General features: G+C 40.6%; 1 protein-coding gene across 1 annotated transcript; it reads left to right on the forward strand.

Moving 5' to 3' along the window:
• Positions 1–44,305: 44,305 nt before the first annotated feature.
• Positions 44,306–114,809, forward strand: pclob (piccolo presynaptic cytomatrix protein b). The gene is made up of 36 exons (XM_088339833.1): positions 44,306–45,229; positions 45,637–46,305; positions 52,624–52,873; positions 53,117–53,637; positions 53,708–54,511; positions 54,954–55,880; positions 55,954–56,721; positions 56,956–57,705; positions 57,827–58,966; positions 59,054–60,100; positions 60,289–61,512; positions 70,088–70,807; positions 70,926–77,274; positions 77,608–79,172; positions 79,258–79,523; positions 79,864–80,695; positions 80,783–81,827; positions 82,533–82,601; positions 84,186–84,274; positions 85,494–85,569; positions 85,632–85,757; positions 91,517–91,625; positions 92,939–93,006; positions 93,078–93,328; positions 98,682–98,729; positions 99,098–99,228; positions 103,528–103,554; positions 103,879–103,972; positions 105,014–105,085; positions 105,166–105,457; positions 106,921–107,115; positions 109,663–109,807; positions 109,887–109,945; positions 112,500–112,637; positions 112,888–113,033; positions 114,184–114,809. The coding sequence occupies exons 1-36, from the start codon at positions 44,306–44,308 to the stop codon at positions 114,325–114,327; spliced, it is 22,080 nt and encodes a 7,359-aa protein (XP_088195959.1). The 3' UTR covers positions 114,328–114,809.
• The last annotated feature ends 952 nt before the right edge of the window (positions 114,810–115,761 follow it).

The raw sequence follows: 115,761 nt of genomic DNA on the forward strand, positions 1-115,761 counted from the left end.
CCCTATAACCCGGTGCGCCCTATAGTGCGGAAAATACGGTATTCATACTGTTGTTATTTATCCATCCATCCATCCATTATCTGCACCGCATACCCTCCGTAGGGTTGCGGGGGTGCTGGAGCCCATCCCAGCAATCATCGGGCAGTGAGCAGGGGACACCCTGAACTGGTTGCCAGCCAATCCCAAGGCACAAAGAGAAAAACAACTCACTCGCTCATTCACACCTTGGGACAATTTGGACCGGCTAATTAACCTGACATGCATATTTTTGGAATGTGAGAGGACACCGGAGTGCCCAGAGGAAACACACGCAAGCACGGGGAGAACATGCAAACTCCACAAAGGAAGATTTGATAGTTATTTATAATTATAATTATAATAATTATTATTTTTTTTACTATACTAACTTTAATTTATACTCAAAGGTATAATAACGAGCAAAGTTCTTAACTGGATCAGATAAGCCTTGGCCTTAACCCCCTTTTTTTTTTACATTTCAAGCAAATAAATACACTTCAAGCCAAATGGCTTCTGATTTATTCAATTTCTTTTCACCCCTGTTTTCACCTTTTTTAAACAGACTCTTTTCTGTGATAACCTATGAATAGATTATTTGGTAAACAAATACATAAATAAATAAACATAAACAGCAACCTGAATACATTATAAAATATATTATCGTTCTTATTTTACTCTTATGACCTTGTTTATTGAGTGTTATAGCATGTGTATTATTTGTTTTTCAGGTAAAATAAAAATAAATACTGAACACAATAACATGAATATTCTTTAATCTGTATAACAAAACGCTGATTTTATTTTAATTCAAATATTTTTACGATTATATTCCTCTTATTCTTAAAAAATAAGAAATTATAATCTCAAAAACCCCCCATTCTCCTATGAAAGAGGACTATTTAACTAAATTTGCGACATTATTCTAACTGGACTTTTTGCAGAGCAATTTTCCATCCCTAGTATGAGTTATCCTAAATTATTTCTTTAAAGATAATTTCATTTAGGAGCAATAAAAAAAGAACGCCGAAAACAATGCCGCACAGTATAATCTATTTAAAATAGCCTAGGGATCCGTTTTACGATGTGACTTTCGGTCAAAACAGTCATCACAGCTCATTTTCCTTTTTTTATTGGTCTGGCGTGATAACTGCGAAAGGACGTGATACGGACTGGCTCTGTTATCGCGCCCTCTAAAAAATACACCCGATGCGGGAGGGCTTTTAACCCTAATTTAAATTCCACCGGAGTCCACCTGATTCAGCGGGGTGCTGAAGGCATCTGAGGATGGAATTCACGCTGCTGATGGATTCCATACGGCTGCCATAGCAACAGGCTCTGAAGCAGAACAACAGGCTTCCTCATCAAAGCTTCTCCTTCTCGGTGTCAAGTCCGGAAGGGTGAGCTTGGGCCCCCCCCACACCAGAACCCCATGCATATGGAAAAAGTCATAATGCATTTGAAATTCCTCAACTTAAATTGAATCAAGACTAAAATTGAGTCAAGTCATGTTTATTTGCAGAGCCCCTTAATAATGTCTCAAAGGACTGCATACACCACCATTACAACATCCCCTGAAACCTACACGAGGGCAGGGAAAAATTCGAACACCTCAGTATGAGGAAAATGAATCAACCTTGAGAAGGGGCCGCACATGAGGTAATCCTCCTCCCAGGCTGCAAAGGATGTTGCGAGGAGATCAACAGGCAATATACAGACATCATTAACTTAAAATATAAATAATTACAAAATGTTGTTTAGGTCCACCGAAAAAATATGACACAGAACGTCCAGTTTGACAGCTTCCTGCCCCAAAATCTCGACCGGGGCAGCAGGTTTTAGATGAAGGTGTATGTCAGGTCCAAGTGCACTGGCTCAAAATTCATGCACCGTGCAACAACCGGGCTCATCTTTCTCCAACAAGCAGAAAAAGACAAAAAGGATGAGGTGAGCATCACTCATAAGCTATAGATTATAAGTGTGCATTAGGCCTTGATTCAAACACTTCCAATGAGATTGCAGATTGTGTCTCAGAGGGCAGAGCATTCCACAGCACCGGGGCCCGAATGGAGAATGCTCTTAAACCTGTGTATTTCTTCTTGGCTCTTGGATTTAGATAAATAGATAGATAACTACTTTATTTATCCCCGTAGGGAAATTCACATTTCCAGCAGTCTCCTTTGTTGTTTGTTAACAGATTAACAGGATGCCCTCGGGGTGCTTTGTTGTAGTTTAGCCACAGCGAGTGGATAACGTTCCACGCTAGTCCAAAAGTTTGACGTCTCTGTAGCAGATGGAAATCTTTGTGCCCAGGGATACACCACCTCGTGTTAGCGAGTCCACCTCCTCTTCGCTTCCAGCAGGCTTTCGTGTGTCTGTCCAACAGCGCTGAAGCCGGATAGCTCCGGCTAGCTCTGGGTAGCGCCACGTTAGCGTCCGGGATGCTAGACGTGAGCCACGTTTCCGTAAAACATAGCAAACTGCACTCCCTGTACGCTTTGATGTTTTTCACCAGCCCTGTCAGTTTGACAGTCTTATTTGGTAGAGAGTTCACATTTACCATGATTACGGATTTATAACGCAGCTAGCCACTTAGCTAGCTCTGGCTCTCCATCCATGATAGGCCCCCTCATCCCACTGGCACGAGAATTCTTCAGGGCAAGGAGTTGATTCCTCGAATAAACGCATTTTTGTGCGTTAAAACCCATAACGATAGGATAGAAAGTAATCCAACGTGTAGTTGTTAAACGGGACAAAGAACATCAAAGATGGAAGCAGAAGTTAAAACAATAAATCACAAAAAAGTGCGAATTAACACAGAGCTGCTGGAAAAGCTGCTGCTCGCTTTGATCTTTAGTAGATTACTGGTAGACCAGCATTTTCTGAGCAAAGGCTCTGAGCAGGAACATCGGGTGAAATTAAATCTAAAAAGTTTTGACCTTCAAACCAATCTGGGCCGCAGGCCCCACGTTGGAGACCCATTTCATCATCATCACTATCAGCCAACCATGTTATCGTTCTTTGATTTCAACCTCCTTTAGAGCGGATCTGGATTTTGTAACTTAGAAGATTTAATAAAAAGAAAGGTGCTAGTTGGGGGCTTTGAGAACAGGTTGAAATTTGGGTCTCTCCCTCTCTCTCCCTTTGTCTTTGGAAGTCCAAAATCTATTGATGTATTCTCTTCCTTTTTTGAGTGTCTACTAAACCATAAACTTTACGGAAATTGAATAATACAATATTACTAGTATAACAATGTCTGAAATCCATGCAGGGCTCTTATGTATTTATTCATAATGTATTTCTAACGATGAAAATATGCAAAAAGAGCAATTCAAAAGTTTGTTCCAAAGGGAAAGTGTGTATTATTTGACCGTTAAATTTTGGTATAGTGTGTACTGCAACCAAAAAGTAGTGAGAAAGAGCACAAAGAAGAATACAAACTATAAATCATTTTTGAGGTATTTGGGTATGCATAACCACAAGATGGCAGACATTCGCGTCAGCTTCACTTTAGTAAGGCTCATGTTATGAAAATAAATGCAAAAGTCTCCACCTATAAATATCAAAAAAATGGATGTTTGTATAATAGTTCATGTATTTTTTCTCACTATTCAAACAAATATTGTTTTTTAATGAACTACGTAGTTTTTTTTTACCACGAGTAGGCGCTCAATTGTAATGATTTGCCCATTGCCCTCACCTGTGCCGGTTAGTTTGGCCCCAGCTGCTGCTCGTTTCCTGATTGCTTCCCCTCCTATTTAAACTCAGCACTCTCATTCACTCCTTGTCAGTCCGTCAGCAAACCTCCACGCAAGGCAAGCACTTTTTGACTCTGGCTCCCGTCTGTCCCGTCCTATACTGCATCCTACTTGTCTGCCCCTGGCTTTCCGATCGTACATCTGATTGGATTCCTTCCTCCGACCACGCTCCGATTTCCCGTCCTGGCTGCCCCACTGGTTTCCATCTTCTGACCACGCTACGATCTCCCGTCCCGGCTGCCACACTTGTTCCGTCCTCCGACCACACTCCTATCTCGTGGGCTTCTGGCTTCTCCTGCCCAGCGAGCACTGGATCACTGGCGTTTGTTTTCACGCACCTGACTTCTCAATAAAGCTTGGTGTGTAACACTACGCGTTTGGTTCTACCGTCTGTTCTGGTTCTGACATGAATAGTAAACACTGTGCCTCTAAATAACAACAAAACCTCCATGATGGATCTCCATGAATATAAAACCCATGCATTTACATTGCTGGTTCCAACTTAGAAATCAGTATGTGTCATTAAACGATGTTATTTATTGATAAAATGTCATTTAGTGTATTGACAGTGACAAAAGAGCTCTATTACAATCAATTTGATGTTTTATTTATCAAAGGTGTTAATCAATTAAGAATTCCATCTACATCCTAATGTATGTGCCGCCAAAAAGCTGACTTTGGAGGATAAAAAAGAAAGGTCAGGGTTTAAACAAATAAAATACAAATCTAAACTCAGTTTCAACTCAGTTCCTTTTCGGATTCAAAATGCTGTAAATTGATTATTAGCTGACCGGTTGGAAAGTCCACCCCACAGTTCAGGGTACCTGGGTTCAATTCCAATTACTGGCCTCCCTGTGAGGAGTTTGCATATTCTCCCCTTGCCTGGGAGTTTTTTTGCCTTCAAGCCCTCTGCTCTTCACTTAAATTCCATAGTCATGCATGCAGTTTTTGGTTGGCTGATAAATGGTATACGGTGTCCCCTGTCCAATGCCTGATTTCAGCTAGGATGGGCTCCACCCCTCAACCCCTGTGACTGCAAGGATAACCGATTCACAAAATGAATGAATGATTGCAGTACATTTGTGAGAAAAAAATCATTTTAAAATGGTACATTTTCTTACATTAAGGACGGCTACAGTACTGTTTTTGGTATAACTAAAAGGAGATTCAAAGCTGTTATTCTTCTGCTCGCCATGTGCGTATCCGGCAGCTTTACTCCTCTTTGAATAAATCACTGAGTTAAGATTAGCATCCAAGCTCCACTTTAATACAAAATATAGTTAAATTGAAACATGCAATGAAAATAAGGTGAGTCTGACACCACACCAAACGATCAGCAAAAATCACAGAGCACTTTGAAATTTCAATGAAATACAGAGACCCCTTGCTACCTTGGGCTTCGGTTATTGGTTCACTGTTTAGCAAATTTTTAAATTAACTGATTTTTTTTCTTCGTTGTCAATGATATCATTGTATCACGCGTTGAAGATAGCGCTTCAAGGGCGCTGTGTCTTGTGTGTGTGTGACTGTATGTGAGCGCGGCTATGATTGGCTGAGGTGAGTGTCTGTGTCCGCGACTCTGATAGGCTCGTGTATCCTGTCAATCCAAAAGGTGAACATGCATAGTCTACGTCAGCTATTTCAAGTCAAACTCTGCGCACGGCTACAACTACAGCCAGCTTTTAGCGGCCTATTACACTGAAGAGAAACTCAGACTCTAAGGAGAGTAAAAGGAACGGAAAGAAATGCTGATTACTAACGGGTGCTTCGTGGGATTATTTTCGGGTTCCAGGAGCGACGCTGGCAGCGTCTGGTAGAAGGCAAGAGCGGTGCTACTGCTAACGGCTAGGCTAGCATCTCTCCAAAGCCACTACTGAACCTGTATCTTGCCAATGCTAGGTCCATTAGCCATGAAATTGATGACTCTTTCCCCATTTGGAGACACCCAATGCTAACCCACAGCTTGCCGGCTGCTCTGTAAATTGCTCTCTTAAACTGAAAGGAGAAGCCATCCAATTTCGATTTACTATTGTGTAATAAAACCAAGGGTCCAAGCGTTCAGATCTCTGCATAGGGGGTCAGGGGGGGGCCATAAACGCGGACCACACAGGGGTGGACGAGCTTGCGTGTTAAGATAAGTGGGGGCTCTTCGCTCATACTTGTAGCTGCGTGTGCTTTTGACGAATGTACCGTAAATTCCGGACTATAAGCTGCTACTTTTTTCCCAAATGTTCAACCCTGCGGCTTATTCAGTGATGCGGCCAATTTATGTAATTTTTCTAACAGCCACCAGCAGCGCTCGAGTTCAAGGCACATGACGCAGCTTTCAAGCTAAACGCAATCAAACAGTCCGATAAAGAAGGAAGCAGAGCTACTGCACTCACTTTACCTTGTGAGCGTGTTGCTAGCGGGTTTTTGTATAAGGGAGCATGGGATGACGTCTACATGACAAAGTCTCTTTCCCATATTAAAGGAGGACAACTTTGATGACGACAGTTATAGGGAGGAAGATGAGAACGGTTTACCGTGATTTCTACATGTAAGGTATGTTTTTTTAAACAGACCCGATAGCTGTATTGCGAGCGTGGTGTTAGTAGCGTTTTGCTACCCTTCACAGGCACGGTTTGGGATGAAAGTTATAATATTATTATTAAAGCTTTGAAAACTCTCTCGGTGTACCGTCTTTCTTTGTAAATATGTGTAACCATGTATAATATGTATTTGCAACTGTATTTTTTTGTAATGTATTTATTTGTATTTATTTTGGACACTTATTCTGATAAGTCTTGCACTGACCAATTAAAAAGAAGGGGCGTAACAGACGCGGGAGATGACGGGAAGCGGGGACCGGTAAAGGTGATTGTTTGTGGACACGGCAGACAAAAGTGGATATATATTTTTCCCACCCTTACCTTTGGAAATATACACTTTTTTTCCTTGGATTACTTTTGACGGGACCTGGACTCTGCAGGTCCTCATCTTATATTAACTACCGGTATAATTTTCCGTTCACTTTGCCGGCTGTGGTTGTTGAACTGAGTACTCTAAGCTCAGTAAAAATCGCGGGACTCAAAATAGGGTTTGAGTTAATTTTGTGATCGTGTTACAAGTTTTACTGTGGGCGCACGCGGCTTATATACAGGTGCGGCTTGTGTAAGTACAAAAGCGGTTATCCTCTAAAAATGTGGTGGGTGCGGCTTATAAACAGGTGCACTCTATAGTCCGAAATTTACGGTAGTCCAATTTTGTTTTAAATTCTATACAATGACAATAAAACTATTAATTCAACTGCTATTACGTGTTGTGTGTTATTTTTTGTAGATCTACGAATGCTTCTGTTACAGTTGTATGAACTCAGTACTGTACTGAAGTCATCTCGAGGTAAGTTTAACACTTTGGGGGCTTTAATGAAGTTCCTGCTTCGTTGATTTTCACTTTTCGCGATGGTTCTGGTCCCCATTAACCGCAAAAAACAAGAGAACTGAGTTCATGAAAAATATCTATTTACAAAACAATATCCTTGGAAGACCTACAGGCGATGTCGTCAACAACTGAAGAGGACGGCTGTTGATGGTTACGATGCCATGCGTCAACGAGAACATTTAAATACTGAACCGATATGGCTCATAATGTGACGTCACTTCCTGTCAGAAAGTCTCCTGCAAAATAAAAAAACTGAGTAAATTTCAAATTAACTTTTGCCGGGGGACAAACTAGTTATCTACTGTCATTTTTTACCAAAGATGGAAAAGTAGTACCAAATCATCCGAATATGTAAAGAGCATTGATGTAAAAACACGTATTTGGTACTGAATGAATCAGACTGAAAGAGTAAAATTGAAATTTAATTGATATCAACATTATTCAGGGCTTTCTGCAGTCATTAAAAGGAGGTCAGGGCTCCTTTTCTTCTCTCCTCCAATTGTATTTCCCTTACCTAATGTGAAGGTTGAACACAGAATCCAGCAACCGATGTTGGCTTTGATTAGCTCAACAAAAACACTATCAGTGCTCTTGCAGCGAGCTTGTCCTTCCGCTTCGGACGCTTGCTTCTCTGGGAAAGAGCATTAATTGCCATCAGTAAACATTGCTGGTGCACAAGCACAAGATAAATGCATAGAGAATGCAAAATGATAATGACACATAACGTTGTGTCAACACATGTTATCTCCACGACACAGCTGCTCACATCTGATGCTGTAAAAGACATTTTGAATACGTCAATTTGTGTCTGTTTGCTGTGTGCTTTCTAAGATGGGGCGCTGGAACTGAAGCCAAAGACAACTTGTCTAAAAAATGCAAATAATATTTCATAAAACATCTTAGCCTGAGGGATGGTGCAGGCTTAAAATGCATAAGATTGTCAGGATACCACTGCAGAGACAACCTGGCAAGGGCTGACGTGAGCAAAGCACTTGAAGAAGCGTGAAATGAGAAAGGAGAGGGATTGCTAACTCGGGAGGATGAGTCACGATTCGTCTCCTCACTTTTTTACTGTTGCATCTGGGCTACTCCATCGGTGACACTTACGAGGTACACAGAGTTTCAGGTAGCATATCCAAGCGCAAAAGACACGCAGATGAAAATTCAACCAATGCCTAAAAGAGACTTGGCACATTACATTGGAATACATAATGGAATTTGTGTGCTTTATAAGAAAGGATAAAAGTGTTGTTAGGAATTTAAATAATTAAATTTACCGTTTACCAAATGGTTCGAATTAGTTATCTGACTCCATTAACCAAACACAACTTTCATTCACCTAACAATGCGTGCTCGTTTCTTGATGTGAAAAGATGGACAAAAGACCGGCATTTCCACACGGGGGGAGATTTAATTTCTGAAATAATTTAGCTAAGTGAACTCCATCGAATTAGCCGAATTAGTGTCGCTCGAGTCTCCTTTAGGCCTCCTCTCTCGATTTTCCCTCTTGATCCTTTGAAGTTCTTTTCTCGACCCACGTCTCTCCGCCAGCTGGTGTGCCGGTTCCTCCCATCGGCATGCCAGGAAAGCCCCCACGCCTCGATGTCTGGACCCCGAGCGTCTCTGCGTCACCAGGGCCCCTCTTGCGTTGGGAAGTGCAGATTATCATATCAGCCCTTGTCCCAGTTCCCGTTGTTTCTGTAAACATCATTCTTCACAAGGTTGCATTGACCTCGCCCCACCCCTCAGCCAGTGAATAGCTTTTGCATTTAAATGTAAATTGTATTTGATCGTACAAAATCCTTTATAGTCAAATGTATAAAATCATTCAGTGTTAACATAACCGTTGGGAATTTGATGCCTGGGTTACAGTTCTTAGCTTACGATATTTTCACATTACAATGTGAAATGCACGTTTTTTTAAGCCATTCATCATTTTCTCCACCACACGTTATCCATCCATCCATCAAATATCTGCACCGCTTACCCTCAGGAGGGTTGCGGGGGTGCTGGAGCCCATCCCAGCTATCTTCGAGCAGTAGGTAGGGGACACCCTGAACTGGTTTCCAGCCAGTTGCAGGGCACACAGAGAGAGACAACTCACTCGCTCAATAACCCCTAGGGACAATTTGGACCACCCAATTAAACTGATATTCATGTTTTTGGAATGTAGGAGGAAACAGGAGTGCCCGGAGGAAACCAACGCGAGCACGGAGAGAACATGTAAACTCCACACCTGAGGTTCGATCTCATGACCTCAGAACTGTGCCGCACACACGCTAACCACTGCGCAGCCGTGCTGCCCACCATAGGTCATCAACAACAATTACTTTTAACTTTTTCTGTCAGAGACTACTGTTTCTTCTGTATATGTCTTGATGGATTTTACCATTCCCACATATTTTTTTGCTCCTTACGCCATCAACTCAGCTGTCTGAAAAAAGCATTAAAAATATATATATCGAGTTTCTACACTCAGGTTCCTGTTTCTCTTTAGGTTCCCTCTCTCTCTACCTCCCTCTCTCTCTGTCTTCCATTCTACCTCTGTCGACCTGACCATATTAGAATAGAATAAAATAGAATAGAATATACCTTTATTGTCATTGTTACAACATGGGATGTATTGTGACAACGAACTTGGACGTGGATCTCCAGTACCACATTTTACAGTGAGGATAAGGAAAACAAAGAGATAAAGGAACAAATAAGATGTTTCTACTGTCCTTGTTGCATAGGCTTTGTTTTCCTCCGGAGGGGGGGTGTATGGGGGGGTGAGGGACAGACAGAGATGGCCGGATCCAACTAGATGTTTGATCTTACTGTACACACGGTCCAGTGGTTTTTTTCCCTAATCGCTCAGTCCACGTATTGAATGAATTTGGGAAGTACAGTCCTTAAGCATGCCTGATTAAAGTCGCCGGCGACGATAAAACCTCAGCTGTTTGTTATTCCAGTGAACCCTTAACCTTTTCGGATCTTGAGTACCACCTGACAAACTCTTGGACTGTTGCCTCCGCAGCTAGGGTTTACCAGAACACCTATCCCTCCCTAACCTCTTGGGTCACAATTGCTGCCTCGCTACTTGACTTTTCGTGTACCGAATCTTGCGGACTAATCTGTAATAATCTGTTTTTCTGCACTTAGCTTCCGCACCATACCAAGTGGGTTTTTGACCGAAGAAGACTCATGGGGACTGTTGTGGTGGGTCCGGTACACATGAGGTCTTCCCCTAGTTTGCATTGTTTATTTTAAAAAATGAATGTGGAGAGAAATGAGAATGAGATTAATAGAAATGCGAATGACATTTACAGAGGAAAAGCGCAAACCATGGACACTAGCATATATCATCCATATAATCGTCTGGGGATTACAATCCCTAATTATGGTAGGTGTGGTTGAAGAGCCTGGAATACAAAAAAACAACAACAATTTCATAAGATTGAAAATATGTTGCCCAGTACCGGACGGGACAATTCCCCTTCCCAAGCCCCTTAACCGACCAATTTCCAGTGGTTTCTGCAGGACCAGGGTACACCATTCACATCCCTGACAGGAGCAGCTGCTGGAGAACTGGCCCCAGGACCTGAAGAAACGCGACCAGGACAACCAGCCAACCTGGTCCAGCGCATCACAACAACGCCTGGTTGACCCATACCAAATTCAAATTTAGCGGTGCATAGTAGTAATTAATGCACTTCATGATTATTTATGTATTTGAGTGTGATTATTTTTGACAAATAATTACATCACTTCTCAATATTTAATCATTCAGTTGTCGTTTTTTTCAAGTTAGGTTTTCAGTTTTCAGTTAAAAGACGGCCTTGAGCAGTCTTGACAAAGGACTGGTGCGAAGTTGATAGTTTTTGTCATAACCCACCTTTCACACATAAAAGTTATTGTCAGACGTTTCGATAGAAACCATACGGCTTTGTTCTGTAGATAGATAGATAGATAGATAGATAGATAGATAGATAGATAGATAGATGGATAGATAGATAGATAGATAGATAGATAGATGGATAGATAGATAGATAGATAGATAGATAGATAGATAGATAGATAGATAGATAGATAGATAGATAGATAGATAGATAGATAGATAGATAGATAGATAGATAGATAGATAGATAGATAGATAGATAGATAGATAGATAGATAGATAGATAGATAGATAGATAGATACTCTATTCATCACCGTAGGGAAACTCACACTTCCAGCAGTATCCTTGTGTTGAAAAATAAAATAATAAAATAAAATAAATAGAACACAGAAACACTCTATATATTGTGTTTATATAGAGTATTTAAATAATGCTACATAAAATACACACTGTAATAAAAAAAGTGTAATATGCAAATGTAGGGGTGGGGTTTAATGTGGGCTTTTACTCCCCCTGGTGGAGTTAAAGAGCCTCATGGCATGAGGAAGAAATTATCTCCTCAGTCTGCCATGGAACAAGAATGTGACAGCAGTCCGTCGCTGAAGCTGCTCTTCTGTTTGGAGATGATGCTGTGTAGTGGATGTGATAAATTGTCCATGATTGACCGCAGCTTTTTCAGTGCCCGTCTCTCAGCTACAGTTGTCAGGCTGTCCAGCTCTGTGCCCACAAAAGAGACCGCCTTCCTCACCAGTTTATTAAGATGAGAGACATCCTTCTTCTTAGCTCTGCATCCCCAACACGCCGCCGCATAGAGGAGAGCGCTTGCCACAACAGTCTGTATGTAACAATGTGTCAAATTTTCTGTTTCTTAGCAGAACTACTCAACTCTAACCCATATTTTACCCATCACAACATGGATGTTAAACATAATAGAAATAGTTGTTTGATTCAGATGTCTGTCTGTTATCACTAGACTTCATAATAGATGCTGCTCTTCTATTGGTTTTGCTTAAATAATATGTTGAATGGTAGTCTGTATGGGCAGTATTTTTCTTTTATTCTGTACCATCAAGTCATTTGAAACCTACTATGATAATACTACGATTTTTTTAATTTTTGAAATGCAAAAAATGCAATATCCCACTCCTCACCCCATTTGGCAAGGCCCCCAATCCCTTTGATTGGGATCATTGCTACGCCACTGAGTGCACTTGTATGTTGTTGTTTTGAAGAAGCAATGCTTGTGTGCGTGTCCTTGTATATGTATGCGCATGAGTGTATGAGCTCGAAAATGACGCAGCGATGCGATTAAACTGGGTGTAATCACTACATTCGAGACTCCGTCGGGAGGGGGTGTGGCTATCCATTGCTTACTAATCCCTCTTTTTTCCCTCATCTCTGCATCATCGCATTACATCACTCTTTACTTTAACAGCTGACCTTAAGCAGTAATACTACTACAAATGAAATCACAATGCCAGAAACTGACATTTTCACACATCATGGTCCTAGTTCGTAGTCCATCTGCATCGAACTTGTAGGGTATGCCACATTTCTCCGGCAGTGTTTTGGAAGCAACTGTCAAAGTTTAATAGTAGAGTTGCATTGTTGTCAGATGCACAGATATTTCAATGCTAGCAATATGTGTAGATGTAGTATGGGGAATGATCGACTTAACTGTGAATGTCTTCTTTATCTTAGGTAAATGGCCATAGTGATGAGATGGGTTGCATACCTGTTAACCTCCACGGCTCCATGCCCTTACAAAATACAAAATAATCTTACACCATATTTTTTTTAAACGTGTTTATTTATGTAGTTTAACATGTTATATTGTACATGTGTTTCGTTGGTCGATGGGCACAAATAACAGGAGACAAACAGGGAATCAGGAACAGACGAGTGGGATACAGATGAAGACGGGACGGACGGGAGCCAGAGTCAAAGTGCTAGCCTTACGTATGTGGAGGTTGGCTGACGGACTGACAAGGAGCGACTGGAGTTTAATAGGAGGGGAATATATATATATATATATATATATATATATATATATATATATATATATATATATATATATATATATATATATATATATATATATATATGTGCATGATGAATGCTTCTTGGTAGCAGTAAATGTTCAAATTGTAAAGGCAAAGTTAACAAATGAAAGGATTTTTATGAGTGATACGATTACCCGCATTAGGGAGATTTCAAGCGCTTACGTTATGGCATCTTCAGAAATATGCGTCCAAATCTTTTCAGAAGCACAGTAATGCTCATTAAATGGTCATAAAGCTGCTACTGCGCCACTCACAAAAGAAAGATTTGTCTCGAATCACTTGTAAAGTGTGACACTTTAGATCAGTGTGGGAGGTTTGATTTTAAGAGCTGAAATGTTAATGGTTGCTAACCAACTAGCATTAAACTCTCCTGGTGGCTTCGCTTCATTCCTTCTTATTTATACACAGTTTAAAAAACAGAGAAGCCACTGGAGGTGAGCGGTACAAGAGATTTTGGTATCGATCTGATCCAAGTAAATACAATAGTGTCGATAGTTAACGATCCAGTACCTTTTGCCTGGAAATGTCATAATCATTGGATAATTAAACTCTCTTTTTGAGTTGCTTTATTATTACAATAAATACAGCAAGATTCTTATTTTATTTTTTCCTTACATCATTACAATTCCTTCTCAAACAGTACCAAAATAGAAATATTTACAGTATATCACAACTGTGTCAGAACAAAAAAAGCAGAATTGTAATGCAAAAATAAATGGTGCATAACAATGTCAACCAGAGAACTAAAATACCTTTCATTTCACAATATTTTGAAAATAAAGTGAGTAATCCAAATAAACTGACACTTTTCTTTCACTGGCTCTGTTGCCATAGTGACAATAGATTTACAGGTTTCTGGTCAGGAATTGTACCCTGTGTACATATTCAGTTGCAGCTCATTGCTCTCTGCACGCTGATTTTTTTCCATATGTTTATGTACATTTATGGTGTTGCCACAGTGTCAGACCACTTTAACTCACAAGTTACACCAAACATTGTTCTCGTCTGTAGCTGAAAAAAAAAGTCCACACCGATCTGCTTCTTGTTTCATTTTTAGCCTGTGTTGCGGGTAGAAGCGTAGATTTGGCCTTCTCTTCTGCCTGGCAGGCCGGATGTAGCATCAGGCCAGGTCGGAAGAGGTGTGCATATCAGTGACACACTCATGCATAAACTTAGAGAGTGGTCAAAGGGTCAGGGTGGGAGAGAGAAGAGCTGTACAGTCTACATATTGAAGCGGCAATTTGAAGAAATTGGGCAAGATGTATCGATCTCGGGATGATAGTATCAATCCAATCCAAATACCGTATTTTCACGACTATAAGGCGGGTTATAAGGCGTACCCCCCAAAAATAGGTTTTTGTCCTATATTTTCCAGGCAGGGCAGCACGGCGGCGCAGTGGTTAGCGCGTGTGCGGCACAGTTCTAAGGTCTTGGGAACCTCCTGTGTGGGTTCAAATCCAGCTACCGGACTTCCTGTGCGGAGTTTGTATGTTCTCCCCGTGCTTGCGTGGATTTCGTCCAGGCACTCCGGTTTCTTCCCACATTCCAAAGACATGCATTTCAGGTGGATTGGCCGGTCCACATTGTCCCTAGGTGTGAATGAGCGAGTGAGTTGTCTGTCCCTGTGTGCCCTGCGATTGGCTGGCAACCAGTTCAGGGTGTCCCCTGCCCACTGCCCGATGATTGCTGGGATGGGCTCCAGCACCCCCATAACCCTACTAAGAAAGAGCGGTGCAGCTAATGAGATGAGATGAGATGAGATTTTCCAGACATAAGGTGCACCGGACTATTGGGTGCTACAGTGGGAACATCAACAAAACAGTCAAATCGTTCAGTCAACCTTTTTAACCCCTCAACATTCTGGCGGCTCACAAAGAAGCAAATACGGTTTCTGTACGATTCCACCAATCACTCAAATGCATCATTCCACAAATCATGGGGAAGGTTAAACTCTGGGGGATTTATTTGACTTCCTAGGTTCTATTTTCTTTTTTGCTGGCAACTGTTTGGACAGCAAAGTAAGAATTTAATTGTGCAGGGAAACGTGGTTCTTTACTAAGCATATGACAATAAACACTTTGAATTGAATTGAATTGAATTGAATTTAAAAATAGACTCAACACAGAAACATCAAGATCAGTCTGAAACAAGATACTGGGAAAATTTAAAGCAGGGGTAGCTCACCAAAGTCGTCTTGCAGCCATCACGTTCAATAATTATACACACTCCAATAATTCAGACAAATAAAATAAAAAAATCCGCCAAGAAGCATCTGCATCGATGGACGTTGCTTTCTGCAAGCTGACGATTAAGGCCCATAATTCCTGTTTACAAATAGAGACTACCGTAGTAAAACATGTTTTCTCCAGGTCGTAGAGCAGCCAAACGTATGATTCACATCTTTTTCGGCCAATTGCAGGCTGTTTTGCCCTGCTTTAGCATATACAAGCCTGTAAATGCTAAAAAGGACCCGCCTCCTTTACCTCCGAATAACTTTAGCCAATAGAGACCGATTCAAATGATAATTGACACATTGGATAGGAAATTAAACGCTGGTATATTTATCCCTGTCACGAGCCAGAAACGAAGACAGGACCCACTCGCGTTCGTTTAACTCAGTTTTATTGAAAAAGAGAGCAGTGCTTGCTTCCACAATCCGGTGATCGTCGGACACGGGTAGCTAATAGCAGGAACGCGGAGGTGGCACTTCCGTGTCGAGCGGGGATAGTCGGGGGTGGCAGGAAAGCTGGTCGGTAGCCGGGACAGGGGAGCAAGGGCAGTAATCGAGTCCAGAAAAAAGGTCGGCAACAAGCATCAGGCAGGAAACAGGGCAAAACAGGTCGATGGCCGGGACGGAAGAGCAGGGCAGAAACGGGTCCAAAAACAGGTCGGCAAAAGGTATCAGGCAGTAGAAAACAGAGCAGGAGATTGTCGGGGGGTATGGTGCTTGCCTAGCAAATGCTTAGGTTCGCAGGACGGTCTGACAGCTACATCTTGGGAGCCGGGGGTTTAAAAATAATCCATGAACCAATCAGCGCCCAGGCCTGTTGGCGCCAACGGGGCATTCACAGGTGTCCTGAATCAGCAATCATGACAATCCCAGCATACACCGTGGACTACTTTGTCTATGGGGGAAAATCTAGTCGGCGGCTGCTTTCCTTAGTTGCGAGACATTGCGACTCAATATTGAATCCATATATAAGGCGCACTGTATTATAAGAATAAAGGCTTTTAGGTGCGCCTTATAGTGGTGAAAATACGGTAGATGGTTAGTTTTGATAATATTGACATTTGCATCGATCTACTCAACACTCGTAGACACAGCTCGAGAGTGTACAAATGAATAAAAACTGCATCGAGTTTGAGAAAAAACAAACATACAGGAAGTATGGCTTTGGAGGCTTGAACGCATCCGTCCAGCGGCCATAACGGGGCCAAAGCAGCAGGATTCTGGGAGCCGCGCTGTTGAATATTTGATGAGAGAATGGATCTCCTCCCTCAGCAGGTTGACTTTAGCGTGTGCACACACAGATGACACACATACACGCACCAGATGCTACCGATTCAACACCTTATGCAGCCAAGGTGCGATTAGGTAAACCCGAAAGTGATGCAGTAACATTCTTGTGGCCTCATTCTTGAGCAGTGCTTCTCAACTGGTGGGTCGGGACCAATGTTCCCTCTAATTTTCCACAGGTTTGAGCGTTCACACTAAGTCGGTGAGCAACGCTTGAAACAACAGTGAGCAACAGCAATCCCAAATATGGCAACTAATCCATTATCAAGCTTGTCCAAAATTTGACATCCAGTTCCATTTTGCTGAGTTTCCGGCAATGCAAAAACATTTTTCACTTTTGAATGAATTGACTACTGTATTATTGCGAAGGTTGTACGGGCGACAAACGTCATTTGTTTTTACAACAATTCTTTCACAAGATTTCCAATTCTTTTTTTTCTTTGCTAACATTTTTGGGGGCTTATTTAGTCGGTTGCACGATACACAACTGTATTTAATCACATTTTTTACTGGAAGTACAATGTTGGCAACAAGATTGACTTGGTATAATTGGAAATAATTTGAATGCAACACAAACTTTTTCTTCTTTTTCCCTGTTTTATAGAAAAAAAAAACAATTCCTTTAAAAAGAATCTCATTGTGTTTATTTTTCTTAGCTGTTACTTTTTTGTTTTTGTTCTCTATTCACTTTTTTTCCTTTGTGTCTTTCTTTGCTTTTTTCTGGCTTTTTTCTGAATTTTTCCTTTTTTCTCTTCCTTTTGTTTCTTTTTTTTATCAGCTTTTCACTACTTTTCCATTTTGGTATTTTTCTATTCCCTCTTTCTTTAAGTCAATTTGTGCATAATTTTACATAATATTTGGTCATATAGGGATGAAAAGAAGCAAAAACAACCTGAAGAGCCGTTTAGGACCCGAAAGAGACGGTTCCTTTTAGTGAGCCGAGCCGAAGAAGCCGGTTCTCGAAAAACTCTACTGACTTTACTCAACTTCGTTCTACTTCGACCTTGACTTCAAAATACTGCATTTAGAACACAACGTCAGGGGAACCCTTGTATTTTTACCTTCATGCACTGTAACTTTGATTTAATTCGCTTTTTAATTAGCAATTTCGAGGCTTGATTTTTGTGAGCAGGCTATATTTTCTTGTGCGCGGAAAAGCTCTGGGTAGTGCGCGATTGCGCACGCGCGCAGCTTAGAGGGAACATTGGTCGGGACCCTAAAGTACCTGTTCTTATGGTGTCGTGGGCTTTTGCATTGGAAAAGCAATCCGTAGCTCTCAAATCTCGAACAAACTTTCCACATCAGAAATAATTGAAAACCAGTATTAGGTGTGTTACTAAAAAACACTAATTAATAACAGTTACTAGTCATGTCATTTATAAGGTAAATCCATTAACCCCTAGATTACTAGATCGCAAAAGTAGGGTGTTGCTTTGAAAGTAGCTATCTAGTTACACATTTCCGTATGTACCCAGGTTGAAAGGGACCCCTAAAACTGTGTTAGAAATGCTACATAATAAAATAAATATGACAAAACGTGTACAGCAACCTGTCGAAGCAGTGAAGGCTTCATATTTCTTGGCTTATGCAATCTTGAAGCGATCGCTAACTTTATGAGTTTTAAATGCGCGTGGGTTCTCTACATGATACACAGAAGCGGCTTTACTTTATAGTCACCACTGGTATTGGCACACAATGCTAAGGTTAGACTGTATTTCATAGTCTTGTGGCCCAGCAGCTTTTTCTCCTCAGCTGTGACGAAAAACATGTTTGGCATTTACTCTCCAAAAAAGGCCTGTCTCATCATAATTAAAAATAAATTAGTTAAGCGAAACGCTGCTTAAACTCTTCCGCAATATTTTTACTTGCTTCTTCCTCATGGCGTACCACAGAGTAAATGCCAGTCCATTTCGAGTACTTGGCCCTCTGGTGGTGGCATCTGGAAATTCTCGGCACTTGAATTTTTGGACTTTTTTGTGTATTGAAGTAGATCTCCATACGCAATTTTATCGTAACTAGAGTAGCTCGTTTGTAGAATGACGCAGTACTGGAGTGTTTAACAAATCACTTGCATCTAAACATACAGCATTCCCTCGATTTTTTGTGATTAAAATGTCCCATAACTTCCTGTATTTAGTGAATTTTAATTCATCCATTTTCTTGTGCACACTGCGCACAAGGATTTTCCCCTCGTCTGGGATATGTTCATGGTGCAAAGTACTCTGGACTTGTAGGCTGGCTAGCTTGCTAAAAAGCCTCATGTTTATTTCCGGTTGATTTCTCTAGGACATTTCCATTTTATTTTCCACCCCAACACAGAAATGCTACAGTTGCATCCTTCTATATTTAATAGATGCCCTAGTTGTATCCATCCCTATGTAGTGTAAATTGATGCCTTTGGCAAACCAAATACTAGCACAACTTGTAAACAGACAGGACGCAACAATTGGTCACAATTTTGGAGCTCGGTATTGGATTTTGGTGAGAGATATAAATAAAATGATTCTTGATTGAATGTAAAAAGTAAAATTCAGAAACAACACGTTTATTTTTCTTTAAGACGGCGCTCACGCTTTCCCTCCGATTGGTTTGCTTGGAAAGGTTGTGTTTAAGTTGTTGTTCAATTGTCAGTAGTGTTGAAAGCAATTCATGCACGAATCAGAGCCCCGGGGAAGAAGGCAGTTCTCCAATCCATACTTGCGCTTGTGAAGTGACGTTGTAATTCCACAAAGTATTTATTTATCCATTGAATGTTTTATGGAAAAAAATCCGTGTCGCAACGAGACTGCAAAAAAAAACCCGCTAAAATGTATCTTGCAATTTCCAGTCTCAGCTTTTTAAATGGATGTCTGCATTTGCATAAAAGTATAAAATTATGCATTTCATTGCAAATGAGAAAGGCAGTTAGCCATGCATAACATGCTTTAGCTAGGCATCAAAGATAAACTAGAGCAGGCTTCCAACAAGCAGAAAGGGCATTATTATTATTTTTACTACATCTTTTAAAAAAAGAAGATTCATCAGCAAATCTGAGATTGATCAGTGTTATAAAAATGTTTTTTCACTTCACCTCACTTTTTATGGATAGTTTCTACTCCTAACAGTTGGCTTTGACTCAAGAAATCAACTATTGCATCTGTAATCACAACATTTCATTTGTAACACTCTGTTTTGCAGTACATAAAACACATCATTTATAACAAGAGATAATGTGCCCGAAATGAACTTTTTTTTTACCATAGGAGTTTATAAATCACTCCCTTTCCATATGGAATAAATTGGAAAATTCTCCTAGGGGGCCCACACAGGTTTTAAACTTTCAGGCTTCGAGTGGTTTTGTTTAAGTGCTTTTTCTTTGATACAAAACATCAAAAGAGTGCAGTTTTTACACTGTCCTGCTTGGTTAATCCCCACAAAAACTTCTTGCACCAGAGAATTGATCATCATAAAGCCTGAATAATTAGAGGAATGGAAAAATGATTGAACCTCTATAGCCACCACCTCATTAATCAATACTGGTGGATCTTACAGACAAATATTTTCCCTGGGAAGCGAGCGCAAACATTTTACATTTCTGCTGTACGGCATACTGGTCACGTGCTCGGAATGGCAAGAACACAACATGGGGAGTGACTATTACAAAGCATTTAGTCTCTCCGTCACGTATCTGTGCCTTTCCATTTAAAGCATTGGTGATTTTCATTTTGTACTCCAAAGATCCATTTTGAGGACAGATGTCGCATCTCTCCTTCACTTGCTAGCTTGAATGAACATCAATGATGGGGCTGCGGTTTCTCATTATCGTCGGCTTACAGCGCGCCGATTTGGGAGAGGGGCTGACGGCTATGAAACAGGACAAGAATAGAGGCGCAGATTACCACTGTGCTGATGTCTCTTTAAGCGTATTTTTAGAATGGTGGACAGTCTTGGTCACTCTGGACTGACGGGATGGCACAAGAGAGACTTGTGATGCTGGTGAGGAAAGGAGTATGGTTGGCTTGTGACTGTAATGCCATGAATGCTCATGAGTCAAGTCACATTTATTTGTATAGTCCTAAATCACAAAAAGTCTCAAAGGGATGCCCACAGAAAAGGTTATACAAAAAAATAACCCTTCTTCCAAGATTACTATGCTGTAATTGACGTTGAAATGGCATCAAGAGACAATAGACAGTCAACATCAACATTGAATATGAGCTATAAAAGAGATCATGCTTGGTAATGTTATCCACAAGTGTAATATCAGATTCCATCGCTATGCAGATGACACTCAGCTCTATCTACTCCCTTAAAATGTGGACATTTTGGTGGCCTGCCTTACTGAGACAATAAGATGGAGGTCACTTAACATTTTGCAACCTATCTCGAAAAAAACAAAACTAAATGTTGATTGTTGCTCCAACTCATTGCCGTAACTTCTTCTCAAACACTGATCTGAACCTGAAAAAACTTGTGTCATATTTAATCCTGATCTGTCGTTTTAGTTACATGTGAAAAATATTACATGAGTAGATTTCTTCCACCTTCCAAATATTGCGAAGTTTGCCCGATGCTGTCGAAATCAGATGCTGAGATTATAATTCATCCGAGTATTAGTTCCCGGGTTTATTACTGTAATATATTGCTCTAACGATATTCTGATATCTAACATTAAATGTTTGTAGCTTGTTCGAAACGTGAAAGCAAGACTTTAGACTTGGACGAGAAATTTAAGATAACTTGCACTGACTCCCTGCCCAGTTAGGATGTGATTTAAGGTTCTGTTACTTACATGCAAAAGTTTCTCTCTCATCTCTCTGATTTGATTTTCCCCTATGTCACTGCTTAGAACCTCCGCTTGGAAAGTGCTGATTTACTTTTGACTCCAAGAGCCAAAAAGAAATCTGCAGGCTTGAGAGCGTTCTCCATCCAGTCCCTGGTGCTGTGGAATGCTCTGCCTTCTGAGAGAAGATCTGCAACCCCAGTAGAAGTGTTCAAATCTAGATTTAAGACAGACATCTAATTCTAGAGTTTGTGATTGATGCCAACCTCATACTTTTCTTTTCCTGCCCTTTCCTTCTGCCTGGTTGATGGCGAAATGAGTAAGAAGGAAAAATCTGGGATAAGAAGGCAGACCAGCACTTGGACCTGAATCAAGTCATCATTTGCATCGACCAGCTAGCTGAGATGGGAATCTCCGTCGTCTGGAACTACTCAAACAATTTTATGTTATACCTATGTTTATTGTTGATGTTGACTCCATTTTGTGTATTGTTACCCAATGCAACATCTATTGCAGCCTGGTCATGCTGGAAGGTGGGATTACCGCTTGTGTGGCCCCATCTCAAAGTTTCAGTTTAGGGGATGGTGTAATTGTGGCCTGTACAGTCCTTTGAGACATTTTGTGATTAAAGGCTTTACAAATACATGTGACTTGACTACCAGGCCAAATCATATTTGGAAAAATCATTGATGAAGAATTTCCACTAATGCATGTTGAATGACATAATTGCCGAATTAATAATGCACAACAAAGTGTTTAAAGCGGAAAGTCTAAGAGATATTTCTTCACAACTTTGGCAAGACTGAAATCACACATATTTAAGGGAACAGCAGTGACATCATTAAGTAATTCTTAAATGCACAGCATGTTTAAAACCAGAAAAAACTGCACAGTAGTTGAAAAATCTATGGTAAATGTAAATCATGTTAATAACTCAATACGTTTGTATGGCAATTATTTAGCACATTCGTTGGAAAAAATTAGCACGAGCTGGGAAAATGAGCATTTGGTGGCTGTGGTTGTAAGCAGTGGTGGGTAGAGAATCCACAAACTGTACTCAAGTAAAAGTACTGTTATTTCAGAATAAAATTACTCGAGCAGAAGGAAAATAAATTATCCAAATACTTACTTGAGTAAAAGTAAAAAACTACTTAGCAAAAAAAAAAATACTCAAGAAAAGAGTAACTGTAGCAACGTCGTACTTATTAATTTAAATAAAAACAACAACATCAGATCATCAAATTATCAGAGTCCATCCAATAAGCAAAAACACACATTTAATTCGAATGTAGATTAAAATAATCAACATAAATTCAAGTACTTTAATAAATAATAAAATAAAAATAGTATAAATCAAATAAATAAAGAAGCTCAAGTAGCACCCAGGAGCACATTTAAAGCCCTAATACTTATCTTAACAGGCTATGCAAGCAGAACAACAAGTTAGCCCATGAACTCAACCAAAGGAGACATTGCATATTGTAGCTGGTGTTTCACACCTTTTTTAAGGGGAACATACTTTTGATGTGAGGCCAGGGGTGCTCCTCCTCTTCTTTTGTGTTTTCATAGTTGCTATGACTAAGCGCCTGTTTTGATCTGTTTTATCCATAAACAACTTTTACCCGGTGAAGTTGAAAATGGTCAAGTGGCTGCTACGTTAGATTGGTTAAACATGGTAGAGCCTTAGCGGAGACAGACAGACGCATACTTACGTGGAGGGGATTTATTAAGTAACAAAGTAACGACTTCACTGTTGCCAAATGTGGCAGAGTAAAGGTACCGTTTTTTTCTTCACAAATTTACTCAAGTCAAAGTAAAAGTATAGGGATTTAAAAATACCTAGAAGTACAACATTTCCCAAAACTTACTCAAGTAAATGTAATGGATTAAATGTACTCCGTTACTACCCACCTCTGGTTGTCAGTCAAGTAGGTTGTAAGTTGGACGTAGTGTTTAAAATAGTACTGGTCCCTGTTTTTGGATATATAACGACAATATTAGTTGTCAGTAGTAGCATATAAAGGATGATGCCAGAAAACGCAACAGCTGTTATGTTCTTTTTAAAATAATTCCACATACGAGTCAACAAGGCTATCCGTTAACAACAACGCTTTATTAATAAGTCATATATTAAGCGTTGCACGAATGCTATCATGAGCAAAGTGGTTCCTAAAGCCAAATGTGTCGGATTTGAGCTCACGGCCTGCAGAGGAGTCCACGTTCTCGCTCCCAGGGGTGGATATGTAAATTTAATGACAGCACTGAAGTGTGCCTGATCAGATTACTGTATTGATTACACACTGACAAACACGGTGCAGGCACACAGACCTAGAGAGACCGACACAGGTGGCTGTCATTCACCTCAAGTCGAAAAAAAGCATGCCGGGGAAAAACTGTTTCGCCTTCCTTAAAGGTCGCCAGAGGTGAGTGCTACCAGAAACAAAACAAAAATCAGGTCGTAAAGGTGAGTGTTTTTGTGGTCTGAACTGCGACAATTGCATCCGAAGTGCGAAAATGCCATGCTGCATTACTCTCTACTGTGTCAGCCTAATTAAAATGAGGGCGATAAGTACTGCTCGTAAGCTCTGTTTGTTTGAGTTAGGGCCAGCCAGAAAGGAGTTGTGTGGAGGTGTGCATGCAAGAGTGTGTCAGTCTTGAACATGCTGTGAACAGAATACAAACGTAACATAAAACTAATGCCGCCTGCTTAATGTCGGCGCCAGGGAATTCGAAGTGTGCCAACTGGTTCTATCATTACTACAGAGTACAACCATACAGGAACCGTAGATTTCAGACTACAGAGAAACCCGCGGGCTCAAATTTTAGGAACGAAACTCAATTTTGTCCTTTTACAAGCTGCATTGAATTTTAAACCAAAGGCCTAAACAGCCCCAAAATTTCCATTCCATTTTTTACATTTTCAGCGCAATGTAGTACCGACTGCATAGGAATTTCGTGTCAAAGACTTTGGCTGCCGAACGCCAACAGTACTGTACTATAGCACACTTGACGCCGTTTTCAGCTCGTTTCCAGCTCGTTTTGAGTACGTTCTCAGTTCTGCTCTGAGTTGTTTATGTCACAAGTTCTCAGATCATGTGGCCATTCAAGACAGCGATTGTAAAGAGAAGAACACATTTACTACTGCGTTAAAATAAAAGGCAAACAAGGGCTGCTTCATGTAAAACGTGAGCCTATACTTCTACATGACAGCGCCAGGTCAACTATACTGAGGAGAGTAGTGCCAGATTGCAACAACGACCCTTCTTATTGTTGTCATTGGGGGTTCCTGCGTAAAAGACCGAATTGCATTTGCCTGTTGTCATTCTTTGATGATTGAAGAAAACTTCAGCAATCTGACATTGACACAGATGATGCAGAAAGAGTGTAGGAATTTCTATGGATACCTTTCATTGCTGTTCAATTCGGATGTGTAAACTGAGGACTTGATTTCTTGGTTAAAAAGTTGAAATATTGTGAGTACATTGTCAATATTGATTAAAGTATTTTGAAACCTCCGGATTATGTATGCTCCTGTTATGTATTATATTAGTGATGTTGACAAAAAATGGACCAGGGCGTCATTCATTTTTTTCAGACATCCCCGTATTTTTTTGTATTCATAGTGCATATGTCATGAAAAAGAGCAGCTCACCATTTTCCTCTGTGTTGCCACGAAAAAACAAAAAGGAATATGCCGCGCAGTATTTAAAGCCGCAGCGTTTTAAACATAGTCAAAAGTAGCGTCTTGTAGTACCGAATTGACGATTACTTTTTCATTGCACATTTTACTACGTATAACAGTTAACAACACTCACATGCAGAATAGTACTATTACCAAGAGTAGAACATAGTTGAAGGCCTAAGGGGAAGTATTATACCACATTGTTGGATTTCTGCTCCTAAAATACTACTAAATTCAACTACAGTAATAGTAAAAAAATATGACTTTAAAAAGTAATACTACAAATATACAAATATTTAAATACTTCAAAACACTTCTACAGAAATACTACAAAAATACCACTACAGTAGTATTATAATACAATAATAAGGTTACATAAATATTACAACAGGAATAATGCAAAAATACTGCTACAGAAATATTGCAAAAGAAATACTACAAAAACAAGTAAAGTAAAGTAAGTAAAGTAATTCTACAAAAAAACAACAGATGTAACAAAAAATATCCTAAAGAAACACGACAAAAACATTTTAGAAATACTACACAATAAAAGTACAATAATACTGTAAAAAGACTACAGTAATACCACCAAAACTGGACTGCATAAAACGACAACAATACCACAAAATTATAACTAGAGTATTATTACAAAAATATGGGCTGGTTACGCCCCCACCAAACCTAGTTTCCTTCACATTAACATGCGAAGGGCCATTACTGAGTTGTGTAGTTCACACTAGAGTTTGCCGCATTTTCAGATTAAAGGTGAAACTAATCCAGTAAGTTTGCTGTCCATTGGGCATTCTATGTAGAAAGCCAAATGGTTTTGCTGTGGTACTTCAGGTGTTAAGAGAATGTATAGATGATTTCATAATATTTATTCAGGCAAATAATCCCCTTACTGTACCCCAACCTGTAACCCGAACTCCAACCCCTAACCCATACCCCTGATCCTAACCCTAGTTTGAAGGTTAAGAGGAAGGATTATCCCACATTGTTTGATTTCTGCTACTTTTGAGTAAACTGAACTTGTCACGCGTCGAAATGTATCTAGAGTTAAAACCTGTGGAGATACCTGTAGCAAATGTTCCATGGTTTTCTTGTATCCTGGTTTTAAGTTCTGAGCAGATTCGCCTCACATGCGGAGGGTCCCCGGTTCGAGACCGGGTGGAAATATTTGTTAGCCTGGAGAGGGATGAGCCCCGCATGCACTTGCCTCTACGACCCGTGTGGTTAAAGGATCCACCCATCCATTATCTGCACCGCTTGTCCTCAGTAGGGTCACGGGGTGCTGGAGCCCATCCCAGCTATCTTTAGACAGTGGGCAGGGGACACCCTAAATTGGTTGCCAGGCAGTCGCAGGGCACACAGGGACAGACAATTCGCTCGCTCATTCTTACCTAGGGACAATTTGGACCGGTTAATTAACCTAAAATGCACGTTTTTGTAATGTGGGAGGAAAATGTAGTGCCCGGAGGAAACCCACGCAAGCACGGGGAGAACATGCAAACTCCATACAGAAAGTTTCGATTTCATGACTTCAGAACTGCACTAACCACTGTGCCGTCGTGCTGCCTGGTAAAGGGATCCAACCAACCATAAATTATATAATAAGTCTTACTGATGCGAAAAATCCAATGACTATACCCTAACCCCTATCCGTAGTTTGGGGGTTAATAAGAAATATTTTCCAAAATGATTGCCTTTCTTCTACTTTTGTATAGGATTAACACATTGGGCGTCAAAATGACCCATGGACGTCAATGCTGTGTCTAAAGTTAAAACCTGTTGATCTTATTTTAGAAAATGCAGTAAGAACTGCTTGCATAGTGCACCCCACTTTAAATTAAAATATGGATGATTTAATAATCTTTATTGAAGCAAATAATCCCCTGACTGTACCCTGTTAGATAAACCATGAAAGGGAGCACGCAATTCTTTCTTTGCGTTTGACTCGACGACACTTTAGCTACTGCGAGGGATTTAAGTGCTGCTCCTGAGTGCGAGTGGGAGGAAAGCCGATCGCCGGAGAGCACTTCTGAATTTAAAGGGATTTATATTGTGCAGAACTCGGTTTCTTTTGCTTTATTTCCTCAAGATTCAAAACCGCAACAATACATTTAAGTATGGTGTGATGAGGTTGAAGTGCAAGCAGTCCAGGCTGAATGAAAATAATTTCTGACTATGCATTTGCAAATGGTTCAGGATTCCCACGCGTGAAAAGGCACACGTGCTTTCTCGCTCTGAGTTCCGCCCCCGCTTCCCATTCTCACTTCACAACTGAGGAGGATGATTTCATCCATTGTGCGAACATCAACAGGAGGCATCATCATTAAGTGCTTTGTACTGCTCCATTGAACACGTTTAATATTCTGAATAATATCAATAGTGACTAAAATCTCCTCTCTTATTAAAACATTGATACTTTTACATATTACCTATAAAATGCCAACAAAATATGTTTTTGTTAAAGGGATAATGTGTATTATTTGACCACTAGATGTCGCTGTATGGTGGCATGCAATAAAAAATGAGTGCTGAAAAGGACAAGGAAGAATACAAACTAAACGGACTTAAAGTGGCTAAACCGCACCATTTTCTTCAACAATTTTTTCGCCCGGCCCTTTACGAGAATTTTTGTTTTTTGGTGACCTGTAACAGCAAATGCGGCCGGCCGCCCATGACAGAGCTTTGCAACCCACCAGGGACCACTAAGTTAAAGCTAGTTCGTGATCCAACGTGTCTTGCACCTTCTCACTTACATGTTTTCTAATTTACATCATGTTAAAGTTTAACATGATGTAGCACAGATATGTTGTCAAAATAACCGCTTGGAATTTTACATTTTGTTGTTCTGTTTCTGCACACAATCTGGTAACAACTCCTTCTCATCTCTCATCTCATTAGCTGCACCGCTTATCCTCAGTAGGGTTGCGGGGGTGCTGGAGCCTATCCCAGCAATCATCGGGCAGTGGGCAGGGGGACACCCTGAACTGGTTGCCGGCCAATCACAGGGAACACAGGGACAGACAACTCGCTCGCTCATTCACACCTAAGGACAATTTGGACTGGCCAATCCACCTGACATGCATGTTTTTTTTAAATGTGGGAGGAAACCGGAGTGCCCGGAGGAAACCCATGCAAGCACGGGGAGAAACTCTGCACAGTAAGTCCGGTAGCTGGATTTGAACCCACACAGGAGGTTCCCAAGACCTTAGAACTGTGCCGCACACGTGCTAACCACTGCGCCGCCGTACTGCTCTGATAACAACTCCTTTTATGTAAATAAAACATTTTCTTAAGTCTTAAGTCTTAAGTCGTGTCTACATTTATGGAATCCGCCTTTGCGGGCACGGCTGATCGTGACACAATCCAGTATAAAAAAAAAGACAGCCACTGCCACAAAAGAGGAGAGTGGTGACCTTAAAAAAGGGTGCTTTGCAGCTTCTGGATATTTACTATCTGGCACAAGTGTTGCAGTAGGGAAAAACAGCAACTTCATGAGAAAATGCCTAAAAACAAAGGTAAAAATAAGTTTGTTGTTGGGAAGAAGCTTGGCCTATTTATTGTACCATAATGCGGGAAAATGCTTAGCAAGCAAAATTTTCTCACATAACATGAGGACAAATCCATTTCTAGCTGACATTTGCGCGATTATTAGAAATGTGTTTTGGTCCTACCAAATGCAGTGTGGACATTTTGATGGATGATACCACAGAGATAGCATCGGCCTATACATATGGTGAAAACGACAAAAGATGAGAAAGAGCGAGAACACTACTAAATACAAATAATAAACAAATACATGAAAATAATAAAGTCAATCAAATTAGTACTAATGTACTTGTTTTATAGATTTCCAAGGGTAAACCACATTACCAAAAATAGATTTGAAAAACAATACACATACAGTTTAACATAACCTTAAATGTGTGTACTAGCAATATATCCATTATTCCATCTAAACCCAAATCTACTAAAAATAATTATTTTAAACATCCATTCCCAAATCCATCCAACCATGGATGTTCGACTTGACGTGAGGTACAGTCAGACTTAATAAATTAATATACATCTTATTCTTCATTTGTTTGAAAGGCAAGATAGAATAAAATAGAATAGAATAGAATAGAATAGAATATACCTTTATTGTCATTGTTACAAAATGGGTTAACATATTGTGACAACGAAATTGGGCATGACACTCCAGTTTTACACATTAACAGTGAGGTATGAGCCAAGAAGATAAAGGAACAATAAGATAAGATTATAAAACAAGGGGGATAAGGCTATAGTTATAATTTACATGGTATTTACACAAGAAATGTCGGCATGTGGGATGTTACATACAGTTGTTATCGTGCTACCGTTGGTATCGTAAGGCGTGTGCAAGATAGCCATCTATAAAATGTTGCATCGAAAAAAAAAGTTGAATTGTCTTTGAATTTGATTTTTTTCTTCCAAAATTGTGAAGTTAAATGAGAAAAAAACTTAAACTTATATTTTCATGATGATGGGTGAAGCACTGCCTCCCCTGACTGCCCGTCACTGCATCCAACAAGCTTCATCTCAAAAATGTGTTTGATTGTGGCTTTTTATTTGAGCAAAGCACAGAAAAAATAACCAACCACTAGTTAACAAAAGGAGACAATGAAATATTTGCACAAAACTGTACAAAACAATTATATAATGGATAAACATGTGTCCTATCTTACATTTTATGCAGTACTATGATGATGCTTAATTTTTCCAATAGTTTTCGAGACTGACTGCAGAAAATGAAGTACTTATAAAGAACTGTGTTTTTATAATATTTCTTATTTTAAAATAGGCCTATTTATATTATTATCATCATTATTATTATTATTATTATTAGTAGTAGTAGTAGTAGTAGAGGCTATTACTTACTCATCAACATTACCACTTTATCCGTTAGACTACTGCTTTACTTCCCTTAAAAATGCCTAGAGATTTATAAAATATATATTGTGCTTTTTCTCATTTAAACAAAATCACAAATAAAGAAGCTTTACTCGAGACTAATATTTTATCTTATGGGTGCTTTATTTTGAAGTAAGACTGAATCCTTTTGCATGAATAAAACTGGAGACTGGTTGTGTTTCGCATGTAAAAACAGTGCACGAAAAAATGTACTGATTTTGATGTCAAAATGTTGGCGTGTATGAGGATTTGTCTAATGAAACGAAATGCAAATAAGTATATAAATATATATATATATGTATATATATTTTCTTTCTTCTTTTTCTTCTTTTTCTTTCTTTTTTTTTCGTTATATAAATTGTTTAACGACGTGCACAATTTGAACTGATCAAAAACGCATGGAATACCAGAAAAACGTATAAGTTGATCAGTGTGGTTGGAACTTCTGATCTTATGTACCGTAAATTCCGGCCTATAGAGCGCACCTGATTATAAGCCGCACCCACCACATTTTAAGAGAAAAACTGATTTTGTACTTACACAAGTCGCACCTGTATATAAGCCGCATACGCCCACATTAAAAAAATGTAACACAAACACAAATTTAACCCAGACCTGACTTTAAGTCCTGCGATTGAAACTGAATGGTTTTTTTTTTGGTTTGAACAAATTTATTGACACTAATAACAGAAAACAATCATGACAATCTCAACAGCAATTAAGCACATTCACAATATTATATTTCAGTATGACGTTTTTAACAGCAAACACAATGTGAGGTTTGAACAACCCTTCTGGAAAAACTTAATAGCAATCAAGCATATTCACAATTTCATTATATAACATCTTTGTTAGTGTCAATAGATCCGTCCAGGCCATTTTTTTTTTTTTTTTGGTCTGAACAAATTCATTGACACCAACAACAGAAAACAATCATGAGAATCTCAACAGCAATTAAGCACATTCACAATATTATATTTCAATATGACGTTTTTAACAGCAAACACAATGTGAGGTTTGAACAACCCTTCTCGAAAATCTTAATAGCAAACTGAATGTCCTTCATTAAAGTCCAAAGTCCATAAAATCACAGCCGGCAAAATGAACAGAAAATGATACCGGTGCTTAAGGTTTGATGCAGACCTGCAGAGTCTGGGTCCCGTTGAAAGTAATCCAAGGAAAAAAGTGTATATTTCCAAAGGTAAGGGTGGGAAAAATATATATCCACTATTGTCCGCCGCCTCCACAAACACGTCTCACCCTTACTCCACTTCCCGTCAGCCCGTGTTTGTTTATGCCCCTTCTTTCTCATTCGCCTGTGCAAAACACATCAGAATAAGTGTCCAAAATAAATACAAATAAATACTTTACTAAAATATACAGTTGCAAATACATATTATACATGGTTACACATATTTACAAAGAAAGACGGTACACCGAGAGTTTTCAAAGCTTTAATAATAATAATATAACTTTCATCCCAAACGGTGCCTGTGACAGGGCAGTTATGGTAGCAACACGCTAGCAACACGCTAGCAACACGCTCGCAACGCAGTAAACGGGTCTGTTAAAAAAACATACTGCACTTGTAAAAATCGCGGTAAACCGTCCTCATCTTCCTCCTCAGAACTGAAGCAATCAAAGTCGTCTTCCTCAGTGCCGGAAAGAAACTTTGTCATATAGATGTCGTCCCACGCTCCCGCAGTCGGACTCGCGCAGTCACTGTCGCTGGAACTTTCATCCAGTCCTGATTCTGTGCCCTCCTCTCCGTCACGCAGCAGACTGGCTTTTCGGAACCCGTTGGTGATGGTGGATTTTTTTATGCTGCCCCACGCTGCCAGGATCCGCTGGCAGACTTGCAAAAAAGTTGCCTTTCGCATGCGGCCAGTTTTAGTGAAAGATTTCTCGCCGCTAGTCAAGCCAAGAAGTTGCAGTCTTCCTCGGCGCATATATTTCACCGGTCTAAATCTTACCTTTTGTACTCGAGCGCTGCTGGCGGCCGTTAAAGAAATTACATATATTGGCCGCATCACTGAATAAGCCGCAGGGTTGAAAGTTTGGGGAAAAAGTAGCGGCTTATAGTCCGGAATTTACGGTAGTACAATATTATGATGGTGCTTTATTTGTCTAACAGTTTTTTGAAGACTTAAGGATTGTCTCTCACACTTGAAACGCGTGAAAGGAAAATCATGTCAAAGGCTTACAAACGAACTGGTCAAATACTTTCAGACACACTGGTTAAAGGTTTGCGTTCGTATACACTGGTCAAATATGCTCACTTACACTATTGAATGGCCCCATCAACCTGCGTCAGGAGCTTCCACACATTTGTTTAAACACTTTCAGACACCATATTTAATTTTTGCATTCATATACAATGATCAAATACGCTCACTCATACTACTGAAATGAGGGCAGCACGGCGGCGCAGTGGTTAGCGCGTGTGCGGCACAGTTCTAAGGTCTTGGGAACCTCCTGTGTGGGTTCAAATCCAGCTACCGGATTTACTGTGCAGAGTTTGTATGTTCTCCCCGTGCTTGCGTGGGTTTCCTCCGGGCACTCCGGTTTCCTCCCACATTCCAAAGACATGCATTTCAGGTGGATTGGCCGGTCCAAATTGTCCTTAGGTGTGAATGAGCAAGCGAGTTGTCTGTCCCTGTGTGCCCTGTGATTGGCTGGCAACCAGTTCAGGGTGCCCCCTGCCCACTGCCCGATGATTGCTGGGATGGGATAAGCGGTGCAGCTAATGAGATGAGAGATGAGATACTACTGAAATGTAAAAAGCTTACACCTATACATGTCAAACGCTTCCAAAAACACTGGTGATCATTTGCTTAAGTGAGACTGGTTTGTTTACAGTACTGAGATGTGTAGATAGATGGTGGTAAATTATATTCATAAACATGTGGACCACTTTCACACACGCTGGTGAAATGTTTGTGTTCATGAAGAAAACATTTCACCAGCTTGTGATAAAGCTTTTTACATGTGCTTCGTTTCATTCTTATGCAGGGTTGGGTAGGGTTACTTTAACTGGGTTACTTTCAATTACTTTTGGATTACTCCAATACCAAATATGCTAATAAAAGACAAAAGCAACTAAATATGAATAAAACTATGACTCACAACACGTGGTAAGCTTTCTCTCCTGGCTTTGATCTCTTTGATCGCTGGCAAAACTAACATAAAATGCGACAGAAACAAAATGAAAATAAATCCAAACAGCTTGCCAACATCATTTTTGCCGTACCATGTATCCCGTTACTCCCCAAGCCTGCACAAAATTTAGTAATTGTATTCATATTTAGTTTCTTTTGTCTTTTATTAGCATATTTGCTATTGGAGTAATCCAAAAGTAATTGAAAGTAATCAAGTTAAAGTAACCCTACCCAACCCTGTTCTTATCTATGAGAGCATTCAAGGTGTAAGTGTGAGAGCCAATCGTGGATATGGCCCAGACGGCACCTCATATTATTGTGGGCATTTTTCATATAGACATATATTCAAATCATGACGTACGAATAAAACACTCCCCTTTTCAAGAATCAGGCCACAGACACGCGAAAGCTGCTTTTCAAAAGGCTTTTGGTTTCATCACGTGAGTCACGTGGAGTCAAAAATGTGCACGTTCCCTTTAATTTCCCTGACCGTGCGTTGTGATCACCTGTCAGATGGGACGCATGCGCGCTGCACTCTCTCTCACTCTCCTCTCGGATGATGTTGCTGATCATCACTCCCTCCATCCGCCGCGTCCCCCTTTCCCCTCGCCCCTGTTTACCAGACACGCACACGGCGAGCACATCGCAGAGCGGGATGACTTCACGGATCTCGTGTCACTGAAGGTATTCTCTCGCCAATATTGTCCTCCAAACGTCCTCGTTTGGCTTGCCATTTGACATTGTCGCCGCGCGGGGTGAGGGATGCTGCAGGGTGGGAGGAGAGGAGCGGGTAACCCTCCCTCCTCTCCTCCTCCGTCTTCTTATCCAAACCGCGCACAGAATAACAGGGCTTCCCTCCTCCTCCTCGGCTCGTAAGGTTATATTCTGTTTTGAAACGAAATAAGTGTAGCTTCCGGGCAAGGGCGCGGGTACAAACAAGAGGAGGATGACTCCGATCTCTATCGGTCACGCTCCACTATCACGCTCCAGCATTTAATCTTAAGGTTGTAATGTGAATTTTATGATCGCCTGCATCCTCACATGTGATGAGATATGGAAAAAAGGGTTTGTGGGTTCTATGTAAGACATGTGCTGCAATTCAATTCTATGCCCTCATCATGATTGCATGATGCTAGATCAGGGGTGGGCAAATCACGGCCTGCGGACTGCATCCGTTCCCTAGTCAGGTTTCTGAAACCAGCCCGCCAAATTGAAATATTGAAAATGCTAATATATCTCATCTCATCTCATTAGCTGCACTGCTTATCCTCAGTAGGGTCGCGGGGGTGCTGGAGCCCATCCCAGCAATCATCAGGCAGTGGGCAGGGGACACCCTGAACTGGTTGCCAGCCAATCGCAGGGCACACAGGGACAGACAACTCACTCGCTCATTCACACCTAGGGACCATTTGGACCGGCCAATCCACCGGAAATGCATGTCTTTGGAGTGTGGGAGAAAACTGGAGTGCCCGGAGAAAACCCACGCAAGCACGGGGAGAACATACAAACTCCGCACAGGAAGTCCGGTAGCTGGATTTGAACCCACACTGAGGTTCCCAAGACCTTAGAACTGTGCCACACACGCGCTAATCACTGTGCCGCCGTGCTGCTCATGCTAATATATATGAAACAGTAAAAAGAGTACTCCTGATAAAAATGTGTTGATTTTGTGCCCTGTTTCCCAGACTACAAGGCGCAAATAAAAACCGCAAATTGGCCAGAAAATTTAAAGTGTGCCGTATAAATAAAATTGGTAATGCATACAGTATTTGTGTGTGTGTGACTACACAAGGTTTTACAGTACCTGTATTCGCTGACTAAAATCGCACTACATTGTATGCTATGGGAATCAAACCCAAGTCATGGTGGTGAGAGCGCCGACACTTACCAATTGACCATTAGTGTTATAAATTATATATAAAAAAGTAATGCCTAATGGTACAGAGGTTCAGGGTTCAAGTCCAGCTACCGCAGCCTCCCTGTGAGGAGTTTGCACGTTCTCCCCGTGTCTGCGTGGGTTTTCCCTGGGCACTCCGGTTTCCTCCCACATTCCAAAAACATGCACGTCAGGCTAATTGGCCGGTCCAAATTGTCCCTAGGTGTGAATGAGTTGAGTGAGTGTCTGTGTGCCCTGCCACTGGCTGGCAACCAGTTCAGGGTGTCCCCTGCCCATTGCCTGAGTATAGCTGGGATGGGCCCCAGCAACCAGTGACACTACTGGGGATAAGCAGTGCAGTTAATGGATGGATGGAAGGTAATGCCTTTTCATATAGACTCAATTAATAAACTCAATTATCAACTCAACTCCTCATCAGATACACCAAAGAGCAGCTTCGCTCTCTCCTGCTTTTTTGGCATTTATTTATAACTTTCAGGGCGGCTGTCTTTTTTTTCCTCTCCATTCTACGAAACATCTGTTTCTGGCACTGTGAGTAGAAATAGAGTGGTAACGAGATACAATTGAATGGCTTTCCATTTGACATTTGTATGGTGCTTACTTTACAGTGCTCTCACTGCAGCAACCCAGGTTCGATTCCTGATACATATAAAGTTAAGCGATTTTAGTAAGCAATATTTTTCGACTGATGGATCATTGCATTAAATTATATGTAAGAGTGAAATATGTGCAATAGTTATTAATGTATATATACAGTAGGTCTTACTGAAGTTTTAAATCCATGTGCTTTATATTTCAGTGCACCTTATATCTGAAAAATAGATGACAAAAGACTTTTGGGGGGTGCCCCTTATACCCCGGTACGCTGTATAGTAGGAAAAATATGGCAGCAATAACATGTATTACGCCTATAGCCAAATTTAAATAGCGGCTCCATTTTTCTGTACTTGCTATTTTTTCATGTATTTTATGTTATTTATCGTTATATTTATCAAATTTAATGCAAATCCACTTTTTAGCTAGCTCTGTTGCATTTTCAATGCATATTGAATTAAGTCAAGTCAAGTCAAGTCATTTTTATTTGTATAGCCCTTAATCACAATAAGTCTCTAAGGGCTTCACAGATTAGTACACTATGTTACACAGACTATTTTTCAGCCGACAAGAAGAGTAGGTTATTATTCATATGCAATGGAGTAGAAGTGAGTTTTAAGTTTAGATTTAAACATTTCCACTGAGGTTGCAGATCGGATCTCAGGGGGAAGAGCATTCCACAGCACCGGTGCCCGGATGGAGAACGCTCTCGAACCAGCAGAACACTTCTTTGCTCTCGGGATCACCAGAAGACCGGCACTCTCAGATCGTAGGCTTCGGACCGGGACATAGGGGCAAATAAGATCTGAAAGATAAGAGGGAGCAAGTCCATGTATGATTTTGTACAATACTAAGAGAACCTTGAAGTCACATCTTTGGCTAACTGGGAGCCAGTGCAAGTTAGCCAAAATCGGTGTTATGTGATCGTACTTTTTTGTCCTAGTTAAAAGCCTCGCTGCGGCATTTTGTACTAGCTGAAGAGACTTGATTCTGGACTTCGGGAGACCGGAGAGTAGTGCATTACAGTAATCGAGACGGGAGGTAACAAATGCATGAATTATAGTTTCCGCATCAGACTGAGACAGTATTGAACGGATTTTGGCAATGTTACGAAGATGGAAGAAAGCGGTTCTAGTAATTTTCTTTACATGCATCTCAAAGGTTAGATCAGGGTCAAATATGACACCTAAATTTTTAACTGAGTCACTCTGTGTGATGTGACATTTGTCAATGTTCACAGCAGTTTTTGAGAATAAGTCACGGCATTTAGATGGACCAATGACTAACATTTCGGTCTTTTCAGAGTTAAGACGCAAGAAATTGAGTGACATCCACTCTTTTATCTCAGTGAGGCAGGCCTCCAAATTTCCACAGTTTAGTGTGGAAGATTCCTCCAACGGAAGATAGAGTTGAGTGTCGTCTGCGTAGCAGTGGAAGCTGATATTGTACTTGCGAATAATGTCACCTAATGGAAGCATGTAAATGTTGAAAAGAAGGGGGCCAAGCACTGAACCCTGCGGAACACCGCAGGTAACATTAAAGGGCTCAGATGTCATTTCACCATATTTAACACAGTGCGTCCTATCTGAGAGGTAGGATCTGAACCACGAGAGGACGGTTCCTGAGAGACCAATCCATTTTTCCAACCGTTCTAGTAGGATATTGTGGTGCACTGTGTCAAAAGCAGCACTAAGATCCAGCAGCAGCAAAAGTGATGAAGCGCCAGAATCCATTGACATTAGGAGATCATTTGTTACCTTGATCAGAACTGTCTCAGTAGAGTGGTTAGCCCTGAATCCTGATTGCATGGATTCAAAAAGGTTATTCTCGGATATGAAAGCATTCAGCTGCTGTGCCACTTCTTTTTCGAGTACTTTAGAGAGGAAAGGTAGGTTTGACACAGGTCTGTAATTACTTAATATTTCTGGATCAAGGTTGGGTCGTTTCAGTGTGGGTTTAATAACGACTTAAAAGCTGCTGGAACTACACCTGAGGAGAGTGATATGTTTATAATATTTAGAACTGAAGGTCCAAGGACGCCAAAAAGACTTTTAATAAGTGAACCTGGGAGCGGGTCGAACTGGCAAGTTGTCGGTTTGGCCGCATTTACCACCTGTTTGAGATCATCAAGTGACAGTTCACTAAAACCGGCCATTTTCCCAAGGCAGCCACCCTGTCGTGCATCTGTAAATTTCAGTCCTTTAATATGTGTGGTATTAATAATTTCTTTAGCAATTTCTTCCTGTATGCATTGAATCTTCTTAGTAAAGAAGACCATTAAGTCCTGAGCAGAGTGTGTCGAACTATCTGCGATAGTCTGTTGCCTTGTAAGCGATTCTACAGTGTCAAAAAGGGCTTTGGGGTTGTTCTTTTGAGACGCAATCACCTTCGAAAGGTAGGCCGAGTTAGCAGAGGCAAGGGCCGCTTTATACTTTAACAAGCTGTCACACCAGGTTTGATGGAAAACCTCAAGCTTGGTAGTGCGCCATTTTCTTTCCAATTTCCTGCATTCTTGTTTAAGGGTTCTAGTTTCATCAGTAAACCAAGGTGTGCGTCTTTTAGGACGTGATTTTAGTTTTATGGGCGCTATGGAATCCAGCACACTAGTCAGGGTGGTATTGAACTCATTCATGAGTGAGTCAATCGAGCCATTGTATGTAGGAAAGGACGCAACTGCTCCAGGAAGGAGTTCAAAGAGCTCAGAAACTGTGCCAGTGCTTATATTGCGTCCGCTAAATACTTCAGCTTTTTTAACACTACACTTAGCTAGCACCTCAAATGTAACTAAATAATGATCCGAGATAACGGTAGTACACGGTAACACCATAATGTTTGAGGTTAAAACTCCTCGAGTCAGAATCAAGTCTAGCGTGTTCCCATTTTTATGGGTTGGCAAATCAACCAGTTGATTAAAGCCAAATGCATCAATTAGAGACCTAAACGCAATAGTAAGTGAATTGAGTGGGGAGTTCATATGAATGTTAAAGTCTCCCATAATTATAATTTTGTCTGCATATGTTACTAGTTCAGACAAAAGTTCAGCAAATTCGTCTAAGAAAGTTGTGTATGGCCCAGGTGCGCGATAGATAGTTATTACATGAATTGACAATAGAGAGGACCGCATCACAAGAGCCTCAAACGCCTTGTAATTATTAGAGGTACGTGGATTAAATTTGAGCGATTTTTCAGAAATTAGCGCAACACCACCACCCCTTTTCAACGTGCGTGCTATATGGCTACTCTCGTAGTCTGGGGGAGAAGCATAATTTAGCGCTACGTACTCATCCGGGCGTAACCAAGTTTCACACAGACCCATACAGTTAAGTTTATAATCACGAATAATGTTATCAACAAGTAAAGCTTTTGGAGCAAGCGATCTAATATTTAACAGACCAAATTTCAGCTTTGCTGAATCATTTGACTTAGCTGAACTCTTTGTAGTCTTTGTCGAAATCTTCAAAAGCTGCCGCTCTTGTGGCTTTTCGTGTGGGTTGTCCGGCGAGGGATGTATGGTGGAATTAGTTACATCCTCGCGTCCTTCCTCGCGTCCATCTTGCTGCTTAGACTTCGCACGCTTCACACATCTACCTGCACGGCAACCACGCTTCTGTTTTCTGTCCTTACGGCGCCGTTGCCGTCGTTTATTAAGCGGAATAGCCGTCCACAAGGATGCCGGGTCTCTTTGAAGTTCGCTCGGTATATCATAGGCGGTATAAAAAGTGCCCGAAAAGTCGAAATTTAGACGCCCACCCAACCGAATAAGTTTGTCCCTACTGTAAGTATTTTTTGCCACACATGTGTCCAAAAGTGAAAGCAAAAAAGACAAGAGAACGGCAATAAATAGAAGATTAGCTGGAGAGCAACGAGCCGCAAGCATGTATCCATGCGCCGCAATGTTGGAATTAGAATGAAATGTTCAGAAGAAGGAACGTAATATACTACTTTGCTTAATCCTTAGTGTTTCAAAACCAATTTGAAACGGTGATGAAATAAAATATAGAAAAAGAAAAAAAAGAAATATACCATGTATATTTAGATGTCTGCATGTTTATTTACCCACAAATACTTGTTTATTTAGTTTTCTAAAAAGACCAGCTGTATCTCAATTATTTTCATATTTTTGCAAAAATCGAATATTTGCAGTGACAAAGTGCAAAAATACATGCTATGTCTCTTTGAAATAGGAGCGAAATTTTCCTCATGTAGTATCCAGCAGGGTTGGGTAGGGTTACTTTGACTGGATTACTTTCAATTACTTTTGGATTACTCCAATACCAAATATGCTAATAAAAGACAAAAGCAACTAAATATGAATAAAATTATGACTCACAACACGTGGTAAGCTTTCTCTCCTGGCTTTGATCTCTTTGATCTCCAGCAAAACTAACATAAAATGCTACAGAAACAAATTGAAAATAAATCCAAACAGCTTGCCAACATCATTTTTGCCATTCCATGTTTTCCGTTACTCCCCAAGCCTGCACAAAATTTAGTAATTTTATTCATATTTAGTTTCTTTTGTCTTTTATTAGCATATTTGGTATTGGAGTAATCCAAAAGTAATTGAAAGTAATCCAGTTAAGGTAACCCTACCCAACCCTGGTAGCGAGGTAACGTAATCGAGACTTTATGGGCAGATACAAAATCAAATTAATCTTTTTTTTGTCCTCCTGCCCCTTTTGCCAAATTTTTGAACCCAATATGGCCGTCCATTGAAAAAGTTGGCCCACCCATGTGCTAGATGTTCCAATTGTTCATTTCAGGAGTCCCAGTGCAAATCGCACCCCGTTGCATCGGTTCTGTTGCACCCTAGCAACTCAGTGCCAGGCTGGATCTCTACCGACTAGTAGATATACGCGCACACTCAAATCGAACATTAGTGGTGTGTGTTTGTGTAGAACTAATCACGTGTTACGTAACGGCATGAGTGCACAATGAGTAATTGTCGACGTCTGTCAAGGCAGCGTGAGTAGTTTGTGGGCTCTTGCTTATGTTTGTTGCAGTGAGTACTGAAATTGGAGGAATGACTTGTCAAATTGTGGTGAATGTGGTTGTGGTCTTCATCATTCATTAAAACTCATTTGTCCCTCACAGCCAGGAAAAATGTGATTAAGATTTTCCAAGCTCAACAATCAGCATAGAGGTAGTCTTGATGCAAGAAGCCCAGTTTTTAGAATGTTCTTTATTGTCATTGATGACAACAAAGTGAACATTGTTTGCAACAAGATTAGACATGACACTCCAGGGTAAAGACTTGGAAGTGAAAAATAAGCTAGAAAATAGAATGACATCGTAAATAGGCAATTATATTTACAAGGTAACGCTTTGTGACTGTTTTGAGTTGTAAGTGCATCACAATAACAAGCGATTTAAAACAGTGCATAGTAATAATAGTACAATGAAAAGTAGTATGATACAATTTAGCAGGAACAAAATTCCCAAATAAGTCGACAAATTATATATGAACACCCGTTTATTCAATATTTTTCACAGTCTTGCATACTAGTTTAGGGTGGTGATGACCCTGGGGGAGAAATTATGAGCCTGTAAGTCTTTGATTTAAGAGGACTACTAGAGGGTAACAGATAAAAGATGTAGTGGTCGGGGTGGAAGGTGTCCTTTATAATGTTGTTGGTCCTGTTGTCTCATATCCAGTTGGCAATGTCCTTCAGATGGAGTATGGTGAAGCTGAGTTTGTCATATACAGACGCTGCTCTACTTACGAATGAGATCGTTCGTAAGTTGAATTTGTTCGTAAGTTGCTTCACTGGTATATTTTGTATGTGTAAGGTTTATATAAGTATGTTCAAGGCTTGTGTAAGTCACCTGTATTGTTTTGACATTAAAAATAAACATTTAATAAAATAATATGCTCTATAAAGATAAATAAAGTTGAATTTAACTTACTTTTGAAAGATGGGCTTTAAGACGTCTCCTCCGTGGTAAAAATGGCCGAAAAAAAGCGTTCCGACCATTTTCTCTACCGCATCAAGCTTTCTTATTCCATTTTCATTTCAAAAGAAACGGCTCGCCTCTTCTTAACTCTTTACACCAACCATATTGAATGGATGCACAGGATATTAAAGAATAGAAATGTCAAAGTACATAGTGCGCTGGAGATAGTGTAGATATAGACAGTATACAGAATGTTTACACACAAACTAGGAAGAGGGAGCATATTTTTTTACTTCCGGGTGGATGCTGAGTGACCTTTCACAGCGCCAAACGCCGGTAGCGACGGAAAGAAGCACTTCAGTAATGTCCTGTACTATGAAAAAGTGCACACAATACAAAATCTAACATACAGTAATGTCCGGATATTTTTCGATACCCCCTAAAATCTTTCGTATCTACCGTTTTATGTAAGTTGAATGTTCATGAGTAGGTGAGCGTCTGTATTTACAATCTACTAAAAATCTTTCATTTGCTTTTTTGGTGCCATACTGGTGCTTACAAGTCACCTGATTTCTGGGTTTGTGACATTCACAAATGCAACTCTGTTGAGATTTTTGAAACTTGATGCAGGAAACTCTTCACTGAAAGACACTTTTTAAGATCTAGGTTGTGAAGTAATGAAAAAAAGAAAACAAAATTATTTTCTATTTCCGATACGTCAAAGTCAAGTACGAGAGAAGGTTTTTATACGGTCCCTAAGATGATCTTGATTCATTGTTGTATTGTACACCAAGAGTTGTTCTTTATTTCTTTTTTAATGTAATTTACTTCTCCTCGAAAAAAAAATTGGGTTTTGGTTGATAGACTTTTGCTTTTTATTTTATTTCATTTCATTCCAATAATGTGTTTTATAATCTAGTCAAAGATATAAAATTTTCATTATTTTTTTTATTTTTGGAAGTAAATTTAGCCCACTTTTGCTTACTGAAACCAAAGGCTTCTGATAATGCTGGCTTCTTTGGTTTAATGTTCATGTTGTGGGGAATTTATAATGCAATAAAGTAAGCTATTTAGCTTGTTGAAAACTGAAAATTATTGACAGAGGCAAATGTAAATATTGCTTCATTTAACTGATTATATTGAAATATATTTTTTAGGTTTTAAGTAGGTACAATTAGGTTTACTAGACTTTATGTGTCATTTTAAATACATTCGACATTCAATCGGTCCGTATTTCAGCTTGCAGCCATTCTTTTATTTGGACCTCTGTCCATTTGACTTTGACACCCCTGATTTAGTTTCATTATGATTCCACTCAGCAATGGTAACTTCAAAACAGACTGCCAATATTAAAGTGCCATTTTTATGTAATGATGTCTTAAAAATACCCATGCATTTATTTGTTCAATTTGTCACATAACCTGATTGGTAATTAATGTGTTAAACAAAGGCACAAAGAAGTCTTCAGTCTCATCTAACTTGTTTTTTCTAACTCTTACCTCAAACACTTTGAAGTCTTAACTGGGACTTTCCATTATTCCTGAATGCCGCGTTGGCACTGAGATGTAATTTTCAGGTGACAACAGGTGACAACATGGCAATGACAAACATGGGATTCATGCTCTTTAACTCACAATACACAATATTAATCCAAACAAACAACAAAGTTTAGATTCGTATAAGATTGATTTACATTAGGTTGAGAACACAAGTGCAGCATTGAAGTGAAAATGTCAAAAAGGATGTTGACATTATCAAACGACATCAAACAATGAACAAACAAGGACCGAAAAAAGACAGAAATATTAACATAGTGAACCCTCGATTATTTCCAAAAAGAACCTGGGCAAAATCTGTGAAGTAGAAAACTTTAATTTTTAATTAAAATAATCAGGCAATTTAAGAGTTTATTATGCATTGAAACCAAAGAAAACCCCTTTTTACAGGTCCAAACATTAGTTTAACAAATAAAAGTAGTGTGTACGGTACCTGAAAACATAATCTTTTTAAAAACATTTTACCAGTTTACCTATTTTCTTGGGGACTGTGTATCTCATCAGCATGCAGAATGCATGATAAAAATTAATGAAGCAACGAGACCGTGAAAGGGGATCTGCGTTCTAGTGAGGAATAATGTACCTGTACTCTAAACTGGAAATGAAAAAAACCTGGACCAGACATGAGCACCCAAGCGAACGTATTGGTGCATGTATGAAACCAGGTTCATAAACACTGGTGGACAAAAAAACAACAAAAAAAACCACACCTACTAACACGTAAAGCAAAACAACACTAACATCAAAGCAAGTATTAGAGAATAATGGGTTTTCCAATATGTGCTTTCGTTTCAACATTCATATTTTCATTTTCTCAACATGCTTCAAAATGCACTGATACAGAGAAGAGAGTGCTTTTAATTTACTTACCTTCCATTATCCCTCCTTGTTATCTTGTTCCCTGTCAACCCTGATGTCTCCCCTCCCCCCCCATCCTACTCAGGAAGTCTCATTTAGAGACCGAACCAGAGGAAAGTCCAGGGAGCAGCAGTAGCAGCAGCAGCGGGGCGGTAGATGCTCCCTCCCTTGCGCCAACTCCAGCGCCCCCCCAGGCTGGAGTGCCAGGAGAGGTAACAGACAGCGGGTCCTGCTCTGACTCAGACGCTTCTGTAGACTCCACTTCCTACACAGAAGACGAGAAAGACGAGGAGGAAGATCCAGACATGTTTTCCTCCAGATTTCTCAGTGGGACGAACCCGCTTAGTGCAGTGTCCTCTGCTGTCAACAAGTTTGGTCTGTTTGGCGATGACACAGATGGGGATAAGAACCAGAAGAGCGGAGAGCAGCACCCAGCTGCGGACTCTAGTAAAGTCCAGCCTCAACAGAAAGCAGCCCCGAAAGCCACCCAGGGCGCACCGGTGCAGAAGGGCCAGCCCCAGGCAAAACAAGGACCGCCACAGCCTCATGGGAATGGACAGGCAGGACCGCTAAAACCGCCTGAAGGTAAACCCAAAGAATTACCGGCACAAGGCACATCAAAGACTGGAGGTTTGCCGCAGATTCTTAAAGATGTACCTCGAACGGGGGACAAAAGTGCAAGAGTCCAAGGTCAGCAGATGCAACAACAGGGGTCTCCAAAATTGTCACAGCAACAACCTGGGCCAGGGAAACTTGCACCACAATCAGTGCAGCCTAAACCATCGCCACAACAGCAGTCGTCCGCTAAACCATCCCAGCAAAAAACAGAACCACCTAGACCTTCTCCACAACAGCAGGTTTCCTCAAAACCTTTGCATCAACAAGGCTCAACTAGAACTTCCTCGCAACAGCAGGGCATCTCTAAACCACCCCAGCAACAACAGGGCTCTCCGAAACCATCCCAGCAAAACTCCCAGCCAAGTAAACCCTCTCCACAACAGCAAAGCACCCCCAAGCCCGCCCAACAACAGGCCTCGTCCAAGGGGGGCGCACCACAGGGCCCGAAAGGACCAACCTCGACGGAGCTCACTCAAGGGGCAACAGTTTGTCCCGTTTGCCGCACAACCAAACTCAATATGCATACCAAGGAAGCACCAAACCATAAAAGGTGCACGCAATGCAAAACGCAAGTGTGCAACATGTGTGGCTTTAGCCCTCCCGACGCTGATGTAAGTAATTTCTACTTGTGACTCATACTAATCCTCAATTACTTTTAAGACAATTAAGAAGTTCATTCAATTATAGAGTTTTCCAGCTTTAACTGAGATATATTGAGAGATTTCATTAGGGAAAGCCCTCATGTAGGTTTTAGATCAGGGGATGTTGTATTTGTGGCCTCTACAGCCCTTTGAAACGCTGTGATTGAAGGCTATACAGATAAATGTGACTTCACTTGAAAGCAATTGAACAGCACATTTGACCCCAAAAGTCACAAGGAGTTACAATCACAACTCAGAGACATCTAAAAATGATTACTAGATTAGTCATTGAGCCTCACTTTACATAGTACATTTTCAACCGGTGCTAAATTTCATTGAAAACATTTACTTTTCTTTTCATCAAAATCTGTCCTCAGGCATCCGAGTGGCTTTGTCTCACCTGCCAGATAAAGAGAGCTGAAGGGCCGCCGATGAAAAATTCAAGGCCATCCCCCTCTAAAACGCCATCTCCTGCTGCTTCAGGTTCAACCAACAGGACGCAAAACACATTAGGAGCCAAAAGTGAAGCACCCAAAAGCCAAGCAAGTCCCAAGCACGTTGAACCAGATCCCCAGAAACAACTACCTGAAAAAAGTGGTCCACCTGCAGCCAATCAGAAGGAGTCTGGAGGCCTGTTTGGATTTGGTGCTTCTAAAACAGCAAAACCAGAGGAGACAGTGACCGGGAAAATGTTTGGGTTTGGTTCTTCTATTTTCAGTTCCGCATCAACATTAATAACCTCAGCAGTTCAGGATGAGTCCAAATCCACACCAGCTAAAACTACACCGCCGGTTTCTCCCAAAGTGCAAACCAAACCCTCTGCCGCCCAGGATAACAAACTGCAGCCGGTGAAGGCAGAGCTTACTTCATCGAGTCCTTCGCAGTCACCAGGGGCCTCTTCCAAAAAAGGACAACATTCATGTCCTCTTTGTAAGATGGTGCTCAATGTCGGCTCCAAGGACACTCCCAACTACAGCAACTGCACTGAATGCAAAAGCACCGTCTGCAACCAATGTGGATTTAACCCCATGCCCAACGTTAAGGAGGTAAGATCAATTGATATGTAATATATCAAATAGTGCAGTATTCTTCAACTGTGTGCTCCAGGGAATTCCTCAATCTTATCATCACAAAAAAAGGATGCCATTGCTCAATATAGTTTCTTTCTTCCAGTGATAAGCAGAGTAGTTGTAACATTCATCTATATCAAAAGTTGCCTGCGTATTATCTGCTCATTAGGTCGTACAGGATATTTGATAATTTTTTTTGCTTGATATAGCTGTTTAAAATTGAATTGCAAAACAAAAATATCAAATAAAGCCAAAGTCTTGCACATGATAATGCTGATTTTAATTAGTATTTTTTCAAAAATAAAAATGAAAAATAGTGAGAATGTATTGTTATTGTTTGTAGCACAGTCAGAAAATATTTGCCCATTTTAAGTGCACAGAGCTTTTGTAGTTTTGTAGTAATCCCTTATTTACCTTGGGGGTTTTCTTCCAAAAAGAACCCGTGATAGGCAAAATCTGTGCATTAAAATTGTTTATTTATTTTTTTACAAATATCGTTCAATTAAATACTCTCCTTTACACAGAAATCAAATAACAAACACCCTTACATGCTCAACTATTTGATAAACAAATAAAAGTACTGTATCATTTTTTTTTGCCACAAATAACTACTGTAATGTCAAATAATAATAAGCGTGGAGACTAGTTAGCCAATCAGATTGCAGAACTCAATGCATTAAGCAAATCTATGAAGTAGTGAAACCCTGAAAAGTAAACCGCTACAACTATACTGTACTATATACTATACTATAGTAAAACGTAAAATAAGGGCAAAAATAAACTAAAGTGAATTACTGGTATAACCTTCTGAGCCACCGTCACCACAAACGATAAGAAAAATGTTATACTGTCAATTGTTGACAATATCTGTGTATTGTTTGTAAATGCTACATCCATTGCAACCTTGTCATCCTTTTCATTTTTTAATCTTTTTTCATTTTATATTATACTTGAAATATTTTATATTTTATTTTTATTTTCATAGTATGCAGTCTGGTCATCCTGGGAGGGGGATTACCTCATGTGCGGTCCCTTCTCAAGGTTTCTTCATATTTCCTCATGCTGAGGTTTTTGAGGTTTTACTTGCCCTTATGTAGGTTTCAGATCAGGGGATGGTGTAATAATAATCTGTAGTTTGCAATAATCTGTGGTCTGTGCCGCCCTTTGAGATCCTTGTGATTAAGGGCAATAAAAAATAAACATAACTTGACTCCACTTGAGTTTACTTGACCTGACTTAATTCAGTGCATCGGCTCCACTCGTTTCGCCCCAAATCTCATTCGATTAGACTATTTTCGGCTTCAACGCCGCTAAACAGAGACACGAAAGCCGGGGAGAATCGGAGAGGAGGCGGACATGCTAACACGAGGTGGTGTATCCCTGGATTTTCACAAAGAAAAGTTTTCCATCTGCCGCAGGGATGTCGAATTTTTGGACTGGCGTGACGTCATCCACTTCGCTACAAGCACCCCTAGGGCATCATGTTCATCTGTTAATAAACAACAGGGTAGACTGCTGGAAGTGTGAATTTCCCTACGGGGATGAATAAAGTATCTATCTATCTATCTATCTATCTATCTATCTATCTATCTATCTATCTATCTATCTATCTATCTATCTATCTATCTATCTATCTATCTATCTATCTATCTATCTATCTATCTATCTATCTATCTATCTATCTATCTATCTATCTATCTATCTATCTATCTATCTATCTATCTATCTATCTATCTATCTATCTATCTATCTATCTATCTATCTATCTATCTATCTATCTATCTATCTATCTATCTATCTATCTATCTATCTATCTATCTATCTATCTATCTATCTATCTATCTATCTATCTATACATCTATTTTGACACGGCTAACGAAACATTTTTTTGCGCACATATTTTGGTCGAACACCTATTTGGTTGAGCATTGAGGCGGTTGAGGACCGAGGTACCACTATAAATGCACTGATCCATTTGAAGCTCCACAAAAATATGACGGTTCTTTAAATAAATCATATAAGAGCATCAGAACATGAATCAAATACATGTTAATTTAGATCAACGCACAATAAACATAAAACGCGCGGCACACAATGTAAAAAAAACCCAAAGAACAAAGGAAATAATAAAAATATTCATTTACCTTTTACCATTAACTGGGGATATTAAGAGCATGCCAGGATTTACACAATACGCACCAGGTGCCATGTGGAACTCTAGGAAAAGCGAATGGCAGCGCGTACTGTACTATATTTTTGACTTAGTATCCTGAAACGCCTTTTAACTAGAAGCAATATTTTCCTGTTCAGGTACTTTGTAACCTAAAACCTTTGTAAGTACAGGTACCACTGTATTTATTTACAATATGCATAGTATCTGATTTTTGAAAGAGTTTATAAATAGGGTACATTTATAAGCTCATTCTCAAAATTGGTCAGTAACAGAATGAAACAAATGACCGTTGTGTACCAAATATTTCTTGGCCCTGATTTTGTAGTATTTTTGAGTTTTTCTGTTTGAGAGTGAGTGGCCTCATCTTGTACAGTTGCTAACTAATATTGACTGTGTTCAGTGAACTTCATAATAGCGTGTCTTTTTGATCCAATATGACTAACTTGGAAATCCACACCTAAAATAATCTGCGGTGTCATCGATGACCATCATTTCAATCCAATTCAGGTCACTTAGCACCTTATGAACTCTACTTAAAAGCAGACATAGGATGCTTGCTGCATACTAAAAATACAAATTCACACCTCGCGGGCTTGTACTACGGAGGCGAGCGAGCATACACTGAAGTAAATGGATAAGGCATCTTACTGGCAGTCTGAAGCACAAAGGACCTGACACTCGACTCTGTAATTCAATGCACAATGTGCAGTTCGTAAGGACAAGCTTGCCAGCGACACCCCAAGGCAGTGGCTTCACCCTGTAACACATTCTCATTGAGCTATAATTCTGTTTTGTACAAAAACAAAAACAAAAAATAATAGCCTTTCGTTCCTACCAGAATTGCATCTCCCTGGATCAAATGGGATGTGGTTATTGTATTGCAAATAAGACACCTAGATATTGTATTCTTGGACTAAACTGTGTTTAAAAAAATTGGATGTGTTTTACTTTCACCCTTTTTCTTACGCTAGGGAAGGTCTCTAGTTTTCTTCCATTTTTGTGGTCCGTTCAATTTAGTCTGCTGTATTTATTATGTCAAGCTTCCCAACATAACCCAATTTTGAGTACCCCTTTTTATGTGCTCCATCTCTGTGTAGTATACTTTGGTATTCTGAGGCAGCTGTCCCCAACATTTTCTGTACCATGGACCTTTTTAATGTCTAAAAATATTTTCAGGGCCAGGACCAAAGTAGCCATTAAACGTGTTTGTACTTTTTAAAAATAATAATATTTATAATAATAACACCAACTACAATGAGATTAATACGGATAACAACAGTAATAATAACAACAATAATAATGAGTTTGAATCCACTGTGTAATTATGTGTAATATTTGCATGTCCTCATCACATAACCATTGGTAACTCTGTGCCTGGTCACTGCAACACACTCTTGGCACTATTTCAATATTTAGTAAAAAATGTCACGTTGAGCCATGTGTAAAATAGTCAATAATGCAAATTCATCAAATAAACCGACCCTAGCGAAAAGTTTTTGGGTGTTGTGTTGTTGTACTTGTTTTGTCGATGTATGGATTCCTTGTATCCTTAAACTGCAATGATCAATATTTCCTCCATGGCCATTATCTTTGTAATATCTTATAGTAGTATGCAATTGACCATTCTCTATGCTGATTGGCTGCAATTGCAAGGATTTGGTCTTTCAATGGGACTTTTGCACCACCCAACAGGCAACTACGCCTGCCCATCCGTGACTCAAATTTAGACGCACTGGCTAAAACACCTTTTTGTGTGACTGTAGTGGTGTCACTAAAACATTAATACTATAAAATTTGGCTGTGGCACAGTGGTTGGGGACCACTGCGCTAAGTTACTATTTTGCTAGTTGATTGGTCAAGTCATGGCATGGCAGGTGGGTGGTTAGCGTTCAGCCCCAAGATCCATTGGTCCGGGGTTTACTTTGCATGTTCTCCTTGTGTGTGGGTTCCCTTCCACATTCCAAAAACATGCATATCAGGTTAATTGGCTGGTCCAAATTTTCCCTAGGTGTGAATGAGCAAGTGAATTGTCTGTCTCTGTGTGCCCTGCGACGGCTGGCAACCAATTCAAGGGTGTCCCTTGCCCGCTGCCTTAAGATGCCTGGGATGGGCTCCAGCACCCCTAGTGCGTATAGGCTGGTTCAGAAAATGGATGAATGGATGGATTAGGTTAGGGTAGGGTTTGGGCTAGGGCTAGGGCTAGGTTAGGAAGCAATCTTTCTTTCCCAAGGTCCCCTAAATCTGAGGCCCTTGGGAAAGTAAGTTTTTGCACTGGCCATTCAGGAAACTGGAGCTTTTCTTGTTTTACCTGCGTTTGTTTAGTCCATCTGGAAAGAGAGTGTTGAGTTTTATTATCCAGTGTTTTTCTGCCTTGCGTCTTTCTTCTTGCGTCCAATTGCTGTTTGTTTGTAGGCCCCATATTTCTAGTGCCTGTAGCCCATGTTGTATGAAGTGGGCTACTAAGTGTGTGTTAGTTTCCCTGCTGTTTCTGATGTTGTAAATGTGTTGTGCTAATCTACATCTGATTGAACTTCCTGTCTCTCCTATATATTTATTGTCACAGTGTTTACACTTTATGACATATATACAGTTTTCCGTGTTAGGTGTGAGTGTTTGTTTAATTAGGTAGTTTGTGTTGGTGACGGTGTTCCTAACTGTGGTGGCTTGTTTGTAGAATGTGGGGCCCCGTGTTCGTGTTATGTTGATTTCCGGTAATTTACTTTTTACTAAGTAATCTTTGAGGTTGTTGTTTCTTTTAAAGGCTGAGATGATTTTGTAATCTTGGATTATGTCTGTGTTCTGTAGTGTCTGGTTTATATTTTGTTTAATTTTTCTATTAGCAGTTTGGCTAAATGCTGAGTAGGTGCTTATTAGGGGGATGATTTTCTGTGTGTCCCGTTGCTCTGTGGTTAAAAATGTTTTACGGACTTGCCTGAGGAAAGATCTAGAGTATCCTCTTGGTCTCAGTGCCTTGAAAAGGGTTTGGGTAGGGCTAGGGCTAGTTTTAGGATTAGGGTTAGGGTTACGGTTAGGGTCATGGCGTTGCCAACAAAAGATCATCAAGAACTAGCCAGGAGTTGAACTTAGATTCTACTGATCCACTGTCAGATGGGTTATCCATTGCGCCACTAGCCTTGGGCTTCATAGTGAAGTTAGTATATTTATTTCCAAATAACAATACCGTACAAACCAGAAATGGTCAAGTGTAAACTGAAACCCAGAAACCTTGGGTCAACAGTGTTAGGAAGAAGCTAATGTAATGCCCTCAAAAAACTTTTAGGAGCTCATCCTGTCAGGCAGGATGTAATGAAAACTGAGATCACTTGCACTCGTTTCTTGTTTTTTATTGGAAGGAAGGAATGACAAGACGTGAATCTTCGATCTGTTGTTTGACGGATTGTCGAGACTTTGACAGGTGGGTGAAGGCTTGGCGGGAATGGTTGCGGACAGGCGTAGTCGTCGTGTTGTTGGTTGGGGCTGGACAAGAAGGGCGTCGTTGTGTTCAGAAGAGAGATCAGGAGTCAGGCGGGCAGGGCAGGTCGTAGGCAGATTCGGAAACGGGTCGGCAACGGAGATCAGGTAGAACAACAGGAGGCAGGCAAAGAGTTGGAGGTACGGGCTTTCTGAGCAAATGGCAACAGATCGCATAGTACAATCAAACAAAGTGTTACCGGAAGCTGGGGATTTAAATATACAGGGTGCGCCAATCAGCTGTCCTGGCTGTTGGCGCCAAATCCTGAACACAGGTGTTCCCGATCCGGGTGATTGTGACACATCCAGAAGAAACCATAAACCTTTAATCCATTGTCAGATTCATTATCCACTGAGCTAGTCCAGTTTCTTAGTATTTATTTATAGGAAGCATTGGAAGGCCACATTTGTTGTTGACGAGAGTTTAGCATTTTCTGTCCTTTTGTTATGTGGGTTTTCCCCAGATACTCTTTCCTCTTTTATGTCTTAAAAAAAGCATCATTTGACAATATGAAATGCTTTTTTTGGAATGGTTGCCTGGCTGAAGTGACAAATTCTAATTAAAACCCTAATGAGAACATACAAATAAATTAATCCTACATAACTGTGTGATGTAAATGCACTTTAACTTGTCTGATTTGTTGTTTCAGGGCAAGGAGTGGCTTTGTTTGAACTGTCAAGTAAAGCGTGCGACAAAAGGAATTGAACCTCCCAGAAACAATCCATTAGCCACTTCCCCATCAAAAAGGACACTAGGACAGCATGTTACACAAACAACTCCAACACAGAGCTCACCAGTAGAACACTCATCCAAGTCTGAAGCTGTTAAAGCACAAGAGGGTCAAAAACAGACCGGTTTGGCTCCTGTTCAGAAAGCACAGCAGGACGACGAGAAGGCAGGTTTAAAGAAAAAGAATGAACAGTTACAAAATAAGGGAAAGCCCACTGAAGCTCCACAGCAAGAATCGGGTGGTTTATTTGGTTTCGGCAGTTCCCCGTCAAAAAGGACACCGGGACAGCATGTTACACAAATTACTCCAGCACAGAGCCCACAAAAGGAACACTCACGCAAGGCTGAAGCTGTTAAAGCACAAGAGGGTCAAAAACAGGTCAGCTCAGTCCCTGTTCAGGACGAGAAGTCAGCTTTGCAGAAAAAAACTGACCACTTACAAAATCAGGGCAAGGCCACTGAAGCTCCACAGCAGGAATCAGGTGGTTTCTTTGGTTTCGGAAGCCCAAAGAAGCAGCCTGATGCTATTAAGCCTGCTGATTCAGTGACTGGGAAGATGTTTGGATTTGGTTCCTCCATATTTAGTTCTGCATCAACTTTGGTGTCTTCTGCTGTTCAAGGGGAACCAAAACCAACACCATCCCCGGTTTCTCCCAAGATTCCGACTTCAAAAGACTCACCGTCCATCGGGAAAACACTTCCAGAAAAGACAAAAGAACAAAGCCAGCAGCAAAAAGAGGAAAATCTTACATCACAGCCGTCTGAGAAAGCATTGTCTGCCCAAGTTGTTTCCAAACCAGTACAGTCCTGTCCTGTTTGCAAATCACAACTCAATGTTGGTTCTAAAGATCTCCCCAACTACAACACCTGTACGGAGTGTAAAAACATTGTCTGCAACCAATGTGGATTTAATCCTGTGCCAAATGAGAAGCAGGTAAAATGTCTAATTTTAATTTCTTTATGTTCCAGTGTGTCTTAACAAACATATATACCAACTTTTTTAGGTCCAGGAATGGCTATGCCTCAACTGTCAAATGAAACGAGCGCTTGGAGCATCAGAACCTTCTAGAAAACCAGTGTTTAAACCACAAGCTTCGCCAAATAAAATTCCTACATCTTCGATGGTCACAAAGAGTGAAACACCAAGTAAATCTGAAAGAAAAGATGCCCCCACACCTTCTGAGTCCAAAGTGAAGAAAACACTTGCAAATGAATCCACAAAGATGGACGTTGCAAACCCCATGACAGCTTCGGACCTAAACGCTCCGGCGGAAGACCAGAAGAAAGGATCTCAAAAGCTCATGGAAGCTTCAATAACATCTAGCCCTAAGCAGATTGATTCTGCTTCAAAGGCACAGGAAGAGTCTCATGGTCCTAAGATACAGTCTGATTCAGGAAAGCCCACTGACTCAATAGGTGGTAAAATGTTTAGCCTTAGCTCCTCTATTTTCAGCTCGGCATCTACTTTAATTAACTCAGCAGGCAAAGAAGAACCTAAAACAACACCTCCCTTGTCCCCAAAAATGCCTGCTGCAAAAGTCACCAAATCACCTCTTGCGCAGAAAAAAGAACCAGACAAGAGGCAAGAGTCCAGGTCATCCATATCATTTGCATCTAAAGCACCAGATAATTTAAAGGAAGTTGCTGTCTCTGAGACACCATCGAAACAACGACCTTCTACATGCCCTCTATGTAAAGGAGAATTGAATTACAGCTCAAAGGATCCTCCCAACTATAGCCGATGTACGGAATGCCAAAATACTGTTTGTAACCAGTGTGGATTTAGTCCAGTGCCAATTCAGTCAAAGGTAAATAATTTAATACAGTATTTAAATGAGTGTGAAGATTGGAGTGATGAAGATGTTTTCTCGACTAGAGTGGTGCGTTTGCAGTTCTTTATGCATGTCTTTCTGAAAAAAAACTTAAAGTGTAACTGATGTGTGTTCTTCCTAATTCACTACTGTTTGACGGAGCAAAAACGATTTGTCAATATTTTGTCATACGAATGGTTAAGAGGTGTGTGGTCCTATGCAAGACTTCTTTACAAATTATAAAAACTAAGCTTTCTTTCTCTGTAACTTCAGTGAATAATTATTTTGTTCTTGCACGTAAATTTAAATCAGCCTGGGTAGGCCCCAGTTAGCTGTGACCATAATGACTGTAATACTTGGCTTCTTTCACCTTATTGTTCGGCGACTATATGCACTAATCTTAAATATGTACCATTTTTCTGTTTTCTTTGTCTTTTAGGTTAAAGAATGGCTATGTTTGAACTGTCAAATGCAAAGAGCTTTGAAAGCAGTTGAACCTCCAGTTATCCAGTCCAATGCGGCAAACAAACCAATTCCCACATCCAAACCTCAGGCAGCACTCATTTTAAATGAAGTAAAAACATCCAAAAAGGAAATATTGAAATCTGATGTTCCTCCGCAAATGCAGACTGGAGCACCTGATAAGAAGGCAGGTTCTGTACCAACTACTTCCCAGAAGATCCCGTCTGTCCCCAAAGAACCAGACCAGAACATCCACGAGACCCAAGTTCATAACCAGGAGCCACAGATACGATCTGGCTCCCAGAAACAATCAGACCAGACCCCTCAGTCGGGAACAAAACAGATCCAAGCCCCTTCAGATACCAAGAAGGACACATCCATGCAGCCTAGCCCGAGTTTCCCTAAAATCACTTCTGATTCATCTAAAACGACTGACTCAATTACAGGGAAAATGTTTGGTTTTGGCTCTTCCGTATTCAACTCAGCATCCACTCTGATATCATCCGCTGTTCAGGAAGAGTCACGCACAACGCCGCCAAGTGGTCGGAAGATGTCAGCCCCTGTGAAGGTGTCTTCAAAGACTTCAGTTGAGCCCAAGGCTTCTCCCATAAGGACACCAACATCTTCTCCTGGCAAAGTGCCGACCAAAGGAAGTGGAGATCTTACTCAAGAGATCAAGGAATACAAAGAATCGAAAGAGAGTGAACAGGATAAAGTTTCAACACAGCCAACGGAGGCATCTGTAGTATCCAACTTACGTGCAAATGTAGAGGTGGTTAACTGTCCGCTCTGTAACATCAAATTGAACATCGGCTCGAAGGAACCTTCAAATTACAGTAGCTGCTCTGAGTGTAAAACCACTGTCTGTGACAAATGTGGATTTACCCCATTACCCATGGGAAAGGTAACTGTATACGCTGTAAACTCTGTGTATTTGTATTTGTTTGATCATTTTTTGTATTTGTTTTTTCTTTTAGAAAAAGGAATGGCTTTGTCTTACATGTCAGATGAAAAGAGCAGTTGAAGCATCCGAGGACACTTCTCAAAAACAAGAGAATGCTGCGATCAAATCAACAGAGATTTCAAAACAAATTATATCAGATAAAAAAGCTATTCCAGATGGTGCCAACAGTTTACAGCAAAAGTCAAAGAAATCTGATGCTTCCACCACCTCAGACACTGATGCCAAAAAAATGCAGAAAGAAGAATCTGTTCCTGATAAACCACCAGATCAGACAAGCCAAACAAAGCGCAGGCAGAGCAATGCCACTGCAGCAAATCAACAAGAGACTGGGGGATTTTTTGGCTTGGGTGCGACAAAGTCTAAAGTGGATGTGGAAAAATCAGCTGATTCTGTGTCAGGAAAAATGTTTAATTTGGGCTCTTCAATGTTCACCTCGGCTTCCACATTAATATCATCCACTGTGCAGGATCCGACCAAAACCACTCCACAAACTTCTCCCAAAAGGTCTTCTTCAAATGAGATGAATTCTGATCAAAAGCTGACAAAATCATCAGAGTCTGCCCAAGTAGGAGCAGTATCTTCAGCAGGTCAAACTAGAGCTGATACTGATGCACTCAAACCTTTCAAAGCTGTAGGGGCAACCAAGTCAGCTTTCAAGCCAGGATCTACTTGTCCACTCTGTAAAGTTGAACTTTACCAAGCCAACTTCAATACCTGCACGAAATGCAAAAGCATTGTATGCAATCAGTGTGGGTTTAATCCCTTGCCAAATGAAACAAAGGTAAATATATATTTAATTATATATATATATATATATATATATATATATATATATATATATATATATATATATATATATGTATATATATATGTATATATATATATATATGTTTATATGTATATATATGTTCTTTCATAATTTATTTATGGATGTCTTATTGTATAAGCAATGCTTAAAGGTTGCTAACCACTGTAAACAAACGAATGCGTCTTTGTAATAAATGTCCTTTTTCAGGTTCAGGAGTGGCTATGTCTCAGCTGTCAAATGGAGCGTGCTCTCGATGCAAGTCCTCCCAAAGGATCTGTGACTAATAACGCTGAGATATCAACAAGAGATTCCAAAATCACAGCTAAACCTGAACAGAAAGTGGCATCAACACCAGTTTCACCTCAAAGAAAACCACCCCCTGGGACAGAAAAGCCTCCTGCAGCTCCCTCCACTCCTAACAAGTCAGATGGCCTGCAAGATAGCATTTCAACTCTTAGTAAATTGACTCCACAGGGCTCTCCTAACAAACCGGGTGTTAGAACATCTCCAGGCCAGACAAGGCAAGCTGAACACAAGGAGAATAAAGTCACAGAGTCTGGAGGACTTTTTGGTTTTGGCAGCATTAAGACCCAACCTAATGATTCCAAGCCTTCAGAGTCAGTGACAGGAAAAATGTTTGGTTTTGGATCTTCTATTTTTAGTGGTGCTTCCACTTTGCTTAACTCAACTCCACCAGTCTCACCCAAGATGTCACCCACAAAGCAGAGTCAAACCTCTTCTGTTCAAAAGAAGGAACAGCCTGCAAAGCAAGACCAAAATCAACCAACAAAAACAACTACAAGTGAACAAACCAAACTGGTCAAGTCCAGCTGTCCGCTTTGTAAGGCTGAACTTAACATTGGGTCCCAAGATCTACCGAACTACGATACCTGCACCAATTGCAAAAATACTGTCTGCAAGCAGTGTGGATTCAACCCTATGCCAAATGTAGCAGAGGTAAGTAGAGATCATATGAAAGCATTAACCCAATGCACACAAGGATACAATTACATTATCATGTATTGCACTATTTGTAATTAAAATATCCTTATGCATGGCTTTCTTGTTTGTCTTGTAGAAAAAAGAGTGGTTATGCCTGACATGTCAGATGCAAAGAGCTCTTTCAGAAGCAGAGTCCTTGGAGCCCCCACCGATGAAATCTCAGCCATCACCCAAAAAAGATACACCAGCAGCTACTGCCAAGCAAATTAAAGATACAATTTTAACTTCTGGGATAGATGCACTTAACAAACACCAAAATGAAACACCAACAAGCATAGCATTAGACAAGAATAACAAGAACTCAGGCAGTGTTTCAGTCCCGACAAAAGAGATAAACACTGCTTCGCCAACTATAAAAGAAACCCAAATCTCACAGAAGTCTTTGACTGAAAAGAGGCCAAGTTCAGGTTCGCTTTCCGATAAACTCCTCCCTGATCAGCCTCTTGTCACCACAGATGTTGAATTTTTACTGAAAAAGAAAGACGATCATCTTGAACCAACCTTACTTACAACAACCAACAAGTCAGAACAGCAAGTGCAGGGACCAGTCAATACATTGGTAGATCAGGTCTCAGTAGCCGATAACGGACAAATCTCTCAACTTTCCAACAAAGAGCCTATACTCATCGAAGACATACCAACGAAAACATTACCTTCGACAGTACAGAAAAATGAAGAAAAAATAGCAGATGCCAAAAGATCTCTGGAAGGTGTTTCAAATACAGCTGAAGCTGTTACCGGGAAGATGATGGGATTTGGTTCAATTTTCAGCTCAGCATCATCTTTAATAACATCTGCCATTCGCGAGGAACCCCGTACCACACCACCAAGTTCTCGTAAAATGTCTGCCCCAGTACAAAGCTCAGATAAAGTGCCTTCATCTCAAATTCCACCGGTCAAGTCAAGCCCTACTGTCTCACAGCCCAGAACATCCATAAAGGATGTCAAGTCAGCTGAGGGAAATAAACCAGAGCAACCTAAAACTAAAGTCGAGGCCCCTCCATCAGGATCAAAGAAAGTTGACAAAGTTTCGCAAGAACCTTCAAAAGTAGAAAAGTCTGAAGCTGCTACCAAAGTGATACAACCCAATTGTCCTCTTTGTAAAGTTGAACTTAATATAAATTCCAACGATTTACCCAATTACAACGTGTGCACTGGATGCAACTCCACTGTCTGCAACAAATGTGGATTCAGTCCAATGCCTAACAAAGCGGAAGTAAGCTAAATCTTCTGCATGAATACAAGATCGATTATGTTTGTTGTTAAAAATGCTTTTAAAACTATGTATGTTTTGTGTTCCCAGGGAAAAGAATGGCTGTGTCTCAACTGTCAGATGCAGAGGGCACTGGGTGCTTCTGAGCCTCTTGGACTTCCACTTATAAAGTCTCAACCATCACCGAGCAAAGAAAATACACCCAACCCAATTAAAAACGAATCATCAATGCCAGCTTCTCAAGAGGACGATATGACATCGAAAGCCATTCCAACCAATAATATGTCTGTCAGTGTTGTCACAACAAAAGAAAATGAATTCCCAAATAAACCCGGTGACAAGTACACACCCACAACTGCAGTCCCACCAGAAAAAAGTGGTCTTTCTGCGATAAAGAAGAGTGACGTTTCATCTAATTTAATTGAAAAGACTCCCAAAGTACAACCTGTTTTAGCCAAAGACGACATTCCAGAAACGGTGACCACCAATATTAAGGTTGCTGTACCAAAAGAAATAGAATCAACAAAAGTGGCCAGCCAACAACCTCCAAAAACTATGACGTCTCCAGCGAAAACTGTACCAACAACTCAACCTGCAAAACAGGAGTCAGGAGGCTTCTTTGGTTTGGGTAGCCCTAAAATACAATCTACTACCAACAAGCCTGCTGAATCAGTGACTGGGAAGATGTTTGGATTTGGGTCATCCTTTTTAAATTCAGCCTCCAATTTGATAAACTCAGCTGTTCAAGAGGAAAGTAAAACCACACCGCCAACACAACCCAAGAAGTCTATGCAGGCATCTCCCAAGACGACGCCACCTGCCTCTCCTCAAAGATTACCTGCAAAAGACACTGAAGCTTCGGCTCACCAGAAAAAGGAGTGTGAAAAACTAGAAAGGTCACAGGTGAAAACGACTCCATCAGTTACACAGGATAAAATTGCGGAAACTCCAGTCATATCCTCCAAGACATCCATAGTCACCGAAAAGGCTCCAAAAGCATTTGAGTCCACCTGCCCTCTCTGTAAGGTTTCACTTAATGTGGATGGAAAAGGAGCTCCCAACTTCAACTCTTGTACAGAATGCAAAATGACCGTCTGCAATCAGTGTGGGTTTAATCCTGTGCCCAATAAATTAGAGGTAATATTAATTTACAGACCTTCCAGCAGTAGTCACTGATGGTGTGATTGGGAATGTAAATGTTTGCATGGCTCTCCTGTGATTGACTCATGATTAATCTGCATGTTTTTCACTAGTTGTCCTCATTAGCTGGCTGTAAAAGTGATTGATAGGTTATGTTAATATAATATGCTTCTCTGTTTTTACAGGTACAGGAATGGTTGTGTCTAAACTGTCAGATGAAGAGGGCACTTGGAGCCTCAGAGCCCAACAGGACTATTGCAGAAAAAACACCCTCACCAGCTAAGAGCATTAACTCAACCTCGGAACACAAGGATACATTAGTCCAGCCAGAAGGGTCCAAATTAAAAACAGAAGAAAATCCAATGGACAATAAAGAACCTCAGGCAGTTACTCCAAAAAAGACGGATTCATTTCAACAACGATCAATGGCAACGGGAAAAAATCTTCAAGGTGTTGACCAAGTAAAAGCTCAGGTTGTGACAAGGCAGACACAAAAGAATGAAAAACTTGAGCAGCATAAAGATTCTGAAACTCCAAAATCAGAAGTCAAGACAGTTGCTATTAAACCTGCAGATGGAAAAGGACCTGAACCGCCATCTAAATCCCAAACCGTTCCTGCTTCTTCCTCACCACCTCCAGCTGTTTTTGCAAAGAAGGAGTCTGGGGACATTTTGAAACCAGAGGCAAAGCCTGTTGCTCCTAAACCGGCAGATGGAAAAACCCCTCCACAGCCCTCAAAATCCCCAACACTTCCTGTCAAATCCACACCACCACCTGCTGCAGCTGCAAAGAAGGAGTCTGCAGGATTCTTCGGATTTGGTGCCCCTAAGACGCAACCTGCTCCTGCCACAAAGCCCACTGAGAGCGTTACTGGTAAAATGTTTGGATTCGGCTCCTCTATTTTTAGCTCAGCATCCACATTGATAACGTCTGCTGTTCAAGATGAGCAAAAAATTACATCTCAGGTCTCTCCAAAGATGTCTCCTGCCAAAGCTGCACCAAAACCACAGGCAACTCAACAAGTCAAACCTCCAGTATCTCATTCCAAACCAGAAGTAAAGTCACCAGAAGTCACAAAAGGTTCACAAGATACAAAAGCAGAAAAAACTACACCCCTTGTTTCTCCAAAGATGTCTCCTGCCAGGGCGGCACCGAAACCACAGGCAATCCAACAAGTTAAACCTTCTCCAGTGTCTCAGTCTAAACAAGAGAAAAAGCCACCAGAAGTCACAAAGGATGCAGAGGGTCCCAAGGCAGATATCTCCAAAGAGGACATTACTACTTGTCCCCTTTGTAAAGTTGAACTGAATGTGGCAATGAAGGAAGCTCCCAATTACAACACCTGTACCGAATGCAAGAACCTTGTGTGCAACCTCTGTGGATTTAACCCAAAGCCTCACACAGGAGGGGTAAGTACAATGTTTTATTTGTAACATACCTCCTCAAAGGATACATCTTAACTTCCTCTTCCTCTTTCCTCTTACTACGTATGAAGAATTACACCCACGTGATGTTCATATTTATACATTGAAAATCAGTGAATGTGTATTGTGTGCCATTGCAGAAATCTGTGAGCTCATGGGGATGATGAGAAATAGGCAACATTTAAAGATTTACTTGATCATAATATATATATACGGGGCAGAATGGCGGCGCAGTGGTTTGCGCGTGTGTGACAGAGTTCTGAGGTCATGAGATCGAACCTTTCTGTGTGGAGTTTGCATGTTCTCCCCCGTACCTATGTGTGTTTCCTCCGGGCACTCAGGTTTCCTCCCACATTCTAAAAACATGCATGTTAGGTTAATTGGCCAGTTCAAATTATGAATGAGCGAGTGAGTTGTCTGTCTCTGTGCCGTGCGACTGGCTGGCAACCAGTATAGGGTGTCCCCTGCCCACTGCCCGAAGACGGCTGGGATGGGCTCCAGCACTCCCGTGACCCTACTGAGGATGAGTGGTGCAGATAATAACGATGATGATGATGATGATGATAATATATATTCGCACTATCATGAGTGGTCAACCACTCTAGAGAAGCAGCTACACTGTTGTTCTTAGGCGACATTTTTACAATGATCCGACCATTTTTGCTGTGAAAATATTACAAAAATCTCATTTTGTGTTGTCTTAGTGCAATGGGCTACATTTTGAGCAGTTCTCATGTGCAAAAAGCAGAATGTTGTTTTACACTAAAGATTCACCATGGTTGTAGACCAGGGGTCTCAGACTTGTGGCCCTTTAGGATGACAGCATGAAGCCCCCAATTTAATATGAAAGTTATAGGGAATATGTGTATTATTTGATTACTTGATATCACTGTATTATGTCCTGTTACTTGAAACAAGTTCTAAAAATCTCAAGTAAGAATCCCCCAAAAAATTTTTTTGGTCACATTTCCAATATGGCATTGCGCACGGGTGTAGCGTCTATTATTGGCTCTCCAGCTAGTTTTATAATTCTTACAATCCAATTTAAACTATGGAGACTAAAAGTGACCATATAGCACCATTTAACAAAAAGATGCCCAGGTTTTTTTCCAATTTTGCTTTTTTTCTCGTACCCGTAACAGCAAGATGGTTGAAAATGATCCCCCTCTAGCTCAGGGGTCTTCAACCAAGGTTCTAAGGACAGATGAGTTGCCCGCAAACCAGTTCTGAAAATAGCTCACCTGTGCCGGGTCATTGTGATTTTCTAGTAATATTATTTTTTTTAGAGGTTGACCAAGTCTATTCAACCCTGCTTCCAACAATGAACTTTGTAACAACATAGTAACAACATAGTAATAGCATGATACGTTATTTTTATTAGTTCATGTCAAACTGGGTGCCTTTTGCGCTAATTAGTATTAATGATTTGCTTTCAGCTTGAAAAAGGTTGAAGAGCCCTGCTCCAGGTGAAGTTCATGTTATGTAAAATAAATATAAATATCCCTAACTTTAAAAAAAAATCTACATTCATATGATAGTTCATGATTTTTAGCTCATTATTTAAATCAAAAATTTATTTTTTATTGAAAGGCGTTTTTTAAGACAAGCAGGCAAAGGATAATACACTCTGTGTCTTTAAGTGCAGCCCTAGCGCATTACGGATTAGTTTATTCCCGATTGATTGATTCATTTTCACATTTATTCTTATTGTTTTCTTTTTTATTCTCAGAACAGTAACATATTTGAGGACAGTGGAATGTTTTTATCAGAATCTTTTTTTAGAAAACCTGATTTGGCACAATCTCACCCGGACCCTCGCTCAGGTGGTTTAAGAACCCCGGATTTAAATAGTAACTTGGAAACTAAACAAAACATCTTTTTGCTTTATGTCCGTTAGCAGGGTCGATTTTCCGTTCAGAGCTTTGGGGGTGCTGAGCACCCAGAGTGTATGGCTTGTTAAAAAATATATATTTCATCTAAAGTGATTTAGGATTATTCAACTCTGTTAATGAGTGTCACCATTTAAAAATTAATTTGGAGGCGGTTTCGTGTGTTTCATTATAGTTACAATGGGTAGTAGTCGCTCACCTGAACATGGTGCTTTTTTTACAGAAAAAAACTGTTGATAACAAAGTCATGGTAATGAGTGGGAAAATAGTTGTTCAGTATAACTGCTTTATAACATACGTTCACTGTACTACACCAAAGCCTCCACATATTCGGCCGCTATGCCGAAAGTGACACGAGCCGAGCCAAAGAGGTGCCGGAAAGAGGGAAAGAGCTGTGCTAAAATCAAATGGCCTGAACCATTTTAAGGCAGTGTGTCACGAGACCGGACCAGATTGGAAGCAGGAGGCAGGAAGGAGGAACTCAATCACGTAACGACCAGTTACTTTTATTTAGCAAAATAAAAGTTGTCCAACACTCAGGGACAAAACAAAACAAAAACAGGCTTACAGGCAAACAGGAACTCAGATTAAGAATACTCACAAAACAGGCTTTTACTCAGAACGGGCAAACACAGGTTTCCTCAAGACAAACAGAACAAATTAATGCAGAACAGAAAACGCAATGAACCAGCAACCGGCAATCCCTAAAACCCGCCTTTAAGAAGCACACACACAAATTAGACGATCTGCTACAGCCGGTGCCCAGGGGGCGGGGCCAGCCGGTCGCCACGGCGACCATGCTGGACATGACACAGTGGAGTATTTTTTTACGCTACATTGTTCATATTTTTTCTTTCTTTTTACTTTTTTAGCTGGCATTTTTCATCTTATTTAAGCCTATCCTGTACTTTATTAAGAACAGGAGAATTTAAAAATGGCTATAATTTTTTAGGATGCTTGGGTTGAATTTCAGGGTGCTTGAGCACACGCCAAAAATGGGCAGGTTACGCCTATTTCCGTTAGCATATCACACAGTTGTCCAGGGGTTTCCATTAAAAACAGCAACATAGCTCATGTCTTCGTCAGACACCGGGAAACACACAAACTGTATTAACGCTGTTGTGCAACAGTATTAGTGATGTGATGTCACTTACGCGTGGGAGCACTCGCCGGAGCTCGCGACGGAATTGAGCCTGCAAAGTCGTGCGATATGCCAATAAAGCTGAGATGTGAGAGATTATGTCGAACAGGACATTACGGTAGAGCAAGAGAGACTTCCTCTCGAGCCATCTGCTCAATCGCTTGGATCGGCAGTGCCACGTAATTCTTAAGTTCACGTTTTATTGCATGTGGGTGGGTGGTGGACAAACTGCATGTACTGCACCGAAATGCTGATTACTACTGGTTGCAATGAGGTGTGCTTTCTACACAAATTATTCCATTGAAAGCCACTGTTTGTAAGAGGGAAAATGAATGCTGGATACGGAATGTTCCTTGTTTAGAGCAGAGTTTCTCAACTGGTGGGTCACGATTAGAGGTCGACTGATTATCGTCCGGCCCGATTATCGTCCGGCCCGATTATCGCCAACAATATTTGGGAATTTCTGTGAATGTATATACATATATATATATATATATATATATATATATATATATATATATATATATATATATATATATATATATATATATATATATATATATATATATATATATATATATATATATATATATATGGGAAATAAGTATTTAGAAAAAAAAACATCAATAATCGTTTTATAATTAAATCCTACATCTTTGAATCATAATGTAATCGTTAGCCTCTGTACAGACCACCAGCCTTCCAGGTAAAGCCCACATTTTATACCATTAAATTACTAGTACCGTGTTCTGCCGAACCATGATACCCTCTAGTGACAGCCTACTTTGGACTGACCTCACAGCAGCATTTTTGGTGTCCTCACAATCAAGTAAAACCAGCAACACTGAAACAAAACATTTATTGATTGTAGAAAATGAGGGTTGGCATGCATAAATACACTGCGTGATTACTGTAGTCAATAAACACAATGCTAGAAACCTACCACAGAAAAACAGAAAAATACGCCAGGCTTAAAAGCCATGTCAAACAACAGTACTCTGAAGCAGTGAAAGAGTCAAATGCGAATAAATTTAAAACGAAAAAAGTAAGTACTCACTGCTTTCAAATGCACAAATGCGCAATTTGGTAGGGCATTGGTAGGGCGCCTATATGGGTTGAACGCCGGTCCCCCTGAGAATGTTTTTTTCTACCATGTGGCCCCTGAACTAAGATGAAGGTTGAAGTACATGACATTTCAGATGATCAAAATCCTCAAAATTCAGGGTTGTGATCAAGAGACCCTGAGTTTAAAAGTGTAGTATTGCATTTGTTTATTGCACTCATTTCTCTTTAAGTCCAAATTCTGTAAACAGCAAACAACCCTAAAATAGATGGCCTTTATTACATAATTTCAGACTGCATATATCATAGAGAGGAAAATCTCAGAAGGAAACAGCCGTATAGGTGATATGTACTGTATACCATCCAAGATATAGCTTCCTTGAAGCTGTTTGAACAAGTGAGAAGAGGAAGAGTACGCCATTTTTTTTCCGGCAGAAAAGAACCTTGCTTTGGTAATAGGTTAGAAGGTTGAAAGGCTTAGAAGATGTGAGTGCCGGGAGCATGTCTTTCCATTGGGTCCTTTTGATTGCTTGGCATGCTCTCTGCCATCAAAATAGCCTGCAAAGTGACCGCTTTTCCTGATAAGTAGGGCGCATATGCTACTCTTTTGTATAAAGAGGATAAAAAAAATCCATTTTTTTCAACCTTTGTAAAAAAAAAAAGAAAGTAGTTCAAGACATAATGCATGCACATAAAATTGTCTTTATTGTCATAGATAATAACGTAGTGGACATTGTTTACAATGAGATAAAACATGGCACTCAAGGATAAACATGCAGTAAAGACTTAAAAATCAATAGTAATTAAAAAGAATGTCAGGATGAATGGGCGCAAATATTTACAAGGTAGGGTTTTGGAGATTGCGTTGTAAGTTCAATCGTAACAATAGTGCAATGAAAAGTAGTGCATTTATTTTATGTACAACTTCAAATTGCAACAATTGTGCTAGCGTTTATTGGAAAGCACATTTTGATTTGTTTTTTTTTTTGTAGGTTGCTAGCATTGGTGTTTTTGGAAGTAAAAAGTAATCATCCAAACAATAACTTGAGTAAAAGTCAAAAAAGTACTTGGTGAAAACACTAATCAAGTACTGAGTAACTGTAGCAACATCTGATTTATAATTTCAACTATTCATTCAGATCATCAAATCATCTCCATCCATCTTGTCAACAATAAATTACATATTATTTAATAATACATTAGAACAATCAAGGTAAAATCAAGTACTTTCATAAATAATAGAATTATGATAGTATAAATCAAATAAATAAATTAGGCACAAGTAGCATGTTTAAAGTCAGAGTGCCTTTTTAACAGTCTCTGCAGGCAAACAACAAGCTAGCTTTAGGGGCGGCACTGCAACATATTGAAAGAGTCGTATTGGACCAAAATCAAAACGATAAACAAATTTGCCAGGAGCTGCAAAAAAATGAAAAGCGTTTTATAAGCCGTAGAATGGACACAACACATGCTGAATGTTTCTACATTAGCCTCTTGTCAAAAACGACTAAATGGGATGCAGCACATCCTGTTGAGAATGACGGGTCTACTGTTGTATGATATCGCCTCAAGTTTATTTATAAACTACAATATGTTGAATTGTTTTGATAAAGATAGAAAAATGCATGAAGAAATCTAATTTTTGAGGTTTTTGAGGATTGGAAAAGTGTGCCTCTCATCTGGCCAACAAAAAGAGTGTTATAAAACTTGCATTTATAAAAATAAAAAAGCAACTTTTTGAAAAGGTAAAGTAAATTGAATCATATTATTGCAGTTTAAGCTTGACTTCTGTGGAGTTATTTTTCTCTTTTTACTCACACACCCGCTGGTTTACTTTAAAACAGCCACCTACTAGGTATGTGATGCTGTCCCTTTAAAAAGGGAAGAGCTTGGGCCGCATTGTGGCTCTCTTTAGAAAGAAAAAAAGCCAGCGAAGGACTCGGAAAAATGCGCATACTTACGTGGAGGGGATTTAAGTTACTTAGTAACGGCTTCAATGTAGCCTAATGAAGCGGAGTAAGAGAGACTTTTCTTCTTCACAAATCTACTCAAGTAAAACTAAACAGTCTAGTGATTTAAAAATACTCCCAGAAGAACAAAATATCCCAAAACATTCTCAAGCAAATGTAACAGATTAAATCTAACTTGTTACTACCCACATCGGCTCACAAATCACCTCTTCATATTTATCATGCACTGCAGTTTATTTGAAATAATAGATCCAAAAGATTTTTTGATTACTGGTAGTTTGAGTTGGTGGCAATTCCCTCCTTATACCGTCATGGGCCAACCCACACAACTGATTTTCTTTTTTTTTCATTCACATGGGGCGGCTACTAGCTTGGGCTCAAAGGGGAATTGAACTTGTGCAATCAGAGTAAAAAATTTGAATCGTGATGAGAATTCAAGGAGAGGTCAGAAATTATTGTATTTGTCTCAGATCCAATTTTCACAGCATTTATTTGATCACAATGGCATAGTACAGAACAGTGAGCTTTTACCTGTAAGATGTTCTAATTTAGGTACGTTGTAGAAATGTGTTGTTCGTGAACGTGCAAACTCTATGAGCCGGCTCTTTGAAGTGAATGACAGGAGCCGGATCCCCACCCAGATCCCTTTGAGACGCTTCTTTTCTCTTAGAGGCGCGTGACATTGGTCAAGATGCATGTTTTTAGGGAATCTGTGTTAAATCAATAACAAAAAACCTGAAGAGCCGTTTGGGAGCCAAAACAGCTAAACGAATCAGGATTCCCGTCACTAGTACAGAGCACATAAATGAATTAAGTGTTACTATATACTGTAACTTCAATTTAAGTTTCTTGGTTGTTGAATAAAGAATTGTGTTGTTTTTGACTGGGTTAACATTTTATTTTTCACAGCAATGTTGTGGAAGAATAATTGGTGACACTGAAAATGTTAAAGATGCTGTCTGGGATTTGAAAATGTGCTACTTGCGAACGCCACATTCTGGTTTAAATGATCATTGCAGCCTCTGTAATGCCGCTTGTGTGGCGCGTGCAAGTATGCTAGTTTTTTTTAGACGTGTTCAAATAATCTTTTTAGGGTTTGGGTTGGCATTTCGACTGTATTTGAAAAAATATGCGACCGGCCGGCAACCAGTTAAGCGTGTCCCCTGCCCACTGAGATGGCTGGGATGGGCTCCAGCACCCCTGCGACCCTACTGAGGAAAAGCTGTCACGTGGCGGAGTGGAAGGGGGCTGTCACGAGGCGTGGTGGAGTGGAAGGGGTGACCGGACCGGAACGGAGGCAGGAGGCAGGAAGGGAGAACTCAATTGCGTAACGATCCAAAACTTTTATTCACCAAAATAAAAGTTGTCCAAAACTCTGGGACATGACAAAACAAACAGTTGTTTCTTCCAACTCAACTAAACAGGACAAGGCATAACAGAACGGACAATGTTTAAAACTAAAACAGGACAAGGCATAACAGACCGGGGAATGTGTAATGAGCCAGCCCCCGCCAAACCCACAACCCAGCCTTAAGTAGCAGACCAGCAATCAGCTGATCTGCTACCGCTTGAGTTCGGGGGCGCGGCAGACTGGTCGCCACGGCGACCGTGACAAAAAGCGGTGCTTAATGGATGTATATATGTATGTATATATATATATATATATATATATATATATATATATATATATATATATATATATATATATCTATATCTATATCTATATCTCTATCTCTATCTCTATCTCTATCTCTATCTCATCTCATCTCATTAGCCGTACCGCTTATCCTCATTAGGGTCGCGGGGGGGCTGGAGCCCATTCCAGCCATCTCCGGGCAGTGGGCAGGGGACACCCTGAACTTGTTTCCAGCCAATCGCAGGGCACACGGGGACAGACAACTCACTCGCTCAATCACACCTAGGGACAATTAAGACCACCCAATTCACCTGAAATGCATGTTTTTGGAACGTGGGAGGAAACCGGAGTGCCCGGAGGAAACCCACGCAAGCACGGGGAGAACATACAAACTCCGCACAGGAAGTCTGGAGCTGGATTTGAACCCACGACAGGTTCCCATGACATGAACTGTGCCGCACAAGCGCTAACCACTGCGCCACCATGTTTGTATGTATGTATGTATGTATGTATGTATGTATGTATGTATGTATGTGTGCGTGTGTGTATAAAACAGGCTTATATAAGATGTAATTCTGTAAAATGTGGCAGGAATAATAAAAATCGTGCTCTGTCAGGGAATCTGAAACCAGAGCATCTCTCAAAGTGGTAAAGGAGAAGCCTGACAAAGATCAAATCAATTCCTTACTGGTTGCCATCCAATAAAAACATCCGAACACTAATCAATACATATGTTTAAGTAAAGGATATCTTGAATAGGACTGAATTTATTTCTGCTCACGAGCGTTATGAGATTACTCTCCAAACCTTAATTAGACCTGGTACGAATGATGTAATATTGTGTGGTTATGCTTTATTGCAGAAAGAGTGGCTGTGTCTCAACTGTCACACCCAAAAGGCTTTATTAGAGCATCCAGGAGACTCAGGGAAAATGCCTCAGCCTCTACCCTTATCGGCACCACAAGAGACTCAAGCCATTCTTGCCATTACAAAGGCAGAGGCGAAGACAGCCCCCGCAGATAATATTCAGATGCCACCAAGCACAGCCGGTCCAATAACAGAAGCGGAAACCTCAGCAGGTTTAAATTCAACAAAGGCTGAACATGAACGCGAGTCTTCTCTCATACCCGTATTAGTGAAGGCAGAAAAAAAGGATTTAGTTGAACCTGTGACAGAACACGTTCAACCTGAGACAGTCTCGGAGCCTCCTAGCACAGATGTGTCTAGAACTCCAACCGTTGACAGAAAAGATGAATTGGAAAATGCAGAGACAAATGTAAACGACATTACCGAAATATCAAAACATGTTCTCTCAGAAGAAACAACTAAAATGCCTAAAGATGGAGCCCGTCAACTTTCACCTCAGAAAATACAAAATGCTGAAGAGCAAATCCAACCTACTGAGCAGCAGAAATGTGCACCTAAAGAACTGGTTGCAGATAAGTCACCAGGACCAACCGATGTTGTCGTTTTGGCACCAAATGACAGTCATAAAGATCTTGTTAATTCAGCTGAACAGAAGGCCAACACCACTCTCTTGGAAAGCTCACAATTAAAATCTACAACTGTTGTGACAACAAAAGTAAGTGTATGTTGTTCTTATCTTAATTTTTGTAATAGTATTTGTGTTGTCATGCAATGGCCCAAGAGAATCTTTCTTTAAAATAATTTCACAGATATTTTATGTTTTTGTGTTTTAGGCGGTGGAAAATCCTGAAAATGCGCTTTTAAATTTGGAAAAATCTCCAGATGAACTGGACAACAAAGATGGGTATGAGGCAGTTCCCAAGATAACATCCAAAGCCGAAGAAGACACTCAACCTGAGGTTTTACCAATATCAGAGGAATTAAATGTGGAAGAGTTAGAAACCTGTGTGACTAAAACTGACACGGAAAAAGAGAGAAGCCTACCGGTTGTGGAGGCTGTTGTAGGTGGTAGAAGGCGACTTAGTTTTCCAGCAATGGAAGAGAGCAGCGGAAGTGATTTTTCACCTTCACCTGAGGTTCAGAGGAGGAGACTGAAGGTGACCGATGTTTCATCCGTTAGCGAGGAAATCAAAACAGAAAGTGCTGATTCATCTATAGAAGATGAGGATTTAATTCGCAATCAGATCATGGGCATGGGTGATGAAGAGGAAATGTCTCTCTCGGACGATGAGAAAGAAAGTAAATTGTCCAGTGATGATGATATCAAGAAGACAAAACTTTCTAATGCCTCAACTGAATGTAAATCTCTGTCAAGCAAAGGGGGCACAGATAATGAAGACACACTCATATGGACGAAATCCCCTCTAACATTGAGCGAGGCAAAAATACATGAAACAATCCCTAGTATAACATTAAAGAAAGCCATTCCAGTCATTAGACAAAGACAAAGTACTGATGAAGATATTGAGAGCATCACTGAATCCTTGTCAAAGGGTTCATCTAGCGTGCAAGCTTCTATTACTCCAGAATCATCACCTACTTCAGCATCATCACTGGAGGAGGATAGTGATAGCAGTCCAAGTCACAAGAAGCTTAGTGGGGACAAACAATTTCGCAAAGGTAAACACAGACATGCAACAAACCCACTTCCCCTCATCGAAGACTCTTCTGAGGAAGAGAAATCACGCAAGGAAAAGAGCCAACTAAATGTGCATGGTGCATTTTTACCAAGTCAAAGTACTTCCTCTGCAAAGGATCATCTTACACAAATCAAGTCACGGAGTGAAACTGGCTCTGAGTACTTAGCTCAAGTAGAATCAAAGCGAGAGGCAACACAGGCTACACAGAGAGGTGGTAAACCATCTCCAACAGTGATACCATACACAACAACTGAGTCATTTGAAGAGAAGGGAAGCAGTTCAAAATCACTAAAAAGTGCAGAAGAAGCATATGAAGACATTCTCCAGAGAGCCAAATCCATCCCGGGTGATAGTCCACCAGGGGTTGAGCCTCTTTTTGGGGGCATGCCAATTGAGGACTATCTCTATGAATCATTGGTTGAAGAGCCTGAGAGAATTATGGCTGACTTAAAAGACATAGAACCTACCCTGGACATAATCTCTGAACCTTCGAAGAAACTCCGGTCTTCAGAGGAAGTTTATGAAGAAATGATGGAAAAAAAGAGAGAATTAATGATGATTGAACAAGAGTTTGAACAAGCCCAGACAGCATTAGAATCCGTCTCATCTGTGTCCCCTCCAGATTCTGAAACCTGCATTGTATTTATTTCCCCTGAAGCTTGTCTCGATACTCGAGAAAACATCATTCCTGTAAGTGGTGAAGCATCTGATGAAACACCACTAAAAAAGAAAAAACGACCAGCTCCACCACGCCCAACTGAACCTCCAAGGCGAAATGAAACTACCCTTTTTTCAAGTGCAACACCAGGCTCTATAAGTTTTGTTCGACCCATGTTACCTATGGATCCTGCTCTCAGAAAAGCACTTTTCCCTATACCTGACCTCAAAATTACGCAGTGTTCATCAGGGGAGGAAGAAGACGACAGTTTAGCTGATGAATATGGAGTTGGTATTTCATCTGACATTACCCCAAGTGAGGATTCAGAAACCAAAGACGACCAATCGATAAGCCCACAACTGTCCGAGGTAACTGATTTGGTACAAATTTCCGTGGTGTGTGAAATCCCAGAGGCAAAACCTATTCCAACTCCTATATCAGCCCCAGAACTAACCACCACACCTTCCCCTGTGTCACCACAGTCACCACCAACTTCACCCGCCACACCAGATTCCACGATAGAATCTAATGCAACGTCTACTTCCTCTTACCAGGCTCAAACACCACAATCATCAGACTCCAGCCCTCTCTCCACACCTACAGCTTGCTTCTTAACCCAAAGCCCGCGAGATGATTCACAAATCTTGTCAATTAAAGGTGAACTATCGTCAACAGAACGTGCTAAAGTCATAGTAAAGATTCCAGATGTGGTGTTGGATCCATCTAAAGTTGAGCCAGATGAACTTGTACAATCTAAGTCATCTGCTCTAATATCTTCAAACTCAGCGTCAAGGGAGAGCCCTCCTCCAGTTATTGTTGAAATGCCAGACTTGGTTTCATTGCCTTCTCAAATGCCCTCTGAGGTTTCATCAGTGCCAGAGGTGCAAGCTTTAAGACAGGAAACTGTCGCGGTCACAGCTAAACCTACTGCAGAAATTACTGAGTCATCAGCCGCAAGCATCATTCAACCATCTGTTCAATTACCATCTCTTGTAACCAGTTCGGCTGTTGCTCCAGGAACATACAATGAGCCTGGAATTGTCCAGATGCCGGATTTAGTTTCAACTACATCTCAATCCTCAACACAAACATCTATGTCATTCTCAACAGTCAAAACACGGTCACAATCGAATGTAGCACATCAACCAGCTGCAACATCAATGATTCCAGTTTCTACCTCAGCAACCACTATCATTAAAAAGAAAGTTCCACCACCTCCTCCACCACGTTCAACATCAGTTTCACTCCTTGAGAATGGTGGTGCTCGGCCACAGATAAGGGGATCTCAGCAATTTTCTACTACTGTGGCTTCCACTGATAAAACTGGTACTACAGTTGCAGCGCAGCCAATGAAGACTGTTGTTGTGGATATACAGCCACGAATGGAGAACATTAAATCAGACGACGAGTCTGTAGCACAGGTAGTGACTCAAAGAAGAGATGGTCATGTTGTTATCATAGTGCCAAGTGCAGAAAACAAGTCTCGGATTTACCAAACAGAGAACACAAAAGGTTTACCTGCATCCCCAGCACCAAATAATCACACAGTCACACACCACACTATTACAAGTACAACAACACACTCATCTCTACCTTCTGCTTCAGTGTCATCAGTTCCACCACTTCCACCTAAGCCCAGTGTGAGAACTAATGTAGAAATGGTGGCAATACCTGTAGCTGATTCTCCTCCCTCACCACCGTCCACTTTACCAAAGCCCACTATTTATCCAAAACCACCAATTCCTGCTTCAACGGCCGCATACCAAATTACAATAACAAGCAGTAGTCCTTCCTCAAAGGCTCCTCCACCAATACCACCTAAGCCTGTAAAAATTCCAGCTGGCCTGGTTTTCAGTCACAAACCAGGAGAAAGTGTCAAACCACCTCCAGTTGTGGCACCAAAAGCTGCAACACTGCCAAGGACTAAAGCACCTCCAAATGCTTTGTCTTTTAGTTTGACTCGACCTGTGGAGAGTAGGTCCGGTGCAACATCTCCAAAGTCACCAATATCTCCCAGACATGCAAAATCTTTGAAAACGTATGTTGTCATAACTCTTCCTTCTGAGCCTGGATCGCCAACAGAAGTGGTAACAGTGCAGGCACCAATGAAAAAAGGTTTTATTCCATCCACAAATGGACCAGGGGTTCGAACAACTCCTTTAGTGCAGAAAACACAAACTGAAACATTTCCAACAACAAGCACTGTTGTGCGAGGACCTGTTGTTGCTGAAAGACATCCACCTATTGCTCCAACAGTGCCATTAGAACAAGTTGTACCAGATATAAGAGATACAACTCAGCCCGAAAAAGGTTATTTTGTGAGGTACCCTGATCAGGAAACAAAAATTCAGGCTTGTAGTGTACCAGATCAAATAAAGAAGCCATACACACCTATGGCAATGCAGCAACAACAAATTGTTTATCAGCCCTTGCCATCAACACCAGACAACATAATTGGAACCTCAGCTGTAATTACTCAGGATAAAGTAGCAAACAGATATGACTCAGTTGTCACCCAACATCCAAATGTAGTCTCAGAAAGCATACAAATTTCACAGGATAGTTCACCTGGCCTTGAATTTCCTAGTGCTCATCGACAAACAATGCAAACCACACAACCTCTTTCACAGCATGTTTCTATCTTGGTTGAACCTAAGTTAGCTACAAATGTACTAATTCCACAAGAAAATACGGTTACAGTCTACTCCACTGCTCTTCGAACCCAGTATGAAATGGGAATTGAAAATGCACAACCAGAAGTTGCTAGGGAATTTGGGATCATAGAGACAGCTTCTAAGTCACCAATTGCAACATGTCCAACTGTAACAACTGAGCATTTACCCTATTCTGCATCCGACTGGAGTACACCTCAACCATCTTTGGTAGAACCAACGAAGGAATTTGTTGTTACCATACCAGACACACCAACATTACCCCAAGTTCAACAAGTTATTTCAACACTTCCATTTAAACCTGCAGAAGTATTTCCTTTGTCTGTTTTAACTGAGTCAACACGTGTGATCCCACATCAGGACGAGCCTCTTCTTACTTATATGCCTCAAATCCATGGATCTCTTAGGACGTCAGTCACCCTATGTCCAACACCTCCACTTGAGGTCATTGCAATGGAACAAAACCCTACACATATTGCTACAATGCAGGGTGCTGTGAGACAAGCGCAATTATCGTCAGTGATACAACCACAGACAGTGACTTCAATGACCCATGGAGTTGCAAGTGGACAATTGTCAAGTGAAGAAAGACCATCAGTATTATATACCGAAACAACACCGTTCAGCACAAATGAAATATATAGATTTCCAACAGTATATGGCATGCCTTCTCAGATTATTAACACTGGGGTCTTAGCTGCTACAAGCAGGCAACCTTTAACCATGCAACAGCCTTTGGTAAATAACATGCCAGCTGAAAGAGACATTCGTGACAATTTACAAAATACCTCCATAACAGATGTATTTTCTTCAGTGGAGCCATCACAGCTATTAACAAATTCATCTGATTGCGATCGCCCTCTGGAGATGAAAACCACAGAAGCTCATACAAGGAGAACTTCAATACCTGCATTACAGGAGATCCCACCTGAAGTAGTTGTTGCGCCAATCACCGTAACTAAAATTCAGCAGGAATCCATTGAAAGTCAAGAGATTCGAGGACCTGAGAAGGTTGTCTCTAGTTTGAGTCACAAGTATTCTTCGTCGGTATCAACTACAGGCCAACCTGATGAAGTCCAGCAAAGCTTAGTAACCCAAGTCGTCACTACGGAAGTCCAGAGAACGACTGTCTCTGTTGTTCATGAAAGACTCCCACAGCATACTCCATTCAAAATAAAGTCAGAAGAAAATCAATACCAAGTTCATCCTACGCAAAATGAAACGATGATGTATCGTGGGGATGCTATGGATCTACGTACTCTAAAGGTTGGTGGGAAGATGACTGAACAAGGGATGGATTTGACGCCCCCTGAGTTATATCGACAGACTTCCAATGATTCTGTGCGTCAAATAACAGCAGTGCAGCCAGAGATAGTAAATCTCAGTGCTGAAATTGTCCCAGCAACAACATTGTCCGTGGTAACTGATAGCATCACTATCGTTACATGCACAGCTACCATTGCCTCCTACGACAACCCCCCAGCTGAGAAACCGCTTGACCTGCAAGGAATGGATACATCCGTGCCCCTGCCTCTCACAACATATAAACCATGCGAACCAGTGGCACAAATCGTATACAGACCAGTGAACTCCAAGCCTTTGGTTGCTGTTGTGCAATCTACAGCTCAAGACATACCAATAAATCTTTCATATGGAGCGCTAGTCAAAGAAGGCAAAAAATCAGATTCCCCTGCCTCTACAGATTTCCCAAGTGTTCTATCTTTGGAGGCAACAGGTGCCATGGATCTGTCCAACTACAGACCTGTGAGATCAATGGTAGCCCTATCCGGAAAAAGTCCAGAAGTGATTACCACTGTTGTGGAGGATGATGGGACACCAGTTGACCTCACAGCTGGTAGAAGCAGTGTATGCTGTGATGTCATATACAGATTGCCTTTTACCCGAAGTTGCAGAACACAACCACCTGTCACAACTCAGCCTGACAACAGTTTGGTCTTCAAAGATGACAACCCTCGGTATGATGGTTCTGGACAGCATGACATTTCTGATGTGAATGGTGAAAAACGTGTGATGTCCGAGGCCAACCTCAAAGAGGTATGCCTCTTTCCCTATGATCCCAACGAGGACTATGACTACCTAAACAAATCTTTAAATGGAGCTGTAGACCTCACTGCAACCAAACTTCCTACTGGTGAGTATTGTCCCTTTTCTTGCATGAGAAATGTGTTTGATGTCGCTTTATTGCTTATTATTTTTTCTTTCTGTTGCCTTTCTTTTAGTTGTCTTGTGTTTACTCTCTTAACTCTATTGACTCTGGCTTGTTTTCTTTTTTTGACAGATGCATGTCTTTGCCTGCGTGTGCTCCCACAATATTTTGGCTTTGCATCTTGTTAGCCAAAATGACTTCACTTACGCATGTGCATGGATGTGTTTTGAACCCAAATTACGTAGCTATAACTTAATAAACTGCAAAGTTATATTTATTTCAAACATTAAAAATCCTTACCCTGATTTTCTATAACAGGTAAGGCCATAGACTACACTAGCAGAGCTACTGCAGCCTTTTCTGGGAAGTCTTCTTCTATACCTTCTCACGACACACTTGCTACCTTTGGTGTGAGGAGTGCTCTAAAAACTTCAGATGGAATAGTTTACTCCTCTGTCTCAGCCCCAGTTCCATCGACATATGCAGTTACCACACAACCTGGCTCCATCTTTAGCACCTCTTTGGTGCCCACGCCAACAGCCCAGAATAAGCCTGTGCACCAACAATTTGACTATATTCCTGCCACAGAACAAAGTCAAATTATTCCTTACGACACAGGGCTATCAAAGGAGTTGTTTCCTACTGCATTAGCTGACATAATTACAGCATATCCGGAAATGTACTCAGATATTACACTAGAAGCACTTGCTGCTTCTTTAGATGCATTGGCTTCCTCTCCAATATTCCCTGGCTTGGATAGTACTAAGATGGCTCAGTACCAGATGGAGAGGGAATTTCTAGAGCTTGAGAAGCTTAAACAGCTCTGTCTAGCAGAGGAGTTGGAGTGGGAGCGACAGGAAATCCAGCGCTATCGCGAACAGGAGCAGTTTATGGTTCAACAAGAGCTTGAGGAGCTCCAGGCACTAAAACAACAGCTTCTCATGCAGCAAGAAGAGGAACACCATGCACACATGATAGCTCAGCAAGAGACATATGCCCAGCAGAAAGAGCAATTACAGCAAATCCAGCAGCTCCAGCTTCAACTCCAGCGTCAGTTAGATGAGCACTATGGCAGCACAGGTACAACAGCAAACCTCCTTGAGGCCAAGTATGCAGGAGTAGGGGACAGTGGGCAGTATTGGCCTGTTAAAGATGAGTCTACTAGTCCATCAATTGGAACACAGTTAGAAGACAACCAGAACCAACATAACATTGCAAAACGATTTCAAAATGATCAGGACACAGGCAAAAAGATAATTGACAGTGGGGTTCAGACAGATGATGAAGACTCACCAGACAAGCAGCATGCTGGAAGACGAAAAAAGAACAGGAGGAATGTTGACAGCTCAGCTCAGAGCGATGATGAGGATCAAGACAAATGGGATGCCCCTGCAAAGGCTCGAAGACGCTCCCGAAAACACAGCAGTGAAGGAAAGCACAGCTCAAAGGTGTCTAGCATTGCTATCCAGACAGTTGCTGAGATATCTGTACAGACTGACCACTCTGGATCTATCAAAAGACCAAAAGTCCAGATGGACACTAAGGTAGAAATAATAAAACACATCTCAGCACCTGAAAGCTCACAAAGAGGGGGCAGTCTTAGCTGTCAAACAGATCTGGACAGAAAACACACACCTATTGAAGTGGGTTACAATACACACCCCGTAACAGAGTCCACAATAAGGTCAAGAGGTTTCCCTACATCTGTGCACCCTCTATCACATGATACCTCAGTTGGAGGACAGAGAATGCTGACTGCTGACCCAAGCAGATTTTCTTCTTGCTCTCGTTTAAAGCCTGGGCAGAAGTCTTTATCTGATCCCAGATTTCTGAGTCATGGCACAGAAGACAGAATAGGTGTCTACTATGCAGATACGCATACAGTAAGTGTCAAATTTAAATAAATTAAGACAACAAACAATCCCGATTCTAAAAATACCAGATTAAATATTTTTGAATATGTTCTAGGGTCGAGGCTCTCCCTCAAGCACAGGTAAGAAGGTCAAGAGGACGCTTCCAGACCCACCGCCTGAAGACGACCCACTCATGGGACGCTCAGGCTACAGCACCAACTCTGCTCGTCGTCGGCTCGCTCGCAGTACCACAATGGCCAGAGCAAAGATTCTGCAGGATATCGACAAAGAGCTTGATTTGGTAGAGAGAGAATCTTCAAAACTACGCAAGAAACAGGCTGAACTTGATGAAGAGGAAAAAGAAATTGATGCAAAGCTACGGTGAGATGCTACAAATTAAAAAGCAAACATACTTTGGACAGATTTTGTGACACGGTCATTAAACATTTATTTTTGTCAGCCATGATGTTGATTAATACCATTGCTCTCATCCCTCTTTCACAATCATCCTCCCTAAACCATCTACACGATGGCCACACTTACCTTGCTAGTTTATGGGCTAAAAGGCTGCCTTGACATCGTTCAATGAGACCTCTTCAAACTCATACATAGTCAAAGGTATTATTGTGTGAAAACCCATCATATTTTAACTTTGAAAGGTAAAAAAATATTTTTGTGAGTTAACGATGAGATGGTTATTTGAAACAATTTCTGATTGCAGGTACCTGGAGATGGGTATCAATCGGCGAAAGGAGGTGCTGCTGAAGGAGCGCGAGAAGAGGGAGAGGGCCTATCTCCAAGGGGTGGCAGAAGAAAGAGATTACATGTCAGACAGTGAGGTTAGCAACATTAGAGATGATCGTGGCAATAGCATGGAGAGGCCACGTACGGCGCCCCAATCAGAGTTCGATCAGTTCATTCCACCACAGACAGAAGCTGATTCACAGTACAACACACTCACAAGTTCCTACTCACACTATGGCCAGTATGTTCCCCAGACCCAAACCACAAGTCATTACACGCAACATAATCTCTATGAACCACAGTCCGTTTACCATCAACACGTGTCTCCATACCAACATGTTTCGACCTTATCCCTCTCACATGGTCAGGATCAGACAAGTAGCTACCAGCATGCTGTTCTATTACAAGGGAAGCAGCGTCAAACGAATCTGTCTGATTTGGAGCCCAAGATTTCCACAAACTACGAGGTCATACGTAACCAGCCCATAATCATTGTGCCAACATCGTCAGAAAGTGGGTTTGGGGTGGCTCATCTTGGAGGCAAATATGGCAGCTTGGACTTGAGACTCGGGCTAGAGGAGAGGAGTATGGCCTCCAGTCCTATGTCGAGCATCTCTGCTGATTCATTCTACGCTGACATTGATCACCACCATGCCAGGAACTACGTGCTGATCGAGGACATAGGAGAACTTACTAAGGGCTCTACGGGATTGGGTACGACTGGCCTCAGTTCTGGTTTCAACCTGCCTGATAAAGAGCTAGCTAAAGCGGACAGACTACTTAGAGCGGCAGAAGTCAGGCGCACAGAGGTACAACCTCCATAATTTTTCTTCATAATCATCTTCATTAATTGATAGCCTTTTCTTTTAATGATTTTCCTGCTTTGCCTTCTACAGGTAGCAGATTTTTTAGGACATTCCCAACTTCAAGGTTATACTAAAGGCGAAGATGATGGTATGGAGGAGCCCTATGAGTTAAAGCTACTTAAGCAACAGCTCAAGCACGAGTTCCGGAGAGGAACAGAAGGACTTGAACATTTATCAGGCTTGGGGCTTCCTCAATATCTGTCCAACGATAGCAGCTTTCGGCACTTCCCTAAAGGTGAAAAATATAGTATTGGAAGGCTCACGCTTGAGAAGCAAGCTGCAAAGCAATTACCGGCTGCTGTGCTTTACCAAAAACAGATGAAGAACAAGAAGGCTTTAATTGACCCTAAGGCCATCACCAAGTTTTCCCCTATTCAGGAGAGACAGGACTTGGAGCCGGACTTTGGCACCTACATGGGATCGGGGGCGTCCTCTGTGACAAATCTGGCTGCCAGGGCAAGGCTACTTCAGGATGAGATTACCTTTGGATTGAGAAAGAACTTATCTGAGCAGCAAAAGTATTTGGGTTCCTCACTGGGAGCTAATCTTGCTGGTTCTTTGGGGCACTCTCTAGGTCTTGGGTCAACTTTAAGAGCTCCGCCTCAGGATGATGGCACTTACCCAAGCGGCAGTCGATCCAGACCCACATCTCGCCCTTCTTCTCGTCCCTCCTCCATCTATGGCTTGGATCTTTCGATCAAACGTGATCTTTCCAGCTCCTCACTTCGTCTTAAAACGGAATTGGATGTTTTAGACGCAGCGTTTGCTCCTGGCGTGACAAGAACTAAACCCACCAGTTTGCCTATCAGCCACAGCAGAGGCCGTATACCCATTGTGGCTCAGAACTCTGAGGAGGAGAGTCCCCTAAGCCCAGTGGGGAAGCCAATGGGTATGGCTCGAGCATCGGCAGGACCCCTGCCTCCAATTTCTGCTGACACCAGGGACCAGTTTGGCTCCAGTCATTCCCTTCCAGAGGTGCAACAACACATGAGGGAAGAATTTCGAACTCGTGGATATGACAGAGATATCGCATTCATCATGGACGACCTACAAGGTGCCATGTCGGATAGTGAAGGTAAATGGAACCGGAGACCGTTGTAAGAACTCACCTGTGTGGACTTGCTTGTCATGCATGCTACTGTTGAGTAATCTTATGTCTTGTTCAACCATGAACTTAAAAAAATACATAAATGTAAGTGCAATATGTTGCTCTGTTGTCTTTGATCTCATTCTATTGGATGTGTTGCATGCTGTTATTTTTCCCATTCAGCGCTTCCACTTATGACACATAATCTTGTGTTTATGTATGGCACCGATTAGGTTTTTTTAACATTTCTTGTGTAATTACAATTGCATGGGTTGTGTGGTAGTTTTGTTTTATATATCCATTAAAGTATGTTTATAACTCAAAAAATTTCTTCAGTAATTTATACTAACACCACATTGTCTCGCAAATTGTGTTAAGTCTGTTTTCATTCCATGGTCTGCCTTTGATTTTGAATCCTTGCATGTTTTTTAGGTACATTTACTGTATGTTTTGAGTTACCATCTCAATAAAGTCAATGAATTCCATAGTTTTAGTCATTATCATGATCACTAACCATCCAGATGTAGGTATGCAAAGCAGACATTTATGCCACTAGTTCAAGTCTGTGTCTTGAATGACTTGAATGAGTATTCCACTCACATCCCACTGGACTGTTTTGTGAAGGCTCTTTCTAGGTGATGAGAAGATTTGTGTGCTGACTCCACATATCAGTGTCAATCTCCTTGATTACAGGACTCAGTGAGTCCGTGCTGATGTTGAACAGAGAGGAAGCCAGAATCGTTCATGACAGTATCGCCCACGGTAGAGTATTATAGTTACCCAACTCTCAAGGCCCACTTGGATGAGCTTTTTTCCCCCTTTAGTGTATCTTGTTCCTTTTTCATAGTGCCTCTCCTTTAAGTGTGTAAGCTTAGCAGCTAGTTGTTTGCTTTAACTTCAAGCATGCGTCATACATTAACTTCTGCTTTTTATGCATGTGCAACACGTCCCAGTACATAAACATTCCTCTTAAATTCTCAAATTCAAAGACTGCTGCACGCATTTCTCCAAACAAAAATCAAAACATGTAATATTTGAAAAACCACATACAATTAGATGGCCCAAACTGGAATACCGATGGTGAGAAAGGATTCCCCTACCTAACAAATGACAGAATGAACGCTTCCATTTCGCATATCATTACTCTCCTGAATGATTCACTTCTCTACAAGATATGAACATACCGGCTGGACCCATTTTGGAATGATCCACATGTCTGTTGTAGAAAGTGCCATACCGTTTACTGGAACCTGTAGTTGTAATTCATTTTTGGAATGAACCATCACAACCGCACATCTGCTGCAATAACTTCAGGAGTATGCATCATTAGGAAGTGGCTGCACATCACAGCGGTGGCGTGAAGCATCAGTTGCTTTATTGGTTGTCTGTGTCAATGTACATATGTTTTTCCACTACGATATGTTTTGAATTGAATAAAGTGGCTATCTGACTGTGTTAGTAAACAAATCTTCAAGGTCTGAATCCCCAGTGCACACCTATTTTTCTTCTTATTTTTTAAATGGTTATCTTTAATCCTGATACTAGATCCTAATCCGGAAGCACAGATGAGAAAATGAAACTTCTATCCAACATTTATATAACTTCACAGATTCCGTGGACACTAGAAATAGCGAAAAACAAAATAATTGGGAAATAAATTAAATGTCAATAATCCTGTGTTCCTGCATAAATTATAAAAGCAATTTAACTGGACACATTTACATTATTATCACGATCTCATACAAATAAAGACATACAGCCATAACTGTACCAAGGGGATGATCCCCGGTCCTCAAGAGCTCTGTTTTAATTGTATCCCTCCTCTAACACAACTTAAAAGCTAATTAGGAAACTTTGTAGAACCCTAATAATAATCCTGATCATTAAAGCATATGTGTTTGAGGAGGGAGTCGTCTAAAAAAAGCAAGGCTGCAACTCTTAGGACCCAGATTCCCTGAGTTACAAACTAAAACTGTATAAAAGCAAATAAAGTACACTTTCGTGCAGCTCCTGATGATCTTAATAGACTTTAAAGTAGATAACGCTTCAAAAGGAACCATTATAATATTTTGGAAAGCCAGATCATTCGCCATGTCTATTGTGTGGTATCTCATTAAAATTTAGTTTCCTGCAAAAGAGAAAGGAAGCGGTAATCATTTTAGACAATATGACATGAACCAAATTGATGTCGAACAGACTTTGTCATGCATATCAGAAGCTGCTTTTCCAAAACTTAAGTTCAAGATTGAGTTATTCGTTAATGACCCAAATCTAATGCTTTAAGAAGATGAATACTATATTTTTTACAGCAGGCAAGCCTTTTAATTGCAAACTATTCTTGTCCAGCCTATCACCTGCAACACGAGGACACAGACTGGTTTGACAAGCCAAGAGAAGGGCATCTGCATGCCAGACACATGGCAGACAGAAGACAAGTGAGTGCAAGAGTCTTCAACTGATTGACTAAAACTTACATACGCACAGTACGCGGTTCAACATTCACATTCTTATTGGATCGCTGATTTATTTTTAATAATAAGTCCCGCACATAAATGCATATTTTACGGACTTATAACATGACTTTACAAGCGCCTTTCCACTCAACCAATCAGAGAACTGCCTTCGGTTTCTTGGGTGCTGATTGGCAATTGGGAAGCAGCTACACACGTCCACGCAGTCATAAACTTTGTTTACATGCAGGAAATAATCTGACTGGGATCAGAGTTTGCCTTTTCGGAGCAATCTGTACAAATGGTTTATGTGACAAGTGACAAATGGATGATTCTCAATACATGGAGTTTGTGGTCAATCCGATTGGAGGGGATGGCAAACCAAGCAATTTGTTTAAGCAAATAGATGTCGTTTATAGGATAATATTAATCATCTCACTCACCTAAATCAACAAAGTTCCATAACTGCATGTCTTCTGTTTGCGTTTCACACATAAGTGGCTTGCCAGAAACATGGTTTTCCACTTTACGGATGGATACAAATGTGACATAACTCTATATGGATAGATACAACAGGGACATTTTTGCAGTAGGGTCAGAAAACACAATAGAAATGTCCCAGAGAACTCAACCAATTCACATGAGGGGTTTTAGGGAGTAAGCATGAGTTGTATCATTCGTACCACCAGTCCACAGTGCTTTGCGACATCAATTATACAGGACAAGGGAAGTATTTGCCCAGTGTATATCGTAGTATATGTTTTAATAGTTGCTACTAAGGGGAAAATCACTTAATACGACTGGCTATGGAAGAAATCAACCAGCAAAAATCAAGGGAGTACTGTACTAGGATTTTTATGCATTTTAAAATACAATTTCCAGGAACTGTATGTCGCTCAGTCCTGCAAAGATGTAGTAGGGAAAACCATTGACTAAGCAGTTCTCCAACCCAGCCAATTATGGTGTGAATTCTGACCATGCGTTCATAAACTTTCAATGTAAGGCAGATAATAATCATATTGCATGAACAGAGACTGAGGATATTCTAAGCTTTTCTTTATCCTTGCCATTAATCTTTTAAAGGTGGATATGAGCAGTGACTGAAGATCATACCAAAATACTATTCAGTAATGTTATTAAACTGGATCATGGCATCACCCAATGATTGTGCGGTAGTTATAGTGGTAATTTCTGCTGTTTTCAGGTTAAACTGGTTTCATACGTCTTCCCCCACACTCGGGTCAAGCTCACTAGGGATGAAAGAGACGCAAGCGTGTCAGGTAAAGAGATAATAACTTCCGCATCTATGAATATACCTTGATCATCATTTTTCTTTTGTTAGGAAATGGTCTCGGGATCCGGGTCGTCGGGGGCAAACAAATTCCTGGTAGCCGAGGAGAGATTGGAGCCTATGTTGCCAGAGTTATCCCCGGTGGAATTGCGGAACAAACTGGGAAAATTTTAGAAGGTAAGTAGAGGGAACAAAATGTGTTTATTGTGCTTTTGGAGTTGGCCCTTTCAATGTTGTGGATTTGTTTTCTCAATATAAAACAGTTCTTAGTCTGGGACATTTTATCATACAAGGTTTTACCCTGTTTCATTCCTTACTCAAATCAACGATTTTAAGGGGGTGGTTCTAACGCAAGCAAGACCATATTGACCATACAAAAGTCCTCTAAAAATGTGCTGTGCTCTTACTGATTACTAAAAGGCTCTGTGGGTTTGTCAGAGTCTCATCTCATCTCATTAGCCGTACCGCTTATCCCCATTAAGGTCCCTGGTGAGCTTGACCAGCCATCTCCGGGCAGTGGGCAGGGGGCACCCTGAACTGGTTGCCAGCCAATCGCAGGGCACACAGGGACAGGTTCCCATGACATGAACTGTGCCGCACAAGCGCTAACGGCTGCGCCGCCAGTTCATGTCATGGGAACCTGTCGTGGGTTCAAATCCAGCTCCAGACTTCCTGTGCGGAGTTTGTATGTTCTCCCCGTGCTTGCGTGGGTTTCCCCCGGGCACTCCGGTTTCCTCCCACGTTCCAAAAACATGCATTTCAGGTGAATTGGCCGGTCTAAATTGTCCCTAGGTGTGAATGAGCGAATGAGCTGTCTGTCCCTGTGTGCCCTGCGACTGGCTGGCAACCAGTTCAGGGTGTTCCCTGCCCACTGCCCGGAGATGGCTGGGATGGGCTCCAGCCCCGCGACCCTAATGAGGATACGCGGTACGGCTAATGAGATGATGTTTGTCTGAGTAACTAAACCTTTTTTTTCTGATGGACAAAGGCCGCTTGGAAAGTTAAGTGCAAAATAAGTAGCAAAAACAAGTACAATAATAACATGTTAAAATTAATTTATCCTACTGGCAGATTGTTTTGCTCATTTTCTTAATTTATATTTCATTTTAAGGAATCTTTAAAACATAGTTTAATAAATAAATGAAGTGAATAAATAAATGATTAAACAAAAGTGCGGCACAGTTCTGAAGTCACAAGCTCGAAACTTCCTGTGTGGAGTTTCTATTTTCTTCCTGTGCTTGCCTGGGTTTCTTCCGGGCAATCCGGTTTCCTCCCACATCCCAAAAACATGGATGGATAAACAAAAGTAAAATACAATAATCGACAATTAACAAACATATGTACTGTAGCCCCATATTCAAATATTTGTTTTCTTTATTAATATTATTTTCAAATTTTTCTTGGATAATTTGCTAGGACAAGACTTTTCGCCATTGAAGATCTCTGAGTTAACACAGAGCTGTCTATAATAATATTCCCAAATAGCAGAGCTGATTTCAATAGCTGATTGGTAAATTAACAAATTTAAATCTCAGAATTTTTAGTAGCATAGTGGTAATTTTATATGTTTGTGACTTCACGAATGTGCCAGACTATATAATCCCAACCTGGCCCCCATATCTTGGAAATTGGCAGTGATACAACATAAAATAACTGGTTCGTCATGTCACAATGGCCCTACTTTGTTTTGTGTTCATTTTAAGGACTCGTTTTGATGGAGTACATTTTCCAGGTTGTATCTTATTTGCAAGATCTGATGTGTTGGGTCTTGACAGAATCACAGCATCATGATGTGCTATCTTTTCTTGCACAGAACATCACAACCTTTCAGCTTACCTTGGGTGGTGTTAGTCATTAGGTTATTTTTAGCCAGCCTTGTACAGCAAAGGCAAGTGCATTCTGGCGCAGGCAGATTATGGTGCAATTTGCAAACAGCAGTGATTTGAAGATATGGCCAAGTTGTACATTTACATCTTTATGTTTTCCAATGGTGACATATTTTCAGAAACAAGGTTTAACCTATTATTGAAAGCTGGCAAGTGGGCAATGATGTGAACAGAGACCCCATGTGTCTACTCACAGCATGCTAAATAGGGATGACGCAGTGGTCGGCGCATCAGAACATGCCTGCAGGTGCAAATATGCTTGGGAAGCCAATGTGCAGTGCCTAATGAATCCTTTTAAACACACAAAATATTTTGGAACATTTCTTCATCCAGTGGTTTTCGTTTCCCAAACTCAAGGGTGTAGGGTTGATCCTCTGCTCTGGAAACCATGCCAATGTGTCCTTGAATGTAGTGTTGAAATGTATGTGCATGAACCGCTGAATGTGATACAGCAATCCCTTGGTTATAACAGTTAATGGGGACCATAACACCGTGCAAAAAGCGAAAACCCATGAAGTAGCGTCGCACCTTTATAAAATTCCCCAAGGGTCAAACTCACCCTGAAATGACGTCCTTACCGACTGAGAGTATACAACTGTAACAGTTGGATGAATGGTCTTTATTGTTGAAAAAGTACAACGGAATTGGTGCTACGCCTTTCACGGCAAGAAAGGAAAGCATGCTAGCATTAGGGCTCCACGGATTAAGCCAGGTATGCACAATGACTAAAATACAACTGTCCGGAATGTAGCAGTTTCCCACAAGTATTAGCTCCAGATCATCTGTTTCATGTATAATGGATCTGGCGTTGAGGGTATACAGGCTCGGCAGGGGTATCGAGAGTTGTTAGTCTTGCTCATAGATTCTCTCTGGACGCTGCCTAAGTCACTTCCCGATTGCGATATTAATCCACGGAGCACCTGCTGGTGATCACAGTTTCTTTGCGCTCTCTTGACTTTACTTGGATTCTGGTATAATTGTTTAATTTCTCTTCAACATAACAAGCCGCTAAAGCTACCAGCTGTCGCCATGCTTTGCTGTTTGTTTTGCTGGCCACTTGTCTGTCCGCTCTGCTGTTTGACAGCCTATCACAGTCGTACATACAGACAGTCATGGCCATCCAGTACACACCCACAATACTTGCCCGTGATAGCATTTTCTGTGTGCTTCCTGCCAACCGTGATGAATGAATAGTTGATATCAATGACAATAAACACAATTCAATTCAATTCAAAGCCTGCAAAGCAATGAACCAGCGATAACTGAAAAATGAAGTAGTGAAGGGTCTGTTCACTTTACAAAGGGCTTTGAGAACTATATATAGGTCCTATATAAGTAAAGTCATTTTACCATTTAGATTTAGATTCTTCATTCAGGAAGGGACTTCAGTATAGTTTCAGTATACTGTAATTCATTGTCATAACATCGTTTACTTTTATCATTTTTGCTACCTCATGGATTTGCATCGCGCATTGTGTTCTGGATTCTAATTGGCTAAATAGTCTCCCTGCTTATTATTACCTGATGGTACAGTACTTATGTATTATAATTTGTATATATAATCAATTTACAAACATTTTCACGGGACTTTTTAAGATATCCAAATGCATTTGCCTGTAAAAAGGGTTTGATCTTTGTTTTTTTTGTATATAATAGATTATTTCATTGGATAAGCGTTGTAAAAAAATGTTTGTACTACATGGATTTCACCTATCACAGGTTATTTTTGGAATGTAACCCCTACAATAAATGAGAGATTACTGCATTTGTTTTGAAATTCAGCCCTTTTACCATTTTGTTTTTGCTTATTGTATCAGTACAGCACATTTTCCCAACAGTTGTTTTGAATTTCGACTATAATTATGGATGTACATTTGAACTGAAAATGTTCTACTGTTTTATTTTCAAAGTACTGTACTAAAATAAATTTAAAATATACCTCCGCGTTTTATTTGTGCCAATGACACAACTAAAGACAATCTGAAGCTGCAGTTTGTGTCTGGGGTCAACATAAAATGAGTCACAAGTCACGACTCTGCCTCAGTGAGGGAGAAAAACTCAGTGCTTGCATTGCTATCAAGAAAGGAAAACAGGGAGAACGGCATGCTAAATCCTATGCTATTATGATGGGTGCTTGAATACAAAACACCACGTTGGCTGGCTTTGGCAACAAAGGTATACTCTTGTTTTTCTGTGGCATCAGTATACATACAGTAACATCTTTTCTTAATTCCAGCAACTTACAGTTACCATAAATTCAAGAATACAGAGGGCACATGATTAAAAGCCACATGTGCAAATTTAAGGACGAAACTTAACTTTGTTTTTGTACAAGCCGCACCGAATTTTGAGCCACAGGTATAAGAAGTCATAAAAAGGAACTCATTCAAGTCAATTTATTACATTTAAAAGAAAAATCGGCAGGAAAATGTCTGGTACAGAAAAGTAATTATTTGTGCCGCGATTAAGACACTTGTTTGTGGGCTTTGTCCGGAGGTGTCAATGTAATCAACTAGTGGAGCATTCAATATTATTTAAATTTTCATTAACATATGCGTAGGAGGGCAGCATGGCGGCGCAGTGGTTAGCGCATGTGCGGCACAGTTCTGAGGTATCAAGATCGAACCCTCCTGTGTGGAGTTTGCGGGCATTCCGGTTTCCTCCCACATTCCAAAAACATGCATGTCAGGTTGATTGGCCAGTCCAAATTGTCCTTAGGTGTGAATGAGTGGGTGAATGGTTGTCTGTGTGTCCTGCGACTGTCTGGCATCCAGATCAGGGTGTCCTTTGCATGTTCTCCCCGTGTGTGGGTTTCCTTCCACATTCCAAAAACATGCATATCAGGTTAATTGGCTGGTCCAAATGGTCCCTAGGTGTGAATGAGCAAGTGAGTTGTCTGTCTCTGTGTGCCCTGCGACTGGCTGGCAAGCAATTCAGGGTGTCCCTTGCCCACTGCCCGAAGATAGCTGGAATGAGCTCCAGTACCCCCGCAACCCTATTGAGGATAAGCGGTGCAGATAATGGATGGATGGATATACGTAAGAATGAAATCAAACAGCAAAAACATTCTCAAAAAAAAAAAACTCAATATATTGTCCTGACTAAAATTCAATGGCCAATTCAATCACAACAGTATGTACACATGCTGAGCCATGTGATTGATCTAATCCTTTGAGCACAAGACAAAGTGATCGAGAGAAGACCAAGCATTCCTCCTACTATAAAATCTGAGTTAACAGTCCGTAAACGAGTGTCTTAGTTGCAGCACAATACGTTACTTTTCTGTACATAGTGACTCCCGCTATTTGTTTCTTCATGTTGATATTCAGAGCACCGGGCAGAAATTACATCACGCATCACCTGCCGTGGGCCATCGCGATGCTATAGTTTAAATAAACAGTCGGATTCCCTGGTCCACACCAGTTCTAAGCCAACTGCCAGGCACTCGCCGGGGCGACCCGCTGGGAAAACACGGCCACGGAGCACCGCCGGGGAGAACCAGCTTGTCAATTTGGGGTTTCTACGGGCTGAGGAGTTTCGCAGGAAGGGCACAGCACCAATCCAGAGTTGCCTCATACACCCTCATAACCATCTACCTTGCACAAAAAAATGAAAAGAGAATACACTGCATCGTATTGTAAGCTTCGGTGTTTGAAATCTAGAAGAAAAGGAACAGCTTGTAATCTGACGTCCCATACCCCACTGCAATACTTTTGTCATATCTTAAGCTTCCAGTGATGTTTGTTCCTTGCCTTAACAATATCTCTGTACTATTTGTAATTGAAACATCCATTGCAGCCTGGTCATCCTGAAAGGGGGATTACCACATGTGCGGTCCCTTCTCAAGGTTTCCTCATTTTCCTCATGTTGAGGTTTTTGAGTTTTTCCTTGCCCTCATGTTGGTTTCAGATCAGGGGATGGTGTAATAATAGTCTGAAATAATAGTCTGTGCAATAACCTGTGCAGCCCTTTGAGACTCTTTGTGATTAAGGGCTATACAAAAAAAATGACTTGACTTGACTTGACTTGACCTTGCCGTTACCATTGCAGGCATGCAGGTTCTGGAGTGGAACGGCGTGCAATTGATGGGAAAGACCTATGAGGAGGTGCAAGGGATCGTGGGCCAGCCGTGTGCAGAGGCGGAGCTTTGCGTCCGACTGTAAGTCACCATGATTGCCATTTTGGCCTCTCTGCCTCTTTTCGCTCCCTCTGAAACATTTTATTACTGTGCTGGATCAACTTTTTTTGTCATGTTTGTAAATAAAATGTCAGGGTACATTCGTTGTGTTTGGAAATGCACAGGAATATACTGCTATTCTATTTAATTTAGCAGAATATGTGTGATATAAGCAGTGTTGGGCATGTTATTGAAAAAAGTAATACGTTATTTTAACTTCATTTAAAAAGTAATTGCGTCAACCCAACCCCCAGATTATTGACACCCAAAGGTAGCATGTTACTCTGAAAGTAACTATCGAGTTACAAATTACCGTAAATACTCACATCAAAGACCCCCTAAAACTGATTAAAAATAGCTAGATGAAGAAAAAAAATTGAAAAAAACGGTGAAGCCTTTGTAATTCTTGGCTTGTACAATCTTGACAATTTGTGAACCAATACCTGAAACACTCCACATTCATTGTGTCTTCAAACCCTCAACTATTTCCTCATTGATTTCTGGGTACTGTCCAAGACGTTTTCTTTTTTCTCTAGGCAGAGTGTATTGCAAAAATAATCTTACAAATGCAAAGACCAAAATTCAGCATTCTTTTACTGTAAATTTTATGCTCACGCTTGCCCTATAGATATCATTATTCCTGTATAAGCCATGTCCCCACCCCATGCAGGAATGTACATTTAATTAGTATTTTATAAATCTATTAGTTATTCAATTTCTGTTATAAAGAGTAAGAATTAAAAAAAAATGCCTTAGGTCCATCTAATTTTGATAATTACGTCTCAAAACTATAAAATGCTCTGGTGCTATCTTACAAGTGTTTATTTTGCATACAATTCGTTAAATAGCTTGATGAATTTAATAAATGCTAGAAAAAATATCACATACAAATAAAAAGAACAAGGTTTTAAACACTGTACACATTCATGCTTGATAAAAAAAATGCGACTGGGCACACAACAGGACAACTGGGGAAAAGTGAGACCAAAACAACATGATGGACCTCGCTAAGACTACATTTTTTTACCTGCTGTATTTTGGTGAATGACAGAAATGACTACTTACTACTTCCCATAAATCTTTACTCTTAGACGTCCTCCAAAATGTCACAATCGAGTCTTCCAACCTTAGTACCAGAACAGTGAAAAGAACCATCCAACCATTTGGTGCATGCCTTCTCCTTTCCATGTCATGGTTCTAATCCAACATTCAAACTATCTGACCACTGTGACTGATTACTGCTAAAATGCACTTGTTGATATCACAAATATGCCCAAATGTGTGATTTCAAACAGCGACTTAAACATGCTGTCGGACCCCGAGCACCCACAAGTCCTGGAGCACCACGTCCAGCTTAAAGCCGGTATGCAAAATGGAATTACACGTATGCATTTCACTGCATCGCTGTGACGACACAGATGCTTGCTTCAACAGGAGGCCAACGTTCTCCAGGTGTGGATCCCAAGCAGCTGGCTGCAGAGTTGCACAAAGTGTCCCAGCAACAGAGCCCGGGAGTGATGGGCGGGACTGGCGTGGGGCTTGTAGGACCCGCCGGTCTAGGGCCGCTGTCGGCCCTGGAGCGATCAACCCTCCTCCATTCGGGCCCCGGGTCGGCCGCGTCCAGCGGGGTGCCGAGTCCTGGACAGCCCGGCTCACCTGCCATAAATAAGAAACAGCGACACAAGGTAATTGAATGGAAGATGAACTAGAATGGCTGTGCGCTGTTTTAGCATCACCTGTGTTGAGACGTGAAACCATTGGTGGGAGACATTTTTGGCAGGGTCTATCACATGAGAATGGAAAACTCAAAGCAAGACTAAGTCTCGATGGAGACTAAAATGACGAACAGGGGGCCAAATATGTAGTTATCTACATATATATCGTTTGGAAAAGAGTAACATCGAAATGCAAAGAATCCAAAGTAAAAACAAAAGAAAACTGGTAAATGGAAGTTAAAAAGCAGCTGTTCTTGCTCTTTTTTGCTATAAAAAAGAAGTGAATAAAACCAAAAGTGCCGAGTCGGCTTGTTTGGGCATTTCTCACATCGAAGGGTAACCTACCTGACTGCCTGTGTAAGAAGATGGTCGTATCTAAACTTCTTCCCACTTTTCTTAAGTGGACAGACACACAAACAAACCGATGAGTGGAAAAGATAACACATCATTTTAAGGACATCCTGGCATTTGTGATGCTCAATAATGAGAAAAAATAATATTGATAATACGACAACAGGGATGGGCATATATTTTGAGTTGCGGGGCGAATTGGGTTAAATAAATGGCAAAAAATATTATTTTTATTTTTTGTATCTACAAATACAGTCTCATATCTGATACCTTGGCAATGCATGAAGGAAAAAGATAATGTAAGGCCGGTCAATGATTTCTCTCATATCATCTCGGCCACTAACAAAAGATGTATCTCTGTTTTTTAACATTTTCTTTTTGTTTTTTTGGGGCATTTTATTCAGGCCAAAACTTAAAAAAAATTACCAAAACATTTAGATAAATCTTATATAACAGCAGTATTTATTTTTTGTTTGAAAATAAACCGTTTCAAAGAATTAGTTTAGAAACACTCAGAATTAAATCAAAGTAATAGATTGAAACTTATAATGAAATACGGTTACCTCAGAATTTTTAAATTTGGATATATATTTTGATAAATAGAATTAATACATGATAAAAATAGCAAGTAAAGAAAAATGTAACAGGCTGATTGAATGTTGGAGACACTTGAGACAAAATTGGTACCAAATCAAAATAGTACATTTTCTTTTACCATTTTATACTTATAACAATTATATCTTTAACATTTTCATTTGGCGAGCCGACTGAGAAAGCCAGATAAGCCACCTGTGTAGTTTACCTATACCATAGAGAAATTAGTTTGTCTATGGACAAAAGGATAGCATACACTTTCCGGTAAAGTTGCGTCATCCAGCCTCTCCCGGGTAGAAGACGGCACGCCGATTTGGAATACGACTACGGAATAGACATGGCTAAATGCATATGAATGGATTGAAAATATTAGGATTTTGATCCAGAACGGCCGAAGATCCAGATTATAAAAACCTGAATATGCATAGATTTTTCGTGAGATATACATTAGAAATCATCCGGACCAAACAATTTATCCGGATTTCGCAAAGATCCGGATAAACCGAATCTGTAACCAAATTTTACTGTAGTTTATATTTTAGTCATATTAGGCTAAAATACCTTCAAAGATAAGAATATATAGCATTTATTTTCAATCACTGAACTACAATAAAATAAATTCCAGAGAAAAGTATCACACAGGGGGCAGCAGTAGCTCAGGACGTAGAGCGCTCGTCTTGGGATCAAGGGATCCCAGTTCGAATCCCAGGTTGTCCGTGTTACATGTCGAAGTGTCCTTGGGTAAGACACTGAACCCATAATACCCCCAATAAGCAGGTTAGCGTCTTACATGGCTGCAAAACAAGGCCGCTATTGGGAAATGTGAAGCACACTGTAAAGCGCTTTGGGAAGTCATTGACTTGAAAAGCGCTATATAAATCCAGATGTTTTTTTACATAATTCACCCATGGAACCATTGTTCAGTTAGCGAGTTCCTAGGGGGACTCTTAATTCGGCCGGCTCGAGCCACTCTCGTGTTTGTTTTGTTATTGCAAGTTTAAATGTCATTAAAGCAGCTTTCGTTGGCACCTTTGTTTGACACTCCGCCTACGACTCCCGTCTCTGCTCGCTACATTGGGGGGGTTATGTAAAAAAAGATGTCCACTCCTTGCACATCTGTTCTCCTCTGCACAGTCGTACTACAGTGTTATTGTTACTGTTTACCTGACTGCCCATTTTGCACATCTGGTTAGCTGCTCCTCTTGCACTCTTTGCACTACTGTAAAATACTATACATAGCCATAATTTTTTAGTATATTATTAGCACTCTATACTCCAACTCAATACAACATTTTATTTATATCTGTACATTCAAGGAAACTGTGCGGGTCAGATGTATCGACATTTCGTTCTGTATACACGTGTACTAGAATGACAATAAAGTAGATCTGAATCTGAATCTGAATACATGCAGATCATTTCATTTCATTTCACAGTGAAAACAAATGGACAATCTCTTCTGTCTGATACAATAATGAATCAAAATCATCTCAGGGGCACTAGAAAACCTTGATGGCGGCCGTAGTGGCCTATGAGTCTTGCGTTTGATATAAGTGCTTTAAACGGACTGCGTTTGCATCATTATTTCTTCACCTCGGCCATTTTGATTCCATTAGCGTGACATCACTCACCACGTCCGAGGGGGAGAGTCCCCCAGGGCGAAGGTCAAACACTATAATGCTTTACATCAGGCAATGACAGGCCAATTATGATAGAACAAGTAAATGTGGTGCTTTGGTGCGTGACCCTCGTGAAATATGCGCGAGGAGGTGTGCAAGGACAAACGCACGCACCTTGAGTTCCATTACTCAAATTGTTGAGGGCCAGCTTCTACATCTACTTCCAAAAAATTGCCTCACTTTGCGATATGCACAAACACATTTGTTTGCCTCACGTGTTTCGTTTTACCTTCTGTAAAGATTTATAACGGATATATAGAGTTATCACGCCCCTGAGGAAATGCCGGAATATTCCTGATATAAATCACAGAGATGAGTCATTCCCAAATGTCCTTTTCATGAAAGACTGTTCAGGCATGAAAATCTATCATCTTTCGGATGAATTTACCGTTTTGAATTCAAAAAGGGTGACCTACATGAATTGTATGGATCCTAAAGCAATATGTTTTGAGGTGGGGAAGGGGATATTGTGAATCGCGTGTTTAAGGTGGTGTGTTTGAATAAAAATCAGTGTAGTTCGCGCAGGCAAAAATGCTGCATCATTCGTGTGTGCCGGGCATTACATTTGATCTCATTATCACACTATTTTTAACCATGGTACCAGAGAGGAATATTAGAGAATGGAGAAAACAGAAAGTCTTCCTAATATATACAGGGAGTGCAGAATTATTAGGCAAGTTGTATTTTTGAGGATTAATTTTATTATTGAACAACAACCATGTTCTTAATGAACCCAAAAGTCTCATTAATATCAAAGCTGAATATTTTGGAAGTTGGAGTGGGGCTTTTTTAGTTTTAGCTATTTTAGGAGGATATCTGTGTGTGCAGGTGACTATTACTGTGCATAATTATTAGGCAACTTAACAAAAAACAAATGTATACCCATTTCAATTATTTTTTTTTTCATCAGGGAAACCAATATAACAGCTCAACATTCACAAATATACATTTCTGACATTCAAAAACAACAAAAACAAATCAGTGACCAATATAGCCACCTTTCTTTGCAAGGACACTCAAAAGCCTGCCATCCATGGATTCTGTCAGTGCTTTGATCTGTTCACGATCAACATTGCGTGCAGCAGCAACCACAGCCTCCCAGACACTGTTCAGAGAGGTGTACTGTTTTCCCTCCTTGTAAATCTCACATTTGATGAGGGACCACAGGTTCTCTATGGGGTTCAGATCAGGTGAACAAGGAGGCCATGTCATTAGTTTTTCTTCTTTTAGACCCTTTCTTGCCAGCCAAGCTGAGGAGTACTTGGATGCGTGTGATGGAGCGTTGTCCTGCATGAAAATCATGTTTTTCTTGAAGGATGCGGACTTCTTCCTGTACCACTGCTTGAAGAAGGTGTCTTCCAGAAACTGGCAGTAGGACTGGGAGTTGAGCTTGAGTCCATCCTGAACCCGAAAAGGCCCCACAAGCTCATCTTTGATGATACCAGCCCATACCAGTACCCCACCTCCACCTTGCTGGCGTCTGAGGCGGACTGGAGCTCTCTGCCCTTTACCGATCCAGCCACGGGCCCATCCATCTGGCCCATCAAGACTCACTCTCATTTCATCAGTCCATAAAACCTTAGAAAAATCCGTCTTGAGATTTTTCTTGGCCCAGTCTTGACGTTTCAGCTTGTGTGTCTTGTTCAGTGGTGGTCGTTTTTCAGCCTTTCTTACCTTGGCCTTGTCTCTGAGTATTGCACACCTTGTGCTTTTGGGCACTCCAGTGATGTTGCAGCTCTGAAATATGGCAAAACTGGTGGCAAGTGGCATCTTGGCAGTTGTACGCTTGACTTTTCTCAGTTCACGGGCAGTTATTTTGCGCCTTGGTTTTTCTACACGCTTCTTGCGACCCTGTTGACTATTTTGAATGTAACGCTTGATTGTTCGATGATCACGCTTCAGAAGCTTGGCAATTTTAAGAGTGCTGCATCCCTCTGCAAGATATCTCACTATTTTTGACTTTTCAGAGCCTGTCAAGTCCCTCTTCTGACCCATTTTGCCAAAGGAAAGGAAGTTGCCTAATAATTATGCACACCTGATATAGGGTGTTGATGTCATTAGACCACACCCCTTCTCATTACAGAGATGCACATCACCTGATATGCTTAATTGGTAGTAGGCTTTCGAGCCTATACAGCTTGGAGTAAGACAACATGCATAGAGAGGATGATGTGGTCAAAATACTCATTTGCCTAATAATTCTGCACTCCCTGTATAAATAAATGCAAAAAAAAGCATGATTAGGGAAACAACCATTTAGTATATCTGATGATGGACATGAAATAAATACATTGTGAATTTTATGTTGGTATTGTGATCATAATTATCGATAAATTATTTGAATAACGGCCGCATGTATTGAACAACCTCGGTCACTATCATCGCAAAATATTATACTGACTTTTAATACAAATTAAAATAAAGAATTCTAATAAAAAATGATATAATTATGGGTGCATGTTATACACAAATATATACAAAATTTCATCAACACCTTTCTCCCTTTTTAAAGCCCTGATCTTTTCGTGCCTGACTGTTAAAACAGTTAAACCTTTTTTGTTGATGAGAGGGTTTTAACTGAAAGGCAGTTGGGCACTGATTCAGGATTTTTGGTCATTATGGATCAAATATGTGTCATTGCAATATAATTCAAACCATTCTTATTGTCTATACCACCCCCCATCCCTCTTTCTCCCTAGCCAGCAGACGTGACAAGGATGTCCCATCCCATTACTGGAGAAATCCAGGTAGCGAACACAACAGCTTGCCCTTCAATGAACGCTAACTAATGGTAGTTGTTAAAAGTAACAGCTGCCACGGCATATGCCGGGCTTCGAATGAGGTTAACAGCACCTCACATTTCAATGGCGATCAAAGATTAAATGCCTTGATGGTTTGTTAAATTGTAAAAGGCGAAATGGGAAAGAGTGCTGTGAAGGATCTGGAATCAGACTTCAAGTTCAAGACAAAGCTAATATTCATACATTTAATTTGATATAAGGTTTTTATTTAGAAACACAGTACTGAGTTTAAGGCTCCAGTAAATTAAGTAAACTAATTAAGCGTCAGTCACACCGCCGAACTGTGAAGAGTAAAGATCCCTCTACCGCATCAGCTGCAGATCAACTACGACAGGAACGTGGGGAACCTCATCGTTCATGTTCTACAGGCCAGAAACCTGGCGGCCAGGGACAACGATGGCTATTCGGACCCTTTCGTCAAGGTCTACCTCCTTCCAGGGAGAGGGTGAGCAACTTGCAAACAGATCCTAGAATGTGTCCTGTGTCTTTTTGAATGCTACGAACACACCAAAAGTGATCAGGGCGTTAGGGGTGGCGCTTTTGAATTGACGGCATAGCTCGAGAGGGACGTGAAAATCCAATCGGAGGTGAAAAGTGTTAAATATCACCCACCGAGATCACGTTGCAGAAACAATATGAGAGGTCTATGCAATACACAAGTAGAAAATCAGGTGGAAATGGGAAAAAAAAACAATGGAGGAGGTTGACCATCGCGGGTCGTTGAATATCCCAACAGAATTAAAAAAGGTGATTGTTTCGAGGGAGAAAAGCAATGGTGGCTGTTTACTTGGCGGGTTTGTTTTTTGAAGTGGGGAACAAGATAGTACTGTAGAATAACCAGCACCAACACATAGCACCAAATAGTTTCACAAGTAACGGGAAGAGCTTTTTTCTTCATGATTTTTATTAGTCATTATGTGACCAAAACCTTCAATTCTTAATGCCAATCATCAAGAAGGGAGGCAACATGTACCAATGTTGTATATCTTAAGTATGACTCAACCAAGGCTTGATCCTGTGACCTTGCAGTCCCAGGTCAGGCCCCAACCCCAAGGCCACAGAGCTGGAAACATGGCAAGAGTCATCTTTGTTTTATTGGAAGGGAGCAGAGTAATCGATGACAACAGTAACTTCTCTAAGCAGTCGGATCAAGCTAAAATATGGGGTACCATTAGCAGTGTTGCGCTAATTTCTTTATGAAAGTAACTACTTAGAGTTACTAACTACATCTTCCAAAAAGTAACTGAATTTATTCATAGTAAAAGTAACTATTTCCGTTACTTTAAAAAAGTAATTGTATGTCAAAGAATTTGAAAGTTTTTGAGAATTATTCAAGTCAGGTGACTAGAAAAGAACAGGCAGGTAGTTGTGTGATAGAACCTTGTAAAATCTATCGCACCTTACCAGTAATGGATGTATCCTTCACATTAAATGCAACAAACAAACAGTATACAACATAATCAAATTGCAATCAACAGGAAACAATATGAAGAGACTTTAATAAATAAAATCTAACTCTCAGAACCTGAGACAACTGGTCAAGTAGACATAGCATACTGTATTTCAAGTATTTTCACACAACAAAAGTAAGCGAGCGGTTGAACAATATACAGCACAATTAACACTACAGTGTAGAATAAATGGATCAAACTCTCACAACCAAAGACACTGGTCAAGGTAAAATGGGCAACAGCACTTACCATATCATGTTCAAGACAAAAGTCAACAGTAAAACAAACAATAAAATATATTACCCATAACGCCACATTGTTACTGAGCATGAGCAATGAGTCCCCTGATGTCTATTGTAGTACGTTATGGTTTACTTGCGAGAGATACTAAAGTAAATACCCGTCTACGTCAACACGTCTTGTCTCAATTTATAGTATTCAACGCACTGCTTTTGACCGTCACAAACGGCAACGGCGTGGTATCTGCGGGACAAATAATTAGTTAGATTACCTCGTTACTGAAAACATAACGCCGTTCAATTTTTGCCGGCGTCCGTTAGTGTTGTGTGTCATTGCTCTGTTCATTCGTCATTGTTAAATTTTATTACTTGTCTGCACGTTACATGGAATTTACCCAAACGACATGTAATGTGCACACATACAACGAAGACCGACACTGACACGAGCAACAACACAGCAACAGATGCTGCATGACGCTACACGCCGTCGTCAAACCACACATCTGCAGAATTTTTACTCTAATGAAACGCCTTTATATACATCGACAGAAATAATGGAACCCCTATGTTAGGTTTAAAAGAGGTGGACCCAGGCTCAGACACACAAGCTACGTTGACAAGGATATTAGGGGGCAAAGGGAAATAACAAAAAGCACTTTGCACATGGGAGGAGGGGAGAAAAGGATCAGCAGAAAACACAGTCTGGACTAAACTCACATCTAGCAAGATACAGGAAGTTTTGAGTCAAGTCAAGTCATGTTTATTTGAATTGCCCTTAATCACAAAGAGTCTCAAAGGACTGCACAGACCACAGATTATTGCAAACCACAGACTATTGTGACACCATCCCCGGACCTAAAACCTACATGAGGGCAAATAATACACAGATGTTGTCAACATAAAATATAGGTAATTCATATGTCCATCACATACAGGCATCAAAAGGTCAGGTGCGATCATCAAAATGGAAAGCAATCATCTAAAAAGCTTCTGCTGTCGGCACAGTCCTTATATGAAGAGTTCTTAATGAAAATCTGGTTTAGGTGATTTAAGGCAGGTTCCATTCAATTTGTCCACGCGCCTTCTGGGAATGCTGGATCCTAATACTAAGAAGGTTTTGGGGTTGATGTTCATCTGGTGAATTGGTTTAATAAAGTGGGAAAGTTAATACTGTCAAATAATCACTACCACAATGTAGCACCAACATTTTTCACAACAGGGTAACGTTATCTGGCTAGATTTAATATTTGTTTTGTTGGCTGGAGCAGGAGCCCAACCTCTTCACTTTTACATTAGCCTAAAGCGCTGTAAACCCACGGAAGTCAGGAGACACTAAATTAAATGTGGCTAGCATTAGCAACTGCCATTTTAACATGTTTATTTTAACATACACATTATGAATTAAACTGAGGAAGTGCATGCCTTTATTGGTAATACAGCTAGTGTAATTGACACTGCTGCTAGCGTTCGCAATTAGCATTAACTCTTTGCTTTTTGGGACGTCAATCGGCAGAGCTCAGGCTTAGTAACATATATTAGTACACTGTTTTAACAAACATGTTATTATTACATCCGAGGAAGGTCATGAAGCTCTTGGTAATGTATGAGCATCGACATGGCTGCTAGCATCAACAACTACCAATGATCAGTATTTCTGATCCAATACTAATATGGCTAGCATCAGCCACAATCATTAGTGACTAACAATTTTACATATATGTTTTGAATGAAGCTGAGAAAGTGCATGATGAGTTTTTGAGTTCTTCCTTGCCCTCGTGTAGGTTTTAGATCAGGGGATGGTGTCATAGTAGTCTGTGGTAGTCTGTGGTCTGTCATAGTATTTAAGACTCTTTGTGATTAAGGGCTATACAATTAGACATGACTTGACTATAGCCACTCAAGCATGATTAAACTGGCGCTAACCACGGAAGATTTCACCTTTGGTGTGTTCATACCATTAGTGAGCGTGTGTTCGTACCATTAGTGAGCGTGTCCTTGTTCTAAGTTGACACTATTTGCTAAGTGGTGCACCTTTTGTGATTAACATACTGTGTTTGTTTTTTCTTGAAAGTTATATGGCTGTTTTTTATAGCGTATACAGAGGAAGTATCCTCTGTTGAGTATTAAGATTTCATGACTTAGTAAGAAATTAGTGGTCCATTCTTATTATTGTTTATTTTGGCAATAGAAAGAATACCAGTCAAGAACATAGAGTCAATTCACACCCACACACCATAAATATGATGTAAATGTTTTTTATTGAGTATAACAAATGTTTGATCTTAGAAGTCTGGCTCCCACTGAATAACTGGTTCACATGCGGCACGCAGCTGTGCACGATACACGAAGGATTTCTACAAGCAATGTTGATTTAATACACTGGATGTTTTGATCCGTGCTTTTCATCCAGATTCATTCAAGTCCATTTTAGTTCAAGACACAAAAAATCCCACACAACTTTCACAAGAGAATACTTCTGAAGTAGGAAGGGATTATTACTCTATATCCTCGCCGTCCTGATGAAAACCATTAAGAACAGGAATGTACAGTACATGTATTTCGTTTTTATTCTTTATTATATATACTTGAAAAATAAGAAGCGGTTCAATTCAATGTAAGAACATACATTGTAAAAATGAACTAAGGATGAAACCATAACTAGACGTGTTGTTGTTTTCTGACTCTGTGAGATCTTGAAAATAGCCCAGGGATCAATACAGCCATTAGTCGGACCAACGGTATCAGTTTCAGAAACAAGACATCTTAAACAGCGGCACTCTCGCCAAGTTCCTTTCTGTGCAGTATTGATGGCTGATACAGCAGATAGCGGAACACTGATTATGTTTCACGTGCATATGATTCTTTCTAGCCCATGTGTAATTGGATGTGAGCTTGGATGGGTTACCGATTGCCTCGGCCCAGGGTCGCTGTCCTTTAATGCCTTTTTGGGGGGCTGGTCGGGCTTCTCTGACTGTGTTTGTTTTTTATTGTTTATTTTTGGGCTTTCTTGTTTGTGAAAATCCGCCCTCCTCTTCCTCTTCTGGACTCCCTCAGACAAGTCATGGTTGTCCAGAATGCAAGGTAGTGTGGTGCTGATCTTTGCTTTTGGTTGGTGTTTTTTTAATTTTTATTGTTTCCTGCCTGTCTTTCATATTCTGTGAATTGTTTCCATCCTCTTTTTGTATACATCTGCTCAGTGCCATTGTGTTGACAAGTTAGTCCATGCCTCTTTTCCATTCCTCTCCCACTCCTTCAAATTTCCTGTGCCTCTTTTGTAGAATTGAAAGCATTTAATACGCAATTTCTTTCAAACCATGATTTTGAATCAGCCTCAACGTAAAGCATCTTTGTGAAATATTGTGGGCCTGGTAATGAAGGTTCCTGTGTGTTGTCACAATTCTGCAGTGTGGACAACAAGAGACGGACTAAATACGCTCAGAAGACCAGCAACCCAGAATGGAACCAGACGGTCATCTACAAGAACATCCATCTGGAACAGGTTAGAGGCACACTCATGCACTGGGACATCCATTCATCCATCTATAGATCTATCCATCCATCCATCATTTAATCCATCCATTTAATCCATCCATTCATCCATCGAACCATCCATCTATCAAGAAACCATTCATACTTTATGAATCCATATGTTCATCCATAGGTTTATCCATATGTTCATCCAGCCATATGTCCTTCCATCCATCCATCTATCCATCCATCCATCCATCCATCCATCAATCCGTCCATCCATCCATTTGGTTGTCCGGATCCATACAATCCATCCATTTATCTATCCACCCATCCGTCCATGAATCCGTGTTCATACATATGTTTGTCCAACTGCCCATCTGCCTATTTGTCAATCCGTCCGTCCATCCATCCATCCATCCATCCATCCATCCATCCATCCATCCATCCATCCATCCATCCATACATACATACATACACACATACATACATACATACATACATACGTACATACGTACATCCCAACCGCACTCCTCACAAACATCCACAAATAATCTTATCTTAAAATACTCACACACAAACAAAATGCCCACATAGAAAATATTGTCATGCAAGTCTGAAATGCTTTTCATACCTGAAAATTAAATCCCCTTTTACATATTCTTGATATTATTTTGATGACTTCAACTATTGAGGCACTCAGATAAGTGATTCTCAAACACAAAAAAAAACAACTTCTCAACACCCACTCGGTGCTAGGACACTCTTGCATCATTTCTAAAATCTTCTCACAATCTCACAATCTGAGAAATCCTCTCTTCATCCCCCCTATTGCATTCTCGTGAAACACTGCTTGTAATAGTTAAATGCTTCCACATACATTGCTGACTCACAGATATGGGGTATTATTAGACTTAGAGGTGCGAATATTTCAGTTAAAGTGTGGAATAGTTTTGGCTGTGAGAGCGGTTCATTTGTATGTACAGTATAGGTTAATTGATTTGTGTCATTGACATGAAATGTTTAGGGGATTGGATGGTTGATTGTTGTCCCTTTGGCGTCTTCCACGTAGCTGAAGAAAAAGACTCTGGAGGTGACAGTGTGGGATTACGACAGATCCTCCTCTAACGACTTCCTCGGAGAGGTGAGTCAGACCCTGGCTCTTCATACAAATTCAGGTATCCCCCTGAGCTTTTTTGCCATATTTTTTTGTTGTGACATCAGGTTTTGATCGACTTGTCCAACACAATGCAACTTGACAACACACCCCGCTGGCTGCCACTAAGAGAGCAGAGCGAGAGCATTGACCATAGCAGAGCCCACCACTCATTGCACGGGCCACCCGGGTCTGGAGCTGGACCGGGGCAAGGTACCCAGGGCCTGCCACCAGGCTCTGGCCTGGGCCCCGGGCACAGTATGGGACAAGGGTCAGAGCAGGGAGAAGGGAGCTATGATTCGCCCATTAACTCTGTAATCAAGAGCAGAAGCCATGGAATCTTCCCTGATCCTTCCAAAGGTAGGGAGTACACTTGTCCAAACATAGAGCGTACTGGGCTGTCAGTTTACTGTGGAAATCTAAACAACTATGACTGGAATTGCTGACGGTTGTACTTAACCCTCCTCTTGTATTAGCTTTCAGCTTACACCGCTCAAATGTGCAGGCCGATGGCCACCCGTGTGTTAAATCAGCTGTACAAAACACTAAAAACACTAATGCACCATACATATTTTTCTCATCACTTAGTTACCTTCGCAGGCTCCGTTATTCATGCAAATATTGAAATCATACACTACAATGGTGGATATTTTGATAGCAGTTAATTTGCAAATATTTCGAATGCTGGTCATACAACTGACACATTTATTAGGAATTTTTCAAGCTATCATAATGGAATTAAAACTATTGTTCCTGCAAACTATCATCCATCATGGTTGGTAACAATCACCAGAAATGTATGGTTATATCTATGAATGAATATTAGTATCGGCCCAATTACAGGACTTATTTGAAGGTGTCAGCGATCGCATCTACTATTGAAACTGGTATGGGTTCCTGTGCTTGTGGTTGAACAATCATAAGCATAAAGCAACCTTGTGTATTATTTTGCGCCTCTTAATGGTAAAAAAAAACATTCATTCAGACAACAAAATTGGTTTGAATAACAAGCAAAAATACATGGCCTATCATATAAACTTGATTTTTTTTTTTTAAATATTCGTAAATCGAGGAATTTGCATTTATTTTATATAACATGAGCCTCACCTAGAGAGAGAGCTGGCATAACAGTCTGCCAACTTGCTGCTATGGGCACCCCAAGAACACAAAGCCTTGTCAATAGCCAGGCAACAAAAAAATGGTTTAGTTGGTCGCATGCACTTACTGTCGTATGTATTTTTTCTTGTGCTTTCTAGCACTCATTTTCATTTGCACTACACAGTACAGCGACATTTAGTGGTCAAATAATACATACGATTAATTCATGTATGGCTGACAGCTGCATTTCATGTAATTTTAATATATCATCAAATGTAGGGATGTGCAAGTGCAGATGCCGGGATTGTATTTGTATCAGCACTCGTGGCAGCGGCACAAACAGAAATTAAAAATTGAAATTAAATAAAAGCTATTTTTAAGGGATAGGTATTAGTTTCAAAAGTATGACTCATTTTTGGGAAAGGTGGGAAGCCTTTTTATGTTTTTTGTATTTTGGTATCTGGCATAAGCGTTCGTACTAAAGATTTGAGTATTCGTATCAGTCAAACAAAATGATATAATGAAAAAAAAACTTCTATTTCTGTGTATTCCAACTCAGATTAGTCAATTTAAGTAGCACTTGCAGTGATTATTTCATTCATTATTGCAACTTCAGTCGCGCACGTTTGTTATGCGTGTTGAAAAAACCCAAGACTGATGGAAAACTAAATAAAAAATTTTTATCAATGATATTGAAGACAATTCCATTCAATTCATCCCCACAGATTCCCAGATGTTGCCTTTAGAAAAGTCCCACAGCAGCCCGGGCAGTTCCAAATCATCCTCGGACGGCCAGCTCCGCTCGCACGGGCCGTCTCGAAGCCAAAGCAAGAGCAGTGTTACTCAAGCCCATTTGGAGGATGCCGGGATCGCAATCGCCGCCGCCGAGGCTGCCGTGCAACAGTCCCGCCTGCAACCAAGTAAATCCCTTCCCGACCCTTGATGCACTTCCTTTCACAAGCTTCTTCCTTTATTTTCCTCTCCCTAATTGTGCATGTAGCTAACACTAAAAATTGTTACCCACAATCCTTCAAGTTCGTTTCTTAACCTAAACATATTTGAAGCTACTTTTTTAACTGATTGCCGCAAAGGGCTATCATATTGATATGCATTTCTAAAGTTACAATGTGTTATTACCATGTTGTTACCATGTTATTACCAAGTTATAATTATTAGATCTTAAGTACAGTAAAAATCATGCCAGTTAGAAATCAAATTTACTAGCAAATCACAATGCCACACGACGGGTGATCTATTTTTAGAACCTGTCTGCAGGCTACTCAGGTATTCTTAAGGGAATACTTGGAGCCCGGGGAACCACATTGGAGAACCCTGGTGTAGTGCAATCATAAATGAGTTTTACAAAGCACGAAGAAGAATACGAACCACAGAGACTCAAAGTATCAAAATTCCACCAGTTTTTAAAAATAAACACACAATTCTCGACCTATTAATATTGAAGAAAATGCATGTTATATTATAGCTCATGTATTTTTTTCTTATAAGTCTAAACAATGGAACTTTCCATATCACTAGAAAGCACTACACAGTATATAATGTCCCTTTAATTTTATTGCTGATAATGCAAAAAAGTGACAACATTTCCATGAGCTTTATCGATATCTTTGGGCATTAACAAACTACCGGTATTGTAAAGTTTACATATGGCTGAGAAGATCTCTTATTTTTCCCATTTTTAAATGATAACGGGGTTCATTGTGTACCCAATTTAAACTAGAATTGTTAAGTAATACAGGTTGATGTTCTTATTATTTAAATCAATATTGATTTGTTTTACTAATTATTTTTTTCTTACTAATAGAAGGCTAATATCATTGTCAAGTCAAGTCAAGTCATTTTTATTTGTATAGCCCTTAATCACAAAGAGTCTCAAAGGGCAGCACAGGTTATTGCACAGACTATTATTACTACACCATCCCCTGATCTAAAACCTACATGAGGGCAAGGAAAAAGTCCAAAAACTTAACATGAGGAAAATGAAGAAACCTTGAGAAGGGACCGCCCATGTGGTAATCCCCCTTTCGGGATGACTAGGCTGCAATGGATGTTACAATAACAAATAATACACCGATTTTGTCAACAAAAAAGTGTCTACCGAAAGTTAAATAATAATAATAATACATTTCATTTTAAAGTGCCTTTCAGGACATCCAAGATCGCTGTACATTGGTCAGTAGTACAGGTCAATATAAAGGTTATGCCAAAACAAACAGATTCAATTGTATTTTCTGTAATCAACACACGTACTTAAAATGGTATTCAACTTATGTTATAAAGCACTAAACTTTAGGTGAAACCATTAGTGTGCATGTGTCAATCCCAAACATTTGGTTTCGATTAAACGCTGAAACCAATTTGGGATGGAAATCCCTCACGCACAGTCGCACAGACACCAGCAAAATACATTTCCACACTGCGTTCTGGACCATATAAGCATGTTTTGGGGAATCCCCCGGCTTCTTTGTGCGTGTGTTTGCATGCGTTTACGAATGCACGACAGAGCAAAGAGCCCCAGCACACAAATACAAAAACACACAAGCAGGTTTAGCACACAGATGCCCCCTGCACTCCCTGCTCCTTCGTGGCCCCCTCAACCCTCTTTACTCCCGCTTGCCCTCTACAATTGGCGGTCAAAGCAGGAAGCAACATCATTGCGAGCCTCACCCACCAATGAGAGCAAAGAGTGAAAGAGGGAAGGTGAGGCAATCTGTAAAAAAAAAACAATATAACCTATATCATCTTCCAAAAAAGCACTAAAATCGCTTAAACTCTCATATAAACACCTTGTGATTGTGTGAATGACTGAAATGATAATTACAATTTTAAATATACCTAAACAATAACATTCATCAAATAAAATCAATACTTTTGTAAATGCACTGTGGGTGTTGTAGCTAACATGTTGTCCATTGAACTCGTAATTTATTACAAAGATTGTCTATTTATCTACCAATGTACCTATCAATGTACCTAACTCCATCCCTACCTACCTACCTACCTACCTACCTATCCTACTATCTATCCTACCGACCTCTCTGTCTTTCTCTTTACCTACTTGCCTATCTAACTACATACCTAATTTCTTACCTACCTATCTAATTATTTAACTACCTACCGACCGACTACTTAACTACCTACCCACTACTTACCTACTACTTACCTACCTACCTACCTACCTACGTCACTCACACCCTTCCTCCATGCCTCCCCCTTTTTTCCTCTCTCTCCACCAACGTACCTCCCTACCAACCTACCCACCTCCCTACCTACCTACCTCTCTTTAATCCCTGACACTCCCTCTCTCTCTCTCTCTCTCTCTCTCTCTACATTATCTCTCCCCAACCTCCCTACCTCCCTAACTTTCTCTAACCCTCATTCTCTCTCTCTCTACACCTACCTACCTACCTACCTACCTACCCACCTATCTATCCACCCTTGAATGACAGGACTGGGGCACCGTCTGGGCGACGCTGCTGGCCCTGTGGTACTTTCGGCCCCTAGCCTGGTAGGCGACACCTACGGGGGCGGTCTGGATGGGGGTGAGGGTGGCGGAACTGGCGTAGACAGCGCCATCTTTCAAGTCCCTCGCATGTGAGAGTAACACACAGACAGATGTATAAAATGAGAGTTGTGATCAACAGTTAATATTCTTTTGTCCCGTTTGCCGCAGTGGTACCACCATTCCGAATGGGACGGATAAAATGCACATGGTGATCCCTGAGATTGAAGGCAAGTGGCGGTCATCCGTTTACAGTGAAAAGTAGAAAAAGTCTAGTGAATCTCACATATTCCTTTTTGGATTATTCACATTTTTTTGCTCACCTGTCCACTTCAGCAAATTGCTCCCCTTATTAATTATTGCAATTCCCATAGTAAGTGTTAATAAACCTCGCAAACACAATGTGGCACTTATCTACTCACAGCAAGACAGACTATGTAGATAAAAAACAACGATAATTTGTGTTAACAAGTTTTTTTTTAACAAAATAAATACTTCCTAGTGTTCTGCAACAATCTTAGCTATCTACTGTATCATTATCGTCTTCAGTGACCGAGACGATCCATATTGGAGCAGAAATGGGCAAGACGGGATCGGTAGAAAAAAGAAACGATTAAATGAATTAAATAATAATTGTTATAAAGCGTACATAATTTGAAATAATCAAATAAACATATGAAATACGGGGGTGAAAGTTGTATGTATTTTTAATCTACGTTATAAATCTTGTAATTAACTGACACATATATAATAAGATTTTTTATAAACCCTCGATGAAAACATTTCCAATTATAAATGTGTCCCACCAAAATTTTGAAAAATAGCGAGTAAAATCATAAACGACACACAAATAGGTCTTAAAGGGATTGGCTCTGCGACGCCCATTTGTGCCTTTATTTAATTCACAAAAATATTGTCCTGTTATTATTATTTTTTTTAATTTGTTTTCAAATTGGTATTTTACTATGTAACCATTTAAACTGATTTTTTTTTAATTGTGTTTTGGGACCATACTAGAATGTGAAGGAATCACGATTAGGTTATATTTTATTTTTGCAGTGTATGTCGCCCCCTACTGGTCATATTCGGCATATTTCTCTTCATCATACCCGGTCATCCTGGGTGCAATCCAAAGATAAATAAGACCAAGATAAAATGGAATAAAATAATAAACACAGTTTGAAATTTCATTGGGTAACCCTCCTTTTTTGAGTTTGGGTAAATGACGAAAGTCAGATATTTTTGCACTGTTGTGAGAGTGAACACACAGACTTAATTTCTTGTCTAATGTAAATGACCCATTTGCTCTTTTGTACTAGGCAAATGAGACTACTTGTATCTTTTTGGGGCACATATATTTTCCTTCATGGACAATAAAACAATATGGTCCTGCAGGGGCATTACCAGAGGGGGTAGGGGGGGGATAGTGCTTTGCCCACCCAAAGCAAAGCGGATGTAGTACTGACAGCATTTTGGGCAGCCCCCATGCCATCTCGTTGATACTGTATTCAATACCAGTGTATTGTGTATGTCAGCAGACACTGTCGTTGACTCTGCTGCCCCCTACAGCACACAGTGTGCGCGTCAGTGCCCACGGGAGGCAGCACCGTTACGTAACAGCGTTATTCATCTGTTCCCAACACTGATAATAATACCTCGAGTTAACGGTTTATCACAATAAACTGGCATTTTTACCCCCATATAGTCTCATCTCATTAGCTGCACCGCTTATCCTCAGTAAGGTCACGGGGTGCTGGAGCCCATCACAGCAATCATCGGGCAGTGGGCAGGGGACACTCTGAACTGGTTGCCAGCCAATCGCAGGGCACACAGGGACAGACAACACGCTCGATCATTCACACCTAGGGACAATTTGGACCGGCCATTCCACCTGAAATGGATGTCTTTGGAATGTGGGAGGAAACCGGAGTGCCCGGAGGAAACCCACGCAAGCACGGGGAGAACATACAAACTCCGCACAGTAAGTCTGGTAGCTGGATTTGAACCCACACAGGAGGTTCCCAAGACCTTAAAACTGTGCCCCACACGCACTAACCACTGCGCCGCCGTGCTGCCCCCCCTGATATAGTGGTTAATGTAAAAATATTGCGTTTTTCAAGTCATTGAAGACCTCCCAAAGCGCTTTACAATGTGCTTCACACTTACCCATTCACACACACCAATAGCAGCGTCAGCCATGCAAGGCAACTAGGAGACTTCGACATATAACACAGAATGCCGGGAATCAAACATGCAACCTCTTGATCCCATTACAGGCGCTTTACCTCCTGAGCTACTGTTAATCTCTCCCTTCTATCTACAATAGCATTGTAATGACTGCTTGGTGCAATTTTGAGCCTTAACACGTTTTAAAACTCAAGTTTACCTGGGTTTCGTTTGAGGAACCTCCTGTTGGATTTACCGCATTGAAACAATAAAAAGCCATAAGTGATCCTTAATATGATAATGTATTAGTTGGATTGATTTATTACATTCATAAAGATATGTCAGTGGAGACCACAGATTCAATTTCATCAATCTTGTTTTACGCTCTCTTCACCACAATTTAGACCTGCTGGGAACTCATACAAGGTCTACTTCATTCCACCAAATTGTTGGATGTTCTGGGGAGAATGTAGAATTTTTTTCAACATTTCCCAATTCCCACAACAGCATCATCCACATATTTGACCCCTTTTCAGTGAAGTTATTTGAAGTTAAATCTGGCATCGAGCCGCATGATGCTTACCCAAAGGAGGAAATGACCACCGTTTTTTGTTGTAGGAGGGAAGACTCAAGTGATGGGCGAGATCAAGGTGGCTCTAAAAAAAGAAGTGAAGACGGATGGGGACCAGTTGGTCCTGGAAATCCTGCAATGCAGAAACATCACTTACAAGTTCAAAAGTCCCGACCATCTTCCAGGTGGGGGGAAATGCCGCTGTGTTTGAAGCATGTGAACTTTGAATAGTTGCTTTGCAGTAAATACAGTTTTGAAGAAGATGGTCCAACATCTGGAAAGGTCATCAAATACCACTAGAGGCTGTATTAAGATTTCATCCATAATTTGCAAAGTGTACAGTTTCAATTCACATTTCAAGTTTTGATCACATCTTAACATTTCTTATTTTCCTGTCAGACTATTGGTAACCACCTTTTTATACACTCCACCTAGACCTGTACGTGAAGCTGTACGTGGTCAACGTGGCCACTCAGAAGAGGATCATCAAAAAGAAGACGAGAGTTTGCCGCCACGACCGAGAGCCTTCCTTCAACGAGACCTTCCGCTTTCCCCTTAACCCCACAGGTCACTCTATACAGGTGAGTCAACCCAAAAATTGTTTCATGTTAAGTGTCAACTTTAGTATAAACTTAAGATAAGGAGAGAAGACATCAGTTGATTTTAAACTCACAAGGAGACCAGTGAGAGAAGCCTTCAGATAAGAGAATTCTAAGGCCCACCCACTCCTCTTTTTGTTAAATCTTCAAGGTTACAAAAAGCAGATGAGCCCTCGAGGGTGTGGTGATCAAAGAACAGCAACACGATTGGCTCGAAAAAAAGAAATGTCATTTTATGAATTCTCTTTTGCAGGTGTCCATTATTAAAAACAGAATTAACTTACCATTGAAGAATTAAAGATGAGATTGTACAGAGCAGAAGAATAAAGGAAATAAACACTCTGCAACATAATGAATACCGTAAATTACGGACTACAGAGCGCACCTGATTATAAGCCGCACCCATCACATTTTCAGGGGAAACCCGATTTCGTACATACACAAGCCGCACCTGTATGTAAGCCGCATGCGCTCACGTTAAAAAATTGTAACACAAACATGAGATTTATCCAGAACCGACTTCATGACGCGCGGTTGAAATTAAATGTCCTTCATTGAAGTACACAGTTCAAAAATCACAGCCAGCAAAATGAATGTAAAATGATACGGGTACTTAAGGTTTGATGCAGACCTGCAGGGTCCGGGGACCCGTTGAAACTAATTCAAGGAAAAAAGTCAATATTTCCAAAGGTAAGGGTGGGAAAAATATATATCCACTATTGTCCGCCGCGACAACAGGTCTCACTCACCTTTACCCCACTTCCCGTCAGCCCGCGTTTGCTCCGCCCCTCTTTTTTTAATTTGCAAAACATATCAGAATGAGTGTCTCAAATAAATACATGCATTTTCAGAACAAAGGCTAAGATGGCAGAAAATTATGTCAGCCCCCTCTGAGTGAGGCTAATGTTATGTAAAAAAAAATCCAAGATCAAGGTGTATTGTCAAAAACAATGACAGTCAGTCCCAGTTAGCCTAATGGACAACATAAGTAGCGCACTGGTTTATCTTAAAAAGGGTTCAGTGAACCAAAACGTTGTGAAGTGCGTGCTGTGAAATTAAAACCTAGATCTCACGACTACAAGGCAAATGTCCTTGTGACAACTTCACCATCTCCACATTTGCTCCTTTCCAGCTTTTCCTGGTGTCCAATGGTGGCAAGTTTGTGAAGAAGACCCTAATCGGGGAGGCCTACATATGGCTGGACAAGGTGGACATGAGGAAGAGAGTGGTCAGCTGGCATAAGCTCTTTGTCAGTTCTGCGCCCAGCAACATCTGATCAGATCCACTAATAATCGTCAACATCATCCAAATGTAAAATATATACTTTGACACACACACTCCAGAAAAGTGATGTGCTAAAACCCGTCAGAGTCGACTAAGTTTACCTCATAGCAAACTATTTTGGAATGTTTTGTGGATAGAATCTCAGAAAATATTTAGTGATGAGACTTCAAGATGATGATATGGTGACAATCTTAAAAAGGTTCCATATTTGCATGGGGAGAACAGAAACAATATTTTTTTTTCCAAAGTTCTTTTGAATACATATCATTGTCCTTGTTGGGATCGTGGGCATGAACCCCATTCTACCTGACATTGACTGATCGGTGAGTTATGGTACACCTTTGATTGTTCACTTGTCAATCACAGAAAAAAAAATAACGAAGCCCACAGGACTGTACGTGCATTTTTCTAAGGGGATTGAATACCTGGAGAATCATAGTTGAGTTTATGTGTGTGAGTTTGTTTGTGGAAGAACAACAAAAGAAATATTTTTCACAGCCCCATTTTCTGATCCTTTAGTAGAGACTACAAACAAGGGGAGAAGATATTAACGGATTTAAAACTTGCAAGGACAACAAAATGGAGTCCAAACCTTTGATGAGAAATTCCAACCTCTTCTAAAAGCCTTTCTTCGTATTGACTTTCCTAGGAAACAAAAACAAAACCGCCTATAAGGGTGTGGAATAAAAGAACAGCAACATGATCGGCTGATAGTGACAATGATATAAGCAGTGCATATTAGTCAAAATAACAAAACAGTGGGGTCAAATAGTCAAAATAACCAACTGAACATCTCAAGCCATGCCCTTTGCAGGGTTTCAATATTAAAACTTCACGTGAGAAAAAAAATAGATATTTAAAACCTGCGCGTTTGCTACTTTACGCCCCGAGTTTCTTGAATGCAAAAACGTAAACAAGCATTTACTTCACACAAGACTTATCATGAATAATAATTTTAGGTTGAAATTGTACTAGTGCTGGACAAAAAAATCCATCTGGTTGCTCGCAGACAGATTTCGTATTGTGCCTGTATGAGTCCTGGTTGATTATGAGAATATTTTACTCATTTAAGGACAGTGGGGAAACACACCTTTAAGAAAAAAGTGCAAAGATGAGTAAGCATAATAAGATACGGGTCGCCTCGAGACCCTCTGCAGAAATGATGATGGGGTAAAGATACACTAAGATGGTCACATGCAGCCTGTATTTTTTCAGCGCACATAATGCTGGATGAAAGCCAGCGTTCACTTAGCGTCCAATAACATCTCCATCCCGGTCCTGGAAAATCAACGTTCCTCAGTTTATGGATGTATACGTGTACGTACGTATGTGTGTATGCTTGACTCCCTGTGCAACACGGTGAACAAGCCTTCTTCACTGCCTGTCGTCGAAAAAAAAAAAGGAAAAAATTTAAAAAAGGAATGGG

The sequence above is a fragment of the Urocampus carinirostris genome, chromosome 7 (assembly GCF_059441175.1).
Source record: "Urocampus carinirostris isolate Australia breed hairy pipefish chromosome 7, RoL_Ucar_1.0, whole genome shotgun sequence".
Lineage (NCBI taxonomy): Eukaryota > Metazoa > Chordata > Actinopteri > Syngnathiformes > Syngnathidae > Urocampus > Urocampus carinirostris.

Coding starts and splice junctions, on each gene's coding strand:
- pclob (XM_088339833.1), top strand. CDS start 44,306: ATGTTTTCCTCCAGATTTCTCAGTGGGACGAACCCGCTTAGTGCAGTG. Junction 91,626..92,938: donor GCGGAGCTTTGCGTCCGACT/GTAAGTCACCAT, acceptor GATTTCAAACAG/CGACTTAAACATGCTGTCGG. Junction 103,973..105,013: donor AGAACATCCATCTGGAACAG/GTTAGAGGCACA, acceptor TCTTCCACGTAG/CTGAAGAAAAAGACTCTGGA.